The 142590-nt window shown below is 50.5% G+C and overlaps 1 protein-coding gene and 2 long non-coding RNA genes across 3 annotated transcripts; 2 read left to right on the top strand and 1 right to left on the bottom strand.

Moving 5' to 3' along the window:
• The first annotated feature begins 22713 nt into the window (after window positions 1–22713).
• Window positions 22714–131116, top strand: ADGRD1 (adhesion G protein-coupled receptor D1). Its single transcript, XM_049865589.1, has 28 exons — window positions 22714–22995; window positions 23252–23399; window positions 23792–24494; window positions 24588–24624; window positions 32287–32370; window positions 34673–34768; window positions 40847–40969; window positions 52850–53029; window positions 56013–56267; window positions 58877–58941; window positions 60072–60227; window positions 65422–65481; window positions 67953–68070; window positions 69605–69715; window positions 70133–70208; window positions 71878–72019; window positions 96487–96560; window positions 100454–100577; window positions 106850–106953; window positions 107768–107879; window positions 109172–109325; window positions 113001–113067; window positions 116923–116989; window positions 119818–119909; window positions 124046–124172; window positions 124808–124849; window positions 127400–127492; window positions 129095–131116. The coding sequence occupies exons 3-28, from the start codon at window positions 24438–24440 to the stop codon at window positions 129188–129190; spliced, it is 2712 nt and encodes a 903-aa protein (XP_049721546.1). The 5' UTR covers window positions 22714–22995; window positions 23252–23399; window positions 23792–24437; the 3' UTR covers window positions 129191–131116.
• On the top strand, window positions 36859–38358 carry LOC126065518 (uncharacterized). The gene is made up of 4 exons (XR_007514858.1): window positions 36859–36920; window positions 37021–37120; window positions 37221–37620; window positions 38021–38358. It is a non-coding gene; the product is annotated as an uncharacterized LOC126065518 (long non-coding RNA).
• On the bottom strand, window positions 48980–54691 carry LOC126065519 (uncharacterized). The gene is made up of 3 exons (XR_007514859.1): window positions 54533–54691; window positions 50017–50149; window positions 48980–49328 (listed from the first exon to the last, which is right to left on the bottom strand). It is a non-coding gene; the product is annotated as an uncharacterized LOC126065519 (long non-coding RNA).
• Window positions 131117–142590: the final 11474 nt, after the last annotated feature.

Here is a 142590-nt window from a genome sequence, read left to right as displayed (position 1 = left end):
CATGAGATCAAGACAGCCTGCAGGCGCTCAGGGTATTGGGCAGGGCTCCGAAGTGGAATTCTGCCCCCCCAGAGGCAATTCTGGAAAAAGCTGGATGGGTTGGAGGGGCTGAGAAAGGGAAAGGAATAACCTGGTTCAATGTGAGCAGTTATCATCATCGAATATTTCCCTAATTGCAAAAATATTACAGGGCGGAGAGAGGCCAAGAAAATAAATCAGAAGTGTGCTAGGCGTTGGCCTTTCTGGCAAAGCAAATTTGTCTGCAATCACTTTTAAAAAGATATAAAAGGAATTACCTCACACAATGTAATCACTTAAGCCTGGCTTTTATCTGTTTCTTCAGAAAAACATTTCATTTTGAAGGGAACCGTATTAGATGGTAAATTCGTCTGTTAACTGCTTTCCATTATAAATCTAAGCAACATTTACTGCCACCAGGGAATGCAAGATCCTCAGGAGAGCTAAAAGTAGAAGTAGGTTTTTTCTGAGTCAAAGTTCTGTTTTCCTTCCTAGTTGAAAACGAATGTCTTAAGGCTCCCAGAACGCCCATGTTGAGCCGCTCCGGCAGGGTTCTGGAGCAGTGATTACGAAGGTCCGGAAATCCTTCCTGGTTACCAGGTCTTATAAGAAGAACCTGAGGCTGACCGACTGACCCGCAGTGACGCCCAGCAATTTTGCCCCAATGGAAACGATTCAATCATGATTAATAACAGGCCATCAGCTGCGATGGGCCTGGCCAGTTTGGCTCTATTTCCTTCGCCAAATCCTGTAAAGTTGGTCAGTACCTGTCTCCATGGGGATTGCCAGCTGGTAGCCCTCAGGCCTTCTTTGTCCCCATGTAGATCTTTCCAGAGTATTTGTTTTACACACAAGGCTAGGTTTCCAAGTTCTTAAAAACCCACAAAAATCAGAAGGTCTTGCAAACCCGAGCCTTCGTTTCTTCCTAGCAGAAAGGACTGTATCCCCCAAATCCCTTCACACATTTTTTATCCTCTACAGCAAAGTTGATTACTTTCTGGCCGTCCAGGAGCCAATCGCAGATGCTGCTGGCGCTTCCCAACCCGCCTGCCCCACTCCCAGCAACGGGTGAGGGCTCAGATGGCGCGGCACCCTCGCCGACACTTGGGGCTGTTGGTCTGTAGTTGTATCCATCCTGGGGTGTGTGTGCGTGTATGTGTGAGTGACACTGTATGTGTGTGAGTGTGTGTGTGTGTGCGAGTGTGTGTGTGAATCCACCTGGGGTGTGTGTGTGAGAGTTGTGTGTGTGAGTGAGAGTATGTGAGTGTGTGAGAGTGAGTGTGTGTGTGAATCCACCCTGGCGTGTGTGTGTGAGAGAGTTTGAGTGTGAAAGTATGTGTGTGTGATTGTGCCTGAGTGTGTGCGTGTGAATTCTCTATGGGGTGTGTGTGTGAGAGTGTGTGTGTGTGTGTGTGAATCCACCCTGGGGTGTGAGTGTGTGTGTGTGAGTGTGTGTAGTGGGTATCCCTGTCGCTCTGATTTGCATTTCCCTGATGACTAACGATGTTGAGAAATTGTCCAGGGGCACATTCTCTGTTTGCATCTCTTCTTTTGGGAAGAGTCCTTGCCCCAGAAGTGGCTCCCCACCCTGAGTTTCTCAGCCTCTTCCTGCACCCCACAACCAGCCTCATTACGCCCTCCTCAGAGACATCGGCATCAGCTGGGAAGCGCCTCTCCTTGGAGGTCTGAGCCCCAGCCCCTTGGGAACCCAACCAGGGGCCCCGTTGGAGGCCGTCTGAGGCCAGCCACACAGAGCAGGGCGGAAGGCGGCACCAAGCATTGGAGCCTTCGTTTTGTTTTGTTTTTTCATCAAGTGACTCCCTGCTCTGCGTCTGGGCTGGGTGCAGGGAGCCTGTGCCAGACAGCAGAGGTGGCGGGGAGAGATGGACAGCCTGTAAATAAGTACGTCACAATGTTACCCTGTTGCTGGGCTCATTGGCCATTTGTATATCGTCTCTGAGGAAATGTGTATTCAAATCCTTTGCTCACTTTTTAATTGTTTGTCTTAATTTTGCTGAGTTGTAGGAGTTCTTATTTTGTTGTTGAGAGTTGCCGTCCAGCCAGCTCTAACTCACAGTGACCTTACGTACAGCAGAATGAGATATCCCCCGGTCCTGCGCCACCTTCGTGATTGGTGGTGCGTCTGAGTTCATGGTTGTGACTGTTACGTCAATCCATCCCATGAAATGTTTCCCTTGTTTTCGCTGACCCTCCACTTTACCACCCATGATGTCCTTTTCTAGCGATCGGTCTTTCCTGACGACATGTCCAAAGTCAGCCAGCCAAGGTCATTGTGGATATTACACCCTTACAACATACATGATTACCAAATACTTCCTCCCATTCTGTAGGTCGTCTTTTTGCTTTCTTGATAATGTTCTTTGATGCACTAAAATTTTTGATTTTGATGAACTTTGGGAACATTATGCTAAGTGACATAAAGCAGACACAAAAGGACAAATATTATATGATCCCACTTACACGGATAACCCGGAAAAGGCGAATGCACGAAAGCAGAAAGCGGTAGTTAGCGGGGCCTGGAGGTAGGGTCAGCGGAGAGTTACTGCTTAGCGGGTACAGAGCTCCTGTTTGGGGTGATGAAAGTTTTAGGGGCAGATAGTGATGATGGTTGCAAAAAGAAAAGAAAAAGAAAATTAGCCTACCATAGTATTGGGGCTCTTGTTCAATGAAATTCTTCAGGGAACTCTAACCAGAAGGCAAATAAAAATACTCATTGCCGACGCCTGTACCATTATAGCCTTCTTTCCCCTACAGATAACTGATAGTCAGGGAGAGATGTTCTCGAGCTGACAGAGAGCCATCTGCAGCTGCTAATTTACATGCCGTTCTTGCAGCTTTACTCTAGTTCCATGCCTGTTTATTCGGTCTCCCCAGCACGATGTGAACCCCCGGGTCGGGGGACCGTTTGTTGTACTAATCTGCGTTCCGTCTAGCCCCCCACAGACCTGCACGCTGTGCCTGCCACTTTCTGATGGATAGCTGATGCCAGCAAGTGCCAACCAGGCGGTGAAAAGGAAGGGCCTTGGGGCCTTCCAAACACAGGCTAGCTCCCTCCTCTAGCAAAGGCGGACACTCCGGCAGGTCAGCTGCAGTTTTACCAAACAAGTAGTTATTCCCAGCATCTGAGGAGCCTCACGCTAAGTATAGCACTAAATAGAGGTCAGGAGTTTTAAGAACATGTGGCATTCTTTCTTCTGCTATTTTAAAGTCTTTAAAGTGGTCAAGAATATTCTGTGTTTTCTGATTCTCAGAGAAAGTAAGGGGAGGCGTGGTTTGCCTGGCGGTTCGGGAGGAAAGGGTGTTTCTATGCACTGCTCTCACTCAGATTCTCGAAAGCCGCTAAGGTGGATCACACACGTTGGAAAAACAACACGTGTGTGAAGAATTGAGTATGTAAAAAGAGCGGGACAACAAGCTGAGTTCTTAAAAAAAGAAGCCCCAACATGTGCTCCAAGCTTTTATAGAACAGGATTTTACTTACAGCCGTCATTAAGTGGGCACGCTCTGATGAGAACTGAAAACACTACGGTCAAGGCTAGAAGCGTCTCTGACTTCTGGTCCCTCTCTCCCTTCTCTTGAGGTGTGTCCTCTTCTGAATTTGCTGCCCATCTTTCCAGAACTTTCCTTATGCCTTTATATACGTGTGTATTTATGAGTTGCCATTAAGTCCGTCTCAATTTATAGCGACCCCACGTGTGCCAGAGCAGAACTGTGCCCCACAGGGTCTTCAATACCTGATTTTCCAGAAGTAGTCACCAGGCCTTTCTTCCAAGGCACCTCTGGGTGGACTCGAACCTCCAACTCTTTGGTTAGCAGTAGAGCATGTTAACTGTTGGCACCACTCAGGGACCCTGTAAAGCCACAGTATGGGTGTGTGTGTTTTACATACATGATGTTATATTAATGTATCTGTAACTTGCTTTTTTCATGCAACATGTCTCAGAGATCTTTCTATGTTAGTACCTGTAAATCTTATTCACTCTTTTAAGTACTGCACAGTACTGCAAATTATGAGTGTACAACAATTTATTTAGCCACTTCTAAAGCTTTTGGTGGATTTCTGGAGCCTCTAAAATTCATACAACTTGACAACTTGCTTCTATTACCTGGGATAAATGATCTTGGATCTCTTTAAGCTTCCTAAAGTAACCCCTGTTCTTTTAAGGAGTTTCCCCTAAATATTAGCAGTAATTCAGGGTTCCTTTTTGGAGCAATGGTTGAATTCTTCCCTGTGTGGCTCTCTGTTTTCTCCTATGTATTCATTTTCCTGAGTTAATCAGTTGCTATTCTCTATCCCCATAGGAGCTCTGGTGGCACGTGGTTAAAGCGCTCAGATGCCAACCGAAAGTTCAGCGGTTTGAGCCCACCAGCCACTCTGTGGGAGAAAGATGTGGCAGCCTGCTTCTTTAAGGGCTGGAAACCCTATGGGGCAGTTCTACTCTGTCCTGTAGGGTCGCTATGAGTTAGAATTATGTTAATGGCAGTGGGTTTGCTTTTTGTGGGTTTTTTTTTTGTTTGTTTTTTCTCTATCTCATTCTTTGATAAAAAGGACCACAGTTTCTCTGATTCTTATCAGACTTCTTTGCTGGCGTACTTCAGTGGGCTAGAGAGGCATTCTAGGCCTGAAGCTGCTAGCACCTTTCCAGGACGGGAGAGAGTCTAAGAATACGGCTGACATGGGGGAGGGCAGACCTGAACATTCAAGTCTCTGGGTTCAGCTGTGCCTCCAGCCAGAAATCACCCCCGGCCTTTTCCTTCCACGGACCAACCCGTTTTCTTTTTGCTCACATGAGCTGGGCTGGGCTGGTCCTCACCGATGGAGCCCCCCTGCTGGATCTCACCCTGCCTTCCTGTAGCTCTGCGAACTTCTCTTTTTCCCTCTTGGATGCCTTGTCTCTCTTCACTTTTATTCTGACCTTGAAAAAACAAAACAAACAAAAAATCAGCCATCTGCGTACCTACAACTTAAACCATTGCTCGTTTGGCGGCATTAATGGTTACTTACTATGTGTGCTTATGTATTAGTTCATATTTGGCTTAGATAATATGACAAAAAACAAAAAAGACCTAGCAAGAATTCTTTTCTATGCAGCTATAGAAATAGCATAAGCTATTTGGCAACACATTTTACGACCATTTTAACACAAATGTACTGGAAAAGTAACATATGGAGAAATTCTGCTTTGTCCTCATCACATTTATGTTTTCCTGTCTGCATTCGTCATCCCTGAGTCCCTGCCAAAAGTTTACGTCTAATTGCCCCTACTTCATCACTTTTCCGCCTCAAATAGCAACCCCCCTGTGCCCTATAAGCTGTTATAAATGCTTTCATTGCACAGTGATTTTGTTTTCTCATTCCACATGGACTCACAAATCTGAAATTCCTCATAAGGCCCCTTGGACTCTCTATTAGGCAAAGCAAAATGTGAGTGGTCCTATTTCTCTCTTAATGAGAACACCGCTGGGTATGTTGGCCATCCAGTCCCATTCTTCATTATCGTGGTAAACAAGAGAGAAGGAACATCAAAACGTTCAAGCAAAGATGGAACAGCGAGGGGTTTTCTCATCAGCTGAAGAGAGGATCAGTCACTTGACGGGAAGATGCTCTCAGGCTGAAAAGGTTTCCAAAGTGTTTGAATTGTCACGCGTGAAATTATTAGAAAGACTTCGAAAGAGTGCTTTTAGCAGTGTGTGTGAACGTGAGCTGTGTGTATCTCTGAGATTATGTATGAGAGAAAATGGAATTGAAGGCAATCACAAATTGTGTGCTTGCTGGCGAATTTATAATTGTGCGTCAATAGAATACAGTAACAAGGGAATCAGGAGCTTGAAAATGTACATTTCATTTTTTTATTGTGGTGAAAAACTATATAGGAAAACATTTGCCAGTTCAGCAATTTCCCGTGCGTAATTTAGTGACGTTGGTGACGTTCATCACCCTGTGCGGCTGTCATCACTGTCCTTTTCCCAGTCGTTCCACCACCATTAGCAGAAGCTCAGAGCCTCCCAGCGAGGACCCCTCTTCCTCCTCCCTCCCACCCCTGGAGACTGTCCTAAGTTTTGGTCTCTGTATGTTTGCCTTTTTTATGTAAGTGGGATCAGACGGTATTTGTCCTTCTGTGACTGCCTTATTTCACTCAGCATAGTGTTTACAAGGTTCGTCCATGCTGTAGCAGGTAACAGGGCTTCCTTTCTCTTTATGGCTGAGTTAATATTCCATCGTATTACTTCCACTGTATGGAATATCCCATTTTGTTTATCCGTTCATCTGTTGATGGACATTTAGGTTGTTCCCACCTTTTGGTTATTGTGAATAGTGCTGCAGTGAACATTGATGTACAGTGTATGTTCCGTCTTTATGAAATACTTTACTTTTGGAATATTTACACCATACAGAGGCTGTATGGTGTAGTGGTTAAGAAGTTGGGTGCTGCAGTAAGACTCGTGGGTTTGAATCTTGATTCCTCCACTCACGAACTAGTTGACCTTGAAAAACTTACTTCAGTTCTCTGGGCCTCAGTTTCCTCATCTGCAAAGCAGTGATTAAAAATAGCATATACAGTGAAACCTGTGAGAGCCGGAACTCAACGGGACTGCCTCTTTTTTTTTTTCCAGATCTCACAAGTTTTCTACCTTTGTCAGGGTGCAGTTGTAGCACTTTTCTATTGATCTCTGTTAGAGGAAAATGCTTGCATTTTCCTTCCCTGACAGGTTTCCACCTTACACAGGTTTTGGCTTCTGCAGGTTTTACTGTTCATTAGAGTTGTCATAAGGGTTCAGTGAGTTACTACATGTAAGCACTTAGGACAAGGTCTGCACGTGGTGAGTGCTCTATAAATATTGCTTTCACGATGATGATGATGATGGTAATGATGACTCTGGTGGTGATGATGCGGATGGTGATGATGATGATGGTGGTGATGGCAATGATGGTGATGAAGATGATGGTGGTGATGGTGATGATGATAATGATGGTGATGGCGATGATGGTGATGAAGATGATGGTGGTGATGGTGATGATGATAATGATGGTGATGGCGATGATGGTGATGAAGATGATGGTGGTGATGGTGATGATGATAATGATGGTGATGGCGATGATGGTGATGATGATGGTGATGGTGATGATGGCGATGGTGATGATGATGATGATGGTGATGAAGATAATGGTGATGGGGATGGTGATGATAATGATGGTGATGATGATAATGATGATGGTGATGGCGATGATGGTGATGATGATGGTGATGGTGATGATGGCGATGGTAATGATGATGATGATGGTGATGAAGATGATGGTGATGATGGTGGTGATGATAATGATGATGGTGATGATGATGATGATGGTGATGATGGTAGAGGTGATGGGTGATGATGATGATGAGGGTGATGACAATGATAATGGTGGTGGTGAGGGTGATGGTGGTGGTGATGATGATGATACTGATGATGATGATGGTGATGGTGATGCTGATGGTGATGATGGTGATGATGGGTGATGATGATGATGGTGATGGTGGTGATGCTGATGGTGATGATGGTGATGATGGGTGATGACGATGAAGGTGATGATGGTGATGCTGATGGTGATGATGGTGGTGGTGGTGATGATGATGATGGGGATGATGCTGATGGTGGTGGTGATGATGATGGTGATGATGAAGGTGACTAGAAAGTACAGAATGTTGCCAAAAATTTGCATTATCTGATAGTCTGCCTGATCGAGGAGTCTCTCATTATGAGTTCCCAGACAAAAATAAACTTCTTATTAAGAATCTGAACAGGACCCTGGTTTCAGGTATGTTTTCTCACCTGACGGAGTGAATTGGAGCCTCATTACTGACACCTTCTCTGTGGCACTGAGAGACCACGGGCTTTGCTTTCTCCGGTATTCAGTTCAGCAGCTGCACCGATTTGAGGTCATTTTCCTACTCACAGGAAGACAAGTTCTGTGGCAGGAGCAGTACTACTTTGGGAGTGGGGCTGCATGCAAGGATTTTCCCTCCACCTGTTCAATGGCGGGCCCAGTAGGTCTGAATAACATGTGGCCTTCTCTACATCAAATTCTCATTTGCTTTGCTGGTTTATAATCAATGATTCATTCTTTTTTCTCTTTTTTGTGCAACATTCTTCCCAGCGCTTCATACTTCTTGTTGTTGTTTGTTACAGGAGCGTTGATTCTGGCCCAACCCTATATTCCAACTCAGAGTAGAACAGTGCTCCATAGTTTTCAAGGCTGTGACCTTTTGGAAGCAGATTGCCAGGCCTTACTTCTGAGGTGCCCCAGGTGGGTTTAAACCACCAACCGTTCAGTTAGTAGTCCAGGGCTTAGCGATTTGTGCCACCCAGGGGCTCCTTGTGTTCCTAGAAGTATTTTATTCTGATCCTTGTAAATGATTTTGGTGGACAGATGGGGGAACGTTTTGCCCAAGGTTACACACCAGTTCTCAAAAGGACTTTGGCCAACCTTCCGTGCTCTTCTGCAGGATGTGGTTTGGAACATCAAGCAAGTGCTCTCAGAAGACTACGCTGCTCGACACGTCATTAATCCAGATAGATTAGGAACGGTGACCTTTTCTACGTTTATAGCTATTACCTGGCATATTCCTTGTCTAGTAATCTCTAAATGTCCAAACACATGTACTAGGGAAATAAGGAAAGGGGCAGTTCCTGCCATTTTAGCAATAACCTGATAAAGGGACAGGAAGGGAGTAGGGCGAGAACCCCCGTAGCCCTGAAGCCAGCATGTTAACGTTAACAATAGCAGTCTGTAGTCACACCGCACTTTGGGTTCTGTTGTACGGAGGCCGCCATGAGTTGGAGTGACTCTGTGCCAGCTAACAACAACGGTTAAGGGTTCAAAGTAGCACGTCAGAGGCTGTGCTCGGGATTCAGGAAGGATGACCCTCAGTGAGCTCGTTAATGGCATTTTTTTTTCAGTGATGTGGGACAGACTTGGAACTGGTAAGTGGGAGGCAAACGGATGAGTTCAGAGCATAAAAACTTCATACTTCCGAAATTCTTCACATTCTGAGTTAGGCGATTTCCTAAGTGTGGTTTATAGACACCCAGAAAATAGAGTCAAAAAAAAAAAAGAAAAATTCAGAACAAGAAACAGTAACTATTTAGGTATTTCAGCTCCATCACCCAGATGATCAAATTCTGTGGAAAATATTTTTTAAAAATCGAGTAATTAACATTAATCATCCCTTCACATACGTTTTCTGCTTTCCGTTTCCCCCCCTAAAGCTAGGGTGTTGAGCACTATTTCCAAAGTACAACTTGAGCATCTTCATCCTTACATCATTCTTCTTTCCCTCACCCCCTCTCCCCTTTACCCCATTTTTTTTTTAGCTTTGCGAGCCTTTGGTCCTTTGAACCTCTCCCCTAAAAACACCCTCATCAGCAAACTCATTCCAATGACAGCATCTTTCTTTATTCCCGTTTTAATGAGAGAAGAGTCAGAGACGTTAAACGGTTACTAGCATTTGTTGCTTTATTTTAGAAACTGTACGAAGTGAGATAACTAATCTACCCTGGAACTCTTAGTGGGCTGTTGATCTTTATGGGAAGTGAGGCAGAGCAGGAATAAAACCTCACAGCTGGGACGTGCTCAGAGTCTGTTTAAACTATTTTCTCCCAGGATTTACTAAAGATTTTAAGGCCAGAGATGCATAGTGATCTCTTAGCCATATTATCAACTAAATTCCAAATAAAATAGTCTTTTTTTCCTTTTTAGAACTGTGGATTCTCTATCTTCCTAGGAATCAAGAGAATGAAAACAACCCTGATAGAGGTTTTGATAAATTCACTCCCCTCCCCTTTCAGTGCATCCACTAGCCAAAATAATATCTCATCTAATTGACTTCCAAGTGGTGTCATTAGAAAAGAAAGGGTTTGACTGGGTTTTGAGTGCTCCAAGGATGATTTTGGGTGTGATTGTGCTCCAGGGACTCAGAGGCAGGAGTGTGCCTTTATTCTGGAAAGATTGGTAGGAGCCGAGAAAGGAAGAGAAAAAAGAGGGTGCTTCCTACTCCATGTTTGCAGAGTTACTTTTAAGAGTTGGCTGTACCGCTGGCAGCCTCCTTCCAAGTCTGTTCCAGCTGAATTGGCAAGAGAGGCACATTCCAGGGACACTTAGCAAAATACATGGAAAACAAATAAATATGGGTGAGCCCCAGAAAGAAGACACGAGGGAGGTGTTTGAGGGGCAGCGAGGGCTGCTTTTGTTAACTCCTGGGACTGGTAGCCAGGGAAGGTCACCACAGCCCCCAACTCAAGACAGAAGAGAGACTGAGGAGATACACACCTGATGAAGCCAACTGTCACTGGGTGCCATTGAGTCAATTCCGACTCACAGCGACCCCATGTGACAGAGTAGAACTGCCCTGTAGAGTATTCTAGGCTATAATCTTTATGGGAGCAGATTGCCAGTTCTTTCTCCCCCCGAGCTGCTGGGGGACGGTTTGAACAGCCAACGTTTTGGTTAGCAGCCAAGCACTTAACCACTGAGCCACAAGGGCTCCTGGAGGAAGCTAACTGAGCGGTGGTAGGCCCAGCCCCTCGAAACTACAAGGAGCCTTTGGGTAGTGTAAACCGTGAATGCGTTAGCTGCTAACTGAAAGGTTGGAGGTTGGGGTCCATCCAGAGATGCCTGGGTAGAAAGGCCTCCAGTCTACTTCCGAAAGATTAGCCACTGAGAACCCTATGGAGCCCAGTTCTACTATGACACACACGGGATTATCATGAGTTTGGGTCGACTCATGGCAAGTAGTTTTTTTTAAAAATTACCACCCAGAAAGTAAACAAGGGCATATTTTGTTATGAACTGCTCCTGAAGCGGTTCTTGTGGGTAACATGTAAGGTGTGAAGAACTTTGTCACCCAGTCAGGTGGATAGATCAGGGAACCGTAAGATGAGGCTTTGACCTTGAAATGGGGCGACTGTGGGTGGGGGGTCCCTGCCCCTGCCATATAGCAGAACCGCCCTTGGATCTCAGGAGTTAAGCCTGTGCCCAGTGGGCTTCCAGGCTTTTTGTTTTGTTTTGCTTAGTTTTAGTTCTGGTAAATATATATGTAACAAAACACTTGCCTTTTCACATATACAGTTTAGTGACATTAACTGTGTCCATTCTGTTCTTCAGTCAGCACCCTCACCCACTCCCAGATTTACCATCACTCTTAACGGAAGCCACGAGTCCTCCTTTCCCCCTCCCTCCCACCCATCCTGGTAACCACTAATAAGCTTTGGCCTCTATACACTTGCCTGTAATTTTTTTAATATTGTCCCTACACCCAGTGGGTCCCCTGGGGTCCAGACCATCCCGTAAGGACCCACAATGGCTGCAGGACCATGGCGTGCTCCCGTCTGCCCGAAGGACCCATACTGGCAGCCACCACCCGCAGCTCCTGTGGGCCCCGGGAGGCAGGCTGTCTCTCAGTTCTGTTTCCTGTGGTTCAGGGCCTCCTTCCCCTCATTCTCCTGCTGTGCCTGCTTGCTCCCCTTTCAGCTTCTTTCTTTGTATTAAATCTCACCACCACCATCCAGTTGCTCAAACCAGAAACCCAGGAGTCAGTACCGACTCCTCAGAGGAAACCCGGAAGTCAGTATTGACTCATTAGACACCCTCCCTAGCTGCCTCCAGTCCAACATCGAGCTCTGCCAGTTTTATTTCCCTCAGTTTATCCACATCTCCCCACCCCACCGCCACCACCCTGCCCGGAGCCCCCAGCCCCTCATGGCTGTGTGGCTGCTGACTGGTCCTAGTTCACCCACCTGCTTCCAGGCCCACACCCCCATGATCTGTTCAGCAGCCAGAACAACTTTTAAAAAATATAAATTAGCTCGTGCACTTTCCTCCCTAAGCTCGGCGGCTTCTCATTACACTTGAATCCAGTCCAGACTCCCTCCCTCATCTGTAGGGCTGTCTGTGGTCTGGCCTGCGGACGTCCGCCCTCCTGTGACCGTGGCCTTTGCTGACTGTGTTCTGGCCGCAGGCACTCTCCTCGTTCTCAACCACCAGTGTGCTTTGGCTCACAAGTCTGACCTTCTCTCCACCTGGCCTGCTCTCCCCGCAGATGCTTGCATGCCTGGTGCTGTCTGAGCATTCAGGGCTTGGCTGGGCATCACCTGTCCTGGGAGGCCTTGCTGGACCATCCGAGCCACCTCCCCGCACCCAGGCCCTAATACACCGCAGTGTTTTGTTTTATTTAAAGCACTTCTCACAACCGCCAGTGTCTTATTTTTTGTTTGCTTGTGTGTTGCATTGCCCCCGCCTCCTAGAATACAAGTTCCTTGAGGGGACAGACACCTTGTTTTTCCTGGTCACTGCTCTACCCCCAGCGCTCGGAAAACCATCCAGTACTTAGAAGATGCTCAAGCCCAAAACCCAGTGCCCTCGAGTCAATTCCGACTCATATCGACCCTATAGGACAGAGTAGAACTGCCCCATAGAGTTTCCAAGGAATGCCTGGGGGATTGGAACTGCCGACCCTTTGGTTAGCAGCCGTGGCACTTAACCCCTATGCCACCAGGGTTTCCAGTAGATGCTCAGCACATGTTTATTTAATCGTGGGTGAATCCTCTGAGAGGGCTGTGGCAGGTGGACAGTGGGGAAGGGGCGTTTGCACGCGGGTCAGCAAAGCTGATGGGTGACAGGTAGAGGTCCAGGAGCCCTGGTGGTGCAAAGGTTAAGCACCCGCCTACTTAGTGAAAGGTTGGCAGCTCGAACCCACCCAGCAGCTCCACGGGGGAAGGACCTGGTGACCCAGCAGCTCCACGGGGGAAGGACCTGGTGACCCGCTCCTGTAACGATCACAGCCTAGGAAACCCTATGGGGCAGTTCCACTCTGTCACATGGGTCGCTGTGAGTCGGGATCGACTCCACCATACCCACCAATAACAACAACGTGTGGGGCTTATCTGCTTACCGTCACCTAGCTGTCCCTGAAGCTGTAGGGATGGAGTCATTAAAGCCCCAAACACAATAGCGGAGGTGGGAGGAACGAGGTTGAGGCTGCAAGAAGGAAGGCTGGTGCTGAGCACAATCTCAGGGAATTTTCCTATTTTTTTTTTTTTATTGGGTGAGGTCAGCACCACGTGGGATTCCAACGCTTGCGGCCTTGGTGTCCTTTCCTCCTTCCCACAAACGCGTTCAGCCCGGATGTGGTTCAACAGAAAGTGGGATGCGACCTGGCCTTTGTCCTCTGGCAACAACAATCTGCCAATGGACACAAGGACAGAAAGACTCAAAATTCGAGGCAGAATTTAATACCTGCCCCAAGACTGATGACGGAGGTGAAACCGTGAAGTGCTCGGGCACCAGTTCAGGAGACAGGCTGCCTGGGCCTGATGTCCGTCCCCCTTTTTATTTCTTGTGTGATCTTTGTGTAGTTCTTTAACAGGTCTGTACCTCTGTTTCCTTACTTAAAAAACATAGAAATGACTACTGTCTACCTCATGGGATTACTGGGAATATTAGATAGCATAAGGCAGTGAGACGTTTAAAACAGCATCTTTAATAGTGAGTTTTCAACATGCAGGACTGAGGATGGAAGTATATCGGCCTATGGTTGGGGAGGATTTGTGTTTAGAATGAAGATGGACAACGAAAATCCAAGTGCAATCGTATGAACAAAGGAGTCAAGGAGGGGCAAGGGAGCATGGACAGGTGGTAGTTGGATTACTCTGGCTGGAAAAACAGGAAGGGGAAGAGGGTAATATCGGGAAGCGGTGTGGAACTATAATGGCGTGGGACACACTAGGAATCGTTCCTTTTTCTGGCGAGTAATTATATGTCACTGAAGATTTCTGAGCAGAGAAGTTGCTGAGATGCTTTCATTTCTGCAAAAATTTCCTTCTCAGAAAGCTTTGGCAGCATATAATTACTTTGCAAAACTTCCTTCCTTCTTTCTGCTTGATTTGGGTTTGTCTTGCTCTTCCTTTTCTCATTTCTTAACATACAGGCTTAGATACTGATTTGAGACCTCTCTTCTAAGTATTCGGTGCTATAAATCTCCCTCTAAGCACTGCTTTAGCTGTACCCCACAAATATTGATAGGTTGTATTTTCATTTAGTTCAAGATATTTGCTAATTTCCATTCAGAGTCACTCTTTTATCCATAGATTATTTAGGAGTGTGTTTTTTAATTTTCAGGTAATTTTCCTTTTGTTTTCTAGTTTAATTTCATTATGTCCAGAGAACATAGTTTGTGTGATTTCATGTCTTTTCAGTTGGATAAAACTGTGTTTCAACCAAGGATAAGGCTTATCTTGGTGAATGTTTCATCTGCACTTGAGAAGTACGCATATTCTGCTGTTGTTGGGTGGAGTGTTCCATAAATGTCAATTAGATCCAGATGGTTGATTGTGTTGTTCACTTCTTCTATATCCTTGCTAATTTTCTGTCTCTTAGTTCTATCTCTTACTGAGAGGGGAGCGTTGACGTATCCGACTGTAACTGTGGATTTGTTTTTGCTGCATGTATTTTGAAGCTTTATAGTTAGGTGCATACAAGTTTAGTATTGTTATGTCTTCTTGGTGAATTGACTCATTTATATATGTATTATCCTTTATCTTTAGTATTTTTCTTTGTTCTGAAGTCTACCTTAACCAATATTAATACAGCCATCCAGCTTTCTTTTGATTAGTGTTTGCATGGTAAGTCTTTTACCATTCTCTTACTTTTAACTTGCCTATGTCATTTGAAGTTAACTTCTCAGGTAATTTAAGGATACTTGAGTCATCTTATAAAATCTGATCTGACAATCTCTGTCTTTTAATTGGTGTGTTTATACCATTTGTCTTTTAGTTATTGATAAGTTTGAATTTAGATCTACCATTTAAAAATTTTCTATTTGTTACATCTGTCTTTTGTTCCCCTCTTTCCCCTTTCCCGACTTATTTTAGTTTATTGGAGCATTTTTTAGCGTATCGTTTTAATTTATCATATTGATTTTGACTATATCTCTTTATTTGATTTTTTAGTGGTTGCTCTAGGAATTACAGAATACATTCTTAACTTTTCACAGTTACTTACAATCAAAGTTTTACTACTTTAATTTGAATGTTGTAACCTTGCCACTCTATAGGTACCATCACCCTTCTCCCTTTATGCTATAGCTGTCATATATTGCATTTACATACGTGAAAAATGCAATCAGACAATGTTGTATTTTTTGCTTTCAACTGTCAAACATGTTTAAAAGAATTCCAGAGAAGAATGGCCTACTATATTTGCCCAAATATTTACCTTTCCTGTTGCTCTTCCCTCATTTCTGATGTTTCAGGTTTCCTTCTGATATCATTTCCCTCCTGTCTAAGGAACTTCTGTTAGCAATTCTTTCAGAACAGGTCTGCTGGATATGACTTCTCTTTGCTTTCCTTCATCTGAGAACGTCTTTATTTCATCATCATTTCTGAAGGATATTCTCGCTGAATATAGAATTCCGGGTTGATGGTTCTTTTTCTTTCACCTGTTCTTCTTCTTGCCTCCATGGTTTCTGATGAGAAATCGTTGGTCATTTCGAATCATTGTTTCCCTACAGATAATGTGTCATTTTTCCCCTGATTGCTTTCAAGATTTTTTCTTTGCCTTGAGTTTTCAGCAGTTTGATTATGATGTGTCTGGGCATGGACTTCTTCAGGTTTCTTCATTTGGGGTTTGCTCAGACTCTTGAGCCTGAGTTTAAGTCTTTCACAAAACTTGAAAATTTTATAGCCATTATGTCTTTAAATATTTTTCTAGCCTCATACTCTCTCATCTTCCCTTCTGGGACACTGAGGGCTTAAATGTTAGACCTTTTGTGGTTGTCCCCAGATCCTCGAGACTTTGTCTTTTTGTTTCTTTCAATCTTCCCTCTGTGTTGTTGAGACTGGTTAATTCCCATTGACCTATCTTCTAGTTAACAGTGAGTGTTTTATTTTAGTTATCGTATTTTTTAATTATAAAATTTTCATTTGGTTCTTTATGTTTTTTATTTCTTTTCTGCTTTCTACTTTAACCTTTGTTTCTTTTGAGCATTTTCGTAATAGCTGCTTTAAGGTCCTTGTCAGATAATTTCAACATCCCGGCCATCTTACTGTTGGCGTCTGTTGACGAATCTGGAAAAGTTTGCTTTTAAGAAGTGGCAGCAGAACAAAACTTGAATAATTAGGAGAAGTGAAGACAATCTCAGGCAGAGGGAACAGGACATGAAAGTCCTTGAGGCAAGTGTGATCTTGGTGCAGAAGAGAATTGACGCTAGTGTTGTTGAAACAAGGTGAACAAGTTAGAAATAATAAGAGATGAGGGCAGACTAGGCCAGAGGAAGGGGCTGGATTTTGTAGACCTTTGTAGCCCATGTGTTTTAGTTATCTAGTGCTACTATAACAGAAATACCACAAGTGGATGGCTTTAACAAACAGAAAAAAACTTATTCTCTTACTGTATAGGAAGCTAGAAGTCCAAACTCAGGGTGCCAGCTCCAGAGGAAGGCTTTTTCTCTCTGTTGGCTCTGAGGGAAGGCCCTTGTCATTAATCTTCCCTGGTCCAGGAGCTTCTCAGCACAGGTGCCCTGGGCCCAAAGGATGTGCTCCACCCCTGGCTCTTCTTTCTTGGTGGTAGGAGGTCCCTCTTCTCTTGGCTCCATTCTCTCTTTTATATCTCAAAACAGATATATCTCAAAACTCAAGATACAACCTAATCCTGTAAATTGAATCTTGCCTCATTAACATAACTGCCTCTAATCCTGCCCCATTAACAACACAGAGTTAGGATTTACAACACATAGGAAAATTATATCAGATCACAAAATGGTGGACAACCACACAATACTGGGAATCAGATACACATTTTGGGGGGATACCGTTCACTCCATAACACCACAGTAAGGAGCGATGGTAAGCTATGGGAGGGCTTTAAGCCAGGAACAACACGACCTGATTTAAATCTTACAAAATCACTCTGGCTAATGTCTGCAGAGTGGATTATTAGGGGGCAAGAGAGAAAGGAGAGAAGCAAAGTTAGTGGCTGGTCCAGTTGTCCAGGTGAGAGAGGATGTTGGTGTGAGTGAGGGTGTTAGCAGTGGATCTCCTCAGTGTGTAAGGCCTGCTTCGCAGATCCCGTCTAAGGCACTGCTATGTAAAGCAAAGGCAGTGCTGAGCCAGACTTTTCCCTATGGAAGGATGGAGACCAAATCTTTAAAGGCCCAGCCTAGAAAACCCACTCAGGTTACTTGCCTTTTGGGACATTGCTATGCAGGAATCCATGCCTAAAATCCTACAAAAAGGTTAAGCTCAAACCCATGCTCTGGGAAGATTAACCGTGTGGAGAATGGACTGACACAGAGAACAGAGGTCTGGAGGCCAGGTGGGCCCGGTGTTTCTGCGGCATTCTCTAGTCACAAGTAAAATAACTTATTTCAAACTGACCTGAAAAGGAAGTTCATTGGCTCAAGCAACTGAAAAGTTTAGAAATAGCTGGCTTCGGGCACAACTGGATCTAGGGGCTCAAAGGAAAAGTGGCAACGGTAGCTCAGTGCTACGTAGTGGACGTTGACTGGTTGCTCGTTCAACATTCATTCCCTCTTGTTTGAGCCCCTGCTAATTGTCATTCTACCCGTTACTGACTGTGTCAGTCAGTATAGGCTTGTATGCACTATTGTAATACTAGCTCCAAAGCCTCAGTGGCTTAGTACTACAAGAGTTGATTTATTTATTTTTTGCTGACATTGCATGTACAACTCAGGCTGCCACTGGGGTTCACCTCAGTATAGTCGCTGGGAGATCCAGGCTGATGGAGCCCTCCTGCCCTCCAGTCTCCACGTCACTGAGGCAGTAGAGGGAACACAGTCATTTGTACACTGGCTCTTGACACTTGTACCAGGACCTGAATGCATCACTCCCACACACATTTCATTGGCCAAAGCAAGGCACACAGCCGCACTAGCTTTGAAGTGGCAGGAAGTGAACCCTTCTGGGCGCCTGGAAGGAGAGCTAGAGAGATCTCTCCCAGTCCATAGATCCGCAGGTGGTTCTTTTCCTGGCTTGCCCTGTGTCACCTCATCCCCCTGGCCGCAGTGACGGGCTCAGGATGGCCCATGGCCAGATGAAGCACCATGGACATTGCCACTGGTCCCAGGGCACAAGGAGGTGCTCCCCGTGGGCCACCTGGCTACCGTGAGGCACACACCTGCTGCGGATGGAGCCAACAGAAAGTACGCGGAGGCTGAGAAGCAAAGAGAAAGTAAATTCCTGATGCCGTTGACTGGATCCTGAATATGACCATGCTATGGAGCCCTGGTGGCACAGCGGTTAAGTGCTCTGCTGCTAACTGAAAGGTCAGTGGTTCGCACCCACCAGTAGATTCACAGAGAAAAGATGTGACAGTCTGCTTCCATAAGGAGTAAATCAAAAAAACCAAACCCGTTGCCATCAAGTCAATTCCGGCTCATAGCAATCCTACAGGACAGTGTAGAATGGCCCCGTACGGTTTCCAAAGCTATAAATCTTTGCAGAAGCAGACTGCCACATCTTTCTCCCTCGAGCAGCTGGTGGGTTTGAAACGCTGACCTTTCGGTTAGCAACTGAGCATTTAATCTGTAAAGATTACAGCCTTGGAAACCTTATGGGGCAGCTCTACTCTGTCACATGGAGTTGCTGTAAGTCGGAACTGACTCGAGGCGATGGGTTTGGTATCTGTCCCCCAGCTTGCCACTTTTTGAGTGAATACATGCTCCCCTACCCCTTGCATTTCAGGTCCTTTTGAGTTGTGTTTTCTGTTACTTGCAACAGTGTTTCAGAGAGAACTGTGCTCCATAGGGTTTTCATTGGCTGATTTTTCAGAAGCAGATTGCCAGGCCTTTCTTCCAAGACACTTCTGGTTCAAAGTGCCAACCTTTCAGTTAGGAGCTAAGCACTTGGCCGTTTGTGCCACCCAGGGACTCCGCGACAGAAAGCACCCTGCTTGATACAGTTTGGAGGAGTAGTTTTTAGGGAAGCGTATTGTGATAAATTTGTTTTCCGTTATGGTTTAAGTTACAGACCAATAACCAATGAGATAATTGTGGTGAAATTCAAATTTCTCTTCTAAGAATTTCTGTTGAATTCCATTGGTAGAACCTGCAGGAGATTCAGAATTAGAATACTTGTTGGTGTAGGCTTTCCCTGGAATGACCCCCTGGAAAGGCAACTCTATCTTGGATGTTTTTGTGGGGTCTCACAGTTACTCACCGAGACGGTGAGCGAGTATTGACGAACGGCTTGTTTTCTGCAGTGGTTCGGCATGATTTTCTAAAAGGTGCAGAATCACTGGTGTCTTTTTCCCCGCAGTGGATTTCCCATCCAAGGGGGCACAGGGATGTTTGCAGACAAGCTGTTTAATGCTCACGGGATGAAGCTGGTGGAGAAGACAGACGATGATTTAGCCCTTGCTGTCTCTGAAGAGCCCGTCTGTTAGTATCCAGGGCTGCGTGCTCCTCAGCCGCAGGTGGATGAAGAGGAGGGTGGCTGCCGGCAGCTGCCCATGAGCACTGAAGTGGATGAATCCAGAGGCAAAGTAGAAAAGTCGCTCTAGACTGAAAGGCCATCTCTGATGAGCAGTCACGGTGAGTCCACATCAGCGTGTCATACTGTGCCAGGTGGAGACTATTTTCAAGTACACGTAACCCAAACCAGCTTGTGCTGGCCTCGCCACGTGGAGGGACAGGTATGGCCTCTGCGAGATTCCACCAAGGACCCAGCTCCTTCTAACCTTTGGCTCTGCCATACTTCTTATTTTTGTTGTGTGCCGTGGTGTGTGTGCCGTGGAGTTGATTCCAACTCAGTGACCCCACGTAGAACTGTAGAGCTGCCCCATAGGGTTCCCAGTGCTGTCATCTTTATGGAGCACATTGCCGGGTCTTTCTCCCGCATAGCCACCGGGGGGCTTCAAGTTGCCAACCTTTGGGTTAACGGTAGAGCGCTTAACTGTTGTGCCACCAGGGCTTCTTCTGCCGTTCTTAGCCTATGGGATTTTTCTGGCAGGGTTATCAAGGCATAATTCATTTACAGGAAACTTCTCTCTTTGTCCAGTTCTGAGCTTCGACAAAGGCGCACAGCCGTGTGACCACCACGGGAAGAACAGACTTGACCCCCAGAACCTCCCTCGCCACCTTTGCGGTGAACAACTCCATCACCCCAGCCCCTGACCACACCCATCTGTCTTCTGTCTCTGTAGCTTTGTCTTTCCAAGGATGTCCATAGGTGGACTCACATGGTGCGTGGCCTCTTGAATTTGGCTTCTTTCACCGGGGATAATGAATATGGGATTTATGGCGCCGTCTGTATCAGTGGCTTGTCCCTTTCCCAGCCGAGCGGCATTCCATTCTGAGGTTATGTCACAGTTGGTTCGTCCACTCACCAGGTGAAGGACAACGGGTTGTTCCCAGTATTTGGGGACAGTGCATGAACCTGCCGTGAACGTCTGCGTGCAGGTTTCTGGGTGGACGTGGGCTTTTCATTTCTTTGGGTTAAGTCTTTAGAGTGGGGCTGGACACTGAGCCCCCACACTTTCGGGGAGGGGACTTCTGCATGAGGACGTGGCCGCTGTCACGTTGTGCAAGTTAGCGGGCTGCCTGAGAACCATTGCTGTTACGTTGTCGCCCTATGTGGAAGCAATATGCCAGCGTGCCCACAGGGCTTGCTCCTGCTTGCAGACGTGACGGCTCGTTGAAGGGTATGTGGCCGAGGGAGGTGCAGTTGGGGAGGGACTTGAATCAGGCGTTAAGAACTCACTGTCCTTGCAGCTGGTCCAACTCTCCTCAGCATTTGGGCTTCTCTGCAGAACTTCCATTATGTCCCAGCCTGTCCCCCGGGACGTGTGAGCTGCAGGGCACGCGGTAACATACCAACTGTGCACACGCCATCGACTGCGTGAATGAGCCAGCTATGTCCTGGGTTCAGCGGTTTCATACTTTGAGTCATCCCGTAAAAATGGAGAGAATAGAGCCTAACCAGAACGAAGGCCCCACTTTTAGCATTTGATTAGCCTCCACTTCAGTACACAACTGGATAATTTTAAGAAAGCGTAACGATTTTCCATCCCCTAAGTTAAGGACGGAGCCCTGGTGGCACCGTCGTTAAGAGCTATGGCTGCTAACCAAAAGTCTGACAGTTCAAGTCCACCAGCTGCTCCTTGGACACTCGATGGGGCAGTTCTGCTCTGTCCCATTGGGTCGGTATGAGTCAGAACCAACTTGACGGCAACAGATTTTGGTAAGTTAAGGATGGGGCAGTGGTGATTCAGTGGTGCTAATTCCTGCCTTCCGTTCAAAAGACGCTGGAGCCCTGGTGGCGCAGTGATTAAGAGCTCGGCTGCTAACCAAAAGTTCGGTAGTTTGAATCCACCAGCTGCTCCTTGGAAACCCTATGGGGCAGTTCTATGCTGTCCTATAAGGTCCCTATGAGTTGGAATCGACTTGACAGCAATAGGTTTGGTTTGTTTTGGTTATGTGGGAGACCTGGGTTCAATTCCCACCCAATGGACCTCACGCACAGCCACCATCTGTCTGTCAGCGGCGGCTTGCGTGTTGCCGTGACGCTGAACAGGTTTCAGTGGAGCTTCCAGACTAAGACAGACCAGGAAGAAAGGCCTGGAGATCTACTTCTGAAAATCGTCCATTGAAGACCCCGTGGAGCACACTTCTACTCTCACACACGTGGGGTTTCCGTAAGTCGGAGCCAACTCGAGGGCCACTGGTTTCTGGGATCTCACAGACACTAGCAGGGCAGCTTCTGTCACCTGGCTTTGCACCCTTTTTTATCACTGCCATTGAGTTGCTCATTACTTGGTGAACATTTCAGGATTCGTTCAGGCTTGGAAATGGCAGGCGCAGCGCAGATATTCAGGCATGTGTCTAGCTCTTCCTGAGCTAAAACTGACTGAGAGATGTCTATGCCTGGCTGTCCCTTCTCCTGTGTCTTCCGTTTTCTCTCCGAGGGTGGGGTGGTGGCACGTAGAGGTGAAGTCGTCAGTTGGTCCCCCCCCCGAGGTGGGTCGTGCCCAGGTGACAGAAGAAAGGTCACTGTTGCAATTCCCGCAGCACCTGGGGCTCACAGGTCCCTGCTGTGAGGAGGCAGAGACCGGCTCCATCGAAGGGGGGTCACCACTAATCTGGAGTTGGGGGGCTTGCAGCATTAGTTCAGAATAATCCCCTCCCACTTCCACGTCACAGTTTCCCCTTCTGTGGACGCAGGGAGTCATCTTATCCTTGTTAGGAAGTCTGTTGGATCCAGCACTCTTTATTCCCATTTAAAGGCAGGTCAATGGCGCTGGTAATGCTACCTAACATTTACCCAGTGCTCTTTTCTGCTTCATAGTCATGATCACGGCTAACAGTTACTGAGTGATATTTTTTCTTTGTGAAAAGTACCTAACATTTATCGAGTTCTGGGTATTTTCTAGGTGCTGCTCCCAGAGCCTTGTATGTGTCCTCTGACTTCTCCTTACCACCCGGCAGGAGAGGAACCATGACTTGCATTTCACAGCTGAGGAGTTTGAGACACAGAGAGACTAAGGAACCTGCCTGAGGTGGTGGTTGGGTGCGGTAGAGTCACTTCCGATTCGTGGCAACCCCACATGACAGAGTAGAACTGCCCCACAGGGTTTTCTCAGCTGTAATCTTTATGGGAGCAGATCACTTTATGGGAGCAGGTCTTTTTCCCACGGAGCCACTGGAGGGCTCAAATCGTCGACCTGTCGATTAATAGCCGAGTGCTTAACCACTGCGCCACCATGGCTCCTTAGAGACAGGTGGTGGTGGTTGTTGTTGTTGGGTGCCACGGAGCCGATTCCTTCTCATAGCAACTCTATAGGACAGAATAGAACTGCCCCATGGGTTTCCAAGGAGCAGCTGGTGGATTTGAACTGCTGACCTTTTGATTAGCAGCTGAGCTCCTAACCGCTGTGCCATCCGGGCTCCAAAGAGAGGTTACTATCAGGTAAGTCACATGGCAAATGATAGCCGTGATTATAATCTTTTTTTTCTTGGCGTGTGTGTGTACACGTGTATTTGGAGTAGACTGGCAGTCGGGTAAACTGAGGCACAGGCTGGCTAAGTTCTCTTTGTTGTCACATGAGGAGTGCTGTCCTGGGTGCTGTGGAGAGTGTGGAGTTATGAGGTGTGGTGGGATGACGTGGGACAGATAGACCGACCACTCTGACTCACAGTGATCCTATGTACTATGTCACCTTCAGGATTGCCGGCATGTTCAAGTTCACGACTGCAGCGATTGTGTTGATTCATCTCCCCAAGGGTCTCCTTCACCATCACTGACCCTCCATGCCACCAAACATGATGCCCTCCTCCAGAGGTCGATCCCTCCTGATGACCTGTCCAAAGCAAGTGAGTTGGACAATGGTCTGTTGTGATCCCTGAGGTTTTCACTGGCAGATTTTCAGAAGTAGATTGCCAGGCCTTTCTTCCTAGTCTGTCTTAGTTTTGAAGCTCCACTCAAATATAGCATTCATTTAACGCTGAAAGGGTTAAAGAGAAAAATGTGGCCAGCTGATGTGTCCGCTGAGTGGGTGTGGTCACTTAACTTTCTCCGTCCAGATATCACCTATTCCTGCTCTTGGCAAACAGGAATCAGACCTTAACAGAGTTGATGGGGCATTTTACATGCTGCATTTATTAATATTTGTGCTGACTGGGAGGGTGTGGGCTACGCAGGCGTCTGTTAAAAACGCAACGTTCTCTGGTCTGCTTGTGAACCAGTTGTTCTCGCTTCGTGTTAGGGCCTGGGAAGACTGCCCCGCAACGGGGATAAGGAGAGAAGAGAAGAGAGCAAAATTTGAAGACAGCCTTACATCACCGGCCTCTCCCACCCAGAGAGCTGGGCGGCGGTGCAGGCGGGACCCAGACCCAGGCGTTGGTGGGAGTGGACCAGCCCCAGCAGGCGGGGCGCCAGGGCAGAAGGGCTTCCCAGCCTGCTCGTCCCCACACTGAGAAAGCCAGAGCCCGCTCCAGCCCTGCACGGGACAAACGCGGACTCTGGAAGTGAAGGAAGGCTCTGGACGTCCCTCTCTCCGTCTGAGCGCCTTCTCCCTCTGGCACAAGTTGCAGTCACTGTTTGGATGCGTTTCTAGGACAGCACTCGGAGCTAGGCTTCTCCACCGGCATCCCTGCTGCTCTGGTCTCTGTGATGTGTCACTGACCACCCCACAGTCTCAGCCTGGAGACCAGGAGGGGAACACCACCAGCTTGCCAAGACAGCTGTCCTCACAAACTTTAAAGAAACGGACTTTCTGTCTGTCTCTCTCTATTTCTCTGTCTTGGAACCTGTGGAAATGTCCCCTTGCCGAGGACGTGAGTGTTAGTGAAGACATGTCATCACAGCCAGACCTCAGGAATCTCACGTGGCCATCCTAACCTCTGGGTACCATGTGGCGGCCACGGCCACTCTACACCTGGTTGCTGCTGTTTTATTCCACTTCTCAGGTAAGTCCCTGACGTGGCCATTGTTGAAATGGGGCTGGATTTCTGCCAGGAGGTCCCCCAGCTGTGTCTGACGATGTGGTGTTCTGTGTGCAGGTACATGGAGTCGACGCCAGGTCCCGAGACCATCCAGGTAAGAGTTCCCCTCTTGCCCTGCTCATACACGCCCTTCCTGTCTTCGTGGAGGTCCGGGAACGGCCCCTCATTCACCCCAAGTATGCGGCACCTTCTTCGGGCTCCTCTGAGGAGGGCTGGGAATCCCTGGGAGCTGCAAATGGTTCACATACTCAGCTGCTAACTGAAAGGTTGGAGGTTCAAGTCCACCCAGAGGTGCCTTGGAAGACAGCCCTGGAGATCTGCTTCTAAAGGGTCACGGCCATTGCAAACCCCGTGGGGCACAGCCCTACTCTGACACAGATGGGGTCCCCAGGAGTCGGGGTTGACTTGACGGCAACTGGTTGCTCCGAGCTGTGGGGGACACAGTCCGTGGGGCCCCAGCAGCTTCCTGCCCTGGGTCATCGAAGCCTTGTGATTAGGAAGTGTAGTTTCCCCGGGGTGGAACGTGTTCTGTCTCTCAGCCTGCATCCTCCGCGTGTCCACCGAGCCGCCTGGGGGCTTGCGTCCTCCTTGATCGCTCTGGTGCTCTGCCTGCAGGTGTGGCTTCTCCCACTGGAGGCCTCTGTGAACTCCAGCTGCTTCCCGGGGGGAACGTGTGTGGTGGGGAACTGGGCGCGGACAGGCCTGCCGTTCAGCCGTGACTCAGCCTGCAGGGATCGGGGCCCCTGTCAAGGCTCGTGCCCCCAGCCCACCCAAAGGGGGCCCACCTCTAATGGCCAGCCAGGGTCGGGGGCTCTGACCAGCGTGCTGGACCAGTGCTGGCCACAGAGCAGGCCTGAGGAGGGGATGTCCATAGGATGGCAGATGAGGGCCCTGTGAGGAAAGAAGGGTGTAGTCGGACCCGAAGCTTTAGCTTCCAGCTTTAGGGGACTTTCTCTCACGATTGCTGCCTTGGTTTACCCACTGTATCCACATTTTCAAGGAGCAACTTAAATCTCTTGTTGAGAAAGGTATGAATGCTGTCAATTTCCACATGCTCCCTTTCCCTCACCCCAAGCGCTGGGAGGAAGGATGAAGGCGTGCTGCGGGGGGTGGCAACCCTGGGACTTGCATGAAAGTGAGGCCTTGCCCCATGGGGGTGTACCACTAATCCTACCCCTTGGGGCCCATGCTGGCTTTCCAGGGGAGGAGAAAGACAGGGTGGAGGAAGCAGGGGTCCCCAGGAACACCAGCAGAGCCAGCACCTCTCTGGAGCAGGCGAGGTGTCACTGGCAGTCTGCTACCCAAGGGAAGAAGGAGCTGTCCTGAGGGGTCTCTGGACAAGGCCGCTCATGCCCTGCCTACAACCCTGAGGTCAAGGAGCTGCTTGAACTCAGTCTCTGTTCCATCCAGAAGCTTTGCTCCTGCATGTCCTGATTCAGGGTGGAAAACATTTCTTGAGCTACAAGCTACTTTATGGAATAATCATAATATCCGCAATAATAGAAATATGGTGGAAAAGAAGCCATACACACGAAGCCTGTGCGGAAGGCTTAGCATTGCCTTTTTGACCATGTTCCGTGTCTGCTCGAGTTTTCTCTCTGCTCTAATTTTCCAACCTTCAGCTATCTCTCTTCTTACCCTCTGTTGCCTCCCTTCAATCGACTGCTTTTTAACTTCTTATTTCCATCTTCTCCTTCCTCCTTCCCTCCTCTTTAGAATAATGACAAAAAAGCTAACATTTACTGAAGGCTTAATTTTTTCTCCATGGATGAAGCCAAAACCACTTGCATCAAATCTACTCCAACTCGCGGTGCCCACGTGTGTCAGAGGAGGACTGTGCTCCCCCCGGTTTTCAGTGGCAGAGTTTCTGGACGTAGATCACCAGCCTTTTTTCCGAGGTGCCTCTAGGTGGACTATTTTCAGTTGGCACCTGAGTGCATTATCGTTTGCACCACCCAGGGGCTTGGTCTTAGGAAGAAAAAAAAAAAAAAAATTTGTTTTTTTTTGGAGGAGTCCCTAAATAAGGCTGGAACCCTGGGCTCCTGAAGGCCAGTCTCGTTTCCACCAAACCTCAGCCAGCTTTCTGTTTTTAAGGTTCTAGCAGGACTGTTGTGGAGCCCTAGTAGCACAGTGGTTAAGCGCTTCGCTGCTAACTGAAAGGTCGGCAGTTCAAACCCACCAGCGGCTCCGAGGGAAAAAGATGTGGCTGTCTGCTTCCATAAAGATGACAGACTTGGAAACCCTATGGGGCAGTTCTGCTCTGGTCTATAGGGTTGCTATGAGTCAGAATCTACTTGACGGCACCCAACAATAACACAACAGGACTATTAAGCTTTTCCTGTCTTCTCACTGTGCTGCCCGGCCCCAGGAGGCCCCGATGAGTATCTGCTGTCGGCTTCAAGCACCTTCAGCGGGGGGTCTGCTAGTTGTCTGGTAAATTGAGTCAACACGGGACATTTGTATCACTTCACCTCCCAGGTGGGTGGTGGGTGCTTTGGCTTATATTACCTGGCCTGTCTGTCTACACTAGCCCAGGTAGCCAGATGTTTGCCAGGTCTTTTTCTCTACCCTGGTGGCACAGTGGTTAAGAGCTCGGCTGTTAACCTACAGGTCGCAGTTGGAATCCACCAGGCTCTCCTTGGAAACCCTATGGGGCAGTTCTTCTCTGTCCTGTAGGGTCGCTATGAGTCGGAATCGACTCGATGGCAGCAGGTTTGGTTTGTGCTTTCTCTACCAGGTAGACAGTTGTTTAGTTTTGTAATTGAAAAACAACTTCAAATCATTTTGAGCCTTTGTGCATTCTGTGTTTGTCTGTGACCTCACAGAAGGTACAGAATGTTGTAGTTGGGAGGATCAGCAGTGACCCTTTGAGCTGAGGCAGGCGAGGCCCGGAGAGGGGAGACCGGGGGCAGCGGAGCCTGGCCCACCCCTGTCTGAAACCTTTCTTGCGGCCCCAGGCTGCCCGGTGAGAACTCCGTGAAGCCCCGATGGTTGATTAATCGAAATCCGTAAATGGCGGCAGCCAAGAGACTGCTGCAGGTCATGTATTTTTTTAGGTTTATGACCTGTCCTTTTGTAGACAACTTTTGTAAAGAGGAAAAAAGACCTTTAAAAAACCCATCATTATCCAGAAGTTTGCTGGTCCTGGGTCACTGGGGTCACAGGGGTCACAGGGGCGCTGGGCCAGATCCGCTCCCAGGAGGACAGAGGGCTCGTCTCTGGCCCGATTGAGACGTGTGGGCGGCCACCAGCGGCTTCATCATCATAACTGCCTGTACTTACACCGCGTTGTGTTTACAGAGCCCGGGCAGATCCACGGGCCACGCGAAAGCTTCATCGTCATCTCCCTTGTTAAAAAAAGAGTGTTTGTCATGGAATTTTTAAAAACAATGTTTATATCCTATTGAACAGATGGACATTTGGCTAATACAGATTTTTTTGGCACCAGAATTAGACAAAGATGGTATGTTGGTTCATCCATCTAGTCACTCGTCATCATTCTACCTGTGGAGTCATTATCTTTTGATGAATCGCGAACATTAAAACTTGGGGAGATTTCAAATGCAAAGTCTGGGCTTCCGATTTTATACGTATGTATGTGTGTGTGTAGTGTGTATGCACACATATATATCATACATGTATATACTCACACATTCACACACATTATATTCACTCACACATATATATTTATACACACGTATATATATTCACTATTCATAAGGGAATTCCAGAACACTTAATTGTGCTCATGAGGAAACTTTACATAGATCAAGAGGCAGTTGTTCGCACAGAACAAGGGGACACTGATTGGTTTAAAGTCAGGAAAGGTGTGCGTCAGGGTTGTATTCTTTCACCATACCTATTCAATCTGTATGCTGAGCAAATAATCCGAGAAGCTGGACTATATGAAGAAGAACGGGGCATCAAGATTGGAGGAAGACTCATTAACAACCTGCGTTATGCAGATGACACAACCGTGCTTGCTGAAAGTGAAGAGGACTTGAAGCACTTACTGATGAAGATCAAAGACCATAGCCTTCAGTATGGATTGCACCTCAACATAAAGAAAACAAAAATCCTCACAACTGGACCAATAAGCAACATCATGATAAATGGAGAAAAGATTGAAGTCGTCAAGGATTTCATTTTACTCACATCCACAATCAACAGCCATGGAAGCAGCAGTCAAGAAATCAAAAGACCCATTGCATTGGGTAAATCTGCGGCAAAGGACCTCTTCAAAGTGCTGAAGAGCAAGGATGTCACCCTGAAGACTAAGGTACACCTGACCCAAGCCATGGTATTTTCGATCGCATTATATGCATGTGAAAGCTGGACAATGAATAAGGAAGACCGAAGAAGAGCTGACGCCTTTGAATTGTGGTGTTGGCGAAGAATATTGAATATACCATGGACTGCCAAAAGAACGAACAAATCTGTCTTGGAAGAAGTACAGCCAGAATGCTCCTTAGAAGCAAAGATGGCAAGACTGCGTCTTACATACTTTGGACATGTTGTCAGGAGGGATGAGTCCCTGGAGAAGTACATGATGCTTGGCAGAGTACTGGGTCAGCGGAAAAGAGGAAGACCCTCAATGAGGTGGATTGACACAGTGGCTGCAACAATGAGCTCAAGCATAACAACGATTTTAAGGATGGCGCAGGACCGGGCAGTGTTTCGTCCTGTTGTGCATAGGGTCGCTGTGAGTTGGAACTGACTCAATGGCACCTAACAACAATAACAACAACATATGTATTCACACACCAAACTGAATCAGTGAAACATTAAGTCTGGTTGAGAAAGTAACCCTGAAGAATTGATTTATAATTGTGCTGATTGTAACTGTAGGTGGGAAATGCCTCTTTTTTTCTTTCTCTTCGGGGGTGGGGCTGTCTTGGCGCCCTGCCATCGCTTGGTTTGCCGTCTTGTCTGAGTGTGTATTTATTCTCTATAAGCGTTTATCTGGTGAAACCAGGGCGACCATGTAACCAGCAGACCTTATATCACCTTCCTGTTGGCCAAACCCCACAGAGACTACCTCTTTCACATCAGAACGAGGTTTTCTTGTTCTGGTGACCGTTTCAGGGCTGTGGGCTGCTTACTCCTTAGGCTGCAAACGGGAAACCTGGGGGCCAATTTACCTCAGCCCAGTCTTGTTAGCACCACACGGTGCTTTAATTTAAAAAATATTAATTCTAGCATTGAAATTTGAGGAGATTTCAAATAAAAATGCCTGGGTTTCTGGCTTCTCTTTAAAACCAGGAGGCCTGGTCATACTGGGCAAACCTTCCTGTTATTTGGGCGACAGTTATTTTGTGCTGGAAAGCAGCTGCTTTCTTTAGTTAGGACATGGGTTTTCTAATTGGTCACAGCTAACCCACCTCACTGGGGGCCTCCCTCGCCCTCGCTGGCCGTCTACATCACCAAACTCAATGGCCTCCTCCGGCACTTGGTCCCTCCGGATGAGTGTCTAAAGCAAGCGAGTGGGGCAGTGTTCTGTTGGGATCCACAAGGTTTTCACTGATTCGTTTTCAGAAATAGATCTCCAGACCTTTCTTCCTAGTCCGTCTTAGTCTGGAAGCTCAGCTGAAAGCTGTCTACCAGGAGTGACCCTGCTGGTATTTGATATCCTGGTGACATAGCTTCCAGCATCACAGCAAGACGCAAACCACCCCAGTACGACCCACTCACTGATGGGGTGATGGGGCTTAGTGATACTAGCTGTCCATTTCCAGCACCTGGCCACTCAGGGCCTTGCCTTCCAGCCTATTGAACATCCTGTGCCCCAGCCCTGGCCCCGAGCAGGCTGATTTCTCCTGCCCGGCCTGGCCCTGTGGTACTGAGACTGCAACCCCTGAAATCCTCTTCCCCGTCTGCCTGACCGGCTCCATTTTGCTGCTCCCAAGACGCCTGAGGCAGCCCAGTGGGTGTGTTCCACTGGGCTGAAGTGCTATGATGTGGAGTCGCAGGCCATTTGGGACCCCAAGCCCCTCTTTCTACTCCTGGTGGACGCGACTGGGTTGAGATGAGTCTTTCAGTGTGAACAGGGCACCATGGGTTTAGTCTGCTGGTATTTCTGCCTGGAGCCCAGCATGGCCTTTGCGAGTGGACACTGCAGGAGGAGACCTCAGCACCCAGGGCATGCTGTCCACAGGGCCTGTCTCAGAAGAAACGGATCCTGAAGACACGGCATCTGGTGTTTGTATCACAGATGTTTCCTTCTCAGACTGTCTCCAGATGAATAGCCTAGATTTTAGAGGGAAGCCTGGTGGAAATAAAAACGAATGCTTCCCAGTTTTTGCATTCCAGGTTCTCAGTATTGCCTTACAGCAGTAGAGGGCCCTCCCCCAGACATCAGCTGAAGTCCCACATTTCTCGCGGCATGCACACGGGTGTTGGTCGTTGCCTGGCTCCTTTCCCTTCAGCTCATGTTGTAGGACTGACTTTGTTCTCGGCTTCCATTTGGGGCTCCACGTGCACAACCTGGACCAGCAGATGCAAACGGAAAAACCAGACAGACGTCCGGCACCATAGGGACAGCAGTTCAGATGTTAGACGGAGGCCTTCAGTTTCATCTAAAGACTTTGTCTAGATGCTGCCCATGGTTATTTTCATTTCTAAAGCAGGTCTTGAAATAGTGTTTGAAGGGACACACGTGAAAAATTCAAATAGAAGAAGATAATGAAATATAAGTCTTCTCACGCCTGCCTCCCAGCCCCTCAGTTTTCTTACCCCACCAGATACTGTCCCTTCATTCCATCTCCTCCCAGACGTCTCTCTCTGTCTCTCTTCCTCCCTCATGGCCTCCCTCTTTCTTTCCTCCTTCCCTACCTTCCTCTAAACATCTGAATTTTACACAAATGGTTCCTGGTATACACATTTTTTTTTCACTTTTCTTTTGAACTTAACAATATAACTTTAAGGGCATCCCGTATCAGTACGTATCTGTCAGCCTCACGGCCACACCAGTCCACTGTGTGGATGTATTTATGTAGCCAGCCCTCTGTGGCAGAATCGTGCTACTTCATGGCTTCCTCGACGAGGATCCTGTAGTTTTTATTCTTTTGTTCTCAGACGTTTTATCTTTATTAGTTGCACTTACAAAAAAAAAAAAAAAAAAAAAAACTGTTCTATGATTTGTCAGCACCTATTTGTTTGAATATAGGAAAGCGGCAGACATTTGTATGTTGGATTCGTATATGCTGTCTTTCAGAATTCTTTTATTGTTCGTGATAGCTTTTCCCTGACCAAACTTTTTTCTTACTGGTAATAGTTTTTCTCTTTGTTATCAAGGCATACACCATCTGGAGATAATGATCGTATTATCTCCCCTTTCAAATTACTTTTTACCTTATTTCTTTCTCCTGCCTCATGGCATCAGTATTACCTCTCCAACAATGTTGAATAATGGTGGGATAATGGAACACTTGTCTTGTTTCTGACACTGATGAGCCTGCTTCTCCCATTTCGCCATTAAGCACCGTGGTTTTTGTTTTCTTGAGTTAAGAGTTACCTATTCCTATTTGTCATGTTTTATCCTTTTAAGGAAATATTCATCGATTTCTAATTTTTAAGAGTTTTTTCTTTGAACCAGGAATGTGTACGTAATTTTATCAAATTCCTTTTTCAGTGTCTCCCGTAGTCTTGTGACGCTTTATTGGCCCTGCAATTCATAACGTATGCGGCATCCGGTTCCTTGTCTCCAGTCCTTCCCTTCCTCATGGTGACTTTGACTTTTTGTTCTTCTTTCCCCAAGGGTTTGAGGTCTTGGCTTCTGCATCACATTACTGGCCGCTGGAACGTGTGGACGGGATCCACGAGCTTCAGGACACAACTGGAGGTAGACGCGGCCGTGAGAGGCTGCAGATGTGGGAGCAGGTGGCTCTCGGGGCACGGGGCATCAGGAGGAGCAGGCGGGGTACAGCATCTGCTTCTGAGGCAGGAGGACAGAGATGGATACATATTTGTGAGGCTTCCCCCAATCATTGTTGCTTCAAAATATTTTATTAGAACATTTAGATGTTTTTATGATTGAAAGACAGAATTCATGATTCAAAATATTATTATAATGCTCATTTTCCCCAACAACCTTAAAACAGAAGCTGCCAGTGATGGGATGACCTGCATACGAATTCAGAAGTACGTTTTCTAGGCGGACAAAATTGGCATAATCCACACTCTGCCAAAACTCAGGGGCCTCTTTGAACCAGGTGCCAAAGGTCGTGCCAGCTAAAATCACCTCACCACCTCCCTCAGCAAAGACACCCCCACCTGCCGGGTGACTCCACCAGCTCACCAGTGTTGGCTCCCCTTGAAAATGTTAAACATTGTCTAAGATGCTTTTGTCTCTGGGTGGTGGAAATGGTGAATGCACTGGGCTGCTAACCGAAAGGTTGGAGTTTCCAGTCCACCTAGAGGTACCTCGGAAGAAAGGCCTGGCAATCCACTTCCGAAAAATCAGCCGCTGAAAACCCTCTGGCGCACAGTTCTGCTCTGACATGTGTGGGAGCACAATGAGGGGGAACTGACTCCACGGCACCTGGTTTTTAAGATGCTTCCAATGGTACCCAGCAAGGTGGAGAATAAGGTCTCCGTCAGACATTTAATAGTAGGAGAGACCCAAGGTATTCCTGAAGGGTTTTCCATTCAAATAGGAATGGTTTTTTAGGTATCAATTCTGAATGATTTGAGGGTGCTTTTATATTTTTAATATAATTTGTTTTTGCTCTTGAGTATGTCACATGGCAATGTGTGCAGTGAGGGGTGTACTATATCCCAGTCGCGGCAATGCTCCAGTCGTCTCTGACTGGGTCACATAATGGATTTGTGAAACACCCATGTATTGCCAATTACGGTGCTTTCCACACCAGCACCCTGGGTTTGTCCCTATTCCCATGGTTTGATCTTCTGCCAGAAGTTGCCACCAAAGGCCCTAAAATGTTTCCCTTAAAACTTGTGAGTCGAGAAGTGTTACAGCTGACGCCCGCGCCAATGGCGTCCCCAGAGCCCTGCGTCTGGGCAGGCCCTCGGCGTTGTTTCCTGGCCAGCATGCCGCGTGGTAATGTCGGCACAGCTGAACACCGTCCTGTGGTTTGATATTTTCTCCAGCCAGTCTGCTCCGCAGGAACGAAAAGAGCCCCTGTGGTTGCTTATCATATGACCAAGTCAGGTCCAAATAAACTGCTCTCTCTCGTCGTAATCTGTTTTTCTTTTCTCAGGCCTTTATTTTAAAGCCTTTGAAAAGGGCCATCACCTGGCGGAAATGAGTTGTTGAAATAGCTCGTTATTTAGGACACAAAATTAAAAAAAAAAAAATTAGTAGTTATTTCAAACAAGGGCTTGAATATCTGTTAGTGTCTGTCTTTCCCCAGCCCTTCATCCCCATTCATTGTTCTGGGTTAAAACAATAACTTTCAGTGTTTTGGAAAAGCTTTACCATGAAACATTCTTTTCATAAAGTGACAGCTACTCAAAGTCAACAGCATTGTGGTTGAATTTATTCACCAGATGAATTGACTTCCAGTAAAACCTTAAATATATTCACATTTGTGCCAAAACACCTGAACGATGAAGGCTTTGCTGTGTTTTTCTGCTGGGTCCGTTCTTCATGTACCCATGTGATGCTGGCTTCTTAAGAAAAAAGAAAGACCAGAATCTATCAACACGTCTTGCTGCTGGAGACAGTTAAATGGCTTTGGAAACAGTCCGTGATGTGCAGCTTTGTTACTTGTTGCTGAATTCCGTGCCGTGTTGTCCATCTGTCATGATAGCATGCGGTTATTTCACACGTCTGTGTCCCATCAGTTCTGTACCATCATAGCCATCCATCTTTTGTTAAGACTGTTATATGGCCGAGTTCAGCTTCATATCTCTCAACCGGGTATTCACACGGGAGGTGGAGCCAGCAAATTGGGACAATTGTTTGTTGCCAAATTGGCCAGGAATAATGCCTTTGAGTGGTTATGGCCCGGGCCACCGGAGTTGGCAGTGATGTTGGGTGGAGGGTGGGGGCGAAGAGGTCAGGAAATAGCCCTTGGACAGAATGTTCACATCTTGGGCGAGTTGGGTTGAGAGATATGCTGTTTCCATTTGTGTTTTGTTTCACTCACGTGCTGTGCTTTTTCTTTTGTTGTCTCGTCCAGCCTCCCGAGCCCACAACCTCACTGCGCTCCTTCCCCATAACTCCACCTTTGTGTATACCAATGACTCTGCCTACTCTAACTCCTCAGCGACCGTAGGTGAGCGTGTACCAATGATTCTGCCCACTCTAAGTCCTCAGCGACTGTAGGTGAGCGTGTACCAATGACTCTGCCCACTCTAACTCCTCAGCGACTGTAGGTGAGCGTATACCAATGACTCTGCCTACTCTAACTCCTCAGCGACCATAGGTGAGCGTGTACCAATGATTCTGCCCACTCTAAGTCCTCAGCGACTGTAGGTGAGCGTGTACCAATGACTCTGCCCACTCTTAACTCCTCAGCGACTGTAGGTGAGCGTATACCAATGACTCTGCCTACTCTAACTCCTCAGCGACCATAGGTGAGCGTGTACCAATGATTCTGCCCACTCTAAGTCCTCAGCGACTGTAGGTGAGCGTGTACCAATGACTCTGCCCACTCTAACTCCTCAGCGACCATAGGTGAGCGTGTACCAATGATTCTGCCCACTCTAAGTCCTCAGCGACTGTAGGTGAGCGTGTACCAATGACTCTGCCCACTCTTAACTCCTCAGCGACCGTAGGTGAGCGTATACCAATGACTCTGCCTACTCTAACTCCTCAGCGACCGTAGGTGAGCGTACACCAATGACTCTGCCTACTCTAAGTCCTCAGTGACTGTAGGTGAGTGTATACCAATGGCTCTGCCTACTCTAACTCCTCAGCGACTGTAGGTGAGCATGTACCAATGACTCTGCCCACTCTAACTTCTCAGTGCCTGTAGGTGAGCGTACACCAATGACTCTGTCCACTCTTACTCCTCAGCGACTGTAGGTGAGCGTATACCAATGGTTCTGCCTGCTCTAAGTCCTCAGCGACTGTAGGTGAGCGTATACCAACGCTTCTGCCCACTCTAACTCCTCAGTGACTGTAGGTGAGCGTGTACCAATGACTCTGCCTGCTCTAACTTCTCAGCCACTGTAGGTCAGTGTACACCAGTGACTCTGCCCGCTCTAACTCCTCAGCGACTGTAGGTGAGTGTACACCAATGACTCTGCCCGCTCTAACTCCTCAGCGACTGTAGGTGAGCGTATACCAATGGTTCTGCCTGCTCTAAGTCCTCAGCGACTGTAGGTGAGCGTATACCAATGGTTCTGCCCGCTCTAACTCCTCAGTGACTGTAGGTGAGCGTGTACCAATGATTCTGCCTGCTCTAACTCCTCAGTAACTGTAGGTGAGCGTATACCAATGACTCTGCCCACTCTAAGTCCTCAGCAACTGTAGGTGAGCGTATACCAATGACTCTGCCCACTCTAAGTCCTCAGCAACTGTAGGTGAGTGTATACCAATGACTCTGCCCACTCTAAGTCCTCAGTGACTGTAGGTGAGTGTGTACCAATGAGTCTGCACACTCCAACTCCTCAGCGACCGTAGGTGAGCGTACACCAATGACTCTGCACACTCTAAGTCCTCAGCGACTGTAGGTGAGCGTATACCAATGACTCTGCCCGCTCTAACCCCTCAGTAACTGTAGGTGAGTGTATACCAATGACTCTGCCCACTCTAAGTCCTCAGTGACTGTAGGTGAGTGTGTACCAATGAGTCTGCACACTCCAACTCCTCAGCGACCGTAGGTGAGCGTACACCAATGACTCTGCCCACTGTAACTCCTCAGCGCCTGTAGGTGAACGTGTAGCAATGACTCTGCCCACTCTAAGTCCTCAGCGACCGTAGGTGAGTGTGTACCAATGACTCTTCCCACTCTAAGTCCCCAGCGACCGTAGGTGAGCATATACCAATGACTCTGCCCACTCTAACTCCTCAGCGACTGTAGGTGAGCGTGTACCAATGACTCTGCCCACTCTAACTCCTCAGCGACAGTAGGTGAGCGTGTACCAATGGTTCTGCCCACTTTAACTCCTCAGTAACTGTAGGTGAGTGTATACCAATGATTCTGCCCACTCTAACTTCTCAGCGACTGTAGGTGAGCGTATACCAATGGTTCTGCCTGCTCTAAGTCCTCAGCGACTGTAGGTGAGTGTATACCAATGACTCTGCCTGGTCTAAGTTCTCAGCAACCGTAGGTGAGCGTATACCAACGCTTCTGCCCACTCTAACTCCTCAGCGACTGTAGGTGAGCGTGTACCAATGACTCTGCCCGCTCTAACTCCTCAGCGACTGTAGGTGAGCGTACACCAATGACTCTGCCCGCTCTAACTTCTCAGCGACTGTAGGTGAGCGTACACCAATGACTCTGCCCACTCTAACTCCTCAGCGACTGTAGGTGAGCGTGTACCAATGACTCTGCCCGCTCTAACTTCTCAGCGACTGTAGGTGAGCGTACACCAATGACTCTGCCCGCTCTAACTTCTCAGCGACTGTAGGTGAGCGTACACCAATGACTCTGCCCGCTCTAACTCCTCAGCGACTGTAGGTGAGCGTACACCAATGACTCTGCCCACTCTAACTCCTCAGCGACTGTAGGTGAGTGTATACCAATGACTCTGCCCGCTCTAACTTCTCAGCGACTGTAGGTGAGCGTACACCAATGACTCTGCCCGCTCTAACTTCTCAGCGACTGTAGGTGAGTGTACACCAATGACTCTGCCCGCTCTAACTCCTCAGCGACTGTAGGTGAGTGTACACCAATGACTCTGCCCGCTCTAACTCCTCAGCGACTGTAGGTGAGTGTACACCAATGACTCTGCCCGCTCTAACTCCTCAGCGACTGTAGGTGAGCGTATACCAACGCTTCTGCCCACTCTAACTCCTCAGTGACTGTAGGTGAGCGTGTACCAATGACTCTGCCTGCTCTAACTTCTCAGCCACTGTAGGTCAGTGTACACCAGTGACTCTGCCCGCTCTAACTCCTCAGCGACTGTAGGTGAGTGTACACCAATGACTCTGCCCGCTCTAACTCCTCAGCGACTGTAGGTGAGTGTATACCAATGACTCTGCCCACTCTAACTTCTCAGTGACTGTAGGTGAGCGTATACCAATGACTCTGCCCACTCTAACTTCTCAGTGACTGTAGGTGAGCGTACACCAATGACTCTGTCCACTCTAACTCCTCAGCGACTGTAGGTGAGCGTATACCAATGGTTCTGCCCACTCTAACTCCTCAGCGACTGTAGGTGAGTGTACACCAATGACTCTGCCTACTCTAACTCCTCAGCGACTGTAGGTGAGCGTATACCAATGACTCTGCCCACTCTAACTTCTCAGTGACTGTAGGTGAGCGTACACCAATGACTCTGTCCACTCTAACTCCTCAGCGACTGTAGGTGAGCGTATACCAATGGTTCTGCCTGCTCTAAGTCCTCAGCGACTGTAGGTGAGCGTATACCAACGCTTCTGCCCACTCTAACTCCTCAGTGACTGTAGGTGAGCGTGTACCAATGACTCTGCCTGCTCTAACTTCTCAGCCACTGTAGGTCAGTGTACACCAGTGACTCTGCCCGCTCTAACTCCTCAGCGACTGTAGGTGAGTGTACACCAATGACTCTGCCCGCTCTAACTCCTCAGCGACTGTAGGTGAGTGTATACCAATGACTCTGCCCACTCTAACTTCTCAGTGACTGTAGGTGAGCGTATACCAATGACTCTGCCCACTCTAACTTCTCAGTGACTGTAGGTGAGCGTACACCAATGACTCTGTCCACTCTAACTCCTCAGCGACTGTAGGTGAGCGTATACCAATGGTTCTGCCCACTCTAACTCCTCAGTGACTGTAGGTGAGCGTGTACCAATGATTCTGCCCGCTCTAACTCCTCAGCGACTGTAGGTGAGCGTGTACCAATGACTCTGCCCGCTCTAACTCCTCAGCGACTGTAGGTGAGCGTGTACCAACGGTTCTGCCCACTCTAACTCCTCAGTGACTGTAGGTGAGTGTGTACCAATGATTCTGCCCGCTCTAACTTCTCAGCGACTGTAGGTGAGCGTATACCAATCGTTCTGCCTGCTCTAAGTCCTCAGCGACTGTAGGTGAGTGTATACCAATGACTCTGCCTGGTCTAAGTTCTCAGCAACCGTAGGTGAGCGTATACCAACGCTTCTGCCCACTCTAACTCCTCAGCGACTGTAGGTGAGCGTGTACCAATGACTCTGCCCGCTCTAACTCCTCAGCAACTGTAGGTGAGCGTACACCAATGACTCTGCCCGCTCTAACTCCTCAGCGACTGTAGGTGAGCGTACACCAATGACTCTGCCCGCTCTAACTTCTCAGCGACTGTAGGTGAGCGTACACCAATGACTCTGCCCGCTCTAACTTCTCAGCGACTGTAGGTGAGCGTGTACCAACGGTTCTGCGCACTCTAACTCCTCAGCGACTGTAGGTGAATGCCTGCACGCTGGTTTTGCGTCTGGGCGAGTTGGGATCTGTGATGATTTCAAAGGCCAATCCAGTTTGGTTCTAGATGAACCCACTCCACCTTGGCCAGCAAACGAGGAAACAGCCAAGAAAGGGGCAACTGCTCCAGGGAATGAAAAACCACCTCTCAGGGTTAAGCCTGAAGGAAGTATCACAGGCCACAACCAGTTAGAAGGTGTGTCTAGCCTTTCAGGTCCCCAGGAGCTTCCAAACCAGCTGCTTTCAGACCTAAACAGACACAAGATGAGCTCTTTTCTAAAAATAGAAATTGTTTGGAATTTCAAATGGGGGGAGGAAAAGCATGCCCTTTTAATGGAAAATCAGACTTGATTTTAAAGTACCTCCTCAAAAATATGATCTCTTACCAACATTAAAGTCGTCATTTCTTCTGTAGCTGGAATTCTTTTTTTTTAAATTGTGAGAAGCTGTTTTATAAAATACACGCCCACAAGGGTCATAGTTAATTAATATCCTCCAAAGCCCATGTATTTTGTATTTTTCCTGTGTGGCTCCAAGTGGGAGGGACATTGCTGTGTGGCCTTTGTCTGATCAGCGCAGAAGGCCAGTCCAGATAATTTACATGTCACCTTTGATCTTTTTCCAACACAACCTGATTGCTCTTTCAAGTGGGAGGGGTTTGGTTTCCAAAATCAATTTTTCCATGACTGGGGGCTTACATACCCGAATGCAGTCATGCAACCGCTAGTGATCCATTTAACTCTTCCATCCATAGATCCTCCCTCTTACTAAACAAAATATATATATATATACATATAATTTTATATTTTTTTAGTAAAAAATGAGCTAAAGGAAAAACAAGGAGGTAAAAACAGTAAGGGCCAACATTGGAGTCTGGCAGTGGTCACGGGACATCCGAGTCAGGGTGGCCATCAGGTCCAAAGGCCCCAGGAGCCTTCCATACGTCTTCAGCCAGGCTGATAGCTGGAAGAGCAACAGGGGTTCTGCCCCCCACACGGCGGGAAGGTTTCCAGGCTGCTTGACCCTGGCTAACAATAAATGCTCAATCGCTCCTGGATTTTATAGCCCTCACTTCTCTGTTCTGTAAGCCATTTACCTCACACCCATACCATCAGAGGCGTCTGTTCTGGGAACAGGACAGAACTTCACGGTGGACGGAGATGGTGCCTCTCTGCCAGGACTGACCACTGTTGTGGCCGGCGAGCCCCTCCGGCCTGTGCAAAACCTGACTCAGGCTTTCCCTTCTGTGGTCCAAAAACTCGCTCTTTTAAAACTATGGGTTCCCACGTCTAGGATTACCCAAGCGCATTATGCTAATTTTTTACATGTTGCTGTAAAAAAAATAGCATAGCATACTTAAAAATACCTGGGGGAGGAGGGCGACGTTGGCAAAAAAAGTATAACAGGTGCATTATTTGGTAAATACAGTACATATAGTTTTATTAATTATGTGTCCTTAATAAAACAATATATTATTAATATATTACATTAATCTGTGAATATATAATACTATTATAGTGTGTAATATTATAAATATACAATTACAAATGTAACTAATAATATTTACTAGAGCCCTGGAGGTTAAGAGCCCAGCTGCTAACCAAAAGGCCAGCGGTTCAAACCCACCAGCTCCTTGGAAACCCTATGGGGCAGTTCTGCTCTGTCCTATAGGGTCTCATGAGTTTGGAATCAACTCGATGGCAACAGGGTTTGTTTAACAATATGTAAGTTGCTTGTGAGTCTGACACACGTCTTTAAATGTTTTATCTCTTCAAGTCATGACTATGTAACATTGTGGTTTTCCTCACTTAGATATTGTAGAAGGGAAGGTCAACAAAGGCATTTACCTCAAAGAGGAAAAAGGAGTCACGCTCCTCTACTACGGAAGTGTCAGGAACTCCTGCATCAGTGATCCCAGCCAGTGCGGCCCCGAAGGTGAGTGTGGCCTCGGCCCTGCGTGGAATTTGTCACGCATTCCCCGTGCAGCAGCGGCTGCCCCTCTGGGCAGCAGCAAATGGGGCTGCAGCTTCTCACTGATGGCAGAATGCAAGAATATTTCACGTATGGGTATGAGGCCAGGGGAGGAGGACGCAGGCAAGTAGAATTCCAACTGGCTTGAAAAAGAAATGACACAAGAGACTTGTCCAGAAGGTTAAAGTCAAAACATCGTCTTACAGAGAGATCTGAGCTCAAAATATTTAACCTTGCAAAGGAAAAAACAAACAAAACAAAACTCCATAAAAAGCAGGTACAGAGCTTCACACTGGGATTGGGCTGCCCTGTGTTTGTGGGAGGAGACTGGTGGTGCAGACGGGTTATTCCTGGCTCTGGGGCATTGAGGATGGATCTGGGCAAGAGGGGCTTGTTCAGACTCACGCCTAGCCTTTGCCTCTCTTATACCCACAGAGAGTGGCCCGGTGGTGGGGGGAGCTGCTCCAGGAAGTGTTTGCAGTCCTGTGGTTAAAATAACCATGGAGAAAACACAGACTCACAGAAGAAAAGTCAGGAATATACTACTTTTAATTTGTGTGTGTGTGTATGTGTGTGTGTATGTAACTCGCTCTCTAGTCTCTGGGCTTGAGACAAGAGACGTCTGGGCCACGTTGAACACTTGCTGGGAAATTATTCTCTGCCTCCCAAACCAGCTCAAAGCCTCCCAGTTCCTTTATACTAGGTAAAATGAAAATTGTTATTTCTAAGGGAAAAGAGGGAGGCAATAGTGGATCAGTAATAGAACTCTCACCTTTTCTGTGGGAGACCCGGGTTCGATTCCCAGACAATGCACCTCTTGTATGGCACCACCTACCTGTCAGTGGAGGCTTGCGTGTTGCTATGATGCTGGACAGGTTTTAGTGGAGCTTCTAGGCTAAGACGGACTAGGGAGGAAGGCCTGGCAATCTACTTTCAAAAATCAGCCACTGAAAACCCTATGGATCACAATAGTTTAACCCGCAAACGATCATGCGGATGGTGCAGGACCTGGCGGTGTCTTGTTCTGTGGTGCATGGGGTCGCTGTGAGTCAAGGCTGAGTCAATGGCAGCTAAGACCAGCAATGGGGGAAAAAGAGAATTTAAAGAAAGACTTGTCTGAAAGCTCTAAAGGCTTCGTGGTCATCAAATGGCCTTATCAAAACAGTGCTGTGGTGACTTAATTGTAAATGATCCTGGGGCATTTCAATGAAAATAAATAAAAGCTTCACAAGGCCAGGACACTTGGGAGGATATGTTTTGGACTTGCAGAATCCAAACTTCTGAGAAACAGCTTTGAGGTCCAGAGCCCTAGCCAGGCTGACACATGTTGACTGTGAGCCGTCCCTGAGTTCGAGCAGCCCCATAAACACAGCCGGTGTTATTTCTCTAAGTCAAAAGCCACCCTGGGTGCGGTGCTGTGGCTCAGAGCACAGGGAGGGCAGCCACTCTCTGCGCCACCTCTCCAGGCCTCACTTCAGGAAGCGGGAACATCTCTGTGCTGGCTCTCATCTGGGCTTCTAGAGAGTGGCTTCTCTTCTGAGCAGAGGCATCTCCAGGAACCCAGCTACTGCATATAGGAGGGGAGCGGTGTGCCCAGTGATCCCAGCGGCAGGGGTTGTGATGGGCGACAGGGGAAGGAGGTCAGGCTCTAGACCCGTGTGAAGTTTCGCTGAGAAGCCAGCTTGGGCCTGTGGCTGTGTTTTGTTTGGCAGCCGTGGGTTAATTTTTTTTTTTTTTTTTAATTAGCTTCTAACATAGGAAAATGGGAAATTGTCACATAAAAAATACAGATTTCCAGTGTCTCTTGAGAAATTATTCCTGACTCTAATAGGCTGGAGCTACATAGTGGTTTGTGATGCTGGAAGCTATGTCATCGGTATTTCAAACACCAGCCGGGTCACCCGTGGTGGACAGGTTTCAGTGGGGCTTCCAGACTGAGACAGACTAGGAAAACAGGCCTGGTGAACTACTTCTGAAAATCAATCAACGAAAACCCCATGGGTCACCACAGATGGTCTGACACAGTGCTGGAAGGTGAGCCCCACAGATTGGAAGGCATCACCACAGATTGTCTGACGCAGTGCTGGAAGGTGAGCCCCACAGATTGGAAGGCATCACCACAGATTGTCTGACGCAGTGCCGGAAGGTGAGCCCCACAGATTGGAAGGCATCACCACAGATTGTCTGACGCAGTGCCGGAAGGTGAGCCCCACAGATTGGAAGGCACGAAGAATATACAGTGGACACAGCAATGGACTCGAGCAGACCAACGATGGTGAAGATGGCATGGGACCAGGCAGTGTTTCGTTCTCTTGTGCACGGGGTTGCCATGAGTTGGAGCCAACATGACGGCAACTAACAGCAACAACAGAGTGGCTGCCCCCTTGACAGTGGGCTCTCTCACCTCAGTTCACTCTGGTGCCCACCCAGCTTCATGAGCCTTTTAATCTTCCTGCCCGTTAATGAAAGGCAGGATCATAGCGTGGTCTCCAGAGCCAGACTGCCTGGGTTCAAATCCCAGTTCTGACTCATACTGCCATCCAACCTCTCAGAGTCTAGTTCCTTGTCTGTAAAATGGGATGGCAGAGCACCTTCCTCACTGAATGGTTGTGAAGAGCTGAGATGCTGTCAGAGGCTGCCTGGGTTTGGAGCCTCTGTGTCACCTGCTCCACTAATCTTCCTCCACTAGGCTGATTTCCTAACAGGACACAATGCGCCAACTTTGAGAGGGACACTCTGAGAGGGCCGACACGGTCGAACTTGCAATAACAGTGACCCACAGTTGGTAATCACATACTGCGTGCCAAATACTGTTCAGTTCCCATAACAGGTATTAACTCATTTCATCCTCAAAATGCTAACAAAGGCCATGGGCTTTGACTTCACGTTCCGCTCTGTTAATAACTTCTTGTGGGAGTCGTTAAGCGGAATCTTTGGAGATGGTTTCCATTTGGCCACTTCCTTTGTAGTAAGGCCAGATGTCAAATGAAGCCAGGAAACCATAAACCAACCTTGGCTTGGTGAGATGATGCCAGAGCTGATGCCAAAAGACACCCCAAAAGTCCTGAATACAAACTGCCTTGTCATCGAGCTGATTCCGACTCACGGCAACCCCTTGTATCTCAGGGCAGAACTGTGCCCCATAGGGTTTTCAGGGCTGTGACCTTTCAGAAGCAAATGGCCGGGTCTTTCTTCCAAGGTGCCTCTGGGTGGTTTTGAACCACCAGCCTTTCGATTAGCAGCTAAGCACTTAACCATTTGTGCCACCAGGGACTTTATGCCACAGCTGATGATACTTGCTAGTTGTCTGTCTCCCTCACTAGACTCAGCTCCATGAGGGCAGGAACTGTGTTCCGTCTTGACCAGCACTGAATTTCCAGGCCCACCGCTGCTCAGCACAGAGTAGATGCATATTCGCTAAATAGCTACGTCTAGTCTGTCTTGACGGCAGTGGGTTTAGTCTGTCTTAGCTATCTAGTGCTGCTATAACAGAAATACCACAAGTGGGTGGCTTTAACAAACAGAAGTTCATTCTCTCACAGCCTATGAGGCTAGAAGTCCAAATTGAGGGCTTCAGGGGAAGGGTTTCTCTCTCTGCTGACCCTGGGGGAAGGTCCTTGTCATCTATCTTCCTGTGGTCTAGGAGCTTCTCAGTGCAGGAACCCCGGGTCCAAAGGATGCGCTCTTCTCCTGGCAGAGGTATCTCTGGGAAGCCAGCTATTTTGACCCCCCAAAGAAGAAGAATGCGGCATCAGGATTGGAGGAAGCCTCATTAACAACTTGTGATATGCAGATGACACAACCTTGCTTGTTGAAAGTGAAGAGGACTTGAACCACTTACTGATGAAGATCAAAGATTACAGTTTTCAGTGTGGATTACACCTCAACATAAAGAAAACAAAAATCCTCACGACTGGACCAATAAGCAACATCATGATAATCCAAGAAAAGATAGAAGTTGTCAAGGATTTCATTTTACTTAGATCCACAATCAACACTCACGGAAGCAGCAGTCAGGAAATCAAAAGACGTACTGCATTGGGCAAATCTGCTGCAAAAGACCTCTTTACAGTTTTAAAAAGCAAAGATGTCACTTCGAGAACTAAGGTGTCCCTGACCCAAGCTATGGTAGTTTCAGTTACCTCGTATGCATGCGAAAGTTGTGCAATGAATAAGGAAGACGAAAAAGAATAAAATTATCAAATTATGGTGCTGGCAAAGAATATTCAATATACCATGGACTGCCGGAAGAATGAACATACCTGCCTTGGAGGAAGCACAGCCAGAATGTTCCTTAGAAGCAAGGATGGTGAGACTTCGTCACACGTACTTTGGACATGTTATTAGGAGGGATCAGTTCCTGGAGGAGGACATCATGCTTGGTAAAGTAGGGGGTCAGTGAAAAAGAGGAAGACCCTGAAAGAGTTGGATGACACAGTGGCTGCAACAATGGGTTCAAACATAGCAACAACTGTGAGGATGGAACAGGACTGGGCAGTGTTTCATTCTGTTGTGCACAGGGTCCCTGAGTTGGAACTGACTCAACAGCGCCTGACAACAACATCTCAAAGTGTAGGAGGCCTCGGGTGGTGCAAAAGGTGAACACGCTCAGCTGCTAACTGAAAGGTTGGAGGCTTGAGTCCACCCAGAGGCACCTCGGAAGAACGCCCTGGTGATCTAGTTTGGAAAAATCAGCCACCGAAAACCCTATGGAGCACAGTTCTACTCTGACACACATGGGGTACCGTGAGTCAAAACCGATGACAACTTTTTTTTTTTTTTTAAATATGTTACTTAAAATGCTCTTGGGAAACAATGTCCAAGACCATAGGGTATAGAATTTTTAACTTTTAAAAAAGAAATATGTGGGTAGAAATTGCCATATCCGCCAGGACTATGCTGAAACATGAAGGTTTTGAAAGCTGCGTTTAGAGTCTTATAAACTCAATCCTTTACCTCCTGCCTCAGGCGCACAGGGAGCTTCAAACTCCTCATAACACTGGAGTTGAGATCAGTCTTCTCTTTGTTTTGATGGTGCCTCAGGCAGCATAGCTAATGCTCTCTGCAATACTCAGGTCCTCCTGGAATTGTGTCACACTTGCTGGGCTCAATGCCTGTCTTCTGGGCAGATTGCCTTCCCGCAGGAGGACAGAGCAGTGTATCAGGGTCTTGATATTCCCGAGGCTGGGACTGCGGCAGCAACCACGGACACCGATGGCCATTAGTGTCTGGGTCTTTTCGGAGGTCAGCCAGAAAGACTGCAGCCACACAGTCTCACTCTGCTCCACCTGGCTCTTGTGGGCGTGTGTAGCAGTTGGTTGTTATGCGTTAGGGACTCAGATCACACAGCTCCCCTGCAGAGGCCGTCCTGTGTGGAAACCCACTCAGAACCCTGTGGTTGGGAGGCTCTAGTCACTAGGCAAGGAGCCCTGGTGGTGCAGTGGTTAAGTGCAAATGGCTAACCAAAAGGTCAGATGTTCGAACCCACCTACTGCTCCATTGGAGAAAGACCTGGTGATCTGCTCCCATAAAGCCCTGTGGGGCAGTTCCTCTTTGTCACGTGGTGTCCCCATGAGTTGGAGTCGACTTGACGGCACCTAACAACAACGACAGTGTTCACTAGACATCCTCTGTTCCAGCCAGCCCACTTTCCCATTCTCTTAGTTCCTTTAGTTTAACTTTGTGTTAAACTGAGGCCCCAGTTCTGGGGAGCCTCTCTTAACCAAAACCGAGGAGAAAGCCCAAGTTTAGCACCCGAGATGTGCTGTAGAAATGGAAGCGGAATCAACCAGGTCCCATGAGAGGTCTTCCTGGCCTAGCAAAATCTTTTTCTTCCTTTTTAGAAAACATTTTATTTTGCGATAACTGTCGATTCACACGCAGTCGTGAGAAATAACACAGAGAGGTCCTGTAGACCCTTTGCCCAGCTCCCCACGGTGGTAACCGCTTGCGTAGCTATAGTATAATGTGACAGGACATTGCCGGTGACACTGAGTATGCGTGTGTGTGTATGTAGCTGTGCGTAGGTGTGAGTGTGTGTAGCTCTGTGTGTGTGCGTGCATATGTGTGGGGTGTGGGGGCACAGCCTCTTTTCACCCAATAACTCCAAGATTTTTGGAAGTGGTGGACTTAGCAAGACTTTGATTTCTAAAGATTTTTTCATTTATCCTTTGCCCGGTCTGTGGGGTGTCTGAGCACTCAGCTTTCCCCTTGTTACTTCCACCCAAAGCCTCAAAACTCATTGTTCTGAGCAGGGCTCCCAACAGGTTAGTTCGAACCCCTGCGGATAGTTTGCGTTTCTAACAAGTTCCCAGGCGAAGCTAACGGTGCTGGTTAGGGACCAGTTCTGAGACCCACTAGGAGAGCAGTGATTCCTAAAATTTATTATACATGAGTGTCTTAGTCATTTAGTGCTGCTGTAATGGAAATACAGGTGGGTGGCTTTAACAAACCGAAGTTTATTCTCTCACACTCTAGTAGGCTAAAAGTTCAAATTCAGGGCGTCAGCTCCAAAGGAGGGTTCTCTCTGTTGGCTGGGTAGGAAGGCCCTTGTCATCAGTCTTCCCCAGACTAGGAGCTTCTCTGTGTAGGAACCCTGGGTCCAAAGGACAGGCTCTGCTCCCAGCACTGTTTCCTTGGTAGTATGAGGTCCCCCTGTCTCCCTGCTCGCTTCTCTCTTTTATATCTCGAAAGAGATTGGCAGAAGACATAATCCAATCTTGTAGATTGAGTCCTGCCTCATTAACCTAACTGCTGCCCATCCCATCTCATTAACATCATAGAGGCAGGATTTTCGACACACAGGAAAATCACATCAGATGACAAAATGGCGGACAATCGGGCAATACCGGGAATCTTGGCCTAGCCAAACTGATACACATATTTTGGGGGACACAATTCAATCCATGAAAATAAGAGTCAGCTGGGGAGCCTGTTAAACCATATAGATCCTGATACCGTATATCTGGGGTGCAAACCTGATACCGTATATCTGGGGTGCAAATGCAGATTCTCGGCAGGGGTTCCAAACCTGCTTCTGAGTGACCTCCATGGTGTAGGTGTCTGATTCTACCTGCAGTGTTAGGGGCTTCTGGCACAGGGTCACTCGGCTTGGCCAGCAACCAGTAGACCTGCCTTTGAGCTGCTCGGGGCTCAGTGACGCTTGTCCACGGGCTCTCCCGGGTGGGGTTTGCCCACCGCTCACGCCTAGCTGGGTGATGGCTGTAACTGACTCTCTGTCCTCCCTCCACCTGGGGGAGGTGCAGGCAGAGGGGACCACCCTCCTGACACCGACCACAGGCTGCCCGTTTCAAAGCCATGGGACATATCACCCTCCAACTGATGCCAGCGTCCTGGGTCCTCTTTTCTCCCTCGAAGGCAGGCAGGACAATGGCCCGTACTCAACTCTTCATTTGAGTTTTCAATTTTATTTTTCTTCCTGGGCAGAAAGACATTTGGCCACAATGGGATCATTTTGAGTTGAGGGAAAGGAATTTTTAAGTGAAGCAAAGTTTTTGGAAACGACTGACTTCCACAAGTCCTCCCAGGAATTCTTTTCATAACAAACATTTCACAATGTGCCATGCTTGCTTCCCCGTGAAACGGATGTTTCTGAGAACAGAGAGGCGCGTGGGCAGCTGGGGTTTGTTCTGGACTTGGAGCCTCCAGGGCTTGGGGCAGGTGGGTGTGGCAGGGTGTAGGCCTCTGAACCCCCTGCCCTGCAGCCATGGTGGGGAGCAGGCTTGGAGGCTGGAGTGCAGGGCTCCAACTTCCCTCTGGCTGGGGCCTGCAGATAGCACAGCCGGCCATCGCCCAGGCCTCATTGGTCTGTTCGTGGTGCCATCCCTCCCTTGTCATGACCCACATCACAGGGCACCTTCAAGGACTATGATTTCTCAGCCACCCCACGAACAGACCCTGTGATTTGGAGTTCTGCTGTGCTGCTTCTCGAACCCTGGGAAAGGTCCAGGCCCCTTGCGTTCTTTTGAGGTCCCCCTCACGTTAAAAAAATAAAAAAGAGAGAAACAAAACAGAGAGATTCCAAACCAAGGTTATAAAAATCATGTTACATTTTATGTGTTTGTATTAATCTCCTGGGGCTTTGAACACAGAAAGCCATGCGGTGCCCTGTGCAATGCCACATGACTGTGGTGCTCATGGACCTCCACAGACCCTGTTACGCATATGTGGATCTGTCAGACGCTGCGGGGAGGGCGGTGACGAGACACATGCCACAGTCTGCTTCACACGGGTCTTCTCATCCTTCAGCCAGCGTCTCTCCATGACTGTGTCCACAAACACACTTGGAGATAAGGTGGTGCCACTGTGTAAAGAAGGTTGGGCAGATGGGTGGCTCTGATCACCTCCTCTCAGGAACTCCCAGAGGTCTCTCCCCTCGGGACGGGCGCTGTGGGAGGGTGAGGCGGCTACCTTTATTTCCAGCTTTCCCACAGGGTCCAGCTGGGCTGGCACGCACACGCACACACACACACACACATGCACGCACACGCACGCACACACACGCACATACATGCACACACACGCGCACGCACGCGCACGTGCACGCACTTGCGCACACAGATGCACACACATGCACACACTCACACGCACACACACACATGCACACTCTCACACATGCACGCACACACACGCACACGCACATGCACGCATGCATGGAAAAAGCTCACGGGCACAGGATACTTGCAGAGAGGCAGTTTGAACAGCACAGGGAGCTGGCAGGGTGGGGTGGTGGCGAGTGCTGGCATCTGCCTACCTCCAGCCTGGTGGCCGTGGTGGCCCTTCCCCAGGAGCGGCCCTTAGAGTTGTCAGTGTGGCTGTGACTGTGGCAGGTGCTTCGCTGTCAAGAGTTGGGGTGCTCCTGGCTCCCCATCTGCTTCTCACGAAGCAGAGACTTACCACCTGATGAGGTCGCTTGCTCATGCCAACATTTTAGCAAAGATATTTAGTCTACAGGAACCCCCCAGGCCAACTCGTGCGGGATCAGCACTCACCGACCTGCAGACGGATTTCTGGAAGGACACTCCAGCTGTGCCCTGCTGAGCTCCCTGCAGGCATGGGCGTCACAGCAGAAACCTTTGCACTGGGCGTCCCCTTGAATGAGACAGCCCCTGCTGGGAGTTTAGCCTATGGGGAGGTCATAAGAGAGGTGCAAGATGTAGCTTCAGTTCCGCTTGGAATGTAGAAAGCTGGACAAAACCCTGAGACCCAGCGACAGGGGTCACTTTAAAAAGAAATCATGGTTCCTGTGGAGCGTATGACACTAAAGTGCAGCCTCTGGAAGAGAAGGTGGAGACTGTCACCACGGGCATTCCCTGTTGTCACAGGCATTTCCATTGGTTCCTAGGGCAGCATAACAAAACACCCTGAGTTGGGTGGCTAGGAGAACAGGACGGTATTGTCTCAGGGTTCTGGAGGCCAGGATCCCAGATCAGGGTGTCAGCTGTGTGGACTCCTGCAGCTCTGAGGGATAATCTGTTCCTGCCGCTCCCAGCTTCTGGTGGCCCCAGGTGTTCCTTGGCTGCAGCTGCCGTGTCACATGGCATCCTTCCTCCGTCTCCCTGCTCTGTGTCTCCTCTCCTCTTTATAAGGGACACCACTCATATGGGATTAGGACCCACCCTGCTCCAGCATGACCCTGTTAACCCTGTTAAGGCCCAGTTATTTTCTGCCTTGCGTTTTCTGTTGATACCATATCTTTTCAGTAGTGGAATGCATGCTGAGCCATTGAGTGTGGTTAAATTTTTGGTTGGTAATGTAGATTCTGGCACCGTGGTGGTACAGTGGTTAAGAGCTCAGCTGCTAACCAAAAGGTCAGCAATTCAAATCCACCAGCTGCTCCTTGGAAACCCTATAGGGCAGTTCTACTCTGTCCTATGGGGTCGCTATGAGTCAGAATCAACTCAACAGCAACGGGTAAATATAGATGTTGAGAAATATTAAGTAAAATACATGGAAATACATGATTTGTGGAAGCCAGTCTGGGCTACCGGTCTTGGGTAGCAGGCGTTATTGCAGGGCGCCTCCCATTTGGGTACATGGGGCACCTCTGGTTTTGCCTAACACCCCAAAAATTTTGCTTCAACAAATGTTTCCTTTGCATTTCCCTGTTACATGAGTCTCCGCTGTAGGGAAGCAAATACTTCCAGTGGAACAGGTACACTCCCAACGAACAAGTACACTCCCAAAGAACAAGTACAATTCAGAGATCATGTACACTCCCAGAAAACAAGTACACTCCCAGAGAACATGTACACTCCCAGAGAACGAGTAAACTCCCAGAGAACATGTACACTCCCGGAGAACGAGTACACTCCCGGAGAACGAGTACACTCCCGGAGAACATGTACACTCCCGGAGAACGAGTACACTTCCGGAGAACATGTACACTCCCAGAGAACGAGTACACTCCCGGAGAACGGGTACACTCCCGGAGAACGGGTACACTCCCGGAGAACAAGTGCACTCCCAGAGAACAAGTGCACTCCCAGAGAACATGTACACTTCCAGAGAACAAGCACTCTCCCAGAGAACAGGTACACTCCCAGAGAACATGTACACTCCCAGAGAACAAGTACACTCCCGGAGAACATGTACGCTCCCGGAGAACGAGTACACTCCCAGAGAACATGTACACTCCCGGAGAACGGGTATACTCCCGGAGAACGAGTACACTCCCAGAGAACGAGTACACTCCCAGAGAACGAGTACACTCCCGGAGAACGGGTACACTCCCAGAGAACAAGTGCACTCCCAGAGAACATGTACACTTCCAGAGAACAAGCACTCTCCCAGAGAACATGTACACTCCCAGAGAACGGGTACACTCCCAGAGAACATGTACACTCCCAGAGAACAGGTACACTCCCAGAGAACAGGTACACTCCCAGAGAACAGGTACACTCCCGGAGAACATGTACACTCCCAGAGAACGAGTACTCTCCCAGAGAACAGGTACACTCTCGGAGAACATGTACACTCCCAGAGAACATGTACACTCCCAGAGAACGGCAGAGGCACAGCAAGTGATTGGGAGACCCCATGTTCCACGAGTCAGAAAGGGTAGCTGATGACGTCTGCAGAGACTGATTTCCAAACAGGGCCACATTCACAGGGGCACGGTTAGGACTTCACGGCATCTTCCTGGGGGACACAGTTTAGTCTACACCGACACTGGAAGAAGCCCAGGATGTAGTCGTTATTTTTTATATGACATGGCTCCTGTCTTTATGACATGTGCCCACAGCAGGGGTTTCCTCAGGAGACACCATATCTGCACGTCCATGTGAATAAGAACCAAACCAAACCCATTGCCGTCGAGTCCATGCCGATTCATAGCCTCCCTATAGGACAGAGTAGAGCTGCTCCGCAGGGTTTCCAAGGAGCTGCTGGTGGATTCCAACTGCCAAGCTTTTAGTTCGCAGCCGAGCTCTTAACCACTGCACCAGCAGGGCTCTTCTGCGTGAACAGAAGGAATAAAGCCGAGTGGTGTGCAGTTTTCAGGCTCTGGAGCTGGGTGCCTGGATTTGAATCCATTCATCACTTACCAGCTTAGTAACTTGGGGCAAAGTGGCCTCAGTGCCTTCATCTGCACAATGGGATGATGGCAGGGTTGTTGCAGTGTCTAGATGAGCTCGTTCATTTAAAGGTCTTAGAACGTGCCTCCTCCTTAGCAAGCATTAGCTAAGTTATTAAATACTGCCTCAGTTGGGTATGTTGGGCATACCTTGCTTTTACAATGAGAGGAAAATTGCTTTTTCAATGAAAAGCAAAAGCGGAGAGCTGCCTGCGGATCACAGGTGACTGACCAGGGCCTCCTCTCCTCAGGGGTCTCCTTCTCTTTCTTCTGGAAGATACAAGGAGAGCTGTCCAGGCCCACCCCCTTTGCCTATGGGGGGCAGGTGATCTCCAACGGGTTCAAGGTCTGCTCCAATGGCGGCAAAGGCTCTGTGGAGCTGTACACGCGGGAGAACTCCATGACGTGGACAGCCACCTTTAGCCCCCCAGGTGAGTCCGTTGTCAGCCCTGAGGCTCTGGCTGGGGAATCCCGATGGTGAGGAGACATGGACCTCGCAGCAGAGAGCACTCAGGGTCCCGACCTCTGGACATGAGCAGCTTGCTTCTGAGGGGCTGCTCCAGAAGACTTACCCATAGGGCAAGTCTCATCCTCAATGAGGAAGCTCAACAGAGTGGATCAGGGCCTGGGTCCCCAGCCTGGCGCCCAGTGCCATCTGACCTGCACTGACTATGGCCACATCCAGGCAGCTTGACTGTGCTGGGCCTCAGTTTCCCCATCTGTGAAGTAGACATGATGTCAATAGTGTTTACCTCACATTCTGGGGGAAATGAATGGAATATTGCCTGCAAAATGCTTACAGGGCGGGTATTGTTTCCTCTCCCCTCCTCCCTCCTCCTCTCTCCCCTCCTCCTTTTTCCTTCCTTTTCTCTTCCTTCTCCTTCTCATCCCCCTCCTTCTTTTTAAAGGTTTACATCTGAAAATGTCTACGAGCTGGTAGGGAAAAGCTGTTGGAAAAGGAGGCTGAAGACCCAGGGGAGGCAGGATGGGTGGTGGGAGCAGAAGACCCTGGGAGGAGTGGCTGGGGAGGCAGGTGGGGCGCTGTGGGGCGCGTGGGGAGGGAGCTCAGCATGGCCTGTCTGAAGACCGCTCCCTGGGAAACAGCGTGGCTGGTCATCTGTTGGCCTAAGGCCAGAGGTGTGGGGGAGGCAAGGAAGTGGGAGGGGGCTGGAAGGGAGCAGGTGGCCAGGGGCAGCCATGCTCTGGGGCAGCACTGGGAGGGAAGCCCCATCTAGGCTGACACCCAGAAGTGAAGGGCGAAGGTCAGGGGTGGGGCCTGGGGGACAGAACAAAGGCCAAGGCTCCCTCTGGTAGGAAGTGCATGTTTGAATTATTTAAGGAAAATCTCTTGTCTGGCCCATTAAGGGAGGTAGCCTAGCCTGGGTTCCAATCTCACCCTGTCATGTGCCATCATGTGACCGGGGGCAAGTTACTTGACCTCTGTGCTCAGCCTCCTCCTCCCTGATATCAGGATGCTGACAGTGTAACCTCACGGGGTGACTGTGCCCATCAGGTGAGCTGGTGCACGGTTAAGCCTTGGCTGCTAACTGAAAGGTAGGCAATTCAAACTCACCGTCAGCTCTGCGGGAAAAAGACCTGGCAATCTGTTTCTGGAAAGACTACAACCTAGAACACCCTGGGGGGCAGTTCTGTTCTGTCACGTGGGTCAGCAGGGTTAGGAATAGACTCCCTGGCACACAACCATAACAGCAAGAACAGTACACAAAGAGCCTAGGACACGGCCTGTAGCAGTACTGAACGTACGCTTTCCTCTTTTGCTGGGGCTCTGCGTGTGCAGACCGGCTGTGCCCCTACCTCTGTGAGCGGGGACATTTGGCCGACACGGAGTTTCACAGTCTTGCACATCTGCCCCCCAGCCCCATGGCCTCACCCACCCCATGCTCAGCCACCGGCACCTTGCCCACTGCTCTTACCACGTTCCTCCTGGATCAGAGCGCTGTGTGAGTCTTAGCTCCCTGCTCCTTGGGGCTGGCAGCCAACTCAGCACCCGGCACCTGGGAGGGCCCAGGAACAGGTTTTCCGTGAATGTCTGCTGAACGCGGACTGTTTTCCCACCCAGAAAAATGCGGAGAATTGTAAACATCTCTGCCTGGCAGTATGCTCGTTATTTGTTCATTGGCTGAGTTTGTTGTTCTTGCTGTCCAGCTCCAGGGCAGTGATACTCTGAGCCCATTTAGGGCTCATGTGTTCCCCAGAGGCTCACAACTATTAGATGGTTATGCAACACCGAGCAAGAACCCCTGAAGTAACCCCTGGTGGGTTGAGATGACAGCAGCCTGGGGGTGAGGCGTGTCCCCAAAAGGGCTGCCCTGTTCCTCCAGCAGTGACTCCCACACTTAGAAAATACAGGGGGGCCTTTGTGGGGCAGTGGCCTGGAAGGCTGGAGAACATCCCTCCTGCTGGTGAGCACGGTTTTCTCCACAAAGAGAAGAGGAACGAGGAAGTCTGAGCAGACTCCCGGGCGAGGCAGACTGGCCGCACCTGTCATGGCCATGCTGGTTGTCATCTCTGTGCGACGTGAAAGCAGCGGTCAGCTCTGTGGCCTGGGGCTGAACCAGGCCCCGATAGGTTTATTGACCTGCACTGTGGCGGCCCAGGTGGTGCTTTCATTTCTGACTTAGTTTGGACAGTTAGTTATAATTTCATTTTAGAATCAAGGTCTTCTACCTTCTCTTGGAAATTAAAGAAACGGGCAACACGGGGCTCCCTGTCTTGTGGTAATGGTGGCAGCTGATCAGGGGCCGCCCCCTCTGATGGGGCAGCTGCCCTCACACCCCACAGGCTGCACAGAAATGGTGTTGTTAAGGAGAGCAGGACGTCGATTTTGCCGAGACCCCATCTCCGTCACGGGTTTGCCGGCAGCAGGGCCATGTTGGTTCTCTATAACCGGGCTTACCAGCTGATTGTAGGTGCCTGTGTCCCGCCTGTTGTCAGAGTACCCCCTTTGCTGGTTGGAGTTTCAGCCGTGGCTCCTGGGCTCAGACAGCCAGGCCACTCTGAAGTGCTTTTGGAGACAGGGATATGGGCAAACCAAAACCCCAAACCCCTTGCCATTGAGTCAGTTCTGACGCGTGGCAACCCTGTGTGTATAACTGCCTCATAGGGTTTTCTTGGCTGTGACGTTTATAGAATCTGGTTGCCAGGCCTTTATTCTACAGTGCTGCTGGGTGGGTTTGAACTGTCAACCTTTAGGTTGGTAGTCAAATGCAAATCGTTTGCACTCCCTAGGCCCTGGGTTGTGAGCAGAGGGCAGTTTCCTTCCTGTGCCCCAGATGACTGAGGACAGGCAGGCCTGTGTCATGCCCTGTTAGGCATGATGGGGGACGGACTGAACCTGGAACCACAGGTGTAGGGGGGCCCCCCCACTCATTGCAGTGACATTCTCTCTTCCAGGTCCCTACTGGACGCATGTGCTATTCACATGGAAATCCAAGGAGGGCCTGAAGGTCTACGTCAATGGGACCCTGAGCACCTCCGACCCCAGCGGGAAGGTGTCCCACGCCTATGGGGACCCCAATGCAAACCTGGTGATCGGGGCTGAGCAGGACCAGACCAGGCGCTATGAGAATGGTGCCTTTGATGAGTTCATCATCTGGGAGCGGGCACTGACCCCGGACGAGGTTGCCATGTACTTCACAGCTGCTGTGGGTCAGTGTGGGCAGGGTGGCGGCGGGTGGGGGGTGCTGCTCCCGCTCCCCAGAGGCAACTTCACTGCCTCTGCCTCTCAGCAGCCAGCTCACAGGCATGAGACGTGTCCTAATGAACCTATAAAAACCCAAAAACTCATTGTCCTTGAGTCGATTCCAACTGATAGTGACCCTACAGGACAGAGTAGAACTGCCCTGTAGGGTTTCCAAGGCTGTCATCTTTATGGAAGCAGGCTGCCATGTCTTTCTCCCGTGAATCGGCTGGTGGATTCAAACCACTGACCTTTCGGTTAGCAGCCAAGCGGCTAACCACTGCACCACCAGGACTCCTTAACGAACCTATAACACCAAACCCAACCCATTGCCATCCAGTCGACTCTGACTGATAGATGCCATCATTTCTTTGGAATCCTCGGTACCTAAGAAAGAGTTAGCACTTTGCTGGAGGTGCTGTGGGATTAATATTCTCGTGCCGACCACCATGGGGCTGCAGGGTGCTCACAACAGGCACAGAGCTGTTTGAAGACTGCGCTGTTCACAGATGCTCACGAGGGCCTCCGCGGCCTCCTCCGATGCGCAGTGCAGCCAGAGATGCCCCTTCCTGCTCAGCACAGAGCAGGTGTGAGCCGAGGGCCAGTGGACGTGGTTCAAATCCGACCCCCACCCCAGCCACGCTGAGTGGAACTTTGGGAAGACGCTTTTTTAAAAAATTGATGTAAAATTCACACAACATAAAATTAACTGTTCTAAAGTGTGCAGCTCAGTGGCATTTAGTACATTCACGCTGTTGTGCCAAATATTTTCATCACCCCAAAAGGAGACGCCATGCCCATTAGCGGTCACTCCCCACCCTCCTCTCCCCAGGCCCTGGCAGCCACCAGCCTGCTTTCTGTCTCTGTGGATTTACCTATTCTGGGCATCTCACATAAATGGACTCGTACAACACGTGACATTTTGTGTTTTGACCTCTCCAAATCAATTTCCTCCTCTAAAATCCTAAAACGCAGGAAAATAACACCACCCCTCTCCTGGGGTGTTCAGAAGACAACGTGCACCAGCCGTTAAGACCCTTAGTGCACTTTGTGCCAGACGGCAAGCGTTCAGTACATCTTAGTTGTTTTTGGAATTAATTTTTTTTCCCCCTGCAATTCCATTTTTGTTTTGCTCACGATGCATGCAGGTAAAATAACCTGCCAAAAAGTGATGGTCCCCACTTACACCCATCGTGAACATTTCCCTTCTGGCTACCGCACTGACCCCAGAACAGCAGGGGTCCAGGACTAAGAGGAGAGGGGCCTGGACTCCGGGCCCACCAGTGCTGCAGGGGCTCTGACATCGAGCCCCTCACTTGTCAGTGACAGAAACCCCAAAATGACTGAAGCCAAGAGGGAATCTTTTATCCCACACAGTTGAAACTCTAGGGGAGAATATGCTTCAGGGATGGCTTGATCCAGGAGCTCAGATGACGTCACCAGGAATCTCCCTCTGCTTTTGACCCTGCTCTCTGTTCTGTGGCTACACTATCATGGGTCACCTTTCTTGTGGTGGCAGGGGTGCTGTGCTCCCTCCAGGTGACATCCCCACTGCTCAACAACCTCAGTAGAGAAGGGCTGAGCAAGGACACAGTGGTTTTGCGTTTCTCATCTCTTTCCCACATGGACATCAGTGTCAGGGTGGGCAGGGCCTCCCGGCTGGTCTTAATTCACCTTCTCTCAGATATTGTGGACTGAAGAGTGAGCTGCGAGTGTGATGTGGCTCCCCTGTAACTCCTGGACCCTGAGGAAGGACCACCCTCTCTGACTTGGCAAGCAGAGGGGTTTGGGCTCCAGGACTCTCAGCAGCATCCTGTCTTCAGCATTCTCTCCCTGAATGGAGGGCCCAGGGGGCCAGCTACTACTCAGTCAGCCAGGGGTGATGGGGCCATTTCCTCAGGTCACCCAAAGTCAGCTTAAAGGACTTTCGAAAAATGACATAGAGTATCCCATTAAGGCTGTGTGATGTTGGGAAATACCAGGATTGGAAATATTGGGGGTGAATGGACAGAAAATGGCTTTGTCGTTGGTCTTAGATGTCTTCGTTATTTTGACTTGCTCATGACTAACCAAATGGAGTCCTGAGTAGAAAGAACCACCAGCATCCATGGTTTGAGGGGCTCGGGGGGTGGGATCCCATTCTCACTTCATCCACTGAGGAGGAGGAGAGTTTCCCAGCTGCCATCTGCCTTATTCCAGTGTCTGACCACATTCTGCATTTTACCCTGGACTATTCCTGGCACCATTTAGGCCTATTTCTCCTGGTTCTTTATTTACTTGAAATCGGTAATAGCTTGCATAAAATCATCATTTTATATGATGGCTTGCATGAAGGGTGTTCAAAAGCAATTTAGAAAATAAATGGAAAAATAATTTGTCCTGGGAAAATCCATACAGTCTCCCCATTTGTTTGATTTATTAGGCCTTTATCTTTCCGGCAAGATTCCTACACAGAACATTCTCGGGTTATCTTCGATGCAGCTAAAGCTGGCACATTTTTAAATAAGGACAGGCCTTCCTTTGGGTGAAAAAAGGCGATCATGCTAGTCCTCAACGAAGCCTTATTTGTTTTTTCCAGGAAAGCACATGGCATTGTCTTCCACACCACCAAACTTCCTTGTGACACCCACAGTGAGCGCCGTGGTAAGGAGATGCATTTTTCTCTTGATCCCTCTTGTTGATGTCTGGGCTACATGTCAGGGGAGTGGAAACTCCGCTAGGCTGTCTGTGCGCCCCCTTTTTGGTGGAGCAATGCCTGGGAGCAAAAATAAACAGAAGGGAAACCAACGACCATGGATTTTTGGTGCTAAGAATGACTGAGAGAACCCCCCAGTTCCTGTTGCCTGTAATACTGGACACCTAAAAGGAAGAACAAGTTGACTGTCTTAGTTACCTGGGGCCCTGTGACACAGATACCAAAAGGGGGTGGCTTTAAAGAACAGAAATTCATTATCTTACAGTTTTGGAGGCTCAAATTCCAAATCAGGGCATCAGCTCTGGAGGGGGATCCCCCCTTGTTGGTAGCCCCCGGACAGTCCTTGGCTTTATAGACACTCCTCCCATGGCTTCTGTCTTCCCCTGTGTGTGTCTCTCAGTCTGTTCTGACATCTCCATAAGACACCACTCTGAAGATTTAGGACCCACCCTACTCTGGGTATGACCTTGTTACCATAACAAAAGAAACTCCGTGTTTACAGCCAGGGCCACATTCACATCTACAGGGGTTAGGACTTCAGCATATCTTTTTGGGGGACAAGATTTCAACCCATAACAAGCCCTCAGGAGCAAATGATTCCTGAGGTTGTGTCCTGGGGGAGGCGGCATGGTGAGGGGCACTGGCCACGACATGTAGCTTTTCTCTGTGACCCCAGAGAAGAGGCTCCACTAGTGAAGAGGACTTTGCCCCCTGGAATCGGCATCTGTGGTCAGAGGACTTGTCCTATTTGAGAGCTTTAGCGTAATAGTGAATCCTAGACTCTTGAACTCGTCCTCTTGGGCTCGAATCCCAGTTCTGCAACTTGTTTTTGCGTTAGGCTCTCTGTCCTTGGTTTTTTCATCTGTCAAATGGGTACCTATTTCATAAGATTGTTGTGAGGATGAAATACCCATACATGTGAAGTACACACTCACAAAGTGTCTGGTATGCTGTAGGGTCTGCTATCATTATTATTATGACCTGAGAAGTGTTAGACCCAGGGTGGAACACATGGAGCTTCTGTTGAATGTCTCAACTTTAGTTCTTGCCAGGAACTCATGGCCCTGATTCCTTTTAGATGCCCACGGATGCCTACCACCCCATCATAACCAACCTGACAGAGGAGAGGAGAAAATTCCAGAGCCCTGGGATTGTGCTGAGTTACCTTCAGAACGTGTCCCTCCACTTACCCAATGAATCCCTCTCACAGGAAACGGCCCAGAACCTCACTGAGGTAAGTGATGGAGTTCTGTGCCAAGGGGGTCAGGGATGGCCAGTGGTCAGACCACGGCCCCCGATGTGTTTGGTATGACCCACACAGGGTCCAGGAAGTCAGGGACTGTCACATGAAAATCTGGGTTTCCGACGTCTTCTGGACCGTCAGCCACTTGGCCACCAGGCAGCCCCACACGGCTCACTGGTGCCCCCTGTAGGTGGGACCACTTCTCCCCTCCTGGCTGCATCCCAGCACCCAGCCTGCCTGGCCCCTCCATGCATTCACTGGCCCCAGCAGACATTGACTGTGCAGCCCTGGGCTGGGCTGGGACTTGGGCAGATGTAGGCACAGGCACAGCCCACAGTCCGCCCACCGTGTGCCCCACAATGTGACTGTGCCCCATGGGGGTCCCAGAGGTGACCACAGTGCTCAGTGAGCCTGTGTTGGTGGTGTTGAAGTCGAGGTGCTTTCTCTGCTCACACTCCTCCAAGTGCTATTGAATTGGGTTGTAAGGGTGACTGTGACCTGGTGCACAGTTGACGTTCAATAAATCCTGACACCAGGTGTCAGTATTTATTCAATACTCTCTGAGTACTCTCTAAGTATTATTGAGTGAGATGATAAAGGTGACTGTGATAGATAGATAATACCTGGCATGCAGTCAGCACTCAATAAATGCTAGCGATCTGGTACTGTTGAGCTGGGCCGAAGGGTGACTATGACATGGTATGCAGTCAGCACTCAATAAATACTAATGACTGAGTACCGTCGAGCTGGGCGATAAGGGCGTCTGTGACCTGGTATACAGTCAGTGCTCAGTAAATGTCACCTCTGGGTCCTATCACCCTGACCTCCACACAGAAGCATTTCTATGAAGGGTCCTCGCAGGGCATGCAGCAGGCACTTAATTGAGGCTGATGACAGTGGGGCCTTCTGTTTGTGGGTGTGCAGGGACGGAGGGACCCAGTGAGTGGATTAATTACTTAATTGATTAAATAGATGTTTATTAGACACCGACTGCAGGCTGGTGGGTTACGTGGTGACGAGGTTGGTGGTTCAGTTCACCACAGTCGCACGCTCAGTGGCTCACGAATCAGTTTGTAATGAAGCCCCCGAGTCCCTCACCGCCTCCGGGCCAGGCCCGGGCAGGTGCTGGGACACGGTGTCCGTAGCCCACGCTGCCACTGCCCTCCTGGGCTTGTAGCCTGGGGTGGGTCCGAGTTCTCCCATGAGCTGGGTGCTGGCCCCAAGGGCACTCTTAGAACCTTCCAGAAGCCCAGGTCCTGCCCCAGGGGTGGTGTGGAGTACCAGGGCTGAGGGTAGCTGTGGGAAACCTCCACCCCAAACCCACGGGTGACCTGGCTCTGCGTTTATCTGTGGCCGATTAGAAGAGCCCGTCTGGAACCCAGTACGGTGGTGGCTTCAGATGTGTGATTGCGGCAGATGAAAACCTTCACTCCCGTCAGCCACGCATAGTGGGGAGCAGGCCGTGGGAGCTGGCAGAGCCCAGGAAGAACGGGGAGCACAGCTGCAGGAGTGAAACGGGGGACAGTCAAGTAAGCCAGAATCAGTGTCAAAGCCGAGGCAGGGACGCCCACAAGGCCAGGAGGGCCTGCCCTCTGCTCAGCCCAGGCAGGCTAGTGGGGCCAGGGTCTTGTATCCCAGGAGGTGTTTAGAAGGCTGAGGCATCGCCATATCCTTCAAGGGATGTCTATGTTGGAACATAGATTTAATGGTGGTCTACATAGGAAATATGTTTTTAGACTTGGTGACCCCCTTCCTGCTGCCCCTTTTGTTACCCTCAGCTAAAGCTAGTCATGTCCAAGGTTGCCAACTCAAATGCCTTCAGAGGCCAGACAGGTAAAGCAGGTGGATGAAGTGTGCCAGACATAAAACAATAGGGAGAGGTGGAGGCTGTGACAGACGGGAAGATACCTAGCTCATCTTCGGGGTGACCCAGCTCCTCTTGATTTTAATCTTTAGAGTTACCACTTCTGATTTTTCAAGGGAAGCCCAAACCTGAATTTTGCAAATGGCAAATCTCCCATCTTCATAAGTGAGCAGCTAACTGAAATTTAAAAAGAAATCCTGTAACTAGACCTACTGGACTGATTGAGACTGGAGGACTCCCCAACACTATTGCCCTGAGATACTGTTCAAACCCTGAACCAAAACTATCCCCTGAGGTCACCTGGTAGCTAAATAACAGATTGGCTTACACAATAATGACTATCACCCGTCAGTACTGGGCTCCTTTAAAAAATCACCCACACGAGACCAAACAGTCAACAATTACTTTAAAACAAAGATGAGAATGTAAAGGGGCAGGGAAGCTATATTAACGGAAACAGAGCCACCAGAACAGAAGTCATGAGAATGTTCACGCGTTGGGAAGAACATAACTGATGTCACTGAACAAATTGTGTAGAAATTGTTGAATGGGAACCTAAACAATAAAATATTACTAAAAAAAAAAGGAAGTCACATACAGACCAAATAAAGGCAGATGCGGCCCCTGGGCCATGATTTTGAGACGGGCGTGGTGAGGTACCTGACTCCAGTGTTATGGGCGTGGATCACGCAGTTCTACCCAAAACGGACTCATTCCTGGGCTCTAACCTGGTGGGAAACTTGAGAAATTAAAGCCTTTGACATCCATTCTCCAGTTTTCATGATGTCCTGGCCTCTCACCACTAACCGAAGGCAGTCGGACAGGAAAATGACAGGGGTCAACTCTGCTGTGCTATCAGATACCCGTTAGCCACGTGTGGCTCCTGACCACTGGAAATGTGTCTGGTCCCAAGTCAGATGCATCGTAAGTGTCAAGCACACACCAGATTTCAAAAAACACAGTTAAACCAAAAAAAAAAAAAAGGGAAATTACTGGGGCCCTAGTGGCGGTTAAGAGCTGCGGTTGCTAACCAAAATGTCGGCAGTTCGAATCCACCAGCAGCTTCTTAGAAACTCTGTGGGCAGTTCTACTCTGTCCTGAAGGGTTGCCATGGATCAGAATCGACTTGAAGGCAATGGATTTGGATGATATATTTTTGGACATGTAGAAATGATAATATTTTGCATATATTGGTTTAAGTAAAATATATTATTAAACATAATCTCACCTTTTAAAAATTTTTTCTGATGTAGTTACTAGAAAATTAATTCCAAGTGTGGCTTAGATTGTATTTCCACTGGATGGCACAGCTGTAGATCGAGTTAGCAAAGCTATGCCCATCAAGCCAAATCTGGCCCACTGCTTGCTTTTGTAAATAAAGTTTTATTGGAACACAATCATGCCTGCTCATTTAGGTATTGTTTATGGCTGCTTACACATTGCAATGGCAGAAGTTGAGTAGTTGTGATAGAAACTGTATGGCCCACAAAGCCTAAACTATATGCTATTTGACCCTTTAAGAAAAAGTTTCCTGACGGGGGCATGAACTGGGGAGGCCATGTGTCAGCAGCTCCCCAGCCCAGCGGTATGGCACAGCCCGTCAAGGGGGAGCAGAGGTGGTGCATGTTGTCAGCTGCATGGGAGAGGGGAGGGGTGGGAGTGGGGAGAAGGAGGAAACAGCTGGAAGCCAGAAACAGCAACAGCAACAAAAGAATGGGGCTGGGGGAGCCGGCTGGTGGGGGCGGAGTGCGTCCCAGTGGTGGGAGCTGGTGTCTCCCCCAGAGATGCAGCCTCCCTGGAAGGCAGCAGAGGCTGTGCAGCAGGAAGACGGGTCGGGGGTGGGAGAACGTGTGTCCTGGTTCCCGGGTGCTCTGTCTGGGCTGGAAGCTCTGTGGGATTGCCTTCCCAGGCTCCCTGTCTGCCGTTCGTGGTGGCTGAGGGGTCCCAGATGGCGAGGCTGTGCTGCTGTCGGTTAGGGGACCTCCACTCCGTAGCTCTCCTTGCTCTCTGCTCTCTGTCATTTCCTATTCAGTTGGGTGATTAGTTGGGTTCTTTACGCCTTCGTTTGACACTTAAGGTTCCAGAATTGATGTTTGTCTGTTTTGCTCAGTTTTTCAGGTCTCTGCTGTGGAGGGACGGCGTGGTGATTCTGTCTATAGCGCCATGTTGGCTCCGCCCTGAGTTTTTTTTTAATATTATTCACAAATGCACTGATCATCATCATACAACAAGAATATTAATAATAACCAGCAATTTCTGCCTATTTGAAAAAAAAGAAGAAGGAAAACGTTCACTGACCCTTGCCCTAGATTGTAAACTACGCCTACTAGACCTCAAGCCAGTGAGGGAAGGGACCGTGATTGCTTTGTTCGTCACCGATTCTTAGCCTTTGGGGTCTTAGCAAGTAAATATTTTTTGAATGAATAATTAGTGAAGGAGTGAAGCACTGTGATGACTTGTTCTCTGAATATTCACTTGTCTAAGAGTATGATTTTTCATGGAAGCGGCTGTTGGATAGAAACATGGGAGATTTAGGTTAGGCTCTGGGTATATTCCTGGTGTTGATAGTAGGACACAAACAGTTAAAGTCTGCATGAGTAAAGTAAATGGGCGAAACAGGCTAGGTGTAGGGCAATAGGGAAAGGTGGGGACTGGGGCAAACTGGGGGACACATGCCTGGCTAAGGGGGAAGCTGCTATTCAGCTTTAGCCAGTTGTCGCCATATGGGAATGTAGGCCAGGGGTTGTCCAAGCGTCTACTTTTTCCAAAAGAAGCAGGAAACCCACATGTTTTCATTTTAAATCTCCCAATTTGAAAATGCTGGAAGCTAATTTCAATTTTTCAGAATAATTTGTGAGCCAAACCAAATATGGTTACAAGATGATTTGACCAAGGGTCTCCCAGTAACTTCTGCTTTCTAGGAAGGTAATTTCCAGTCACAAGTGGTGACAACGGCTGGACGTCTCACCCCAAGAAAAAGCATGTTCAGCAGGTCACGATTTGTTCACTGGCTCACTCAGTCATTCATTCATCCAGCAGCCATTCGGAGGGCCTCCTCTGTGGCAGCACTGCGCTGTGGGCTCCTGGGAGGCCTGCAGTGTTCCTTCTGACATCTAAATGCCGGTCAGTGGCTTCACAGGGCCGCCCAGGGAGCAGCTGTAAAAGGGCTTTGTGATGTATAACCTGGTATACTGCTGTGTGCTGTAACCGTCTACTACTCTATGCAAAAGTGAGCCCGTGGCTGCAGACACACTGGGAGCTGCGGGGAGCCCCAGGATTAAGGCTGTATGCTAAGCAGTGTCCTTTTGTATGTCTTTTTAGACCTTCTTAAAAACCGTGGGAGAGGTTCTTCTACTGCCCAGCTGGACTGACGAGTCAGAGGTAAGAGAAAAGAACATTCTGGTTTCCTCAGGGACCATTTCATCTTCCCAAAGTGACGTAATGTGGCCCAGTTCACATCTATAAAAGGAATATTGCATCTCTCAGCCCTGAAATCTGGGAGATCAGAGCTCATTTCGACCGGACAGTGAACGGGGCGTGTCTTGTCGATGGCTCCAGCATGCTGTGAGCCTTCCATGGGCGACAGGCCGATGCCCTCAGATATCAGACGGGAAGTGTTGGATTGTTTCGAGACATCGAGGCTTGTTTATTATGTTATGTAATTAATATATTTCTACCATCACATCGTTCTTGGATGGTAATAAAAACACCGTGTTTGACATTTAAGATCGTTGGATTAAGTGAGAAAAGTAAAACACACAGCAATATGTACTTTATGTTAAAAAAAAAAAAAAGCTTCTCATTTTCTCTGTACTCCAAATAATTAGAAAGAATGGAATCATTTTTTAAAAAATAACTTTAATTGATTTTACTTATTTAAAAAATAAGTTAGAGAAAAGTTAGAAAATGCAAATAATAAAAAAGTATATTAAGTGGACATCACCTAAAATCATAGGGCTGCGAGAGAACAAGTGCTAACTAACACTTTTACGTGTACCCCTTCCAATCTGTTTTTCAATCTTTTATGTACATGTGTGTTTTACATACTCTGCACCTGATTTATCCTGCTTTCCCTCAGTTATGTCAAGGACGTCTCCCAGCGATATTAAGTACTCTCCTGTACCACTGCCTTAGTCAGGCTGGCCCACGTTAGGCTGCAGTAACAAGGAGGCCTCAGCAGCTCAGCTCAGCTCAGCTCAGCAGCACTGCAGACAGCTCCCTCTCATGCATGCAAAGACCATGTGGGCCGCGGGGCCTCTTCTGTTTCCAGGGATCGGGAATCCTGCTCTGCCCATCTTCTGAGGCTGCTGCCTCAACACATGGCTTCCAAAGTTGGGGTGCAGGGGCAGAGAAGGACTCGTAACCGCCTTAGCTCAGAAGGGCCCCAGCCACACTGTGGGATGTTAAAGTGCCGATTTTCCGGAATAGATAAAAATATCTGCCAGTTCGAAAGGCAGGAACGGTGTTCCATTCTCTCATGATTAGTGAGATGGCATCAGAGTTTACATTTGATGGACTTGTTAAAATTTCAAATGGAGTCAGACCGAGCATAAGGTAGGAAAAGGGATAATGAATTTAAGACTGATAGAATATTAACTAGAGACAAAATCTTATTTTAAAAATGCAGCCCTCTGGAGTTCATAATTTCAAGGGGGACTCTGTGCTCAAAACTGCAGCCTGGGGTCACCCAGAGCACAGCCAGAGGACCCCAACAGACCTGATTTCTGCCTCATTTTAAATTAACTTTCTCTGAATGCTCTGTGGTAAGATATGAATAACCGTGAATGTGTGAGGGCTTAGGCGGGCTGTGACACACATTAACAAAACAGATCCTGTAGCCGCTATCTGACAGACCACAGGCCAAACCCACAGGTCTCCAGGTGCCTCACTGCGTCTGGCCGATTGTGATCAGCTTCTCTCTCTCTCTGTGTTCGTACACTGAGGGCACGCCACAGCCCACGGATGCTTGTTCAGGAAGGAGGGAGGGTGCAGGTAGAGACAGCGGCCCTGTGTCCGGGGCTGGGGGCCTTCCCTGTGGGTGTGTCTCATGATGAGGACAGTCAGCCTAGGGGACTCAGGCACGAGGCTCTGAGCACCAGCTGTGGAGCTGGCTGAGGGACATGGGGGCATGGGGGCCCTGCCCTCTTGGGGGACAGCGTTGTCCACAGGAGCCTCTCTGCCTGGGCCCAGGATGAGGGCGGAGGGCCCGGGAGGAGAAGACAGACTCCAAGCATGTCCAGCAGGCTGGAGACGATATGGGGTGCTAAGACCCCCCCACAGACCCCTGCCCTTCATGGAACAGAGGGACTGCTGACACCCTCAACTGAGGGAACCTGGGGGTTCAGTCCCTCTTCCCTCAGTGCAGGGCCACGATGGGGAGGGGGCAGGTCAGAGACCTTCGAGTTTGGAATTTGGACTTGGTGGGTTTGGAGCAGCTAGGATTAGGGCTCTGAGTGTGGCCCCAGTCCTGGGTCCAAGCACGGAGGCTCTGGAGCCAGACACCTGGTAGCTGGGCCAGCCTCGGTGCCCCACCTGCTCAGGGGCACAGTGGGTGTGTCCCCTCTGTGGTCACTGCTGAGCTGGACATGGTGGTGACATCATGACCTCCTCGTCGGGCTGTCTGAGGACGGGACCTGGCCATGTAATCTCACTCCATTTGAAATTTGAACAAGTCCAGCCAATGTAAACCCTGGTGCCATCTCACTCATGGTGAGAGAATGGCACTCCGTTCCTGGCTCTCAACCGGACAGACATTTTATATTTGGGGGGTTGGCGGGCAGACACAGAGCTGGTTCTGTGCGATTCCTGAGCAGGTGTGGTTCTCATGATTCTCCTTCCCTTTTCGTCCCCAGGACCAGGCCGCGGTGCTGGGCCTGATTGACACCATCGACACGGTGATGAGGCACATATCTGCCAACCTGCACACCCACGAGCCCCAGGTCACCATCGCCGGCTCCTCCTCCATGGCAGGTAGCTGGCGTCGGCAGGGGTCGGACGAACCACGGGGGGCATCGTTGAACCCCACTTCCACGGCAACCCCTCGCACTCCCTCATACACACAAACGTGCTCAAGGTCCTCAGTGTCTCTGTCTGTCTTACACTACGGGGGCTTACATTCTGGGACAACCCCATGTCCATCAGTAGGTGGTGGGTAAACAAACTGTGGTCTCTGCAGAAAACGGAAAGGTTCTCAGCCATAAAGAGAAACGAAGTCCTGATGTGTGCCACAGCGTGGACGAAACTTGACAACGCCGCGCTGACCGGAATCAGTTGCCAAAGCACAAATCCTCAATGATCCCACTTACGTGAACTGTCTAGAAAAGTTTAGTGGTTACGGGGGGCAGGAGGGGAGGGCTGGGGGAGGTCTCGCCTGGGGACACTGAGTTTCTGCTAAGTGCAATGGAAAACTTTAGGAAATATCGGTGAGTGTAATTAGTCACTGAACTGCACACTTAAAAGTGGGGAAAACGGCAAACTTTTTGTGGTATGTATTTTGCCACAATAAAATTACATTCTGGAGGAAAACGGGTGGTCAGACTCAGGGCAGGAGCACTACGGACCATGTGAGCGTTTCAGCGTGACTTGGAAGCCAAGTCTGGACCGTGGACAGTCATCGCAGTCCAGAAAGGAGCCAAGAAGCTGTAGCTCCTTAGAGTGTTTGCAGGGAAAAAGGGAGACAGCCTTGTTTTAGAAGAGTCAGTGGCGCTCACAGGTCCAAGTCTGTTCTTCTAAGGCCAGTGTCATATGGTCCCTAAGGCCAGTGTCATACAGTCCCTAAGGCCAGCATCGTACAGTCTCTAAGGCCAGTGTCATACAGTCCCTGCACCAAAAACAAACAGGTTTCTGTCAAGTTGACTCTGATTCGTGGTGACCCCGTGTGTGTAAGAATAGAACTGTACTATGGGGGGGTTTCCAAAGGCTGATATTTTGGGAAATAGATTTCCAGGCCTTTTTCCTAAGGAGCCTCTGAGTGGACTTGAACCTCCAACCTTTTGGTTAGCAGCTGAGCGCATCAGTTAACCATTTGCACTGCACAGGGAGCCGTGCAGGTGTGGGTACAGCCTTTGTGTAGAAGGTAGGGTGGGACCAGTCCTGTTCTGCTGGGCAAGCTGACCACGAGAGTGAGCGTCAGGCCCCCCAGCCACATCATCCCAGGCAGTGGTGCCTGTGCCCAATGACTTCAGAGCCTTGGGGCGCCAGTGTCTGCACCGAGCCCAGTGGTCCAGGAGCCCTGAGTCATGGCTGACTGCCTGATGATCATGGTGGGAGAGACTGGGGGCTTTGGTGGAAGGTCTCTGGGCCGAGAGCCCCCTGGTGTGGGCTGCAGGCTGGCAGCCTGGCCCAGTTACTTCCTGAACCCTTCCGGCATGGAGTTGTCACTTTCTCAGGTGGTTGAGATCTCCAGGAGCTTGTTCTGGGGGTGAGGAGAGCAGATGGGTCTCACAGCCAGCATCCCTCTGTGGCTGTGAGGCTCATTGATTGGCCCCTCTCCTTCCTCCTACAGAGTACTCAGTGGCCAAGGTCCTCTCCGGAACCATGAATGCCTCCCACTACCGCTTCCCAGCCCAGGGGCACAGCTACGTCCAGATCCCCCACGAGGCCTTCCACAGCCAAGGTGAGCAGGCGGAAACTTCCGGAGGGGCCGCCCTGCCCTGCCCTGCACAGCTCCCAGGACCCCGAGCTGTGGGGTCTGTTGGCCCAGAGGCTGGCACTAGCCCCTCACCCAGGCCTGTGGGAGTGTCCCCAGTGCCCGCCCCCCATGCCTGCGAACAGGACTGAGGCCCAGCTAGGCCTACTGAGCCGGAGTTTGGGGTGGGGCTGGGACTCTGTGTGTAACACACTCCCTAGGGGATTCTGGTCCACCTGAAGTATCTCTTGTCCCTGCAAATCTGCCTTGGGAGTTGCACAAAATACAGGTGGCTGTCTGCCCGCTCCTGGGCACAGCATACTGCTGGGTGGGGGCTGGGCCGTGAGGCACACAGGGCATGTTGTTGGGTGGGGGTAGGTGGGAGCTGATTACATCTCTCCCCAGCCTGGACCACCATCGGGGGCCTCCTCTACCACACGGTACACTTCTCCCTGAGCAACATCCATCCGGACAACACCAGGTTAGTCTCCGAGGCACCCAGCATGGGGTGGGGTGGAGTGTGTACTCGTGTGCAGTGATGGGGGCCATCTTGTGCACACACGTCCTGTCCAGGTGCCGGGGGCCATGACACCCCTCCCCCAGCCATCACACATCCTCTGCACACAGGTCCTGTCCAGGTGACGGGGGCCGTGACACCCCTCCCCCCACCATCACGTCCTGTGTGCACACATCCTGTCCAGGTGATGGGGGCTGTGACACCCTTCCCCCCGTCATCACACGTCCTGTGCACACATGTCCTGTCTGGAGGTTCTCTGTCCTGAGCTGGCACTCACTGCGGGAGTAGGTGGTCACAGCCCTTTGGAGAAGACTGGAAGCAGCCCCAGGGGGCTGGGGCAGGCAGGGGGAGAGCACCAGCCCCACCCAACCTAACGGTGTGGCCCAGACAAGGGACTCGCCTCCCTGAGCCTCAGTTTCCATGTCTGCAAAATGGGGTGGTGACAGCACCTGCAGGGCTCTGTCGGCTACAGTGGGAGAAGGCAGCAAGGGCATGAAATTAAAGGGGACCCTCAGTCTTGGGGGCCACTCAGAGGCCACAGATGCAAAGCCCGATGTGTGGTGTCTGCTCACATTTTGCACCCAGGCACCTCGCTTGCCTCAGCTTAGCCCGGCTCTAAATATCAGTCCATCCTCACACCTCCACGAGACAGGGCTTTAGGTAGCAGGTAGGCTTGCGTGGTTGGCTCATAAGCGACTGAAGACCCAACCTGAGGTGTCCTAAGCAAAAGGGAAATTTTTGGCACACGTAAGCTGAGAGGCCCATGGCACACAAGCTTCAGGAGCAGTTTGATCCAGGGTCCTGTTGATGTCACTGGGATCCACCTCTCAGCTCCACTTCCTGGGTGGGCTCCCTTCTTGGTTGCTCTTACCTTGTGACCATGTCCTATGGGTGGAGCTCCTGCAGAGAGAAGTGGGCGTCTTTGGGCCCGCATCTCCACCCACACCCTGTTACATCTTGTTGGATGTGACTGGTCACGTGCTCACCCCCAAACATCACTGTGGCTGGAGGGGGCAGAGAATGGGCTGGTGCAGACCTGGGTACCGGGGTTTACTGCAAGTAGCGTATGGGTCCCCACAAAGTGCATGGGCTGAAAGTGAGGGACGGGGTCACCTGGAGGGAAATCGAGGTGCCTTCAGCAGGAAAGGAATGAACAGATACTGGTGGCAGAATGACAGATGTCCACCACACTGTTACTATGGAATCGTCTTACAACGGGAAAATTAACGTCCAGAGAGGGAAGTGACCTGGCCAAGGCGGCACAGCTAATGCAGCAGGATTGCTGAAATTCAGATGCAGGTTGTCTTGACTCTTTCTGCCCTTCACCCTGCTTGAGCCAGCTCACCTTCCTCTGCTAGGCTATAGGCTCCTTGGGGTCGGGTTTGTCTCACCTCTGGTACTGGCACCCAGCAGGAACTGAATGACAGAATTCAAACCAGAGCATTAAAATGGGAACAAGAACTGATCTGCGGGTACTGCTCTGAGCCCTACAGAGAGCAGCACTGCGTGATGGAACCCAGAGTTCCGTCCCAAAGTGATTTCTGTGTCAAGGACATCCAGGCCAATGTCCAGTTGCAGACCCAAACTCTAGCTGAGTGCTCCCTTCTTCTTCCCATTTCCCTTGATTTCCAAGGATTGCCGAGGCAGTGAAGCATCAAGGCTGCCTGATGTCAGCCGCCAGCCCCCTGATCTCCCTGGAGGTCTCCCCACCGCCTGCTCTTGCCCAGACTTTGTCGGGGTCTCCGCTGGTCACTGTCCACCTCACACACATACTGGTGAGTTACATGCCTGGCTGCAGTTCCCTGGTGTGGCTCTGTGTGGTGGGGTATTTGGTTCTCTGTGTGATTGTATATAGAAGTCAGGTGTTATTGGTGCCGGCCCAAAGGGATGTTTTTCTCTCCCTGGGATTCCTTTTCTTTGTCTTTGTTATTGGACTCTAGTGGAAAGGCCATCAATGGCCCTTGGGGTCAGCCATGCAGAACTTAAGTTGTGTCACAAGGCATCTGAGGCCAGACCTTGCTTTCATGTGTGTGTGCGCAGCAGCCGTGGGCATTTCTCTGACTTAGAATAAATGCACCTGGTGGAGAGGTGGATAAATCGGCCAGTCTCAATTATCTTGCATAATAGCCATTAGCAAGATGGAGGAATTTGTCCTGCCCGAGAGGAGCGGCTTGCAGACCTGTAAGCTCCCACTGTGAGCAAGGAGCTGTCTGTCCCGAAGCTCCTGGCTCTGCACTACATTGATCTCCTTTGGTGGTAATAACCACGGAGCCGCTGGACTGGATGGATGTGCCCTTTCCTTAAAGAAGGGAAGGTCTCAGCTGCCTGCCCTTTGAGGTGCAACATTGATTTCACATTCTTCAGCAGTCCCAGCCAAATGGGGATGATTTATGTGTTAATGAAATATTGACTCGAAGGCTGTGATTTCTCAAGGAAATTATTGAAGAACCCAGTACATATTTGGTTGCTGGAAGCAATATTAAGAAGTTTCTTGCCAGGGTCTTCTGTTCCATTTTACTCTGCCCCCGTTTCACCATGAAGTGAAGGCCTTCTATGTGCAGGGCTCTGGGCCAGGAGTCCCCTTTGTCTGCCCACCCAGAATTACCTCCTTGTTCCACACCTCCTAGGAGACCACCCTCTGGGGGCTTGAGTGAGGTGGAGGGCTCCAGACTGGCCTCTCACTGCAGCTCCTGACCCGCCCCTGCCCTCCTTCTCAGTGTCTAGCTGATCTTCATTCCTGGGGCCCCAGCTCCTGCCCTGGCCCCTGGACCCCCTTCCCATGGTGTTTGAGCCCACCCCACTTTGGGATGGTGACAGCATCTGGAACTTCACCCAGCAGGTCAGCGCCTCTGGACACCAGCTGCTCATCTCTGCTCCTTCCTCCTTTCCTCGCAGGGTATCTCACCCTTCCCCAAAACCAACCAAACCCACTGCTTTCGACTCATAAAGACCCTATAGGACAGAGTAGAACTGCCCCATAGAGTTTCCAAGGACCACCTGGCAGATTTGAACTGCCAGCTTTTTGGTTAGCAGCCGTAGCTCTTAACCACCACGCCACCAGGGTTGAGCTGCTCTTTTTCAGAGCTGACCCTCTGGCTTCCTCTTACGACTTCCTCAGGGTGAAGTCCACTCTTGCCACCTGGTCTCTCCCTCCCACTGTGTCCCTCCATCCCCTGCAGAGAGACCCCTGGCCCAAGAGGGCTCATCTCCCCACCCCCTTCCACCCTTTCAGCCCACCTCCCTTCACTTCTTGCAGCTCCTTAAAGTCGACTTTTTCTGTCTCCACTTTCTCACCAACAACATCAAACATCAGGAATGTTTTCAAAAGTCCCCATTGACCGTGGCTCGCCTGACCCGGTGAGCTTCTTAGTCTCCATCAGCGTCGATTGTGGAAGGCGTTGGTGGCATCCGACCATCGACACCTCTGCCCCCAGCGCCCCCCCACTCCGCTTCCAGGACACGGCACCCTCCCCCATGACCTCCATCTCTGACAGCTTGCTCTCCCTACCTGAGGCGCTGGGTTAGCTCCCTAACACCCAGGGAAGCCACAGGCCAGCATCGCCTCCACGCAGATGGCACTGATGGGTCTGTCCATCAGGAGTGACCAGAGAGGCCAGTCACTGGAGAAGGGCAAAAGTGGAAGAAGGTCAAGCAGATGGCCAGGGAAAACAAAGGAGACCTCAATGAGGTAGACTGACCCTGTGGTCGCAAACGTGGACTTGAGCAGACCAACAATTGTGAGGATAGCGCAGGACCGGGCAGTGTTTTGTCCTCTTGTTTGGTTAGTTCGTTTGTGATTGAACTCCCTCCTGGGTGCCCTCCACCTGTACTGGCTGGTTTTATTTACTTATCTGGGAGCACGTGAAGCTCACTCCAGGTGCCCAAGGTGTCCTCGGGAAAGCGGCCCCCCACCCGTCTCGAGCCTACGTCTCTGTCCCCATTCTTCCCGCCCACTGCTCCAGATAAACAATACCACAGGTGTCTGGTTTATCCTTTCTGTATTTTTCTTGTGCCAAACGAGCAGATACGAGCATATTTTCTTCCACCCTCTCCCTTCTGCACTGTGCGTTCCCCACTTCACAACTGCCCAGAAGGGTTTTCCCTCATTGTGTGTTCCCCACTTCACAGCGTGCCCTGGGAATCCCTCCCAGCCCACTCATGGAGAGTGGCCCCAGTCCGTTTCACCGCTGCCCAGAAAGGTTTTCCCTCATGGTGCGGTTTGTTCAGCGCCCCCCATGCACAGGCGTTGAAGTTGTGTCAGCGTTTTGCCATCACAGCACCTGTGTTTCCCTGTCGTTGGAGGCATGGCCTCTATTCCCCGTGCTCCAGGAAGCTTGAATCTACTGGAAAATGGACTCTCCCCCATGAGGCATTCTCTCACTCCTTTCCTGGGCCCTCCAGCCATGCTGAGACAACGGAGTGACAGATGGGCATGAAAAACAAGTATTAGTCCCTGGCGTATGTAACTGTGAGAAGGAAGGCTCCCAGCTGGAGCCAACCTTTCCGTGGCCTTGCTCCTGGCCCAGCGTGTGTGTTTAATTCACTTCTGAATCTGAGGCACGTGAGCTGTCAACCACAGATAGCACACGGTGCGCCCGTGGACTAGATTATCACCCAGACTGCCCGTGGAGTCAGCCACCCCAGGAGGAGAGCAGGGAGGCAGGGACGAGGCAGTGCAGGATGTAGGCATCTGTCCTGGCCAGCTGGCCATGTCCCCCATGAAGCCCAGGTGTGGAGAGGCCAGTATGGGAGGGCTGAGCGCCCAACGTGGGTGCCAGCTGCCGTCAAGTCGACCCTGACTCGTGGCAGCCCCAAGTGGACGAGCAGAACTGTGCTCCATGGGGTATTCAATGGCTGTGACCTCTCAGAAAGAGATTGCCAGGCCTTTCTTCCAAGGTGCCTCTGGGTGGACTTGAACCTCCAACCTTTTAGTTAGCAGCCAAGTGTGTTTGCTGTTTGCACTGCTCAGGTGTAAGGGCCAATTGTCAATTCACAAGCCCCCGGCCCCCACTGAAGGAAGGTGGACGGTGGCTTTGAATGGCATTTCCAGCCAGGAGCCCTCATGTGAGGCCGGTGCAGCAACAGATGGGACAGATGGGGTGTGGTGTGCTTTTTGGAGACACTTTTCCTTGGAGGGCACCCTTCAGGCCTGCAGGTATGAGGAGCTCAGGAGAGAGAGTCCTGGAAGGCATATATGCCTAGAAAGGCTCCGGGCCAGGCTGGTCCCTGTGACATGCGTTTGACCAGCGGTTGATGCCTGCTTTCCCCATTGGGGGTGAGCACTGGGAGAAGCCAACCTTCTAAAAACACCTCCAGTATGAATTATAGGCTCTCCTGGGCTTGGTGCTGTTGATGGACATTTGGAAGGAGTCCACATGTTTGTCTTCTGTGAAGAAAGAAAGGTGGCAGTTTGGAAACCAGAGAAAAAGAAAGGGTGGGTGAAACACAACCTGTGTTTCAACGGTTGGTTACTGCAGTTATTTTTAAAGGAGAGAGCCTGGAAGGAGGACTGGTGTCTTGAGGAGAGGCAGAGAGGAATTTTTATCATACCAAAGGAGGGTGGTAATTAGAGCCTGTCCTTGCCAGGCGTTCTCTAGGGTTTTGGGGGTTTTTCTTTTGAAGGTTGCGTTTACATTTCTCAGGACGTTTTTTGGAGACGTGCTTTTTTGAGTTAAAATGATCTGTCTAATGGGAAACATTTTCTGTGGAGGCCCCTCGGGAGTGCACTTGCTGTCCCCACCCCTCTGCTGGGGGACCGTGGTTCTGAGCTGCAGCAGTTGTACCCACGTGGCAATGCGGGAGGGGTCTTTTGCCGGTGGAGGCACTGGGTAAGTCTCTGAGGGATGGGGAGGGCACCCAGATAAACCCAGGGATGCAGGCAGGCCTTCTGAGCAGCCCTGGCCTGTACCAGGAGAGCCCTAAGAGGCTTGGGCGGTGCTTCTGGGCATGACACTGTGTTGCTGTGCCCAGGCCGTGACTGAACACCCTGGGTCCTGCTGGCTAATGCATGCAGGAGGTAGGTGACTGGGGTGCAGGAGGTAGGTGACTGCGGCTGTTGGACCCTCGGCTCATGAGCGGAATCTCTATGTGAAGATGTGGAGGTCCTGAGGGGGGACGAGGCCCTATGGGGCCTCCTTCAGCTGTGTGTCACATCCACGTCCTAAGAACAACCGTCCGATGGCCACTTGCAGCTACAACGTGGGTGCCGTGTAGTTCAGCGTGTAAGTCTGCAGTGCTCACAACCACGTGGAGAAGACAGCGTGGGTGCTGTGTAGTTCAGTGTGTAAGCCTGCAGTGTGTCACAACCATATGGAGAAGACAGCGTGGGTGCCATGTAGTTCAGCGTGTAAGCCTGTAGTGCTCAGAACCACATGGAGAAGACAGCATGGGTGCCGTGTAGTTCAGTGTGTAAGCCTGCAGTGCTCACAACCACATGGAGAAGACAGCATGGGTGCCGTGTAGTTCAGTGCGTACGCCTATAGTGCTCACAGCCACATGGAGAAGACAGAGTGGGTGCCGTGTAGTTCAGTGTGTAAGCCTGCAGTGCTCACAACCACATGGAGAAGACAGAATCAACCAGCCATTAACCCACCTCTAAACCTCACCATTCTACACAATCTGGAATTTGCTGAACTTAGCACATCTGCGGAGCACCCACTCAGCGGGTGGTCCTGTTCTGGGGTCACCATAGTTACCGGGCGCCTCTCATAACATATAGCACGTTGTAACTGTGCAGCAAACTCCCCTCCCCCCAGATAATGAGTCCCAGAACACACATCATGGCGTGTGTCTGCAAACTGACAAGCAGAGTGGCAGCCAAGGTGTTTGAAGTCGCTGGGTGAAGCCTGGGATGGAGGATGGGTGAAGCTCCAGCTGGTGGCCAGGGCTCTGCGTTGAACTGGCGGGACAGAATATCGGGTCCTGTGCTGCCCACTTAACTCAGTTCCTGCCTCTGCTGCCTTCAGCAGGGCTCTCCAGCTCTTCCCCAGGGAGAACGGCAGAGGCTTGTGCTGCAGGTGTTCTGTCTGTCCTTCCAGCCCTTTCCCGTCCCTCCCCACCAGCCTCCTGTGTGGTGTTCCTGGATTGAGGCCTCTGGTGGCAGAACCAGCTCTGTCTAGGGAGGTTCAGGGCTACATGTTATTGTCCCCAGTTCAGCTAAGAATCTGAATTCTGGTCTTACTCCTTCTAAACCCAAAACCAAACCCCTTGCTGTGGAGTCCATTCTGACTCAGCAACCCTAGAGGACATAGCAGAACAGTCCCATAGGGTTTCCAAAGAGTGCCAGGCAGATTTGAATGGCCGACGATTTGGTTAGCAGCTGTAGCTCTTACCCACTCCACCACTCCTGCTAGGCTGGGTTTCATCTCTTCCAGGGTCTAAGCCTGTGAGTCTCAGAGGATTTATGGCTTTAGGTCAGTAGAGACTGTAAGACACAGCTAGAGTGGGGCTATATTTTGACATGTTACTCCATGACTGGTTCCGCCACTTGGGACATAAAAACAGTCACATCATACATAAGGCTTCTTTCAATTAATCACCCCCCACATGCTGCTAGCAGAAAGCCCACCAACTGCCTCTTGTGCCTCCCTGCCTCTCCCCCCGACGTTTCCATGATGCGTGGGGTCTTGCTCTGTTGTCAGTCCTTGTCCAAACACCAGGAGAGAGCACTGGGTCTGATCAGTCCACCGCTGTCATTGCATTTCACTGCCACAAGAGGTCACTATTGAAGATGTGTCCTGTGCAGCTGGGTGAATGATGGTGGCCACTGGCTGCAGGTTCTTGCTGACTTGAGTAGCGCACAGACAACAGTGATGCCCTTCACTCAGCCTCCAAGGTCCAGACCCCAGATTCACTCTCACTGTTTATCTGCTCCTCTGACTCTCAGCCATGAAGAACCAGCACTTGTGATGCTGAAGTTTTCTGATTTCTGTGGGCGGAGCCCTGTGTTAGTCTCCTTGGGCTCCCAGTGATAAAACACCACAAACTGGGCGTCTTTATAAACAACAGAAATTTATTTTCTCACAGTTCTGGAGGCCAGAGGTCCAAATTCAGGATGTCAGCAGGTCCATGGTCTCTCCAAAGGCTCTAGGGGAAGGCCCTTTCTTGTCTCTCCCAGCTTCTGGTAGCCCCAGGCATTCCTTGGCTTGAGGCTGCAGCATCGCTCCCACTCTGCCCCTATTAGCGCATGACCCTCTTCCTTTTGCTTATCTCCCTGTGTGTCTTCTCCTCTGTCGTAAGGACGCGACTCAGATGGCATTTTAGGATCCACCCTACTCTGGTATGACTCGTCTTAACCTGACTGATAACATCTGCAAAGACCCTGTTTCCAAAAGGACACATTCAGCAGTAAGGGGGTTAGGACTTCAGCCTATCTTTTTGGGGGACACAATTCAATCCATAACAGACCCCTGAAGCCATATCCGGATGGAACTGGTCTTTACTTTTGTGTGGCAGGGGTTTGGGTGGGTGAGTGGTAAAGAGTTTGAGGAAGCAGAGATCTCCAGAGGTAGCATTCTCCTGGCTGACTTAATATTGGTCTGCAGCCATTGCAAGCTGCGGTGTTGACGTTCATTCATTCATTCAGCAAGTATTGATCAGCGCCACACCTGGGCTCTGTGTTTTCACAGCTCTGGGACACAGAGGTGAGCAGGGCAGACTCGTGCCCACATGGCTGGCTGTCCTCCCTGCTTGGAGAGCAGGTGTCCAGCACTGGCTCGTCTCTGTCTTCTGGGATGCCCTGAGCTCACAGGATGCTTGCTGGGTTGGGCTGGGCTGAGTATGGACAGCGATGAAGGCATCGAGAAAGGCAGTCTTTCAACGCAAAAGCGGGCGTGTGTCCCTGTCGCCCTAGCTAAGGGGAGCTGGCTGCCTCCCGTCATTATCTGGAAGGATTGTGAAAGGAAGTCACCCTGAGTTCACGCTCCCTGTGATGGAAATGGAAGAGAGAATCAAAAACAGACCAAGTGAGTCTTGTTCCCAGGAGAGGTTTCAAACAAGGGACAGCACAGAACACCTGGCCCTGAGAGGCTGACGTGTGTTTATTACAAAGGAGTAATTTTACTTTGTGCAGGTTTTTCTTTCCAAGCTGTTTCCATTTAAAACACAGAGTGGGCCAAATCCAAACCAGCCACTCATGTGAAACATCTTGGCTTGCGGTATCTCCTAAACCTCCGGATTTCTGTCTGCCCTTGGGGCCTGGGAGACACTTCTACACCCCCAGTCAGCTTGGCTGGGGCTCCCACCCTCTTCAGGGAGGGCACACACTCTGCGGTCTCCAGGGCCCCAACCCAGCTCCCGTAACCCATTCTCATGACCTCCCAGGCCTGCATGAACTCGAGTTTGAGACCCCCAGCCACTCTTACTCCCAAAGACAGGCTTAATGGTAACCCCACTGCCTAGGAGGCACATTCCTGAGGTGACAGGGGTTCAGACACTCAGTCGGGCAGCTGAAGGGGGGCCCCTGTGCTGCTGCTGCTGCTGCTGGTGCTTTTGTCCTCCTCCTCCTCCTGCTCTTCCTCCTCCTCCTGTCTCACACCTCCTCTTCCTCCTCCTTCTCTCCTTCTTCCTCCTCTTCTTTCTTTTCTTCCTCACTCAGAGAGAGCTGATACACACTCACTCACCCACTCACGCACTCACCCACTCATGTAAAAGAAACTGGAGTGAAAAGGTCCGATTCTGAATTGTTGGGAGAGGAAGGAGGAAGCAAGGCAAGAAGGAAGCAGCTCCTCCTCCAGAGCTCACGGTCTCGGGAGCCAACCCTGGACCCTCGGGGCTAGTTACAGGGAGCGGCTCTGCACTGAGAGCTGACCACTTAATGCTTGCAGGTCTGGTGTCCTGGTGCTGAGACACAGCCACGGGGGTCTTTGCTGCAGGCGCGTGGGTGGAGAGGGGTCAGAACTCCCTCCTTCCACCATGGCTGCTCTGAGCGGGGTATGTCCTTGTGCCTCACTCGGGGTCACCGCTGATGCTGAGGGTGATGGAAGGTGGAGAACAACGCGGAGGGACACAACTCTGTGATCACTGTCCTGGGCCGAATCGCGTCCCTGGAAATCCACAACCCCCGGTGCCTCAGAGTGGGATCTTATTTGGAAATAAGGTCTTTGCGTATGTGACTGAGGTGAGGGTTGAGATGCAGTCTTCCTGGATTAGTTGTTGTCCTGTACTGTCGAGTCGCTTCCAACTCAGAATGACCCCGTGCGACAGAGTGGAACTACTCCATCGGGTTTCCGAGGCTGTAATCTTTACAGGAGCAGATCACCAGGTCTGTCTCCCTCGGAACTCCTGGTGAGTTCGAACCAACAACCTTGGGGGTAGCAGCCAAGTGCTTAACCACTGCACCACCAGGGCTCCTTAGCTGGATGAGTGTGGGCCCGAAGTCCACTGAGACTGTCTTATGCGGAGAGCACCCAGACACACAGAGGAGATAGCCCTGTGAGGATGGAGGTAGAGGCTAGAGAGATGTGACCACAGCCAAGGTTCGCCAGCACCACCAGAAGCTGGGGAGCATGGGCCAGCTTCCCTTCAAAGCCCGAGAAAGAACCAGTCCTGTGTAGACAGGTGACCTGGACGCTGGCTTCAGACCCCGGAGGGGACAACTGTCCGTGTGCTTTGTCCTGGGCTCGGCCCCAGGACATTGACAACCAGAGCTCCACTGGCACCAGGCCACTCCGTCCTGGGACTGAGGGCCCGGGAATGAGGGATGAGCTGGGCGGCAGCTCTCCCAAGGCTGTGCAGGGTGGTGGATGGCAGTGGGAGGAGACCCTGGGCCACGTTGAGCGTTCCCTCTCCCAGGGGAGCCCTTTCCTTCAGCTTGTCCTACAGCTTTCGGGAAGCAGCGTGTCACCGCGAGCTGGAAGCCCCGCCCGTGCTCCCAGGGCAGACCAGGATTGCGCCTGACTCCATCCTCAGCTGTGCCAGCGTCAGGCAGCTCAGATGTACAGATGGTCTTTCCCAGATTTGAACCCACACCCTCCGGGAAGCATGGAAATGGGTGGTGTCTGGGTGATGGCCACAGAGGGAGCTTTGGTGACCTGGGACTCTTGTATCTGCTGGGTGGAAGGCTAGACCAGGCCCCATCCCTGCCAGCCCAGAGCTGACGCCAAGATCAGTAATTTAGTTCACGATGATAACATGTTGTTGATCCAGCAACTTTTTATAGTCCACATCAAAGACTTGCCCTCTGAGAAGCCATCCCTCATTTGTGGGCAGAGATCGTTCTCAGATGCTGGTACCACCCTCCTGCACACCATAAACACACTCCAGGGGTCTCGTCGTCTGGGGACAGGTCTTGTCCTGCCCAGGACTGTGGAAAAAATCAGCCTTCCCCTGCTCAAGTCTCTCCGTCCTCCACCTCATCCTGCTGAGAAGTTCCTCAGGGCTCAGGGGTGTGGGGGCTGAGGGGGGTGCACCAACTGCCTTAGTGGCCCTATCCCGGTTGGGGCTTAGCAAGGCATGGTGCAAACAGTGAACATGGTCGGCTGCTACCTGAAAGGTTGGCAGTTCCGGTCCACCCAGAGGTGCCTTGGAAGAGGCCAGGCAATCTACTTCCAAAAAATCAGCTACTGAGAACCCTAAGGAGCTCAGTTCTGCTCTGACACACGTGGGGTCGCCGTGAGTCAGAGTCAATGGCAACTGGTGACCAGTAGGGCAAGAGAGGCAGATGACAAAGAGGACAGCAGAGCACGGGGGTGAGAGGAGGAGAGCTGGTCGTGAGGGGTGGGGGAAATAAATCAGACGTGAGCACAGAGAATTGGACGACACTGCGTGTTGTTTGAACACAGGCTTTGGAGCCTGCCCAGCTGGGTTCAAATCCAGGCCCATTGTGTGTTACTGTGTGGCGTAGGCAACTCCCATCACGTCCTGGGGTCTTGGTTTCCTCCTTTGTAACATGGTGTGTGTGACATTGTCAGGGTTGATGTGAAGATCGGATGGGCTCATGCGGTAGATCCTTACACAGTGCCTGGGGCGGGGGAGGCTTGTGGGGTGCCAGATGGATCTTATGAAGGAGCAGATGGGGGGGCCCCAATGCCTTTCCCACCTGACTCATTAATGTCCTACTTCCTGTTTTCCCATATCCACCTACCCCAGGTACTTCTTTGTTTTTACGTTGACAAGTTTCTTTTCAACCTAAATGTCCACTCTACTCTCCCTCTGAACAATCATCGCCAGGAATTACAGGAATAAAATGCTGGTTATGTATTTTCCTAATCTGCATTAAAAGGCATGCATGACTAAAAGAAATGGTTTGTCCATGTACCACCTAAAACCATCACATACACCAGAAGCAGTCAGGTGAACCATCTTCTGGTGAACGCTGGCTTAAGGGGACCGGCTGCTCTACCGGCTGACCCACATGACGAAACCATGAAAATTAAATCCGTGCTACATGGGCTGGATATGAAAGTGCGGGCTGTGCAGTGAGGGAAACCTTGGAGAAGGTGAGCCTGGTGCCTGGCTGGTAGGAATGAGCTTTGGTGGGTGAGAGAAAGAGTCTGAGCCAAGTCGTCTAACAGGACTGGCCATGCCTTTCTTGGGTTAGTGGGGAATCTGGAAGACCACCCAAAGTGGAGGGCTCTGGCTGGAGGTAGGAGCAGCAGGAGATACAACAGGAGAAGACCCTGGTTGAGCACGTAAAGCCTGGACAAGTCAGGTAATTGTTTGCACCTTACAAATGTCACCCTGGGTGGTCCAGGAAATGTCTTTCCTCTGTGTTGGCTTGGTCCTGTCCCTGTGAAACTCTGGGCAAAAATGCTTCATTTGCAAAGTGTTTGGAGCATGGATTGGATACACGGTGTTCCGGGAAGCTGGGAATTCACGGGTGTCCCAGCTGGGACAACACTCACTCTTTGCCTGGTGGTGGCCCACTGTGTCACAGACTTTCCTGTCCCTTAGATGACAGTGGCAATCGCCACCGTCATCATCATCACACTCCTCAGGGTGTGCTGGTGGTGTTTGTAGCCAGGAAGTGCCGTTGAGCAGGCCAGGTGTTCCTGGAGTGGCTAGCTGGCACTAAAATCTGACTTGAATTTTTCCGTCCAAATTTCCAGGGCTCCTGAACTATTCCAATTGTAGCACTGCTCCAAATGTTTCCCGTCTGTGCTCAGCTGGAGGGATGAGCGTGTAACTGTCCTCTTGGTGGTGTTCTAGGAGACATTCATACCTGTACACAGTGTAGGAGTGTGTTGATATACCCCAAGAAGCAACCAAACCAAAAAAAAAACAAACCCAGTGCCGTCGAGTCACTCATAGCAACCCTATAGGACAGAGTAGAACTGCTCCATAGAGTTTCCGAGGAGCGCCTGGCGGGTTTGAACTGCCGACCCTTTGGTTAGCAGCCATAGCAATTAACCGCTATGCCACCAGGGCTTCCCAGGAAGCAACAGGAGTGTCTTATTTCCTTCTACTGCATCAACAATACCAATGGCACACTTCACTTCGTTTTCATTCCTGTTGTTTGATTTGAAACAGAACTTCGGTGTTTGTATGGTAAAGTTCCATCAAAATTCTTCTGCTAAAACAAATTGAGAAATTTCAGCAACAACACATAATTTTTTGGGTTACAAGACCTGTGGCACAGCAGTGGGTATCTGCCTCCCTAAAGCTTCCTTACCGCTTCTCGATCAATAGGGGACTATTAAAACCAAACTCACCGCAGTCAAGCCGATTCTGACTCAAACTGACCCTACAGGACAGAGTAGAACTGCCCCATAGGGTTTCCGAGGCTGTAATCTTTACATAAGCAGACAGCCACGTCTTTCTCCCTCAGAGTGGCTGGTGGGTTTGAACCACCCCCCTTTTGCTCAGTAGCCAAGCACTGTAACCACAGTGCCACGAGGGCTCCTTATTTGAAGGAAGAGAGGGTTTCTTTTTTCCAGGGTGGCGGAGATAGGGATTCAAGCCTCACAGGTGGAGGAGCTCCGACTTGTTTCAGAAAATTCTTCCAAATTTCTCCCCGCCCCCACCCCCCGCCCTTTAAAAATAAATGGTTTGCCTTGTGGCCTCCAGGTCTTGTGTGACGGGAAACACATCTTTGTAGCCCTACACAGAGAGCTCTGATCTGAGAGCTTCTAGATGCCTCCTGGGGTCTCTCCGCATGGGACCGTGTTATTAGACCAGGACAGACACAAGGTCTGAGAGACCCCTGCACCGAGTCAACCCTGCTTCATGGCCTAGAGAATGGTCCTTCTTTGTAAATGTGTCGTGCGCACTGAAGAAGATCGTCCACCATTTTAGGGTGAAACGTTCTATAAACGTCAACTCGATCAAGTTAATTGATAGTGTGTTTAAGTCTTGTAGCTTCTCGGTGATTATTTGTCTGCTTGTTCTGCAGTTATTGAGAGACAGATGTTGGAATCTCCGACCATAATTGTAGGTTTATCTCTCTCGCCTTGTAGTTCTATCAGTTTTTGCTCCACATAGTTTGAAGCTTTGTAATTAGGTATATACACGTTTAGAATTATTATGTAACCTTTTTTTTATTTTTATCTTTATTGTGTTTTAAGTGAAAGTTCACAAATCAAGTCAGTCTCTCATGCAAAAACTTATACACACCTTGATATGTACTCCTAGCTGCTCTTCCCCTAATGAGACAGCACACTCCTCCTCTCCACCCTGTATTCCCTGTGTCCATTCAGCCAGCTTCTGTCCCTCTCTGCCTTCTCATCTCACCTCCAGACAGGAACTGCCCATGTTATGTACTCTTGATGTCCCATTTTTCTCCCTTTGTTTGGGTTGAGTATTTTTTATGATTCTGTCTTCCTTCCTTTATTTACTTCTCATTAGCTATATTCCTTTCTTTTTTTTTTTTAATTTTAGCAGTTGATTTGGGTTTAGGGAGCACTGTCTGGCCCTGCCTGATGTCCAGTGTCTTGGGAACATGTATTCCTGTCTTGGGGTTCACGTATTCTTCCTTGTGTTTGCATCGTTTTGGTTGAGTGGGTAAATCCGGTCCTGTCATTCCGTTTTGGGAAGAAATCTCAGCCGCCCTTGTTACTTTGTGCTTCTATTCCATTTCTGGTACTTGAAAAGGTTTATCTACATCCTAGGCCTGGCCATGTGATTTTGGTTTGGGAAGGTAGATTTTTCTTAAATTGCACTTAAATTGTGTAGGGGAAAATTGTGAGACTTTGAAATAGACCACAAAGGAGACTGAGCGCCTTCGGTGGAAAGCTAGGCGTTCTCTGGGTTATCTGACCCCTTGGAGGTTTCCCCTCCCTTCGTCTTCACACTGTTTCACAGCTCTGCATGTCACAGAATACTGATGATAATTCACATGGTTCTTGTCCACAGAAATGTAAATTCTGTCTGGCAGAGGCTCCGTTGATTATTTCCCCGTGGACAGTGATGAGCTTTGCCAGCTTTGTGTTTGTTAAGCACATTTATTCCTGCTTTCCTGACGACCTCGTGTCTGGTGGTTCTTTGAATTTCCCTTTGAAGTAATCGTGACATCTGGCTGGCTCCCTGATTCGTGAATGAGCTAAACAACAACTTTGATATGTGTTCATTTCATATCTGTATGAGAACCTTCATTGAAATTTTAAAAATAATTATCCTTTGATATGTGGGAACTGAGTTTGAAGAGAAAGGCTTTATGTATTCTCCATGGACTTAAGAATTTTTTTTTAATTGTGGTAAATACGTATGTAACAAGACATTTGACATTTCAACAATCTTCATGTGCACAGTTTGGTGGCATTAATTAACTGTGTTCATCGTGTCCAGTTATCACCACTACCCGTTCCCAGATTTTTCTATCACCCGTAACGGAAGCTCAGTGTTCTCCGGGTACTGTGTCGCTCCCACCCTTCATTTGCCTCTTCCACCTACCCGTCTCTGGTCCAAAAATAGCCCATTGCCATCCTAGCGACCCTATAGGACAGAGTAGAGCTGCCCCAAAGGGTTTCCAAGACTGTTATCTTTACAGAAGCAGACTGCCACCGCTTTCTCCCACAGTACGGCTGGTGGATTCGAACTGCTGGCCTCTCAGTTGGCATCCGAGCACTTTAACCACTGTGCCACCAGCGCTCCTTCCCACCCCTGGTAATCACTAGTAAACTTTGGTCTCTATGTTTGCCTCTTCTAGATACTTGACAGAAGTGGGATCAGACACTATGTGTCCTTTTCTGATGGACTTACTTCGCTCGGCATAGTGTTTTCAAGGTTCACCTGTGCTGTGGCACCCATCAGGACCTCGTTTCTCTTTATGGCTGAGTACTATTCCATCGTATGGATGGACCACATTTTGCTTATCCATTCCTCTGCTGATGGACAGTTAGGCTCTTTCCATCTTTCAGCTATTGTGAATAGTCAGAAAAGAACTTTTTGTGTTCGAGGCCTAGGGAAATCTTATTTACTGACTTATATAGCGGAGTGGCCAATAGGGAGAAATGTGAGACAAAGGAAATAATAGGAATATGAATCACTGTGAAGCTGGTGAGTCAGGGCCATTCACCTACCCCAAGTTCTCTTAGACTGTTCCAGGATGCGAACTGTGGGGTCTTCAATTTCTACTTTACTTTCTCCGCAAACTGCTCCTCTTTCGTGGAAAATAGCTTCATTTTAATGTCGTTTACAAGAGCTTTAGTGAGCACAAACATAATTTGTTATCATTATCAGCCGCAGAGCCAGGCTGTAAAATAGATCAGAATTTTACAGCCCTTTAAAGCCATACCATTATTCTGAGAGAAGTAAAAGGCATCACACTCCCCGGGAGATTCTGGTGTGGCCTCCTGGGGCGGGGATGCGGCCTACGTATAATTGGAATGTCCTGATTATCAGCAAATCACCCAGCCAAAAAGATTATATAGAGGGTTCTGTTTAGCAGCTCGTGTTATGAAAACATTTTTCTTCCCAGCTAAGCATCACTGATACTCACAGAGGCAGCGTTTACTGTTCTCACTGTAAGCTCTTTTTCAGACAGACGTTAGAGGTTGTGCTTTTGTTTATGACAGGGAAATGGTTTTCCGGCTATTGGAAAGCCTCCTGAGCTACGGCATTGGAAACAAGAACCAATTAGGGTGATTAATTTAGGGACCACTGCTCATTCCCTCTGCCCTTATAAATAGCATCTCCCTCATGCTCAAGCCAAGCCTCCCTGGGGTCCTGCTCCGTGTCAGATGCTTCACAAGCTGGGGCAAAAGGTGGAGGATTTATTCAGGCAAGGTGAAGTGGATCTTGGTCGAGGCCATATTTTAAGCTTAGCTTCTATTCTTTTTTTTTCTTTTTTTTACCTCTCGCATCACAGTATGCTACTGCTGCTAGTTGCCGTTGACTTGGCTCCGACTCGTGGCGACCCCGTGCATGCAGAGTAGAACTACTCCGTAGCATTTCCAAGGCTGTGACCTTTTGGAAACAGATCACCAGGCCTGTCTTCCGAGGCACCTGTGGGTAGATTTGAACTGCTAAACCTTTCGGCTAGTAGTTGAGCACTTAACCGTTTGTGTCCCTCAGGGAATCCATATCACAGCATAGAAAACATTAAAATGAAGTTTGCAGGACATCTTGGAGAAATTCAGACCAGGTGTCTAAGGGAAAACAATTTCTAACACAAACATTCCGTGAGCGAGAGGCATATGGGAAGAAAAAGACCTAGAGAAAGATTTAGAGGCAAACCCTGACCACTTTGATGTGGGGGTGATGGAGTCCAACACGGGGAGGGAGGCCGTGGTACCCTGGGTGGGTATTCACCTCCACTGGTTCCAGCCCAGACCACACAGGAGACGTGATGCATCAAAGGGAAAACCGCAACAAAACCCCCACACCTCAGGATGCAAAGAGGGGCGGTAATAGTGGCACTGGGGTGGAGAAAGCAGGAGGAAGTGATGTCCCCTGGGAAGAACTCAGGACACCAGCATCTGAGGGTCCAGGGAGACCTTGGCTTGGTCGTTGAGTTTAGAGAGTCCTTTACCTTTTCTAGGTATGAGTCCTGTGTTGGATATGCGGCTGGTAAATATTTTCTCCTAGTCCGCAGCTGGTCTTTTTATCCTCTTAGCAGGGTCCTTCACAGAACAAAAGTTTTCAATTTTGATGAAGTCCAAGATATTGATTCTTACTTTACAGACCCTGCTTTTGGAGCCATAGCTGAGAACTCTTCCTAAAGCTCTGAGAGATTTTCTCCTGTGTATTCTTCTGAAAGTTATATGTTTTGCATCTAACCTGTTACCCATTTTGAGTTAAGTTTTATATAAAATGGGGGGTTTAGGTTGAGGGTCATTTTTTTTACCTTCGCCTGTGCATATCCAATAACTCCAGCACTGTTTGTTGAAACGACTCCCCTTTCTGCATTGAATTGGGTTTGCCCCTTTGTCAAAAATCAATGGCCTTACTTGTGTGGGCCTCTTTCTAGGTCCTGTTCTGTTGCGTTGATCCACGTGTCCACCCCTCTGCCAAGGCCACACTGTCTTGATTCCCGCAGTGATTTAATGTCTTGATATTAGGTAGGGTCGCTCCTGTTGTGTTATTCTTCTTTTTCAAAATGGTTTTAGCCATTCCTGTCCCTTTGCCTTTCTATAAGAATTTTAGAATAATCTTGTCTATATCTACAAAAAAAAAACTTCTGCTTAGCTTTTTGTAGGAATTGTGTTTAATACGTGTCTAAACTTAGGGAAAATTTATCTCTCCAACATGTTGAGTCTTCCAGTTCACGAACGGGGTGTGTCTCTCCATTTATTTAGACCTTGATGTTCCTCCTTCAGCGTTTTTTTTGCAGCTCCCAGCATCCAGATCCTGTACATACATGCTTTGTGAGAGTTACACCTAAATGTTCCTTTTTTTCCTGAGTGATTGTCAATATCACATTTTCGATTTTGGTGCCCGTGTGCCCATTGCTAGTATATAAAAATACAATTGATTTTTGCATATTTATCTTGTATCGTGGGACTTTGCGGACCTCGCCTGATATTTCTAGGAGTTTCTTTGTAGATTCCTTGAGATTTCGTACATAGAAGATCAGGTCATCTGCAAACAGAGATGATTTTATTTCTTCCTTTTCAATCTGTGGGCCTTTTCTTTCCTTGTTGTATCAGTAAGGACTCCCGGTACCTTGCTGAACAGCAGTGGGGAGAGTAGACACCTTCCCTTGTTCCAGGTCTCTTCCTGGGGAAAGCATCGGTCTTCCGCTAGTCAGTTCGTATGACATTAGCTGCAGGTTTTTTGTAGATGTTCTTTATTAATTTGAGGAAGTTCCCCTCTACTCCTAGCTTTTTGTTTTTGTTTTTTTAAATCATGAATGATTAAAGCATTTTATCAAGTGCTTTTTCTGCATCGATTGACATTTTCTTCTTCAGCCAGTTCACGTGGTGGCTTGTATTGACTGGATTTCAAATATCGAAGCAGCTTTGCTCCTGCCGCGTTCCAGTTGCAGAATGTCAGGAAGTATTTCTTTCTGACTCTTCGCCCTGCATGTTAGGGAAATCTGGTGATGCCTCCTGGGCACATGCAGAATTGATTTTGTGAAACACCATCAGGAGAAGTAATGGCACTTGGCTTTGTCAAGGAGTGTAATTTCTAATAAGAGGATATAATTCAAGAAAACTGAGGATCCCATGTTTTCTGTAGAAAAAAAATGTTTGCCACTCGTGTGGATTTTTCTTAATCCAGACAAATCCTAATAGGTTTCTCAGCTCTGGTATTAGAAACAAAATGGCAGGGAGGGTTTTCTTTGAGAGCTTCTTAGTGGCTAAGTGTGGAGACGCTTCCTTTTAGGTACAGCTGGTCTGGGTGAGTTTTCCTGTATAATATGCAAATTAATTCCATCCTAATCCTCAGCTCTTGAGCCAAGGGGCCAGAACACGAGGCAGGATAGATAATTCTAGGCTGGATTTTACCTCAGCATGCTCGCTCTCTGTCTCTTGCTGAGTGGAAACCCCAGGTTCTGTTCAGCGTGGCTCATCTCAGCCAATAAATGAGAAACCAAGGTGGGAAAGTAGAAAGGTCCCTTTATTTTGTTGCCCAGTGAAAGGAGCAGTTGGGGCGGTTGCTGCCAAGACTGCCCCACGAGGACAAGGGGGAAAGTTACTTTTAAGGGGTTTACAAGTAGAAAGTTCACACAAATTACGTCAGCAACATTCTTAATCACACTATGCGGGGGCAATGGGGTTTACATATAACTTCATACATCGCATGTTCAGAAAATGGCAGTTGAACTCTACCCAGAGGTGGGGAAGTTACTATGTATGCGGTATTTAATGAGATAAAAGGTTATCTCGAATGTCAACATGGCGCCTAAGCTGGTTTCTGCCAATTTCCTCTAGTTTTGGGCAGCAGTTATGGAGAGGGGAACCAGGATTTTAATGTAAAGCTACATGGTATGCCAAGCAAAGGAATCAGGGTTCTAACGTAAAACTATGGAGTGTGCCAAGCAAGCTGCTTGAGGCAGTGGGATTTTCTGCAGCCTGGGGACCTCTGTCTTTTTCTCTCTCTCTCTCCATCTCATCTGACTCTGACACTCCATCTCATATCTTTCTCCCTCTCTGTCTGTCTCTCTCTCTGTGACTCTCCATCTCATATCTCTCTCTGTCCCTCTCTCTATGACGCTCCATCTCATTTGTCTCTTTCTCTCCCCCACTTCCCCTCTGTTTCTCTTCCTGTCTCTCTGGTTCTCTCTTCTTATCTCCCTGTCTCTATCTCTCCCTATACCCTCTCTCTCCTCCTCCCCCTCTGAATACATTCGTCTCCCACCTTCTTCCCCACCTTCAGAAGTCCTTTCCTCAGTAAATCTGTCTCTGGCTCCCTTAGAAGCCATTCAGCCACCCCCTGGCCCGCATCGATGTCATAAATAATCTGCTTTGTGGTGTCAGGGTTTCAGGTGGTTTTTACTGCGTGCCAGGTGGAAAGCTCAGCAGAGGGAAGAAAATACCACATGACAGTGCTTGGGAGTGATCAGATTCAGAGCACGCCTCTCGGGATTGCCGGCGTCTGGTTCAATTTCTCAAAAAAGAGTGAGAATTGTCTGGAAAGCAAACCAGTCAGGGAGCAGGCGCAGGCCCGGCAGTCGCAGACACTTCATTTCCCATCACATGGCTGAGTCAGGCAGGGAAGGCCATCAAGGCAGCAGTGGGAAGGGGCCGGTCAAGGGCTACTGTGGAGACGTGGGGTCTGTGCTGCCGGGGGCCAGCTTGCTCCAGAGCCAGAGCTGTGGCCACGTGCTCGTGTGTGAGTGTGCAGTGTGCCTGTGTTGTGTGAGTGTTCATACCTGTGTGCAAGTATGTCTGTGTGTGCACACTTCTGTGCATGTGTCTGTGTGCACACTTGTGTGTGTTTGTCCATGTGTCTGTGTGTGCACGTGTGTGAGTGTGTGCCCTGAAAGTCCCTCAGTGACCACCTCCCCAGGTATGCTGGACACCATTCTACCTGAGTGCTTTGAGGAGCCCAGAGGAGAAAATACTTGACGCCACTCTGAGGAATTGGGGAGGCTTCCTGAGATGGGAATTTCAGCTGGGTTCTAGAGGACAGGTAGGAGTTTGCCAGGCAGGCAGGAGGGGAAGGAGCTAATTCTGGGGAGATTTCTCCCTGGTGTATCTCTTGCTGACAGACCTACCCAGGGCCCTGCCCACACCAGACACGACCCCAGCACCGCATGGACACGTCCACAGGCACTAGAGGCAGCAGGCAAATGGCCACTTGTGTGTGGTGATCATCCTTTCATCTGCATGATGACTGGGGGTTTATATTCAGCAGAGCAAGGGGAGGGGCACATAGCTGAACAGGTTCTCACCTGGGCAGTCCTCTAACCTCTTATGCCCTTCCCCTAAGTACTGACCACAGCCCTCCCCTAAGCCCTGACCACGTCCCTGGCCTAAACCCTGACCAGAGCCCTCCCTTAAGTCCTGACCACGTCCCTCCCCTAAGCCCTGACCCCAGCCCTCCCCAAGCCCTGACCACACCCCTCACCTAAGCCCTGACCACAGCCCTCCCTCCCCTACAAACCTGGCTTCCTCCTGTGTCTCCTGTCCTCCAGCCACGCATCCACCTCCCCCTGGGGTCTTGGCCCAAGTGCAGGAACAGGACGGGGGCCTGACTAGCATTGGGCTCCAGCATCTTCCAGGGAAAACTCCCTGTGTTGACTCGTTACCTGGGGCAAGAGGCGGCAATCTGAAAACATACTGTTCAATTTTGAGGCTTGCTGTTCTACTTCTAGAAAAAAAGAAGTAGAACATCTAGAGACCCGCGTAATTTCAGAGGGTTTTTTTTTCCTTCTTGTTTTTTGCTCCAGACATCAGAGCAGTTTCCTCTCTTTGTGACATTCCCTTACCTGGGCTTGCAGGTGTTCACTGTGTGTGAAGGAAAGAGCGAGAAAGAGGGACTGCGCCTGTTCTCAAGTGGACTCGTGGGTTTAGCCGAGGAGAGATGGGTTTGGGGAACCAGGAGGGGACACAATCTCAGGGGGTTCACTCAGGTGGGGGTGCTCTGCCACCAGACGAGAGGGTCCACATGGACGGTGAGTGACAAAGAGCCCACATTCCAGGACTTATGTGGACAGCATAAGTACGTCCTGGAGCATCCAGCCCTGCTGTGTCCCAGGTGGCCGTGACTGCGCTGACCGAGGTGCACTGGGGGGCAAGCCAGGAGGTCGGGGAGCCTCTCTGGGACTGAGGAGGACGAGCATCAGCCCTGTGTGGGGCCATGTGGCCTCCTAAGGGGTCAGGACTCAGCTGCTGCCATGACAGAACCCGCTGGAGCAGTGAACCCCAGGGGACTGCATTGGCCTGAGGGCTGGAGGGGCTTAGGCATCATTTAGACGGAGTTGCAGGTGTAGGGACCCGCAGTCAGGGCTCTTGGGGTTGTCCTAGGGTGACACGCTGGAAGGAAGGTGCCCTGGTTCCAGGACATCTGGACGCACGGCTGTTCCGCGGAGGGTCTGGGCGCCGTACCTGTGTGTCCACGTGCCCTGGGCACCTCCTGCCTCCCTGTGGAGCCTTCATGCCTGGGTGCTCCTCTCCTGCCCGCCTTTCAGCCCAGTGCTCCCTCGCTGCCCGCTCAGCCACGCTCGGGCTCCCTTCTCAGGCCATGTCTCAGCTGCCCCTTCCCAGGGTCATTGTCCCCTGCACCCCCCCCACCAGTGCTGGAGCCTGGGCCTAGGCTCCGTCTGAGCGTGGGTCACGAGGGGCCGCCCTGCCCTCCCTGGGCTGCTTTGTGAGTCTGAGAGCAAGAGACAAAATCAGAAAACAGAGAGTGAGGTGGCTGGAGGCTTTTCTTCACCCCCCAGCCCCGCCTGCCCAGTGTGTGACACCTGCCTCTCCCTGTTGTTGTTGTTGCGTTGCTAGTTGCCGTCAGTCAGCTCTGACTCACGGTGACCCCGTGGACAACAGGGCGACAAGCCTTGCCCTGAAGGTGGGTACTCCAGCCGCTCAAAGCGGCCTTGCCTCGTGGTGAACGAGCTGACTTGGAGCTGACTGGGTGGCAGTGGGGGCGGAGGAGACGCTGGCTGAGACCCACGTGCACCTGGGAGGATCTGTTTCCTTTGGGGAGAAGCCAGTGGAATTAACCAGTTTACTGAGCCTGTTTCGGGAGTGGACCGTCCGGTACCTTGTACTGCTCCACACGGAGTAAAACCAAGGCCAGGCGCCACCTAGTGCTTTGTTTAGAACCAGGATGGACAAGCGTCTCCCCCTCCCAGCTTATTTATGGGGAAAACTGCCCTCATAAATAAAGAAGAAGCTGATTTTTAAGCAGGATGTTGGCAGGCTGTTACCAGGTGTCACATTGTTCTCCACTCCTGATGTGCATTTCCCGGAAGGAGCCACCTGGGGGCCTTGCTTAGGAGCCAAATCAAAACCAAACCCGTTGCTGTCGAGCCGATTCAGCGACCCTATAGAACACAGTAGAACTGCCCCACAGAGTTTCCAAGGAGGGACTGGTGGATTTGAACTGCTGACCTTTTTGGTCAGCAGCCTGAGCTCTTCACCTTGCCACCAGGGCCCCTTGCTTACAGACAATGGACGATAAACAGTCACGTGACTGATTCCATTTGCTTCTGTGATGTGTGAGGGAGGCCCGGGTCCGGTGGGGTTTCCTGAGGCCTGTGGATACACGTAAGCCTGCAGTGAGAAGATGAGTGACCTAATGCACAGACAGTTCTCCGTCCAAAGGACCTTCCCCATCAGCCACAGAGCTCAGTGAACCCAGCCTGAGAAGGTTCAGTGTTGCTTTCCCCAACCTCGAGGAAGGCGTCACATGGGCTATCACCTCCTGTTCCCCACCACCTGGGTGACCAGCTGGACTGGTTTCCTCTCTCACCTGGCCTGTGGGAGGCTGATGGGCTCCCCCCATGTCCCCGTGAATTTTGGCAGCTACACAGACGACTTTCCTCTATCCCAGCAGTGCCCTGACCCCGGTCTTGGAACTTCCTAGGCCCCCGCTTTTGGAGACTTGCAGAGAGACTTTGTTCACGTTCCTTTCTAAACTCTGACCCTTAAGGAGAGGCTGCCCTTCTCCCCATGAAGCGGAGCCCACAGTGGAGCCTGTGGGCCGGCGGGCCTCCGGTGTCGGGGTGTGGTCTTGGCACACATGAGCACCCTCTGCCTCCTTCACCCTCAGACCACACGCACGCCTGGCTTTGGTGGTTGCAGCTGATTTTTACATTTTCTCAGAAGTGATTCAGACCCGGGTTTCAGATGCTGGGTCTCTGGAGGCCGTGCAGCCTTTGCTCTGCCTCCAGGTGGGACCACCCCTGCCCCAGCTGGGGGCGGAGGGACATGTTAGGAGGAAAGGGGGGGAGCTCAGGGACCCCCAGTGCTCGGCGTGATATGTGTGCATCTGGCGGCAGGCTCCTGCTGGTCACTGACTTGCTTTAAACTCGTCTTTTAAATTATACAAGGAACGCACAAATGCACCTGCTTGTTAAAAATAAATTACATTTAAGGCTCTATTCTGGAGGGTCTGGGGCTGGGGCTGCCTGGGGCCAAGGAAGCCTCAGGACTGCCAGTCACAGATACAGGTGTTGCCATCACCGGATTTTATTTGTATTTTTGACTACATGGGTTTTGCTTGTTGCAGTTTCTCTCCTGCTAATGACCTTTGTAAGGAGTCCCGGCGTGGCGCAAAAGGTTAAGCACTCAGCTGCTAAATGAAAGGTTTGAGTTCACCCAGAGGCACCTTGGAAGAAAGGCCTGGTGATCTGTTTGTGAAAAATCAGCCATTGGAAACCCCGCGGAGCACAGTTCTACTCTGACACGCACGGGGCCACCGTGAGTTGGGGTCTACTCAACAGCAGCTGGTAACCGGTATTATTGACCGAAGCCCACGGTTCACACAAGGGCTCACTCTGGGTGTCGTGCAGGCCCACACTGGTGTTGTTGTTAGGTGCTGTCGAGTCAGTTCCGACTCATAGCGACCCCCTGTACGACAGAACGAAACACTGCCTGGTCCTGCAGCATCCTCACAGTTGTTATGCTTGAGCCCACTGTTGCAGCCACTGAGTCAATCCATCTTGTTGAGGGTCTTCATCTTTTTTGCTGACCTTCTACCTTACCAAGCATGATGTCCTTCTCCAGGGACTGGTCCCTCCTGACAACATGTCCAAAGTACATGAGACGAAGTCCTCTTGGTTGTGACAAGTGTGTAACGTCCCATGCCTATCATCATGGTATCTCAGCCCGAGAAATGCCCTGTGCTTCGTGTATCTTCCCTCCCCTGCCCTCTTCGAGCCCTAGTCCCTTCACGGCCTCTGCAGCTTTGCCTTTTCTAGAATGTCCTGGACTTGGAATCACACAGTGCAGAGCCTTTCTGGGCTGGCTTCTCCCAAGCAGCAGTCCTCGTTTGAGGCTCCTCCACAACTTCTCACGGCCCTTAGAGTTTTGCAGGGGATTTAGAGGGGTTTGTCTGGGAGGGCACCATCACTGTTGGTGTGGGCACTTGTGAGTGCCTGGTGTGGGTGCTGGGGAGAAGAGCTGGTGGGGAGAGAAGGCACAGTGCTCTGAGGAGGGCGGTGTGAAGGGCGGAGTGATGGTGGTGGTACGTGACCCTGAGGTGAGGGAGCAGGGGGTCACTCTCGGGTAGGAGGGCTCCTGAGGGCTGGCATCTGCAGGTCGGGAATGCTGGTGCTGAGTCGTGGCTGGTGGGGTGATGTGGGCAGAGGAGGGAGCTGTGTGAGACAAGCCAGATCATGGGGCCCTCACTGACCATGACAGGGACTTAGAAGTCAGTGGCATTGCATGTCCCCACCCCAGGGGTCCTGGGCTGTGAGGGCACACGCCCCTACTGCTCCATTCTCCTCACAGAGCATATCCGTCTTCTTTCATTCCAGACACAGAAGCAGTACAGCAGGGCCACCAATGAGAGCAACCAAGTCTTCTGGTACTGCGCCTTCTTGGACTTCAGGTACTGGGTTCTGTGAGGGAGGTGCCAGGCTCCATGAGCAAGGGCAGGTGCGGGGCAAGGGAGGTGTCCATTCCAGCCCTGGTCCGCATCACCCGTTTCAGGAGTCAGTGTGGCTGCACCATCCATAAATGCTGGGGACGCCCAGGACTCCTGTGTCCTGGACACTGTGTCCACCTGTGGGCGTCCCTCCTCCCAGTCCTGGCACCACTGACCTGTCTTCTGTCCCTACAGCTTTGCCTTTGCAAGAAGGTTGTATCAGTGGACTCCTAGTATATGCAGCCTTTGAGTCTGGCTTCTTGCATTTAGCACAACAGTACCCTCGTTGCAGTGTTAACGATTCATTTGCTTTCAGTTTTTAATTGCTGAGTAGCCTTTCACTGTATGGATGTAGCAAGGTTTGTTTACCTGCTCTCCGGCAGGCAGTGGGACATTCGGGTCGTTTCCTGTTTTGGGTGGTTAGAGGTAAAGCAGAATGTTGACTTGCTGACATTCCCGGGATAAGCCCCATTTGGTCACAATGTATTGTCCTTTTTTTTGTTGTTGTTGTTGGACTTAATTTGCTGGAAATAGTTGTGTCTACATTCATGGAGGATATCAGTCTGTAGTTTTCTTTTTTCGTAAAGCCTTTTGTATCGGGGTAGTGTAGCTCTGTAAAAGGTACATTTTCTAATGTATTTGGGAATAGTTTGTATAGAATTGATACTACTTTTTCCATAAATGTTTGGTAGAATTCACTAGTGAAGCCATCTGAGCCTGTAGTTTTTTTTGTTGTTGTTGGCAGGTGTTGAACTACACATTCGATTTCTTTAATGGATACAGAGCTATTTCGGTCATCTACTTCGCAATTTGTGTGTGTGTGTGTTTTAATGTGCACAGTCTTTTTTATTTGGACTTTTAAAGACTGCTTCTATTTTCAAGTTTTATTTTGCTGTTGTTGTTGAGAACACACGCAGCAGACCACATAGCAATTGTACAGTTTCTACGTGTGCAATTCAGTGACATCGATTACGATCTTCGAGTTGTGCAACCATACTCATCCTCCTTTTCCGAGTTGTTCCTCCCACATTAACCAACTCACTGCCCCCTGAGGTTCCTGTCTAATCTTTGGAGTTGCTGTTGTCAGTCTGATCCCACATAGATAATTCTTAAAAGAGTGTAATGCTCTTTTTTCACTAGTTCAGCTAAACTAGTGTTTAATTTTAGGAAGACTTCAGGGGATATTTTGGCAGTTAGTGTTTTTCAAGGAATCTGTCCATTTCATCTAATTTGTTTAATTTACGGGCATAAAGTTGTTTGTAGTATTCCCTTGTTAGCTTTTTTCATGTCTTATAGGATAGGTAGTGTTGTCCCTCTTTCATTTTTGATATTTGTAATTTGAGTCTTCTCTCTTATCTTGGTCACTCTCACTAGAGACTTATCAATTTTATTGATTTTTGTCAAAGAAACAACTGTTGGTCTCATTAATTTTTCACTATTATGTTTCTGTTCTCAATTTCTTTAATTTACCCTACCTATGTCTTTTTTTTTTTATGTCTTAGTTATCTACTGCTGCTATAACGGGAATACCACAAGTGGATGGCTTTGACAAAGAGAAATTTATTCTTTCACAGTCTAGGAGGCTAGAAGTCCAACTTCAGGGTGCCAGCTCCATGGGATGTCTTTCTTTCTCTGTTGGCTCATCAACCTTCTCCAGTCAAGGGGCTTCTTGGTGCAGAGACCCCAGGTCCAAATGATGTGCTGTTCTCCTGGCTCTTCTTTCTTGGTGGTATGAGGTCTCCATGCCGCTCTGCTCAGTTCTGTCTTTTATATCTCAAAAGAGATTGACTTAAAACACAACCTAGTCTTGTAGCTTAAGTTCTGCCTCGTTAACATCGCAGAGGTAGGAGTTATAACACAGAAAAATCACGCAGGATGACAAAACGGTGAACAGTCACACAATACTTGGAATTGTGGACTTGCTGAGTTGACAGATATTTGGGTGGAACACAATTCAATCCATGATACTCTCTTTATTTTTAATTTTCTTCCTTTTGATTGCTTTGGGTTTAATTTGCTCTTCATTCTATAATTTCTTGCTAGCTGTTAGAATTTACCATCTTGCTAACTGTTTTCTAATTTTGCCATCTTTGTCTCTTATATTCTTTTTCTGACTTCATGTGGATTTTTGGATATTTTTTACGATGCCGTTTTATTTCCAGTATTGCCTTCAAGTTTATACCTCCTTTTATTTATTTATTTTAGGCTTTCTCTAGAAGTTACAGTGTATATCTTTAATTCACCTGCCTCTGCCTTCAAATGACATTATACCACTTCACATGGAATGTAAGGCGCTACAACAGTGTTTTCACCGTTCTTCCTGCCCCTCTTTTGTGCTATTGTTATCAGATATTTTACTTTTACAGATGCCGTAAGCCCACGATACGTTGCTATTTTTATTTAGACAGTTATCTTCTAGAGCAATTAAACATAAAAAAATAATAGTTGTATACTTATCTTCCTTTATTCCATTTCTTGCTCTTTTTATTTCTTTGTCTATCACCTACAAAGATTCTGGAATCCTATACATACAGGCTATTCCAAAATACAGTCAGATACCTGTCTGGTATCTTATTCCTTTAACCTTTCTTGCGGTGCAGGTCTACTGACAACAATTTCAGTCTTTGTCTGAGAAAGCCTTTATCCTCCTTCACTTTTGAAAGATATTTTCACTGGGCTTAGAATTCTGCATCTTTTTTTTTTTTTCTCTGAGTTTATGCTTTAAGAAGTGATAAACTTTCACCTAAAACACTTTTTAAAATTAAAAAAAGGAATTATACAGGTAATACATATGTACATTATTCTTTTAAAAAGGCAAAACACTATAAAAATTAATGACCCTTTGACCTTGACATCTTATCCTGATCTCCTTCCCTTCCCCAAGCAGTCATCACTGTGGGGAGCTTTTGTGTCTTTTTTCTCAATAATTTATGTATAACTTGTATTTATGTTCATAGAAAAATATGGCCTTTTTTCCCCTGTTCCTTACATCATTCCATCACGTTGTTTTTGTGTTTTACTCATGTTGGTTCATATTCCTTTTAGTGTATGGTATTTATAATATATAGTATAGATAGATGGATAAAAGAGCCCAGGAAGCCCACCCCACAGTCTCCTGCTGTCGTTTCTCTGCCATCGCTTCTCAAGCTCTCTCTCTGTCTCCTGGTTCCAGGAGCTTCTCAGTGCAGGGATCCTGGGTCGAAAGGATGTGCTCCCCACTCCTGGCTGTTCTTCCTTGGTGGTGGTGGGACCCTTTCCCTCCTCCCTCTGGGTTGGCTCATTTCAAGCCAGCAGGATGGCAAGGACCAATCCCCTTGCTGGACTGCAATTACCCTATTTGCACAGTCCCACTCAATCACTGGGGTGGGATTTACAAGACCCTGGTGAGAAAGGCCACGCAAAAGTGGTCCGCTGTACCACATACTGATATATTTATATTTGATTTATCCACTCCCCATAGACACTGCGGTTGTTTAGAATGGCCTCTGGTGGGGCCATCACCCACATGCCGTTGTCTCCTGTGCGTGTTCCCAGAGGGTCCCTGGCAGTGGAGACACTGGGCTGCAGTCTTTGTACATTTCACTCTTTATTGGATATTGTCCAGTCACGTCCAGCGTGATTGTGCCAAAGCAAGGGGACTGGCCCCTCCCGCCAGGGGCCCTCGCTTCCTGGCGCTGACTCCAGACGTGAGCACGTTCTCTGGCCCCTGCCACCAGACCGGCCCCTCCGTGGTGACTGGGGTGGGGGCACCTGCCCTGTGCCGGGGGACCTGTGGGGGGCAGGGTCTCAGCCCACTGGCCAGGGGGGGTGGTGCCCGGTTGAGAACTTCCCGCTGACCATTTCTTGTGTGTCCGCAGCTCTGGAAAAGGGGTCTGGTCAAACGAGGGCTGTGCCCTCACAGAGGGGAACCTCAGCTACTCTGTCTGCAGCTGCACTCACCTTACCAACTTCGCCGTCCTGATGCAGGTGGTCCCGCTGGAGGTGAGAGGCTGCAGGGCTGCAGATAGGCTGGGCGGAGGGTCGGGAGAGGCGTTTAGTCACAGCCGGGGAGGTCCTCATGGCTGAGGGGCATTATGAAGCTTTCCTGCCTGGTGATCCTTTGGCAAGAACACCCTTGCTTCAGGTTCCAGGGGCACAGAGCAGACCTGACCCCCAGGGCTCGGCAGGCAGAGGGGAGGTGGTGGCGCCAGCCAGTGACACCCTTCGTGTGCTGTGTGGCTGCTTGGTGGGGCCTGTTCAGCCACAGAGGGAGGTCCTGGTTGTGGCCGTATGCACATATCCAGGGCAGCTGTCACCAAAGCTGCCGGTGCAGGATGGCAGCCATACTTGTACCCAGCGTTTCTGCCGGTGACGGGGTGCAGGGCTGAGTAACCTCATTTCCAGCCTGTCACTACCACACTGGGTGACAGGAGGGGGACTTCCCCGGCCTTCTGCCTCTTCCCAGTAAACGAGACTGAGGAAGTGGCTGTCTAACCGGGGAGAAGCCACCAAGGTTGGGTTTCTTGCTTCAGAACGCTTCGTCTTTCTCACCTGCCCGGCTGGCTGCGTGGCGGACGTTGGGGTTAGAGAGTAGTTGCTTTGGTTTAAGGCAAACATAGTTTGTAAAAGAAAAAAAAAATGTAGATGCCCCTGGGTAGGATCCCACCTCGCTGGGGGCTTCTAGGCCCCCAGAGGAAGCTGAATTGGTAAGGTGGGGGTGGGAGGTGCAGCTGGCTCTGGGGTTACCCCGTGTTCTGACTGCGAGAAGAGAAGCCAGGGATCCGGGCTTTTGTGTGTGTGCGACCTCCTGACCTGTGGGTGTTAGTCCTCACGATTCTGAGCTGAGAGGTCACTGTGTGGCCGGGGCACCGTGCCTGGGCAGTCTAACGCCTCATCAGCACTGCTCCCTTTCCTCCTCTGGGAACCTCTGGGGTCTTGTGAGAGTGTAAACCCCATCCAGCGGGTCTTGGGGGAGGGGGTGCTGGGACTGGCATCTCCTACGAGGCCAGGGTGGTGCCCTGACACTGGTCTGCAGAGCACACCTGGTATACAGAGTTTGTGGGCGTTGAGTGATTGAGGCAGAAGGTGGGAGGGAGGGAAGAGGCTGGTCCACTAGGTTAAAAACTGGATTGCAGAGGTGTTCGTGATTGTAGGTACCTATTCCCCAAATCTGTCAGCACTCGATGTAGGTGACGCCAGATTTAGACTGTCTGTGGGTGTCTTCGTGGGAGTAAAATGCATCCACTCATTGCCAGGAAAGATTGAAGATGGTTTAAAATTATGCATGCTAAAAAAGAACAGTTCCGTGAATATAACAGAATTAAGGCAGGTATCCAGTTGCTGTCAAGCCCGAGGTGGGCTTGGAGACCTGACCACAACATCCTTACGTGGTTGTAGGCATCCTGGGTCCGCGTCCTCCAGGACCCACCTTCCCCAGTCTTTGCTGTCCGCCACCCAGGTTGTCTGCCCCTCTCCCCTGCTGCCCGCCCTGCCAGGCCCCTCCTCAGTGCCCCACCCTCCCTTGCACAGGGGCTCACCTGGGCAGGACCTCACCTCGGCTGGGCCTCACCTGGGCTGGGCCTCACCTGGGCGGGGCCAGAGACAGGTGGGTTGACAGGGCAGGGGTCCGTCCTGGTCCAAGGGAGACCATGTGGGTGCCCAGCCCTCAGGTCCAATGTGGCCTCGGCCAGCTGACTGCTCCTGCGAGGTGGTGGCAACCGCGCTTAGAGGCCCCCTCGGAGTGTCCAGGAGGAGAACTCCGCATCTCTGCTCCCGTGCAGACACCCTCCGCTCCACAAAGCCTTACAGGAGCCCGCCCAGAGCCACTGCCCTATCCCACCAGGGCTGCGTCTGCTAGACGAACTTGGGATTTTCTTTTCTTTTCTTTATTTTTTAAGTTTGCTTATTAGATTCAGTTTGCTGAGAAGAGAAAAATGTAAGTTCTTCATCACGGGAGCTTTTGGGTGGGAATAATCTATTTTAATAAACTGAATACCTTTTTAGCTAAGAGGAAATAGGCTATTTTTTCTTTTTTGGTAATGCACATTATTTTTTTTTTCCTTTTTTTAAATTGTACTTTAAGTAAAAGTTTACAGTTCAAGTCAGTTTCTCAAGCAAAAAGTTACACACACATTGTTATGTGACTCTAGTTGCTCCCCCTACAATGTGACAGCACACTCCTCCTCTCCACCCTGTCTTTACCATGTCTGTTCAACCAGCTCCTGTTCCCTTTCTTTATTTTTCTTAAAATAATATTTTATTGTGTTTTTAGCAAAGGCTTACACAGCAGCTTAGGTTCCCATTCAACAATTTCTACACAAGTTGTTCAGTGACATTGGTTACGTTGTTCCCAACGCACGAACACTCATTACTTCTGTTCTGGTTGTTCTGTTCCCGTTAATCTAGTTGCCCTACCTCCTTACATTCTCATCTTCGTTTTAAAGTAATTGTTGACCGTTTGATCTCCTGCGGGTGATTTTTTAAAGGAGCGCAGTACTTACAGGACTTTGGATCTTGTTAAATGCACTTGCTTTTTGCATAAATTTATTATTTAAAAAGAAAACCGACATCAGTGTAGAATGCAGCAGCTGTGCACTGGAAATACCGCCATGGACTTCACTCACCGCTCCCAGGACGCACGGGTTTATCCCGTTTTGTGTTTCTCTGAAATCAGGAGGGAACTCGCTATCGCGGGCACGCCATGGGTTAATTGGCAATGGTTTTTTCTTGGTTCTTCCTTAGTTTTTCTTTCTTATTCTTAGTAAACATAAAATAATGATGCACCTTACGACCAACAATGTTTTACATTCTAAACAGCACAGCAGTTCTTGACAATAATTTTCAAAGTATCTGCCCGTACTGCTTAGAATCACCTGGTGTTCGCGATGGTTCTCCCGCACCGTGGGAAGCTCCGCCTGGCCGAGCCTTGGACTGACTGGGGGATTTGTGGCCCAGCAAAGTCTTGATATGGACTGTGCACAAGGCACCCTGTCAAGGTCCAGGACGCAGAGATGAGTGCACAGCTGGTTGGCCTGGGCTTGGCTGAGCAGCACAGGCCTTATAATGTAGTAGAGAGACGGGCACGTGAGTCAGATCCCAGCTGCTGCGGGTCTGAGACAGAAGACAGTCTCGGTATCCCCGTCTACCAAAGTGGGAGCAACTGCAAGGCGGGGGGCTGGTGCCTGGTCCATCTCACCTTATTCACTCTCCCTCCTTATGCGTGTGTATATGTTTGGATCCATCTGTCCACCCATCCTTTCACCCATCCATCTAAGTATTTGTCTCTGCAAGTGGAGACTGTTCCCAGGGGCTCCCCTGCCCTACAGCCCCATGACCTGCACCAAGAGTCTGGGGTGAAGGCGTTGCAGGCCGCCAGGCTTGTATTAGTGCCTTTCTGTGGCTGAGAGGACTAGAGAGGAGACCCTGCTCTCCAAGGTGTCCACCCCGGGATGCAGCCTCCTCTGCTCCCCCAGGCCCTGCTGCCCCTCCCTCTGGAAGGGAGCCCCCTGCCTGCTGTCTTCTCAGGCCCTCACTGGCTCTGTAACAAACAGGCGGTCGCTGAGGTGCTCTGCCAGGGCCACAAAGAGTGGGAGCATGTGATCCCATTTCGGGTCACACATGATGCTTGTGGGAAAGCAGAGGCCCCCACAGGGACTGACTTGTAGCGGGAACTTACAGAATGGCTGGGCAGGAATGTCTGGACTCTCAGGATGGGGGTGAGAGCAGGACGGCACTGTGGCCGTGAGTCTGAGACAGTGGGTGCCTTGGTGGCATCTCACTGCGGTCCCACCGCCCTCTGCACACCGGGCCAGCCGCCACCCATCATCACACTTTCACTGTTGCTCTGCATTTAGGCAGACAGTACAGCATCTCTCGTTCCTATCCACAGTGGGGTGTCACACTCCCTGCGGGGCCCCTTGTTATCCACAAGTGGGGACACAGCGTTTCCGAGAAGAGCCTCTCTTGTTTGGTGATTGTGTGTGCAAACCCCCAATGCCGCCTGGCCCTGTGTGAAGTGCTTCTCTGGGGCATTTGAGTTTGTGGTCTCTGATTCAAAGACATCATGTCCTGAAACAAACTCCAGGCTTTTCTGGGCATTTCTAAATCTAGCCGCGGGGTTGGGAGGAAGGGCATGGCCGGGGCACCCCACGCCTTCCTGAGCCGGGCGGGCCGCTTCTCCACCATCTAGCCATGCCTCTGCTCCACTCAGGGTGGTGATTACGGAACAACACTTGGCAGTTACCCCACCAGTCCCCCCAGAGGCCCAACTGAAGGGGGTTGCACGGAGGGTGTGGGTGCAGATTACCCGGTGGCCAGTGCAGTGAAATGCCCAGTGCTCATCTGAGCTGTGCAGTGGGCGAGCACGCACGGCTGTGTCCTTGTTGGCGCTGTGGAGTGGACGCCCTCCGCAGGCAGCAAGCTCCCCCCCAGGGCCTCTCCGCCTGGGGGTCACTTCCCATCATGCCCACTTGTGCAGCTTAGTCAGGTCATGGGGTGCGGCCAGCAGCGGTCCCCCTCCGTGTCCAGGCCAGTCAGACGGGTGACCACTCTGCCCCTCAGCTCCTCGTCTGAGAAGTGGGCGAGGATCCCACCAGGCAGAGCTGCAGTGGGGTCAGAAGACTGGGCATGCCCTGCCCCCAGTCGGGAGCAGAGGGAGCCCCACCTGGGCTGTGCTGGTGGGTGAGCTGGGCTCCGGCCGTCCTCTGTGGCTCGGCAGCCGCTTAGCTCACCGCAGTTACTTGTTTATGCTCCACCTTATTTTTTATTTATTTTCACTTTTCTAAAGATAGCTTTATTTAGACAGTAGTCCAGCAGCTGCATCTAGAACGTTACTGGAGGAGGTGATACTGGGCGAGGAAGCACGGCCCCCCCAGAGACAGCAGGCAGCCCGTTCTTGAAGACACTGAACCGCCACCGTCTGAACGGTGTGCTTTACCTGGTAGCGGGATAATGTTGGCAGTCTCCAAAAACACTGAGCATCTTCTCTGTCATCAGCGTGAAGTGGATATCGCCATTCTCACTTTAAATACGAGGAGACGGAGGCTCGGCGGGGTGAACAGCTGTGCCCGAGCTCCAAGCTGGATGAGGAAGAAGCATTAGGCGGCATCTTTTTGCCTCTACAGTACTCCAGTGGCTGCCTTTCATCCTCCAGAAATCCACAGGGGGTGGACTCCCGGTCTTACAGATTAGAAACCTGGGGTGCAGCACCTCGCTTTCAGAGGTGCTGAGCTGTCAGACACCCTGCAGGCGGCATCAGTGCGTTCCCAGGGAGGTTCCTTTGAGGCCTGCCGTGCAGGCCTGGGGTCTCAGCAGCTGCCGGCACTGCTAAAGCCTGCAGCCCAGACCAGACTGGGTGTTGGCCGTCATGGCAGGGTGACGGCATCAATTTCTGTCTGAGGCCCTGCTCTGTGCAGCTCGTATGCATACACACTCACGTACCCTCATACTCCCCCTGTAAGGTGAATGCTATCATGGTTTCACTTTTACGAATGAGTAAGTCGGGGCAGAGACCTCAAGTAACTCATCTAGGTCACTCAGCTAGGAAGCTGCTGAGCTGGGATTTGAACCAGCGGTCTGCTCCAGGGCCCAGCCTCCTGATCGGATCCCACTCCCCCTTGGCGGCTATGCCTGCTGCATCTAGACAAGGTGGTCAGAGGCATGGGGGCAGGAAGCGGGTGAGCTGGGCCTCTGGAGGATGGAAGAACTGTACCATCCCTGAAGGATGGATGGGGCTGGACACCTGGACAGGCAGGAGTGGACACCTGGACAGACTGGAGTGGGCACCTGGACAAGCAAGACTGGACAGGCAGGACTGGACACCTAGGCAGGCAAGAGTGGACACCAGGACAGACAGGTCTGGACGCCTGGACAGGGGGGACTGGACACCTGGACAGGTGAGACTGAACACCTGGACAGGTGGGTAGGCCCCCTGCTTGGAGTGGCGTGGTCAGGTCGTAGCAGGAAAGAAGACTGGAAAGATGGAGGGCTGAGCGATTACAGAGCTGTTTGTAGCATTTGCAAAGCCAAGGGCTGGAACCCAAGGATCAGCCAGTGTTGTACAATGGCAGGGCATTTGGGGGCAGGAGTCAGTCACCACGGACAGTGGCTGCCTGTACTTACTGTAGGGTTAGCCCCACCCCACAACTCCCCACCAGCCTAGGGCCGGCGCCGCCCTCTGCCCTGGCACCCTCTCCCGTCCATGCCCCCCCCCCCGCCACCAGCCGCCTGGCACCCTGTCCCACCCCGCCGGCTGACAAGTCCTGCACCCCACACAGCTGGCACATGGACACCAGGTGGCGCTGTCGTCCATCAGTTACATCGGCTGCTCCCTGTCTGTGATCTGCCTGACCGCCACACTGGCCACTTTCGCCGTCCTCTCGTGAGTCCCCCTCTGTTTGCAGGTCAGGGGTTCCACAGCCACTGCAGGTGTTCACACCCCCCAGCTGTGTGCCGTCAGAGGGCACTAGACCTGGCCCTGGTTGGGCTGTGCCAGGAAGGCTGCCCCAGCCCCTTTCATGTCAGAGCAGGTGGAGGCAGGGGTGGGGGCCCAATGGCCTGGTTGGGGGGAAAAGCTGCTGGATTGGGCACCTAGCTTTGGGGAACTTCCCTGCACCAAGTCCCCCCAACCCACAAGGGGTTTCTGGCCCTGTGACATGCCAGGTAGGAGTCGTCACCAGGAGCCCCTTCCCCTCAAGAGCATCTCTGAGGTCAGGGCTGTTGGCCTGCAGAGAAGAGGATGCTAGGAGGGTGGGGAGGTGTTTCCTGGGAGGATCCCTGGCTGACACACACGAGGTATACCACAGCCAGTAGACAAAAGCATGAGAACGCCTAGTGCTCTGCTCTGTGGGGCTCCGAGGGTTGAGAGAGGGGAGGAGGGCATGAGTCAGGGTTCTCCAGGGGGAGCTGTGAGCTGGGATGGTGAAGGAAGGTGCTGTGCCCAGGTCTCTGCCAAGAAACAGCAGGTGCAAGGCCCCAGGCTGGGGTGCACAAGCCACAGAGAGGACACAGTGTGCTGGGAGAGGGCAGGGTCAGCTCGTTCAGGGCCGAGTGGGCTGGGAAGAGGCCAGGAGCCTTGGGAGCAGGGAACCCATAAGGGTTGGGTGTTATAACCCCCTTTTCCTGAAATGGGTGTGGGGGCAGTCACGGGGCTGGGCCAAGTCGGCCCTGATGGCCTCACGCCCCTCTGCCTGCAGCTCCGTCAGCACCATCAGGAGCCAGCGCTACCATATCCACGCCAACCTGTCCTTCGCTGTGCTGGTGGCCCAGGTGCTGCTGCTTGTCAGCTTCCAGTTCCATCCGGGCACGGTGAGTGGGCCACCATCCCCCCATGACCACGCGGCGCCTCTCCCGCCTCCCTCCAGCGACCCTGAAGGCGGCACCATCTCCTGGTGGTTTCTCTGAGTCCGAATGTAGATCACACCCCAGGTGGCCAGGGCTGTGGCCCTCCCAGGAGGAGTGGAGAAAATGAGTTCTTTATCCCACCTGGGACAAGGGCTTCTCCTGCCCACTAGCTGCTCCAGGACCGAGATGGTCAACAAGGGCTAAGCCTGTGCCACATCACCCTGGCATAGGTGAGCTGCCAGGTCAGCCTGGCACGGGCGAGCCCCCAGGTCACCCTGGCACAGATGAGCTTCTGGGCTGCACCGACCTTGAGCCTGGAGCACCTGCTGGGCCATCTGCACCTGCCACGTTTTTGTCAGGGCAGCAGTCGAACCTCACGAAATGCTGTTCTGTAGGTCAAACAGTCAACCCGCTGCCCCGGGCCCTCGGGTCCTGGCCCGGAATTCATTTCATCTGCCCACATGCTGCTCATGGGTTTGCATTTTTGAATTGCAGTGAGAGTCACACGGCATAAAATAAACATTTTAAAGTGAACGATTCAGTGGCAGTTGGTGCGTTCACAGTGTTGTACAACCTCCACTTCCTCTTAGTTCCACGACTTTCATCAGGTCAGCATAAACCCCACCCTGTAAGTGGCATGGGCTTCCTAAAAAGCAGTATTCTGAAATGGGAGGGTTCTCACAGCCACACCCACATGCATTCACACAGGTACCTACACATGTGCGTACACATCTACACACTCTCACAATGCACTCACGCATGTGCACACATGCACACACATTTGCACATTTACTGGCATACATGTGCACACGCATGCATCCACACGCCCATACGTAGGTACACACACACACACACAAAGTATTCATATGCATGCACATACATGTATACGTACACACACATATATACATGTGTGTGTACACACACACTCCCAGATCTCTGACTTCCTTTGTAAAATCACGAAACTGCCAAATGTAACTGGGTTCCAGCAGCAACTCTGTGCTGATTGGGCAGGCCTGGTCCCTGAGCCTCCCCTGAAGCAATTACCTGGGAAATACGTGCAGTGATTGGTTAGTCTGAGTCATTTGCTCCACCCAAATCGCTTTAGTCTGGGGTGGGGAGCATTGATTTCCCAGGAGGAAATGGGGCCATGTGACCAGAAGATGGCCATGAGGAAGGAGGTGGTGGGAGGCTAGACAACAGGAAGTGCCCAGTGCACATGCCCAGAGGCATCTCACCCTCTGTGTCTTTGCTTCCAGACCCCATGCAGGGTCCTGGCCGTGCTCCTGCACTACTTCTTCCTGAGTGCCTTCGCGTGGATGCTGGTGGAGGGCTTGCATCTCTACAGCATGGTCATCAAGGTCTTTGGCTCAGAGGACAGCAAGCACCTCTGCTACTACGGCGTAGGATGGGGTAGGTGGGGTGTATTCTCCTCTTTGTGAATTTTGTTCTTACAACCTCTGAGGCCAGGATGGAAAAGAAAATCCCACTGGCCAACTGATGGCGCAGACCTCACCCCGCAGTCAACACCTCCTCCCTGTGTCACTGACTAGGCTTAATTGTGGAGATTTTCTTAAAGAACCGACTTTTGGCTTTGTTGATTTTGTCTTAACCATTTCATTAATATCTGCCTCTAATATTTACAATTTCCTTCCTTCTGCTTGCTTTAGGTTTAGTTTGCGCTTCTTTTTCTAGTGTATGAAGGTGAATGGTGAGGCTATTGATTTGAGATCTTACTTCTTTTTTTAGCATAGGCTGTTACAGCTATGAATTTCTCTCTCAGCACTGCTTTAGCTGCATCCCATGTTGTGGTGTGCTGTGCCTTCCTTCTCATTCATCTCAAAGTATTTTCTATTTTGCCTTTGGATTTTTTCTTTGACGTGTTGCTTATTTAGGAGTGTGTTGTTTAATTTCTACATATTTATGGATTTTCCTTTTTTTTTTTTCTGTTTATTTCTAATTCCATCCTGTTATGGTCAGAAAATATACTCTGTGTGATTTCAGTCCTTTTAAATGTATGGAGACTTGCTTTGTGGCCTAACATGTGGCCTATCGTGAAGAACACATGATATTCTATGCACCCTTGAGAGGAAGGTGTATTCTAGTGCTGAGTGGAGTGTTCTATAGACGTCTGTTAGGTCTCATTGGTTTTTGATGTTTTTGAAGTCTCTATTCCTTGCTGTTGTTTTGTCTACTTGTTCTATTGATTTCACATTACTCAAAGTGGGGTATTGATGTCTTCAACTATTACTGTTGAATTACCCATCTCTCCATTCAATTCTGTCAGTTTTTGCTTCATGCATTTTGGGACTCTGTTGTTAGGTGTATATATGTTTATAATATCTTTTGCTACATTTTTACTTTCAACTTATTTGTATCTTTGAATATAGGGTATGTCACCTGTAGACAACATATAGTTGAATCCTTTTTTTTTTTTTATCCAGTCTGACAATCTCTTTTTTTTTTTTATTGGATTGTTTAATTTCTTCACACTGAATAATGTTATTGGTATAATTGAATCTACATCTGCCATTTTACTCTGTTTTCTATCTGTCTGATGTCTTTTTTTTTTTTGAGCCCTGATTGCACAGTGGTTAAGAGCTTAAACGCTAAGCAAAGGTTGGCAATTCGAATCCACCAGCTGCTCCTTGGAAACCCTATGGGGCAGTCCTACTCTGCCTTATGGGGTCATTATGAATTGGAATCGACTCCAGGGCAACCGGTTTGGGTTTTCTTGGTTTTGATGTCTTTTTTGTTTGTCCGTTTCTCCTTTGCTGTTTCCATCTCCCTGCTGCCTGGTGTGTTTGCCAAGTGTTGCTCCTGTCCACCCTGACAAGCGTCAGCGAGCTTCCTGCCGGATAGCTGACACTGCTGTTGCTGTGAAGCAGTGGCCCTGGCGTCAGGGACCTGCTACTTGCTTCTGGACGTCTCCCAGTTGCTTTAATTTCACCGTTCTCATTATGCAAGGAGCAGGGAAGCATGTTCACGTTGTGCTTTGAGCTGGAAATCCTGTTGACCTGAGGATGGAATAGATGTAAACGATGTACCCCACAGCTTCCCTGGGGAGAACTGGGGAGACTCACCAGGTTCTGGAAAAGGGCGCTGGGGCCTCCACGTCCACCCTGCTTTGGCACACATGGGAAAGTCCCACGGGGCCACTGCTGACATCCAGTGGATGCCCAGGATCCTGAAGAGGCTCGCTGCTCCTGTGGCACTTTTTAACCTCCCACACCTGTGCCCAGGCCAGGCCCTGAGGCCGGGTGTCCCCTCCACCCTCCCCTCGGTGAGCCCAACTCAGGTGTGACATGTGACCAGCCCCATAAATCCTTCCCTAGCTCCTCTAGAGAGCAAGGTTGCTCCTTTCTATTATTTATGGCTATATTTAGTAAGCATTTGTAGGACCGTATGTGACCAACCACTATAGTTTACTAATTTCTTTATGAATTCAGTCATACGATTTAGGCGCATGCATGTGTATGCGTGCACGCACGCACACACACCATAAGCCACAAATCAAGCAAATTGTGTAAAAAGTGCTTGTGGGATTTGTTTCTATAGCAAGAGGGACCTCACTTTGTTGCCAATAAAATGGGGGGGGTCATATTCCAACCTAATCTAGCCTAGAAATGTGTTTATTTGGTCTACAGAATATTGGAGAAAAAATGAATCATTTGCCAATATTTAAAAATTGAGAGATTTTACAAAAAGTTGCAAAGTTCCTTTGGAACATCAGAAGACCCAGAAGCACTGAGGTGATATTCCCGCTTGACGACATCGGCAGGAACTGTGCGGTTGCTGCATCAACACAGCCCCTGATAGAAGCTTTCTGCAGATGCGTAGCGCTGGGCTGGGTGCTGGCAGTGCCGCAGCCTCCATCCGTCTTCTCGTCAGCTTTCCCTTAATTAATTTTATTATAAGCACTTGAACTGTGTCCTTCCTTCTGCCCAGTTAGAGCTGGCACTGGGCCTGAGTAAAGATGGTTGCAGGCAGCTGTGCCCTCTCAACTCTCAACTGTTACTTATAACACAGTGAGACCAGAGCTCATGTACCCACGCTGCAGGGACAGGCCTCAGAGGAGGCAGGCTCTCTTCCTGGGCTCTCACCCTGCTCTCACTCTGTCCTCAGAACGAGGGCATTTTGGGGAAACGTAGGGACTGCAGCCTGCAGCCGGTGGTGGTGCCAGACCAGCCACTTCACTGACTTACTGCTGGGCGCCCGAGGCCCACGCTCGGAAGATGGGGCAAACGGAGGTGAGCAGAGTGTGATCTCTGCTCTCAAGAAGAGGAGCTAAGTGATGACCGTCTGAGAGTCTGCACATCCAGGCAGCTGATGGGAATCCCAGCCCCCATGCTCACAAGGGGAGACATGACTTGTTGTATTTTTTTTGTAATATGAATACACAGCTAAAACCACAGCTGGAGCTGTACTGAGGGACAAGAACCCCAAGGCATCACATTGGAAACCAAATGCTTGCCCACAGGAGACAGGTGTTACTTCTGCCCACAACTCTTGTCCAGAATGAGCCCACTGGCCCAGCAGCCCCAGGGCACCAAGCACGCTCCTCCAGGTGCCCAGAGCCAGCCATCCAGAGACGTAGCCAGTCATGCTGATGGCTTCCCCAGGGGCAGCGGTGTGTCTCCTGGGATTGCCATCCCTCATCCTTGTCAGGACATCCTTGTTTTATGCCTGGCTCTTTGTTTCTTTCCTGTTTATTGGGGACACTGGTCAGATAGACCAAGCCGAGCAGCCTTGCCAGGTCAATGGTTTTGAAAAAGACCCGTACCTGTCCTTGTCCAGTATATTCAAGTGAGAGTGTGTGTGTGTGTGTGTGTGTGTGTGTGTGTGAGAATGAGTGTGCTTGTGTGAGTGTGCTTTGTGAGTGTGTGTGTGGGCACATGCATGTGAGTGTGCATGTGTGTGAGATCTCTCTCTGTCCAGACTAAGTCCTCATGGGATAGGAGCTGCTCTGTGTCCGCAGCACTGGGCACCTAGTTCTCTGTATATACCAGGTATGAAATGAAGAAATGAATGACTGAATGAACAAAACTGGAGCAAGCTCACAGGATAGTCTGCTTTGACTCTCTGCAGGTTTTCCTCTTCTGACCTGTATCATTTCAGTGTCATCTGCCATGGACAGTTACGGAGCAAGTGACAAGTAAGTGCAGGGCTTGCCTTCATTGTGACAAATCCCTACAGCTCAGCTGTGTCTCCCTGTGTTCCTCTGGGGTGGGTGCCGTGCGAGACATGGGGCAGATGGAGTGAGGAACAACCCCAGTTGTGCTCTGGGCTTTCCCAGCCTTGGAACTAGCAGCTACGGTGTCACATCCTTCCAGGAATGATGGAGCGGCTGGTAGAAGTTTTCTATTGGCCCTTCTTTACCCATGGGGTCGTCCCAGCACAGTTTTGGTCACCCACAGAGCCCAGTCTTATGATCTGTAGTCCATTCTTGGGTGGTTAGCATGATGCCTAGTTCACAATAGCTGCTCTATAAATTACAGTCAAGTGACTGTATGAACGTACAAGTGAGTCTTGTCTTGCATGCACCTGGCAGGTGGGTCTTAGGGTTCCCATTGCTTGGGTGGCAGGGGATGGGACTTTATGTGGCCCAAGATCTGGTGCCGCCATTTTGAAACTGCAGCTGGTGGGTCCACCGTTGGATCAGGAAGAGGAAAGAATGGAGCTGTGTGACTTCCAGGCTCCAGAAAGGTGTTATTATGAGAAAAAAAGGCTTTCCCTCAAATGCCTTTGGGAAGCTATCCCCCATCTTCTTCAAGCTGGGGTGCCTCTGAGTGAAAACACAAAATGGGAACATCATTGGGCATTTTGAGGAAGAGAAGGGGAGGTCAACATTCTCACAACGTCAGGAGGAGATGTCTCTCTAGCTGGGTTGCTGAACGGGGAGAATCCAGCCTCTTCTACATTAGAATGACAAGTTACTGAAATGACACATTAAAGGAATCGTTGTCTCATTGCCAGTGGAAGCAGAAATGATTAAAGGACCATTGTTCTGGCCCCTTCCTTTCCATCCTGGATGGTTTTAGAAGTTGAGGAGCTCACTAAGGGAAGAACGCTCCTCTCACAATCATCTCAGTGCCGCCTGTTCCATTTTCTCCCCATCTGGGGCTTGGGGATAAGTTCCACCCACAGCATGTGTCTCAGCACCAGTGTTGTCTTCATCCAAGGCCCCCAGTCATGGCCGAGAGCAAGGCAGCCCAGGCAGAAGGTTAGGGGGGCTCATGGGGTTTCTGAAGAGGGGAGGACTCAGGAGATCCTTATCCTTCAAATTCTGCAGGAAAACTTTGGGAATCGCGAACTTTCTCTGCAGCATCTTGGCCTTTCTGGGAGCCTGGGCTTGAGTGCAGATAGAGGCAGGGATTGGAGTGACCAGACACACAGGAGAAGCCATGTGAAGATGGAGACAGGGATGGAAGTGACCAGAGAGACACAGGAGAAGCCGTGTGAAGATGGAGACAGGGATGGAAGTGATCACAGACACACAGGAGAAGCTGTGTGAAGATGGACAGGGGGATTGGAGTGATCAGAGACACACAGGAGAAGCCGTGGGAAGATGGAGGCAGGGACGGGAGTGATCAGAGGCACACAGGAGAAGCCGTGTGAAGATGGAGGGGTGGATGGGAGTGACCAGAGACACACAGAAGAATCCATGTGAAGATGGAGACAGGGATGGAAGTGACCAGAGAGACACAGGAGAAGCCGTGTGAAGATGGAGACAGGGATGGAAGTGATCACAGACACACAGGAGAAGCTGTGTGAAGATGGACAGGGGGATTGGAGTGATCAGAGACACACAGGAGAAGCCGTGGGAAGATGGAGGCAGGGACGGGAGTGATCAGAGGCACACAGGAGAAGCCGTGTGAAGATGGAGGGGTGGATGGGAGTGACCAGAGACACACAGGAGAAGCCATGTGAAGATGGAGACAGGGATGGAAGTGACCAGAGACACACAGGAGAAGCCGTGTGAAGATGGAGGCAGGGATGGAAGTGATCACAGACACACAGGAGAAGCCGTGGGAAGATGGACGGGGGGATTGGAGTGATCAGAGACACACAGGAGAAGCCGTGTGAAGGTGGAGGGGTGGATGGGAGTGACCAGAGACACACAGGAGAAGCCATGTGAAGATGCAGACAGGGATGGAAGTGACCAGAGACACAAAGGAGAAGCCGTGTGAAGGTGGAGGCAGGGATGGGAGTGATCAGAGACACACAGGAGAAGCCGTGTGAAGGTGGAGGGGGGGATGGGAGTGACCAGAGACACACAGGAGAAGCTGTATGAAGATGGAAGCGTGGATGGGAGTGACCAGAGACACACAGGAGAAGCCATGTGAAGATGCAGACAGGGATGGAAGTGACCAGAGACACAAAGGAGAAGCCGTGTGAAGGTGGAGGGGGGGATGGGAGTGACCAGAGACACACAGGAGAAGCCGTGTGAAGATGGAGGCAGGGACGGGAGTGATCAGAGACACACAGAAGAAGCCGTGTGAAGATGGAGGGGTGGATGGGAGTGATCAGAGACACACAGGAGAAGCCGTGTGAGGATGGAGGGGGGGATGGGAGTGATCAGAGACACACAGGAGAAGCCATGTGAGGATGGAGGGGGGGATGAGAGTGATCAGAGTCACATAGGAGAAGCCGTGTGAAGATGGAGGCAGGGATGGGAGTGACCAGAGACACAATGGAGAAGCCGTGTGAAGATGGAGGGGGGAATGGGAGTGATCAGAGTTACATAGGAGAAGCCGTGTGAAGATGGAGGCAGGGATGGGAGTGACCAGAGACACAATGGAGAAGCCGTGTGAGGATGGAGGCAGGGACGGGAGTAACCAGAGACACACTGGAGAAGCTGTGTGAAGATCTAGGCAGGGATGGGAGTGATACAGCACCGAGCCGCGAGATTCCAAGGACCTCAGGCACCACCAGAAGCTGGAACAGCAAGGAAGGCTCTTCCCTGGAGCCCCGGAGGGAGCACGGCCCTGCCAGCAACACCTCAATTCAGCACTTGTGGCTGTAGACCTGGGAGGGGGGGATGTCTGTGTTTGCCCACAGTTTGAGGTCCTCTGTGTCGGCAGCCCCAGGTCACTCTGTCGAAACAGGAAGGGGGCCCCTTGCAGGGATGTCACTGGGCACCCAGGTGCCGGAAGCCTCGGGGAGGAGCGGGCAGGAAGACAGTCACCTGACCTGTCAGGGTCTGGGTCTCTCCACTTGCGGGATGGGAGCAGGTACCCTGACATGATGTAAGATGAGGCAGGCCGGGTGCTAGGATGTGGGCAGTCGTCAGTGAGGGGAACAACGGCAGCTCTCGGGGGTCCCTATGTGAATGAGGACCACCACATGGGCCTGGCCAGACCCTGGTGCTGCCGCAGACCCTGGAGACAAAATGTCCTTGGGGACCTGGGCTCCCAGCCATACCGATGGTTTGGGAAGAGACAGCATCATGAGGAGCAGGCTTTCCTGCCTAAGTCCCCAGGGTCATGTCTCTGAGGCCAGGAGGGACCCCACATCCTGGAGCATACCTCTCCAGGAAACACAGGGACCCTCTCGTTGATGGCTCTGCTGGGGTGTGTGATGGACAGATTGTTACAGATGGAAAGGGCTGTGCGGTACCCAGGACCAGTCATTGATATGCTAACCCCTGACAAAGGCACCTTTTAGGTTGTTGTGTAAAGGCTCCCAGAATGCAAGCTGGTCCTGGGCAAATGTTTATTTTTCACCATGAAATGAGAATCTGCTTTGGATTCTGGCTGGACTCCCCAGGGGCTGATATCCCTCTACGGGGGCCTGTGGGCCTTCCCCTCGAGGATTCTGTCTGTAAGCCTGGCAGGCCCTTCCCAGGGGGGAGGCGTTCACAGACACAGAGGTGTGGTGGGTTTAGGAAGCTGCCCTGACAGCCCTGGTTTAACCCCAGAGCAAGACAGTCGGAGGAGCCAGCAGTGGGCAGAGGCCCTGGACCCCAGCGGCGGGCGGCTGCTGACATACCCCTCTCCTTCCTCCGCAGCTGCTGGCTGTCCCTGGGGACTGGCGCCATCTGGGCCTTCGTGGCTCCTGCCCTGCTGGTGATTGTGGTACGTCCCTGACCCCCGTGGGCACAAGTCGTGGTGGGCACAGAGCAGGGAGGGGCTGGGGCAAGGGTCCTTTTGAGGACACGGGGTGGGGTAGAGACGGCATGGGCCCTCCTGTGGGCCTGCCCTGAGCAGGGGCACTCCCCATTACAGCCCCCTGCCCTCTGGGAGTGTGACTCAGCCTTGGAAACTCAGGGAGGGGGGGTCTCCAGTTTCCAGGCTGAGTGCATACTCCTTTCAAGCCCAGGTGCTTTTCTAGCTGAACCGGCAGGTGTGGGGGCCTGAGGAGCCCCTGATTTTCTCTTCTCCTCAAAGGGCCCTGGAGTTTCTAGGCTGCAGGGGAAATAGCAGTGAGGGCCTGGAGGGAAACACACTCTGGTCACAGGTGACAGAGAGCCTCACACTCTTTCCAGCTTGTCTACTTCAGGGAGACAGTTTCCTGAAGATTAGGTCCCTGCTAACTTAAAGGTGGGTGGTTCAAATTCAATCAGCAGTGCCACAGAAGAGAGGCCTGGCAACCTGCATCCATAAAGACTACAGCCAAGAATGATTAAATGACTCTTTCAGTCCCCTTCTTTTCCATCCTGGATGGCTTTACATGCTGATTTCTGTCTTCTCCTGAAGCTACAAAGGCTGTTGACAGCATGACCATTTCTGGGTGGTCTGGTCTGGGGAGGTGTAAGGCCGAAGGTGGACACAGCAGCTGGGAGGGGCTTCATAGGACAGGTCGTTCCTACCTGTTGTGACTGCCGACCTGGAGGCTGAGCTGCCGCTGGGGCTGAACCCGACCTGGAACAGCGTCCTCGGCCCCGGGGTTCAACTGAGCTTGGTGGGCTGTGAAGCCAGCAGGGGTGGAGCAGGCCCAGGGCGTGTCCACCTGCCACCTTGGCTGATGGGAGTCCCCTTCCGGCAGGGCCTGGGGCGGCAGGCCTGTGCTCAGGGCCACCCACTGCATGAAGGAGCAGCTCTGAGCTCGGGCACTCTGAAATCACATCCCTAAAGAATCCCTGATAACGCCCCACTCTGAGCCAGACAACCCACCTCGACGGACAGAAGGTACAACGGTCTCTAAAGCAGACGTGGCCGGTGTTCCGGCGCCCAGCCTTTTGGGACAGTGCTCCAAAGGCAAAGCCGTGACGGACTCTGCAGACAGGGACAGCTGCGGTTTTAAGGTGGCTGCATTCCTTGTGCTCGTTCTCTCTCACGTCTGAAGCCCTCTGAAGTCGGTGGGGGCGGGAGAGGGGGCTGGGCAGAATCGGCCCAGCCCAGACGTTCCCCTGTGACTTGACTAACCTAGGGGTGCAATGCAGATAAAATCAGATACAAGTACACACCCAGGCCTAGTCTGTGCTGTCCCCCAGTATGGGGGCCCTGCCTCGGCCCCCCACCAGCATTCTTGGGCTGCTTCGCGGCTGTGGGGTGCCCTTAGAGTGGACGGGGCCCAGGCACCCACTCCCCACCCCAGCAGGGGCTGGTCAGGTTGATGCCAGACCTTGGCTGTTACAAACAAGGCCTCAGCTTCCACCTGTGTGAGGTACCTGGGGTTTACATTTCTAAACTGGTGGTGGGATTGAAGCTTTGCTCACGGGTCTCCTCTTTGTGGAGCAATAACTACACACTCGTGTTTCTAGGGGATCCTGCGTGGTGTAAAGTCAGGAAAGGTGTGCATCAGGGTTGTAGCCTTTCACCACACCTATTCAATCTGTATGCTGAGCAAGTAATCCAAGAAGCTGGATTATATGAAGAACTCAGCTTCATGATTGGAGGAAGACTCATTAACAACCTGCGTTATGCAGATGACACAACCTTGCTTGCTGAAAGCGAAGAGGACTTGAAGCACTTACTAATGAAGATCAAAGACCACAGCCTTCAGTATGGATTACACCTCAACATAAAGAAAACAAAAATCCTCGCAACTGGACCAATGAGCAACATCATGATAAACGGAGAAAAGATTGAAGTTGTCAAGGATTTCATTTTACTTGGATCCACAATCAACGCCCATGGAAGCAGCAGTCAAGAAATGAAATGGCATACTGCATTGGGCAAATCTGCTGCAAAAGACCTCTTTAAAGTTTAAAAAGCAAAGCTGTCACTTTAAGGACTAAGGTGAACCTGACCCGATCTATGGTGTTTTCAGTTACTTCATATGCCACGGAGGTAGAACTGACACCTTTGAGTTATGGTGTTGACAAAGAATGTTAAATATCTGTGGACTACCAGAAGAATGAACCAATCTGTCTTGGAAGAAGTACAACCAGAATGGTCCTCGGAAGCGAGGACAGTGAGACTTAGTCTCACGTATTTTGGGGATGTTATCAGGAAGGACCAGTCCCTGGAGAAGAACATCATGCTTGGTAAAGTAGAGGGTCAGCAAAAAAGAGGAAGGCCCTCAATGAGATGGACTGACACAGTGGCTGTAACAATGGGCTCAAACGTAACAATGATTGTGAGGATGGCGTAGGACTGGACAGTGTTTAGTTCTGTGGTACATAGGGTCACTATGAGTTAGAACCAACTTGATGGCACCTAACAGCAACAGGGGCTCCTTACTTTAGTCACTGTCTCAGCTGAAGGGACGTGACCGTTTTGCAAACCTGCGGAATGTACAGCCTCCCTGACTTGAGTGTAGTGAAGCTGCATTTAAGAGACGCACTGGTCTGTGGCCCCTGTGGCCTCCCCTGATTCTGTCCAGTTGAGTGCAGCCTCTTGCATTTATGACACAGAAGCCTTCGTGGCATGGGTGGCTGTGGGTGGGCAGCACCCAGGTGGGATGAGCTCTGCAGTGCAGCCAGCCCCCTCACCTGCCTCCTGTGGCTTTCCCTGGGCAGGTCAACGTCGGCATCCTTGTCGCCGTGACCCGGGTCATCTCTCAGATCAGCGCCGACAACTATAAGATACATGGAGACCCCAACGCCTTCAAGTAAGTGGGCTTCTGAGCAGCCAGCCATTGCTCCCACAGAGGCCCTCGGAGGCACGGGGGCTGCGCCTGCCTTACTCCAGCTCCTTGCCCTGCTTCTCGTTCTCGGGTTTCCCTGGCTCAGCTCCTGGGATGCACCCCTGGGCCAGCCTCAGTGCCTGTGTACAAGAGGAGTTGACCAGATGTCCCCCAGGGACAAGCCACCTCACAGGGGAGGCAGCACATGTCTGGAGCAGACCACTGCCCTTACACCTGGGGCCATGAGAACCACTTAATCCACGTATCAGGGCTCTGCCATCGCAGGTGACAGGCCTGATGCTCCCTGGTGTGGGCGAAGGGGAGTGTGTTCACCCGGGGACCCTGAGGCCCAGAGAGTGGAAGGGCTGGTTTGACGTCGCTTTGGGACAGCTGTCCCTGAGCTGGTTTCGTCGTCCCCTGTGTCTCTGAGCCCCAAGTCCTTGGTGTCGGCATCATGCTGGGTCAGCCTTCCCCTCCTGGTGGCAAATGTCAGCAACAGGAGGTACGGGTCCAGGATGGCCCTTCTCCCACTTGTGCAAACGGAGGCACTGAGCTGGGGGCCAGGACTCGGGGTTCACACCCACACCAGTTGAATGGAGTCCTGAGCCACAAGGTCCACAGGCCCCAGATTCAGTCTGCACCCCAAACACTAGGCCAGAGGCAGAGGGTGCTTCTCACTGGAATCGGGGTCGTGGGTGTAAAAAGGGGGTGCAGACGCTGGCCACGGAGGTGTTAGAATGGCACCCTGGGCTAGGCTGTCTATCCAGAACCATAGGGGCACACAACCAACACCCTGGATGCCTGTGAACAGGGTGCAGGGCCGCTTGACCACGAGGCTGTGCTGGGGGAGTAAGGCGGGGTTGAGGGGCCCGAGGCTGCACTGGAATTTTGTTGTGGACGGTCATTTCGATTGCACTGATTTTAACTAAAATATTTAAAGTGCAACAACTTCCAAACGTCCAAGGGCTGGGAAAATTAAAGTTACTTTAGTTACACTCAGTCTTTTCTGATCTGTAAGGAAAAACAGTAAATATGTCTGCAGCAAAATCGATGAGGTAATTATTCTGTAATGAATTCTCAACTCTGGGAATTAAGCTGACTCGCGGCCCCAGCCCTCGGGGCTGGTCCAGCCTCAGGAGGACTCTCAGGGCTGTGCCTGGAGGGAAGGTGCTTGTGGGGTCAGGTCACCTTCCTCTCCCACCAAGAGCAGGGCAGCGGACCCGGGAGGCCCCATGGAGCCCAGCCAGGACCCCTGTCTCTCCTGCCCCAACCCCTCAGCCCCTGAGGCCACACTACCACGTGAAAGGCAGCCAGTCTGTCAGACCCTGTCCCCAGCAACAGCTCTCCCTGCCTCTGCTGAGCCTGGGCCCCAGGGAGACAGCATCCTCAGTGTCCCCAGAACACACCTGTGTCCCATACCTCTGCACCCCATCTCCAGCCCTGGCTCTGCTCTGCGCTCATCACAGCCTTCCCCCCACTAGTCAGACCCAGTGCAACTCCTGTTCCTCTGGTGTTGCCTGGAACGCCTCACACGCTTACCATCAGCACATACCGCTGACAGGTGACAGGTGACAGGTGTGAAGCACCTGGGCAGGTGCGAGCCAAGCCTTCTCTAGAGGGTATCTCCATGGATTCTCCCAACATTCCGCGAGACAGGACCACCATGTGCATGCATAGGTGCTTGCATATGTGCACGTGTGTGTTCCTGTCCGTGTGTGTTTGGTGGAGTGTCAATGTGTATGCATCTGGTGGTATGTGTGCATATGTGTGCTTCTGGTAGTGTGTGTGTGCATGCATGTTCACGTATGTGCACACGTGCATGTGTGCACGTGTGGGTGTGGGAAGCACCCGTATATTCATCTAAAATATTTATCGAGATTTACCACATCCCCACGGGCACCTGCCTAGGCTCTGTGAAGGAACAAACTGTCTCCGCTCTCATTCTCCTGCAGCGACAGGTGGTAACAAACATAATGTAAGGAATTATGCTTAGAACATGAGAAGTTGGTAAATCTTTGGGGAACACAGAGCAAGAAACAGGCTGTGAGTCCACGAGGCTGGGGGTCGTCCCATGTGCATCCCCAGTCAGGCGCCTCCCCGGGAAGGGACACCTGGGCAGGAGTGCCAAGAAGGGCACTTAGCACGTGGGCTGTGGGTGCTCTCCAGGTAGGGGACAGCTGGCTGGGAGTCACAGACAGATGAAGAGGGAGTCTGGCACAGAGGAGGGGAGGTCACGCAGCCTCCAGCCAGCACTTCTGCCAGTCTCAGTGTTTGAACTCCCACCCACCAGGTGCCAGTGAGTCAGCACTGACTCCTAGTGACCCCATGTCTGTCAGACCTGTGCTCATGAGGTTTTCAATGGCCGGTTTTTCGGAAGTAGATCACCGGGCCTTTCTTCCAAGTTGCCTCGGGGTAGACTTGCACCTCCAACTTTTCAGCTAGCAGCTAAGCATGTTAACTGTTCAACCTTCTAGAGGAGACACATAAGCAAAGAGACAAGACATTTCAAAGCAGCAGAAAGAAAAGGAAAACTTGTGCTGTGGTAGCGTGGTAGCGTGCATGTCAGGAAGGCCTGTGGGAAGGGAGAAAGCCCCAAGCCCCATGAGGAGCTGAGGTGGGGGCACCCAGGCTCCAACCCTTCTCCAGGGCAGCTCCCACGTGGCACTGCCCCTCCAGAGCCAGCATCCCCTTCTGTGTCCCGGCCTGTCTCGTCAGCTCCTGGTCTGTAAGGGCCACGTCAGGCCCCAGGCAGCACATTCTCATGCCGTTCAGAAACGGTCCACAGGCCAAAAGCCGGTATCCTTGGTACAACACTGGCCCCCGGGCTGCGGAAACAGGTCAGGACGACGGGGCAGTGGGAAGGGGACAGCCTTAGCATGGTCAGGAGCCTTCTCTGGCGTGTTCTTAGTCTGCGTCTCCTGGTTTCAGCCTTGTGGTTTTCTTCGTGCTGAGCGGCAAGATGGGCTCTCAGTCAGCATTCAGCCTCCCGAGGGCCGTCCGTCGGCACTCAGCTTCCTGAGGGTTGTCAGTCAGCACTCAGCTTCCTGAGGGCTGGTCTGGCTTTTTAAAATCTGGATTTATTGATAGTGATTGCAGACTCCCCACAGAGAGAGAACCTTCTGTTTTTGTGAGTGGGATCCAGGATCCTGGGGGTGGTGATGAGAAGCCATGAAACACACCCATGAACAGGGGTGTGGGGTAGAGACTGGTTCAGGGGTGAGCCCCTCTCCAGGGGTGAGCCTTCCCCACCTGCAGGGCGCCACCTGGCGCAGGGACCATGCCCTGGTGACTGACGGGAAGCAGACACTGGCTGCTCATGAGGCCCCTCAGAGCCCCCACTTGACACGTCTCCCCAAGAGCAGCTCTTCATGCTGTTTGTAGGAAAAGACAAACCATCACTTTAAAAGGAGCGATTTTGAACCTACATTTCTCAGTGACTGCTCTTTTCAAATACAGTTTTCCCAGGATGCAAAGATTGTGGCTGAATAATTCATAATTCTTTTTCTGGAGACAGGTGTTCATTGTTACCGTGTTAATTTTGCGAGGCGCTGGCTGCAGGCCCTGAGCTCTGAGTGGGGCGCGGCCATCGGTTTTACAGCTGGTAGTGCCAGGACCTGGGGTTACTGAGAGGAAGCTCACCATGGGGCACCCACCTGCTCCCGAGGGCACTAGTCCCTGTGCAGCACTTTTCACATCACCTGTGTGCTCGTCATTCATTCACTCACTCACTCACTCATTCATTCATCCATCCACTCAGCGACCTCTTACTCAGACCCTGGGGGTGCCGGGCACTGAGCTGTGGAGTTGACCTGCAGGTGGGACCTGGGTCTCCCCAGTGGGGCTGTGTCTGCCCCAGGTCCCCCATCAGAGGCCTTGTAGCTACAGGCAGGTCCTCATGACCCCTGCCCCCCACTCTGCATGTCCACACCCCAAGTGCCCCCATCCTGTGTGCCCCCACCCCACATGACCCCACCCCACGTGCTCCCACCCCGCATGCCCCCACCCTGCGTGTCCCCACCTTGCACACCCCCCACCTTGTATGCCCCCACCCCCCATGCTCCCCACCCTGCGTGCTCCCATCCAGCGTGCCCCGTCCAGCGTGCCTGTGGCTTCTCTTCCAGGCTGACTGTGAAGGCCGTGGCGGTGCTGCTGCCCATCCTGGGCACCTCGTGGGTCTTCGGCGTGCTTGCAGTCAACGACCAGGCCGTGGTCTTCCAGTACATGTTCGCTGTGCTCAACTCCTTACAGGTGCATGTGCTGGGGTGCGGGGGTGCTGCCGGGGCCCCTGCACATCTGCCCTCTGCATCCCCCACACCCCAGGAGCCCACAGGGGGCCCCCAGCTGAGGATAGGGCACCAGTGGGGCACACTGGGGGCTCCCAGCAGGCAGAGCCTGTGGGGTGAGGAAAAAAGCCTGCATGGAATTGGTTCTGGAAGCCCAGGTCTGGGCTGGGATCTGCCCTCTGCATGGAGCAGCAGGGGGGGATCCTCCTGGAGACCAGAGGCTTGGGGTGCCCCGAGTCTGAGCCCCCAGAGAAGGGCCAGGGTAAGGGGCACTTCAGCAAGAAGCACAGCCCGCACTGCAGCCAGAGTCCAAAAATCCCATTGCCATCAAGTCGGTTCCAACTCAGAGCGACTCTATAGGACAGAGCAGAACTGCCCCATAGGGTTTCCAAGGAGCGGCTGGTAGATTCGAACCGCTGACTTTTTGGTTAGCAACTGAGCCTGCATCTGGGTTAGGTGATGGGTTCCAGCACCACGAGACCTGGTGTCTCAGCCCCCAAGTCCCTCAACAGGGATCATGCCCATGCCCCCCAGAGCCCACGCAGGCTTGGGGAAGATCTTCCAGAAAGGGCTCTAGCTCCGTGTTCTCCTCCTTCCCAGGGCCTCTTCATCTTCCTCTTCCACTGCCTCCTGAACTCAGAGGTACGTGCGCTCGTCTGTGTGTGAGCGTGGACTTGGCATTCATCCACAGCGCTGCCCCCCAGCTGGTGCCCGGGGTGCGGCCTCTCGGCCATGGTGTGGGCGGCTAGGCACAGTGGCCATGGAGTTGCTTGCGTCGGCTGTGGTGTGGGTGCTGGGTGCATGCTGACCGCAGTGGCTAAGCGATATCTGAGTGTCCTCCCTCCCCAGTGCCAGCAGGCTGGCCAGGCAGAGTTGGAGGGGAGGGCTGAGCAGGGGACCAGGGCCTCAGATGGGCTCTGATGGTACCGTGGGGCTGCCTTGAGTCAAGGGGAGGCCTCCCGTCTGCAGGGCGGGGAGGGGCTGCGGAGTGTGGTTCCAGGGGCCCCGGCGCTGGAGCAGCTCGCCTTTTCAGCGCAGTCAGGTGGTCCTCTGTGTGGGAGGACACTCAGGACCCTCTGTCCTGGAGAGCACTATAGTAAGTAGGGCATTCGGGGCTGACCAAGGAAAAAGAGAAGACCCCGAGATAACATTGCATAGCCAGGTACTTACTGACGGCACAAGTGGGGCAGTCTCCCAGCAGAAGGTCTGCCAGAGGCCAGCAGTGAAGGGAGCCCCCAGAAGAGCAGAGAAGGGGGGACTACACGTGTGGTCGCATGGCGTCCTTTGGCAGCCGGGTGTGAGTCTCTGGGTCAGGATCTCCAAGAGCAGAGAGAGCTGGGGGCCCTGATAACCACAGGGTTCCTCTTAGCTAGGCAAGCAGATGCTGGGTGCAGGGTCGTGAGCTGTGCAAAGCAGGCAGGCTCTAGGTGGCTAAAAATCTCTTTATTTGGGCTATTTTTTTTTTATTGTGATGAAAATATACAAAACCTACGACATCTCAACAATCTCTCCATGTACAGTCCAGTGACACTGATGGCATCCTTCCGTTTGTGCAGCCATTCTCTCCAACCTTTTCCAGATCATTCCACCACCGTTAACATGAACTTACTGCCCCAGAGCAAAACTCCCCTTCTGTCCCTTCCCCTGGTAACCACTAATAGACCTTGGTTTCTGTGAGTTTGCTTATTTCATACAAGTGAGATCGTATAGTATTTGTTCTTTTTCCACCTGACTTATTACGCTCAGCATGGTGTTTCCAAGGTTGGTCCATGCTGCGGCCTGCATCAGGACTTCATGTCTCATTACGGCCGAGCAGTATTCCATTGTGTGTGTATATACCACGTTTTGTTTTTCCGTTCATCTGTTGGTACACACTTGGGTTGTTTCCACCTTTTGGCTGTTGTGAACAGTGCTGCAGTGAACACTGGTGTGCAGGTTTCTGTTTACGTTCCTGCCTTCCTTTCTTCCGGGTGTGTACCCGGGAGTGGAAGTGCTGGGGCACGTTCGAGTTCTGTGTTCAACATTTTGAGGAGCTTCCAAATTTTTCCACAGAGGCCGCACACTTTTACATTCCCACCAGTGATGGACGAGGGTTCTCAGGGCTGTTTTTAAAACGACTGGATGTGTACACATTTGAGTTTGGCACTTGCAGGTTTTTTGGGTGAAGTGGAGGGGGAGGGGGCATTTATGAGGACGTGAACAAGCTGGGCCAAGGCACAGAGGCTGCCTTTGGCTCACTGTGTAGACAGCATGTCTCCTGAACGTGGGCTGGTGTTCTGCACCCCTGCTGGGCTGCCGTCGTGGACGGTGCTGTCGGGAGTGAGCAGGCACCAGGCAGAGGGCCTGCCTGGGCCTGGCCAGTGAGGGCCGTCTGTCTGCACATGGATGCCAGGGAGGAGGCAGGGCGGGGGCGGGGGCAGGGAGGGGTGCAGCCCACAGAGGCGGTGACAGAGAGGTCACGTGGGTGCAGAGACCTGGAGCTGACCCAGCAGCCCAAGACAGGGGTGCATGTGGTCAGGGGTGCCTGGTCAAGCCTGTGAGCATGTGTGTCTGTTCGCATCCCCCTTGGGGTCCTCGATGCCCATCAGTGTACTCTGCCAGCTGTGACATTGAGCTGAGTGCATCCCGTCCCCCATTTGGAACTGCACAGAGGCCACACTGGGCCAGATCCTCATCCCCGTGTTGGTGGGAAGGCAGGGGAACAGAGCCCATGGCTGCCACATGAGCCAGCACCTCGCAGCTCAGTCTGTCCTGACCTGGGCTCGCCTGTCCTGCCCACTGCCCTGTGTTTATGAGACAGTGGTGGCTTAGGGGTAGAAATATTGCCTTCCGTGCAGAAGACCCGGGTTCAATTCCCGGCCAGTGCACCTCATGTGTAGCCACAGCCCGTCTGTCAGTGGGGGCTTGTGTGTTGCTGTGCTGCCGAACAGGTTTCAGGGGTCTGACAGGCTAAGACAGACTAGGAAGAAAGGCCTGGCAATCTACTTCCAGAAGATTGGTCAGTGAAAACTCTGTGAATCACAACAGTCAGATCTGCAACCGATCGTGGGGATGGCACAGAACTGGCAGCGTTTCATTCCATTGTGCTCAGGTTCACCATGAGTCCGGGCCAATTCCATTTAGAGTTAGATCTAATGGTTGCTATTTGAGCCTCAGAAGCTACTTCTCCTGAGCCCCGTCCTTTTTCCAAAGGTGAGAGCTGCCTTCAAGCACAAAACCAAGATCTGGTCCCTCACCAGCAGCTCCGCCCGCAGCACCCACGCGAAGCCCTTCACCTCCGACATCGTGAGTGGCTTCAGCGCCTCCTCTAGGCCCACCGTCTGCTTTGACTGCTCAATGCCCCGTTCCATCCCACGCTGACCTGCTACCTGGTCTGCCGCTGAGGGTTGTGCTTTCTGTCTGCTGCCCTGCGAGGTGACACAAGGCTGGCTCCTGCCTCCTGGGGCCTCGCAGCCGACGCAGGCTGGCTCTTAACCCCATGCTCCCCTGCCCTTTGTAGTCCTGCGCTGGGCCAGCAGCAGTAGTGGCGTGTTATGCCCTTCATGCCTGATGCATGCCTGCAGGCCCCATGTGCACAGGATAGGGCCACCCGAGGCAGGTCCCCAAGGCCAGGCCGCTGTGCTCCCATCAGCTGACCAGGAGGCAGACCCCGACATGCTGATAGAGCCCCATGGGAGCACAGCAGTCCCAGCACAGCCCTCCCTGGGAGAGTGTGACCTCTGCATTAGCTGCCCCCGCTTAGGGACACCTGAGAAATCAGGTTCCCATGTCCGAGGGTCTCAACAAGCCTCTCATCTTTCAACCAGTACACTGACCCACCCTCTCCTGCCCTCCAGATGCAGGCAGGGCCCCTTGGCAGCCTGGTGCAGATGCGGTCATGCATTCTCACTACACAGCGCCTCCTACCTGTCACTCAGGTCCTCCCTCAGGTGTCCTCAGGAAGCCCTCCTGGACCACTTGGTTGAAGGGGGCCCCATCCCATCTCATCACCATACTTCTGCCACCACCTGGAGTGGTCTATTCATTGGTTAATGGCCACTATTTGCCCCCCACCCTGTGATGTAGACTCTGGGGCAGGGGGCAAGAATCTGGTAGACTTGTTCCCACTGTAACCCCATGGCCTGCAACAATGCTCAGCACAGAGTATGCTGTGTACATGAACATGGAACAAATGTATGGACAGATGGAAAGAGGAGCAGATAAATGAACAGATGAATGAATGAGTGAGTGAAGAGATGAATAGATGAACGAGTGGATGGACAGATGGATGAATGGATGAATAATTAGATGGAGACATGAATGAATGAATGAATGGATGACTAGATGGATAATTAATGAATGAACAGATGGCTAGATGAATGAATGAATGGACAGATGGATGAATGCTTAGATGGGGAGATGAAGGAATGAATGAACAACAGAGAGATGGATGAATGAGTGAGTGATGAGATAGATGAATGAATGAATGGATGGACAGATGGATGAATGGATGAATGATTAGATGAAGAGATAAACAAATGAATTAATGAGTGAACAGATGGATAGATGAATGAGTGAACGACCAGATGGATGGATGAGTGAATGAATGGACAGATGAATGGATGAATGATTAGATGGAGAGATGAATGAATGAACAGATGGACAGATGAATGAGTGAATGACCAGATGGATGAATGGATGAATGAGTGGATGCAGACCACCTTGGGGAATTAGAGTCAGAAACAGGAAGTGAGAGGAAGGGAGATGGTGCAGGATCATGGAGAGATGCCCCTCAGGAGAACATTCCCTGGCAGGGAGGACCCCCAGGGCTCTGGCCTCAGGGCTCGTGCACTCACAGGGCAGGTCTGGGGAGCAGAGTCTTCACCCTCACCCCTCTGTGGTTTGCAGATGAATGGGACCCGGCCTGCCACAGCCTCCTCGAAGCTCAGCCCCTGGGACAAGAGCAGCCTCTCCTCCCACCGTGTGGACCTATCTGCTGTGTGAGAGGGCTGCTGACCGGCCATCCCCCCAAAACAGCCCCAGAGACTGACCGTACCTTCGAGGGGCCTGGAGCGGGGGTTACAGCCTGGAGACAGTGTCACCTGTGACCATTGTGTGGGGTGCCCATGGCTGCTGACTCAGGGGCCGCACGTCCAGGAGGGGCTGTGGGCCGTGGCTTCCTGAGGAAGTGACTGAGGACAGGTGGCCAGCTGCAAGGCTGTGCCTCCCATCACCAGGCTGCATCATGGCACATGCACTGCACACAAGCCCCGGACGCCATGACCACTGGAGGGAACTGGACATTGAGCAAGAGGCGGTCTTTGAGTGTGGCTGAGGTCCCCACACCCCCACAGGCCCCCATGGGACGCCACATGCCCTGCAGGCCAGCCAGGCACAGCGGGGTGGGGGGTGGGGGAGTAAATACCCCATGCTCCCCACACCGGGCACCTCACCCCCGTCACGTCCTCACAGTTGTCCCAGAGAGTGGACACCCGGCCAATGTGAAGACCCCCTCCGCCCCTCCCTGGTACCTTTGACTCCCAGACCCCAAGTCAGCCTCCAGCACCCCATCTCCCGGCTCCCAGTGCTTTTGTGCACAGTGTCCCCAGCTGACTCCTCCTGCTCTGGGCCCCCTCCACATCACTGAACTTTCTAAACCCCACTCCCCAGAGCCCACTCTGTCCCAGGGAGCAGTCATAGTGGGGAGCGGGGGGAACAGACGTGCCACTTCATGCCAAGGAGAGGCCGCCTTCTCCCCGGATGGCCAGCCCATGCTGAGGGAGCACTGATGGTTCCCTCACCCTTGGCTGACCAGGGTAGGAGGTGTGACAGTAGCCACGTCTTGGGTGTCGGTGTTAATTATGGGCTCACCCCTCAGGGGGCGGGATCACCGCTATGGCCATGTGTGGGTGAGCACCTGGGGTACAAGGGCGGGTCTGAGGTGGAGCCCGAGAGCCATCACTGTACTTGGGAATGAGCTGCGGAGACTCATACTGTGACCGTGGCATCAGTCAGGTTTGCAAATAACGCGGATGAGACGCAGGTCCCTGTTTTTCATACTGGAAAATCCTCCTTTAGAACTGTGAGTGGATGTCGCCTGAGCCCCTTCCTCACCCCCACGCACCTGCCTGGCTTCAGGTGCACCTGGGGACCTTTCTATTTTTGTGCAGTCAGCTCTTGGTGTGACTTACCCTGGTCACATTGAGTGTTCTCGTGGCTAATCTTTGTGCGTTCTTCGGCACGGAGCCTGCATGAAGTGGCCCCTTGTGCATCAGTGACCCAGTGCACTGAGATACCATCACCCTGCTTGGGCTGAGGGGAGTCCTGGCCGATGTAGCGGAGCCCCTGTACAGACACCGTAGCTCGTGGGCAGTGGGAGTGGGCCCAGCCCTGCCCCAGGCTCCCCTGCGATCCCAGAATTGAGTGTGGCTCAGTGTTAGACCCTCCGCATGCCTGTGAGAGCCTGTGAGTGACAACACTGTATTCCTAAGAGTTACGCTTGGGAGTTCTTTCTCTTATTTAGTTTTATTGTGAAGCAAATCAAGTAAGGAACTGCTTTCGTTTCAGACAATTCTTTATGTGTTTTAACTCTCAGCATGTCCACTCCACGTAGCTAATAGATCTAGAGAAATAATGAATGAACCCTGCCTAAACCTGGTATTTCTGATGAATGGAAGTAGTAGTGCACTTTATTTATAAGCTGATGTATCTTGGCTTCTGCAGTAGTTTATTATCCACACATCATTTGGCCAAAGATAAAAAGATAGGATTGTGTATAGGACATAGATTGTAAACGGGGAAGATAGCGAATGCCACTAAGTATCAAAAGTATGTTGTGATTTTATCAAATAAAACCTTGCCGTTCTTAAAATAACGTGCGGTCTTTAAAGTCTTTTGTAGTGGAAGGTGGGTTGGACGGTGAGTCTCTGAACGAAAATCTAAAGGCAAGCACACATGGGTAAACTCCTAGACGCGTATGGAGCACCTACCGAGTACCGTCCAGTACAGTGCTAGAAGATGAGCCCCTGCGGGTGGAAGGCACTCAGAATACACAGCGGTCCAGCAACAGAGATCATGAAGACCGCGCAGGACCGGGCGACATTTCCTCTGTCATACTTACGTAGTGTCGCCGTGAGTCAGAGCCAGCTCTGTTGTAACTAACAATGGAGTACCCAGCACGTTCTAGCTCTGGGGGAGCGGAGGGCGCCCATGGACTCTCAGGACCTTACCTGTCAGGGAGGGGTGTGGACATGGACCTGTGGCAGACAAGCAGGCGTGGCAAGGAAGGGGAGGAGGAGGAAGGAGAAATGGAGGGATCTGTGAGGCCCTTTGTTTGCCTCAGGTTTTATTTACTGCGCAACGTTCTGTTGCTTCTTCAAAGGAGACAAACAGAAGCTGAACTGTACACCACTCCCCAAACATATTTGCTTTACCACGTCACGTTTGCGTCCTTGTCCACAGGCAGGCGTAATCTACGTGGTCCTACCTCAATGTCTGCTGTTCAACCACCTGTTTAGTCTTCTCTCAGAGACTGTCTTCCGCATTACTATCGGTTGTTCATGATTATACAACCCCTTGACACTGGAGTGTATGTACAACATTCAATTAAATATCACAAGTTATTGCAGCCTTGCACTATTTTACAGTTAGGTTATTTCTATGGGGGTGTGTATGTGTAGGTATCTCAACATTTTCTATATACAAGAACGTGTATTTTGTTTATGTATGTTTATATATGTTATATGTGTACCTTTTATACATGTGGATATTGATGTTCTTGTCCTTCTGGCTTTTTTTTCCCCTCATGTTTGTTATTTTCCAGGTTAAATTTCAGAACTGGGATTCTGCATTAAAAAGAATATATGATTTCACAACTCTTGAAACATCTTGCCAAATTGTTTTCCAAAATGATTCCTGGCCCCATTATCACTGCCAGTGGTAACTTACTGATACTATCTTTTCTGGAAATGTTACTAGCAAAGAGAGTTATTAATATGCTGATTCAGTTTGTATGAAATGCCATGTGTCCTCAGGGAGGACTCCTGGCTCTATCACTCACCCACCTGCCTCAGTGTCTCAGCTCAAGTCCCCTCTGACCTCCCTGTTCTTCATCCTCCCAGCTCGGGCCCGGTTCCTTAGCAACACCCATGTCTAATTTCTGCATTGGTGGGCTATCCCTTCCTTCCCTGCTCCCCTCTCTGGACAGGGTGCTCTGAGGGCAGGGCTGGCTCTGCCTTGCTGCTCACTGGGGCCTCGGTGCAAGGACAGAGGCTGGCTCCTGGTGGAGCGCTTGGCGTCCATGTGGATGGCCTGTGACCAAGCTCGTCTGTGCTGGCCACATGGGTGATTACACACTGTGGGCACGGTGAATGGGCAATGTTGTTGTTGTTGGGTTCTGTAGAGTCAGTTGTGACTCATAGCAACCCCATGTGACAGAGTAGAACTGCCTCATAGGGTTTCCTAGGCTGTGATCTTTACAGGAGCAGATCTCCAGGTCTTTCTCCCCCAGAGCCCGTGGTGGGTTCAAATTGCCAATTTCGGTTAGCACCTGAGCATTTAACCGTCATGCCACCAGGGCTCCTTGAGCAGAAGTGACAGCCCATCATCATCCCCAGAGAGGAGACGTCCTTCCTTCTAAACACACTCAAACATGACGAGCTTTAATCCACACTTGACAGCATCAGTCTGCGCTAAGATCGTACATGAGAACAAGAACGTGGACACTGTCTTAGTCATCTAGTGCTGCTGTAACAGAAATACCGCAAGTGGATGGCTTTAACAAACAGAAGTTTATTCTCTCACATTCTGGGAGGCTACAAGTCCAAATTCAGGGCTCTTACTCCAGGAGAAGGCTTTCTTTCTCTGTCAGCTCTGGGGGAATCCTTGGCATCAATTTTCTCCTGGGCTAGGAGCAACTCAGCACAGGGACCTCAGGTCCAAAATATGCACTCTGCTTCTGGCTCTTCTTGCTTGGTGGTATAAGGTCCTCCTGTTTCTCTGCTCACTTCTTTCTTTTATATCTCAAAAGAGATTGACTCAAATTACAACCTAATCCTGTAGATTGTGTCCTGCCTCATTAACAACATAGAGGTTAGGACTTACAACACATAGAAAAATCACATCAGATCACAAAGTGGAGGACAACCACACAATACAGGGAGTCGTGGCCTAGCGAAATTGACACACATTTTTGGGGAACACAATTCAATCCATAACAGAGACAGTGCCTAGAGGGTCTGAGCGTTTATAATGCAAGGTTGGAAACCCTGTATCACCTTATCTTCCTCTCCATATGGAAGATCTATGACTACATTTCTTAGTCCCTCTTTATTATTTCAATGTTGTCTTCTTTTACATAATGCCATCACCATTACTCTGTTTTGAGTTTTTTTTTTAAATCTTGATTTATTTTTTTTATTTCCCTGTCTGGGTTGACTTCTTATTGTTCTGCCCAGTGTTCTAGTCTTGGGTCGATACCTGATATTGATTTTCTAATGGAAGAACTCCCTTTAGTATTTCTTGTAGTTTTGGTTTGGTTTTTACGAATTCCCTAAGCTTCTGTTTATCTGGACACGTCCTAAATTCACCTTCATATTTGAGAGACAGTTTCGCTGGATATATGATTCTCGGCTGGTAATTTTTTTCCTTCAATTTTTTATATAAGTCATCCCATTGCCTTCTTGCCTGAATGGTTTCTGCAGAGTAGTCTGAGCTTATTCTTATTGACTCTCCTTTGTAGGTGACTTTTCGTTTATCCCTAGCTGCTGTTGAAATTCTCTCTTTATCTTTGGTTTTGGCAAGTTTGATTATAATATGTCTTGGTGACTTTCTTTTAACATCTGTCTCATGTGGAATTTGATGAGCATCTTGGATAGGTATCTTCTCATCTTTCACGATATCAGGGAAGTTTTCTGCCGACAAATCTTCAACAATTCTCTCTGTATTTTCTGTTATCCCTCCCTGTTCTGGTACTCCAATCACTCATAGGTTATTTCTCTTGATAGAGTCCCACATGATTCTTAAGGTTTCTTCATTTTTTCAAATGCTTTTATATGACTTTTCTTCAAATATTTTAATGTCAAGTGCTTTATCTTCAAGTTCAGAAAGTCTGCCTTCCACTTGCTCAAATCTGCTTCTCTTTCTTTTGAGTTGTCTACTCCTGTAATTTTATTGTTAATCTTCTGAATTTCCGATTGCTGTCTGTCTATGGATTTTTCCAGCTTATTAAATTTTTCGTTATGTTCCTGAATAATCTTTTTAATTTCTTCAATTGCTTTATCTTTGTGTTCCTTGGCTTGTTCTGCATTTTGCCTTATTTCCTTCCTGATATCTTGAAGGGTTCTGTATGTTAATCTTTTGTATTCTGCCTCTGGTAATTCCAGGAATGCACCTTCATCTATAATATCCCTTGATTCTTTGTTTTGAGAGCTTGTTGAGGGGATCATGGTCTGTTTCTTTATGTGAACTGATATTGACTGTTGTCTCCGAGCCATCTATAAGTTTATTGTATTAGTTTATTTTATGTTTGCTTACTGTGTCGTAGCTTCTAGCTTTGTTTTGTTTTGATATGCCCAAATGGGTTGCTCGAGTGAGCTAGCTTGATTATTTTCACCTTTGGAGCTCTGACGTCCTGTCCCCAGATGGCTAGAGCTGTTATCAGGTATATCAGTCTAGGAGTCCATTCACTTTTCCTGTACGAATTGAGCTCAAGTGTCCAGGTAGCTGATCATCAAGTGTGGGATACAGGCTCTGTCCTACAGTCTTAGAGGGGCAGGGGTGATTGGTGTAGGTACCAGTATCTGGTTGCAGCAGGGGGTCACATTCTGAACAAGGCAGGGGGCTGAGAATCGTCCCCCACATGTCCCTGAGGAAAGTGTGTCCCTGTTCCCTAGAGCGTACAGGTGGGTGGGTTCTGCAGACAGACCATGGGCACCCAATGTTTTTGGTTGCAAGGACTGGGAGGTACCAGTTATCCTTAGACCCCTGTTGCAGGTGGTTTGGTGACCTGAGTGGAGCTACCAGTCCTTAGGCCCCTGATGTGGGTATGTGAGGACCCTATTTAATAGGCAAAGCAATGTCAAACATCAAACACCCGCCTCTCCACCACAAAGCTGAAATAGTTGGAGCCTGCCAACAAGGGCTTATTCTCCTGAAATAGGCCCACACAGGTCCATGCAGAGGGGAAAGGTACTCAAAGTCCACAGACTGTTTATGCCTGGACAGGAGCCGCTTCTGTCCTGAGCTCCCCCAGTTAGTGAAGCTGACAAATTGTCTTTTCCCCCAATTGCAAATTTATTCCTTCTCCAAGGCCGAGAGGATGGCTCTAGGTGCTCAACAGTGCCTATCTCAGGCCTAGGGAATTCAGCCGCTGAAGCCAACTTGGGGGTGGAGGGATACACTAAAATATATGCAAGTACTTAGCTTTTGCCCAGAGCGCCGTTCTTCTCTGGTTCTGGAGGTGTGAGTAGGCTGGGTGGCTGGCTGCTTCTCGCTGAGGAAACTGTGGCCGAACGCTAGCACCAGCCTGCCGCCACTGCTCTGGGAATGGTGCCTGAGGGATCCCCATGATTCAGTTCCGGTAACTCCTTTCGCTTCTGAACCGCCTTTTCCTCCCCTGTCCCTCGGTTCGTTTTCTAAGCTTGCCTTTGATGTTCAGGGCTCCTAGCTTCTCATAAATATACTCATTTCACTTGGCAGTTCGAATCCACCAGGTGCTCCTTGGAAACTCTACAGGGCAGTTGTACTCTGTCCTATAGAGTGGCGATGAGTCAGAGTTGACTGGACATCAACGGGTTTCATTTTTGGTTTTAATCACCATGCCACTCCACAAAATGCTTTTAGTTCCTGAAAACTGAAATTGACTTTGATGTCTTCTGAGAGCCTTAGTGCATTTTTAATCCACGCAGAGCCCCTTTCCCAGTTCTCTACTCTCCAGGAGAGCATTGGGCCAGCACATTTCCACTCCCAGCCTCCCCCCTTCCCCTGGTCCTGGGTCCACAGAACAGCAGGAACTTTTGTTCAGGGGCTCCTTCTGCAACAAGACAACTCCTAAGTTTGTGCTGAATCCACCTGACCCTCACCCAGTACCGTTCTGGGGGAAAATGGAACATGGGGGCCAGCACCTTCTCCCTGGCCTCTTGTCTGCACCATCTAGTAAGTCAACAGGGGCTTGGCTTCACCTTCTGTCGGTAACAGACCCCACCCTGAGGGTCCCGGCCTCACCCCATGTCAGTAACAGACTCTGCCCTGAGGGTCCTAGCCTTGCCTTCCTGAGCTTCAGGAACATAGGAACGAGATGTTCCCATCCAGGACAGCTCATCCAACTCCTGGAGATGCCTGACCTCTGGAACTGGGGGTCCTTCCACATCCCAGGTCAATAGTTACAGCCCTACACCCAGGAAGGGGGAGGGCGCTGGGGCAGGCCTTGGCAGCAGGCCTCACTAGGAAAGATTTATAAGCAAGTCAAACGAGGAACTTCCCGTAAGCTCTTCTTTTATCTAAGAGATAAAGGCTTCATTGCAAAATATTTACTGCACCCGTGAAGCCAGGAAAAGGAATCGACTCACGGGGGTAACTTTATTTAAACATCTTGATGCTTTTCTGTGGGAAAGATGGAAGGGTGATGATTTAGAGTTGTGAGGCCCTGCCCAGAGGAGGGTCAGGCCAACGCAAGACCCCACCTCTCTGTCAGGGCCAGGCTCTGGAGCCCCATTGACCACCCTCCTCCACCCCCACCTCTCTGTCAGAACCAGGCTCTGGAGCCCCGCTGACCGCCCTCCTCCACCAGCACCTGGTTTCCAAATGCATGGTGTTTCCCAGAACATCCGATGCGCAGGCTAGATGGGACTATTGGGCCTCTGTCAGGTCCTTCCAAAGTTTTATGTCTGGGTCTGGGTGCTGATCATCCCCACAATCAAGATAATAGACATACCCATCACACCAAAAGTCCCCTTAAACTCCTTCCAACTTTTCTCACCTGTGGGCAGACGGGAAGTGCTGGTAACGGACACCTCCCAGGCAAGCCCCCATCTGTGAAGAACAGGAATTGGGGTGTCAGTACCCCAACTCCCTCACCTTGGGAGGGGGTAACTGTGAGATATAGGACCCACACCAATTCACAGGTTTCCCAGCGAGATCATGCCCCCATCCTGTCCTCTTCCCCTGTCCCATCAGATTTTCCTGGGGTTCCCACCAGGCACTCCTTACCCTTGAATCTCTGTCCCAGGCAGCACTGCCATATAGCATGGGTTGCATGAAAGAGAACCTTCCAGAACGGGGAATGCAGTGAAATCCCGATGCTCCCACTCTCTGGACTCTTGCTCACAACCCCAGCAGAAGGGCCGTGGACGCGCATCCAGCGTTTCAGTAGCCCCCACGTCATGCTTCCCCAGTGGATTTTCCTGGTTAGCCCTCAGCGTTGGAAAATTTCTCTCTTGTCATCTGTCAGCAGTGATTGTTCAGATAACTTCCAGCGAGCCCATCTGCCTCTGTGGCACGTCCCTACACTGGCCAGGAAACAGTTCCATTAGCCGCCTCATTTTCAGTCGCACGTGACTTTATTAAAAGTTTCCTCCTGGGGATGAAGGTTTCGTGTGCAGTTTGCACCCGATGGTGAGTTCATTGCAGAGTTGAGTTGAACTTTTTAGTCTTCTGTGAGTTAAGAGCGTGTGCGCTTCTTACCAGGAAACGGACTTCTGCTTTCCTCCTGTGCACACCTGGGAGTGCTCAGAAGGTGTTCTCCGGGGAAGGCTGACGGTTTCTTTCCAGATGCGCAGACTGTCTCGACACGGAGGGCTGAGAGTGGGAACCCAGGGGATAGAATATGGCAAGAGCTCGTTTGGGGATCCTGCCCAGCAAGCATATTACTCGAGTCCACGGGGAGCTCATTACAGTCCTTGTTCTCAGGCTCCTGCCGCTAAGTAAAGCCCACTGAGGCAGCCGCCTGCCTGCAAGATGTTTGTCTGTTTGTTTTGTCTTCCACAGAGAGAATCTGCAGGTACCCTTACATTCATAGTCATAAATCCAGTCAGCGTTTACTGAGAAACTATTCTGCGTCTAGACTTGTGCTAAAGTTAGATGGAGGTAGACCGTGTCCCTCCCTTCAGGAACTCAAGTCTGTGTTAAACACAGATGTTAACCTCTAGCACCCACTCCCCTCCTGTGTCTAATTAGCCCCCAGGTTTAGCCTGAAGCAGGGCCCCAACCAGAGATTGTATTTCCCAGGCTCCTTTGTGGTGAAGGTGCCCATGTGACCGTGTCCTGGCCAATGGGATGTGAGCAGGTAAGGCTCCCACTTCTGATGACTACCTGAAAAGGAAGTGACTTCCCTCCTGGGGCTGGGATGCAGACTTGGAGTTGGGCCCAGGGAGGTGCTCCAGAGTACCTTGGAAAAGTCCAGGAAGCATTCACAGAAGAAGATTCCCTGGTTGACAAGGCCAGAGTGACAGGCTGTGGGCCCAGTGGGTGTCTGAGAACCACTGCAGGTTCACTGCTCCAGCCCAGGCGAGGTGTGTGTGTCAGGCACAGAGTGGGAAACTGACTGAGTGATGGGGAGTAGAACCAAGACAGGGTGTGAGAGTGAGTCCAGCTGCCCAGGGGAGCAGTCGGCAACATCCCCAGTGTCCTGAAAGATAGAACAGGGTAGTTGCTGTTGTTAGGTGCGATTGAGTCCGTTCTGACTTATAGCCACCCTATGTATACAGAATGAAACACTACCCGGTCCTGCGCCATCATCACAATTGTTGTTAAGCTTGAGCCCATTGTTGCAGCTACCATGTCACCCATCTCGTTGAGAGTCTTCCTCTTTTTCACTGACCCTCTACCTTACCAAGCATGATATCCTTGTCCAGGGACTGGTCTTTCCTGATGGCATTTGCTGAAACGTAGAACAGGGTAAGCGAGTTCCAAATGCCACCCCTGTGACCTAGGATCCCCAATTATTACCCACCGTCCAACCACTGGCACTGCCATTTGCTCAGCAAACTTGACAAGGAGTGAACACATTGCCCTCCTAGAAAATGTGTGATCCTTTGAAGTGGTTTTTTTTCTGGGAGGCGTATGTGTTTTTTGTGTCCTACCTGTGGAAAATAAAAGCTCTAACAATTTATCTCGTAAAGAAAACTCGTCTTTTGTGCTGTGCTCTTCACACACCTCCTAATGATTCTCAGGGAGGGTCGCTTTTTCTTCAGCGGCAAGTCTGACCACACACCACTTTCCTGGTCAACACACGGAGCAGAATCTCTGGCTGCGTGAGCTCTGGCCTTGATTCCAGAACATTCTCTGTGTCTGTGGTACAGATCACGCAGAACCCACAGCACGTTCTACAGTGATGTTGAGCCGGGTCCCAGTGAGGCACTGTGAGGATTTGGCCGATGAGCGTGGGACTCCGGACCTCTCAGCCTTTGCGACATCCATCCTTCAGCTAAAGTTACTGCAGGTGCATCAGGGCCAGGCCCCCTCTGTGTGGACTGTGCAGGAAGGTCAGGTGAACTCTGTTTCAGAGGTCTGGGACAAGGAGACAGAGAGGGGCTAAGGGATGAAGGCTGCACTGTCTGCGTCCCAGCAGGAGGATTATGTTGACTTTCCTGCAAACACTATGAGGTAGATTCCTGGAGCTAAGTTCTCAGCAGCTGGACAAACCTCTCAGACCCTGCCTGGACATCTCCCCGAGTCTGGGATTTCTCATCAGGGGAAGACTCAGCCCCCTCCTGAGGGCTGGAGAAGATGGCCTTCAGGTGAGATCCAGGTGTCAGAGAGCAGCTGAGACCAGGATGGCCAAGGCAGGGGACTGAGACAACCCAGGAATGGGGAGAGTGGATGCCCAGCTGTGAGGCTGCTGTCATTTTCTAGAAAGATGTTCCATCACATCTGGGGTTGGTTAAGTCTGCTTTGTACAAGCGAGGATGCAAAAGAGCAGAAAAAAGAGAAAAGGACGTGCTGGCATCGGCTCATGAAGGAGCCGGAGGGAGCGCTGGGAACAGTTTAGCAGGTTCAACACTCCCTCAGGTGTACATTAAAATCACCTGAAGCAAGTGGACTGGAAACGGGAGACTGTCCTTCCTGACAGCAGGCAGGTGGGGGAAATGGCTTCTAAAGAGAGGCAACAGTCTCCAACTCAGCTCACAGGAAGTGTGGGGAAGGCAAGACTGTATGAAATCGGAAAATCAATTTCAGTCTAAAAGAAAAATAATACAACAGCAGTTCCAGCACCTGCTGTTTTCCAAAAATAAGAGTTTAGGCATTAGAATGGAGACAATAAGAAATATGTTGAGGCAGCCAGGAAAGGAACAAAAACATACATTTAACACAAAGATACATTGGGGAGGCGGGGCCAAGATGGCGGACTAGGTGGACGCTACCGCGGATCCCTCTTGCAACAAAGACTCGGAAAAACAAGGGAATCGATCACATACATAACAATCTACGAACTCTGAACAACAAGCACAGACTTAGAGACGGAAAACGAACAAATACGGGCAGACAGCGACCGTTTTCAGAACTAGGAGCCAGCGTACCAGGCAGGTGACCTTCGGAGCCCGATCTGGGGCAGAGCCCGGGGGGGCAGACCGCACAGACGGGGGCCCCAGCCCTTCCCCCCCGAACCCATCCCGGGAGCAAGTCTAGCTGGTTGGCGCGGGCAGCATAGCAGCGCAGCTGGAAGGAGAAGCACCCGGGAGGCAGTGACTGATCTTGGAGAGGGGAGAGCAGTGTCCCAGCCGGGGAGCTGTCCCGCCGGGAGTTTGACGGGAAGCGGGCGGGGCGCGAGCGGGGAGGGGGGTTCAGCTATATTTCCCTAAAGCGACCCCAGGGCGGGGCCCACACGTTCGTGCGGGAGGACGCCCACCCAGTCCGCGCGTGTGGCACGGTGCACCGGAGGGAGAAGTCCCCGGGAGGAAGTGACTGGTCTCAGAGCGGGGAAAGCAGCGTCCCATCCGGGGAGCCGTGCCGCCCGGATTTTGGCGGACGGGGGTGGAGCGTGAACGCGGTGATCAGCTCTATATTCTGTGGTGCTACACTCCTAGCTCTCTGATCCCTCCCCCACCCTCCCCAGGCGGCTCCATTAACATCCGAATACCCGGAGCCAGAGGGAGAATTCAGATAGGGATCTGACTGCATTTTTTTTAGCTGATTACCTGGAAAATCTAGTTTCCCAGTGATGGCTCGGCGACAGCAGTCCATATCAAACCACATAAAGAAACAGACCATGACAGCTTCTCCAACCCCCCAAACAAAAGAATCAAAATCTTTCCCAAATGAAGATACAATCCTGGAATTATCAGATACAGAATATAAAAACTAATTTACAGAATGCTTAAAGATATCACAAATGAAATTAGGATAAATGCAGAAAAATCCAAGGAACACACTGATAAAACTGTTGAAGAACTCAAAAAGATTATTCAAGAACATACTGGAAAAATTAATAAGTTGCAAGAATCCATAGAGAGACAGCATGTAGAAATCCAAAAGATTAACAATAAAATTACAGAATTTGACAACGCGATAGAAAGTCAGAGGAGCAGACTCGAGCAATTAGAATGCAGACTGGAACATCTGGAGGACCAGGGAATCAACACCAACATAGCTGAAAAAAAATCAGATAAAAGAATTTAAAAAAATGAAGAAACCCTAAGAATCATGTGGGACTCTATCAAGAAGGATAATTTGCGAGTGATTGGAGTCCCAGAACAGGGAGGGGGGACAGAAAACACAGAGAAAATAGTTGAAGAACTCCTGACACAAAACTTCCCTGACATCATGCAAGATGAAAGGATATCTATCCAAGATGCTCATCGAACCCCATTTAAGATTGATCCAAAAAGAAAAACACCAAGACATATTATCCTCAAACTTGCCAAAACCAAAGACAAACAGAAAATTTTAAAAGCAGCCAGGGAGAAAAGAAAGGTTTCCTTCAAGGGAGAATCAAGAATAAGTTCAGACTACTCAGCAGAAACCATGCAGGCAAGAAGGGAATGGGACGACATATACAGAGCACTGAACGAGAAAAACTGCCAACCAAGGATCATATATCCAGCAAAACTCTCTCTGAAATATGAAGGAGAAATTAAGATATTTACAGATAAACACAAGTTTAGAGAATTTGCAAAAACTAAACCAAGACTGCAAGAAATGCTAAAGGAGATTGTTTGGCCTGATGACCAATAATATCAGGTACCAGCACAACACAAGGTCACAAAACAGAACATCCTGATATCAACGCAACTCAAATAGGGAAAGCACAAAAACAAACAAAATAAGACTGATTCTAAAAAATAAATAAATAAACAAAATAATACACATAACAGGAAATCGTGGAAATCAATAGATAAACGATCACAATAATCAAAAAGAGGGACTAAATATAGGAGGCATTGAACTGCCAGATGGAGAGTGATACAAGG

This window comes from Elephas maximus, chromosome 22 (assembly GCF_024166365.1).
Source record: "Elephas maximus indicus isolate mEleMax1 chromosome 22, mEleMax1 primary haplotype, whole genome shotgun sequence".
NCBI lineage: Eukaryota > Metazoa > Chordata > Mammalia > Proboscidea > Elephantidae > Elephas > Elephas maximus.
The sequence above is the reverse complement of the archived record's forward strand: the minus strand, read 5'-3'. Positions and strand labels throughout refer to the sequence as shown.

What these genes read in the sequence shown, in the direction of transcription:
- ADGRD1 (XM_049865589.1), top strand. Translation starts at nt 24,438, where the DNA reads ATGTGGCGGCCACGGCCACTCTACACCTGGTTGCTGCTGTTTTATTCC. An exon ending in AGCCACCTTTAGCCCCCCAG is followed by an intron (nt 53,030 to 56,012) that starts GTGAGTCCGTTG and finishes TCTCTCTTCCAG; the next exon opens with GTCCCTACTGGACGCATGTG. An exon ending in GGAGACCCCAACGCCTTCAA is followed by an intron (nt 119,910 to 124,045) that starts GTAAGTGGGCTT and finishes CTTCTCTTCCAG; the next exon opens with GCTGACTGTGAAGGCCGTGG.